General features: G+C 32.2%; 1 protein-coding gene across 1 annotated transcript; it reads right to left on the bottom strand.

Annotated features, from left to right (window-relative positions):
• Positions 1 to 27,672: 27,672 nt before the first annotated feature.
• On the bottom strand, positions 27,673 to 85,602 carry LOC118195432 (V-type proton ATPase 116 kDa subunit a 1-like). The gene is made up of 19 exons (XM_085821138.1): positions 85,380 to 85,602; positions 84,792 to 84,870; positions 84,603 to 84,700; positions 76,182 to 76,310; positions 71,332 to 71,417; positions 68,676 to 68,802; positions 68,503 to 68,585; positions 68,325 to 68,418; positions 64,965 to 65,177; positions 61,916 to 62,066; positions 56,691 to 56,830; positions 52,563 to 52,699; positions 50,183 to 50,267; positions 47,534 to 47,652; positions 43,695 to 43,947; positions 41,384 to 41,476; positions 35,266 to 35,422; positions 33,737 to 33,908; positions 27,673 to 28,214 (listed from the first exon to the last, which is right to left on the bottom strand). The coding sequence occupies exons 1-19, from the start codon at positions 85,494 to 85,496 to the stop codon at positions 28,118 to 28,120; spliced, it is 2,430 nt and encodes an 809-aa protein (XP_085677264.1). The 5' UTR covers positions 85,497 to 85,602; the 3' UTR covers positions 27,673 to 28,117.
• Between the last annotated feature and the right edge of the window lie 27,795 nt (positions 85,603 to 113,397).

The raw sequence follows: 113,397 nt of genomic DNA, 5'->3' as shown, positions 1-113,397 counted from the left end.
TTTCGAATTTTGAGCCGCAAGCAGACGAATATTCGAACACAAAATTCAAAAATAAAGGATATAGTTTTGTCAGATTAGGTTAGGTTATTTGAATATTGCAAAGCGCACAGGGGCTATCTGCTTAAGGGGGAGAAGACTTTCTAAGAGAAACTGGCTCGTATTCGTCCTGCACATTAGGAAAAGAACGAAACCATCCATGTAGCCACCCCATTCGTCAGATCAGATTCGAGCTACCATGTTCAGCGGTCTTTCAAATGCTGTTACAGATGGGTCAACTGCACTAGAATTACCACTGGCGCTAAAAATCTTGTAAAACTAGCATACATTCGAATTCCATACATATGTATGAGGATACAAATTAGCATTTTTTTCCCCTCTTTTACTAGGCCCACCAGCCGCCTAGCGGTAAAGTCGCTGAACACTGGTAGTTTGGTCCGAGGTTCGAATCTCGCGAACGGGCTGGCTGCATGGGTGTTTTCGTGGTTTTCCCCATGTGTAACGCGTATACGAGCCAGTGCCCCATAGAAAGTCCTCCACGAAGGCATCCCTCCCCTTAGGCAGATAGCCCTAGTGCGCTTTGCCGTAATCTAAATAAACCAAACCACCCTCTTTTACTAATATTGGCAGAGTTTCTTTTCTTTAGCGCTTTCCTTAAAATAAGAAGATTATTTTAACAAAACACACTGTACAATATTTTACTTCTCAAAGTCTAAAATCTTTAAATAAATAATTATAATAACTCAAATCTTTCAATACACGACAATTAAAAACAGTGAGGGCTATATTCGTCGACTGATAGTGAAAGTGAAACTACTCATGAAATACATACAATGAAAGACTGTTGTAAAGGTCACGGTATCATCATATTAAAAGAATGCAACGGTTACCTTTCCGTCAAGCAATACGTAATTGTATTTTTCCTCAAATATAATCCCTTGCCATATACCTGATACCGGTTTTACAGTTTTCAGCAAATGAATTTTTATCTCGAAATGAGCGTTGTTAAGATGTGCATAAGTTACTACTCTATTCAAGTTACTAAGAATTCCTTAAATTCCACTTAAAATACATTCATTAAACTTTACAGTTCCAGTCTAACAAAGGCTTCCCTCCAGAAGATGAATGTAGTTGTTTTTATTTAGTCGAATAAAGCAAAGTAGATAACAGCTATCTATTTAAGAAGCAGGATATACTCGTGGAGGATTTTCTAAGGAAAACTGGGTTTTTTTAGATTACATATGGGGAATAGGACGAAAGCACCCATGCAACCAGTCCTTTCAGCGGAATTCTTACCCAGGTCAAACTATTTTTGCTCAGTGGTCTTATCGACTTGGCCCTTGAGACATAAACTTCTGGAATATTTCGCTTTGAGCAACATTTGACTTACTGATTCATCTACGTATTTTATAAGCGTCTCAAAATGCTAACTGTAATACTATAAATTGGGCAATATTATAGATAATTGCAACACAGCAACATTTCTCAAACTTTTTTCTACTGGGAACCACTTTCATTAAAATCTTCTGCCGACCACCTTACTCTTGTTTTCTTCGAAAGCAATTTTTTTAGCATATGTAACTACCATGCTTACTTTTAAAATACAGTTAATTAAAATTCATTTAATTTTATATTGGTATTAACCAAGTAAGTTAATAGAAAAAGTTTTATTTGTTTTTAATAATTCAAAGCTATTATAATGTATGGTTTATCCTAAGTTTTAAACAGTTATTTAAGTTAAAGCTACTTTCCTATCTATCCTAATTTCAGCTTACAATTTCCAACCAGAATGTGTTTTTAGAATCCCGTTTAGTGCAAAAGAGTAATAATTAAGTCGAAGTTCCACTGACTTCAGAGACAGCATCAGTGTTTTTTGAGTATTAAGATAATTTTTAAGATGAAATTTGTAAATTTTGGGCGACTCAGGATTATAATGAGTATTATTTGGACTATGACAAAACATACGAGGGCTGTCTGCCTGACAGAAGCCTACCTCCGTTCTTAAGAGAGGCTGGCTTCTATGGTACTTAATTAATTAAGACGGTAATAATTAAGTGTATTTGTGGCAATACACTATTAGATAATAATTAAGTGTATTTGTGTACAAGACAATTGTATACAAGACGGTAATAATTAAGTGTATTTGTGGCAATACACACTAGTATTTGTGGCATACTAATTAAGATGGTAATAATTAAGTGTATTTGTGGCAATACATAAAACGGTAAAAATTTAAGTGTATTTGTGGCATTTTAAGTAAGGGGACTCGGTACCTCAAACTCAATGAAATTACCAATTTTTCAACTTTTTGCTGGAAAAGTATCTTAATACCCTTACTACAATGAAGAGAAATTTTGAAATGATCTGACGATAATAAATGCTATAAAAAAGTTTTTTAAAATTTTGACACCCCTTTAAATGCCACACCCCCTCAGTGTTTATTATTATTTCTGTTTTACTTCTTAATTTTTTCAGTAACTTACTAAAAATCAGTGTAAATGATAAGAAGTGTTATTAAATATGACTCCAACTATCAAAAAACTCGGTTTATGTGTATATACTGATTTATTTAATTACAAATTAAAATTAGAATAAAAAAAATTTTCACCTTAAAACTGGCAAGTTTATATATTTATACTGAGCTCAGGAAATAACTTTATGTGTATTATCAGTGAACTTTGCTATGCTTATTCAAAAATTGAAATTATCTGTGATTAAACACGAACAGAAAGAGGTGGTGTAATGAAAGTGATCAAGATTCTGACTGTAGCATTATTGAAATAGTTCTGGAACAAACATTAAACTCTTTAATTAATTAAAATGCACATAAATTAATTTAAAATGCAATTTGTATACGAGAATAAATGGCTAAAATAAGAGAAGAAATCGCATAAGCTGCTGAGAGGTTTTAAATAAAATGTTTTATGTCTGTTAAAATTTCAAATTTTGCTTTTTAAAAAAAATGAACAAAACGACAAATTAATATTATTAATAATGATTATAAGCGTTTTAGAAAATATATTATAATTGTTTTGAGCGTGTTTTAAAAAACTAAAACAGATAAAAAAAATTCTACTTGCATTTTATGATTTTTTGGCAATATTTCTAGCCAGATAAGGTTTTAAACAAAAGCTTGTAATTTATGTTCATATTAATCAATTGAGGAGTACTAAGTTTCATTATATATATATGTGTATTGAAATTCAGTAATAAAATTTTTAAGAAATTTGAAATGATTTAATGACCAATCAGACAGTTTACATTCTTTAAACTGCGTTTTCTCAGTTTGCATTTTTTCAATATATCCTTTTACTTAAAGTCCTAAAACTTGTTCAGATATGAACCAAATTATTTAATAATTTTACTGCTTATTTAAAATTATATACTAAATAGAATCAAGGATGGGTTTTGAAAAATAGTGGAAAGAAAAATTATTGGAAATGAAAATGTCCCTGAAATCATATTTTTGTTCAGTTCTAAAGTACTGACTGAAGATTTTATATTAGGAATTCACCCATATGAACAGCTATCGAATAAGTAATACAATTCAGTGAGATTAAAGAAAGAGAGGGGGGGAGGGGGAGAACTACTTCTATTATCGCGTTTGCTGCTGTCATACCAACGGCAGTGTTCAAAGCTGCTGAGTGTAAATAGCTCAAACTTAACCTTCAGACTTATTTCTGTAACTTGTTGTATGCTATAAACGAAGCTCTCCTATAAAGGAAAGCCTTATCTTATCTAAAAGAATTCATTCAGCTTCGTTCGTTGAACGGTTATCCTGGAACAATGAAAGTTGTAACTGTGAATGAAATAATTTGAAGGATTATTTAGCAATAGTTACAAATCAACATGCATCATATATTTTACACATAACATGGTGCTGTTTTACCGTGATAAAATAAAACTCGTTTAGAGGGAAATTTGAAATAAATGCTGCCAAGTATGAGATAGTGAAAATTGAATTTGATTTTATCTTATTATTTGAATTTTATTTTTGCGCCATTTATTCTTTCATTTTTATCGATATACTTATTATTCAATGTATTACAAAATATCTTTCAAACGACAGATCAATAGCAGTGAAACTATATGGGATGCTAAAAATTTTTTCCTTCTTATACTTTTCTAGTCAAATTTTTAATGTTACGTTTTACATGCATTCTTTCTTACTACGAATTTGAATTCACATGGATTATTAAAAATGTGAAATGATTATTAAAGAAATGTATTTATTCGCGTATTTTCCCTTCTCCTTGTTTTACAAGGGCCCACCAGCGGCCGAGCGGTAAAGTCGCTGAACACTGGTAGTTCGGTCGCGAGGTCCGAATCCCGCGAACGGGCTGGCTGCATGGGCGTTTTCGTGGTTTTCCCCATGTGTAACGCATGGAGGTAGGAAAGGGAGGAGGGGCCATTCCGCGCTAGAAGTGAAGCACTGCTTTAAAGCTTGGGTCACCAGACGGGGTGTTCTTTGTTTACATTCAGAAGCTCGCTTGACAAGATTCTGATAGTATTTCGACACACGACAATTCCATAGAAATCGAAAAAGGGACACTCCCGCATGAAAGAAACATTCATAGTGTGGTGGATAATAGCAATTTGTATAGTTTACTGACATTTACGCAAAAATCACATCTTGGTTATTTTTCGATAACTAACAACAGCGATTTTGATTATGAATTTGTTTTATAAAATTCTAAGCTGTCGCACTACAAAAATATAAGATTTTAAGAAAATTGCTAAAAGAGATCTGCCAAAATTTATTTTCTAGAAGATTTGAAAAGTTTGAAACTTGATAGCTAAATGTAAATATAAAATTATGTATGTTAAAATATTTGTAATTAGGCACATAGGTCAGATTAAGTTTTTATTAAATAGAGTAACGCATGCGAGGGCTATCTGCCTAAAGAGAGAGATGCCATCGTGGAGGAATTTTGAAGAAAAACTGACCTTTGAGTGGGTATTAAAAATAATACTTATAATTTTCATTCAAATTATATTCATATATAATTTTTATGTAAAACTTTCGGGTGTAAGCTAAATTAGTGTAAATTACTTTACACGAAAAATATAGTGAATGCACAGAAATTAAAGATTTGCACATGCCGAAAATGATAAATAGGAAATATGTATGGGTATTTATGCATGTGCTTGCAAAAACGATGTATCTGCCTTTGACAAAATACTTAAATATTCATTAAATTATTTATAAATGTATTTGAAATGAAGAATTTATTCACTTATAAACAACTGTGAAAGTACTGTGAAGAAATCTAATGATTAAATGTATCTAATTTATAATGATTATAAATGTTATCTAAATATATAATAACCTTAATATTGAATTGTAAGCATAAATTGAAATCCTGTTGACAAATACGTTATAAAACTATTTAAGCAAGAATTGTTCGTATTGGAAAGCAATCTGTTAAAAGGTATTGTAAAGCAAATGCTATGAGATGCGCACTTAAGAACGTAATAAAGAGTTTTGGAATATGTATTGTTGAAATGAAGGGTAAAAAAGAAAAAAATCTGATAAGTATAATTAAAAGAATTATTCCCTTTACATTTTATAATAACTCAGTTACAAGTTTTAAATAATACTTAAAAAAAAAAAAACTTATTTTATTCCCTTTCAGGAATGTTCAGAGAAAGTCAAATACTATTTAATACCTATTTAATTAATTCTCTAATTTGAAATGAACCGAATAGAGCATTAATTATAAATTGACTTACATTTTTCGATTTAAAAGAAGCCAAAAAATCATGTCATATTTAAGAAAGTATTTTAATGTAATTAACGAAAACTTGTGAAAATATTTCATTCAAATTAAACCATTCTGAGAAAACTGTCCTGTGAAAAGTATAGCATTTAATTCCGTTTAGAATGAAATGTTGTTTAAAAATATGTTGTTTTCACATACTTAGGACTCTGAAGTGTTGTAGAAAAAGAAAATATATACATTCATATGTATATTTGCGACGTAATTAGAAAATATTTACACCCGAACGCGTCAAATCCCATAGAACTCAATGGTAAATGACCCAATGTTTTGGTCACCACGTAGGGATCGCCGGTGCTTCAGAGCAGGGTACGGAGAAACTTGTTTAGGGCGACTCCATCTTACTTCCTACCTCCATGGTGTAACGTGTATACGAGCCAGTTTCCCTTAGAAAGTCCTCCACGAAGGCATCCCTCCCCTTAGGCAGATAGCCCTCGAGGCTTTGCCATAATCACACACACACACACACACACACCTTGTTTTACAAATTTTATCGTACGGAGGAAAAAATCATGTGAATAATGTAATTTCCAAAAGAATGTGTTTACAATAAGAACATAACAAATAAAAAGCATTCATGAATAAACTACCGGTAACTATTTAAAGTCATTAGGTTATTTTGAACCTGGAAAAGGTGAAAGATGAGCAATGCCCTCGCCGGGATTCGAACCTGGACCTCTGGAATACGTGTCGAGGATGCTAGTCGTTACATCACGAAGGCATGCAGAAAGAAGGGAAAAAGTACTTCCCTTTTTAAAAGGTAACTAGGGATTAGGGGACCCAATCGCCAAATCCTGGTGGTGAAGAATCAGCATCCATCACCTTTTAGTTCGGGCGCCACTGTAGGTACACTAGGTTATTTTCGATGACAGAAAGCTGAAGAAATGCGCAGCGACTCTACAGTGGCGCCTGAACTAAAAGGTGGTGAATGATGATTCTTCACCACCAGGATTGGACAATTGGCTCCTCTACTTCCCAGTCGCCCTTTAAAAGGGGGATTATATAAGGTAGGTAGGTGTGGCGCGGTCCACCTTCCTGGCAAGCCCAAGCTCGCCTTATGGCTTTTCTATACCAGCCAGTTATTGTTCTTTGTGGAGTATATAAGATATTTTCTCCCTCTTTTCTACATGCCTTCGTAAGTTAGCATACTCGGCGCGTATTCAAGATGTCCAGGTTCGAGTCCCGGCGAGGACATTGTATATTTTTTATGTCTTCTGCTTAAACCCTAATGACTCTACAACTATTACAATATTATTTATTTAAAGAAACCTACATTCCAATAAAAATACATAGTAATATCAGCATTACAATATCTAATAAGTTGTCTTCATTTCCGCTTCAATCTAAACTTGAATCTCGCCTGTTCTTAGTACTTGATCCACTGCTACTCCCTGTGTATCAAATCACTCCGTTCTGCAAATACTGCTACCTGTGCTGTGTCGTCTTTTACAGCTTATAAATCGTCGCCATGGTCACTATTATCATTGTCTTCGCCACCGTTCAGTCTGCCTTCCCAAGGACAATGATCTTCAGAACCATCAAGAGCATTAGATATTTAGGTTATCTTCAAAATTTTCATTATATCTGATGGCCCTCCATGTCCCAGTAGATATATTGGTAGTTCGGGCAGAGGTTCGAATCCCACGAACGGGCTAGCTGCATGGGTGTTTTCGTGGTTTTCCCATGTGTAACGTGTATACCAGCCAGTTTTCCTTAGAAAGTGTTCCACGAAAGCATTCCTCCCCTTAAGCAGATAGCCCTTTAGGCTTTGCCATAACCACATAAACCAAACCATTATATTTGCCCCATCAATCAAATACCATGCACCCAAAATTTTCATTATATCTGATGGCCCACCATGTCCCAGTAGATATATTGGTAGTTCGGGCAGAGGTTCGAATCCCACGAACGGGCTGGCTGCATGGGTGTTTTCGTGGTTTTCCCATGTGTAACGTGTATACCAGCCAGTTTTCCTTAGAAAGTGTTCCACGAAGGCATTCCTCCCCTTAAGCAGATAGCCCTTTAGACTTTGCCATAACCACATAAACCAAACCATTATATTTGCCCCATCAATCAAATCCCATGCACCCAAAAACCCGCGAACAAATCAGTTAGTAAGATGGAAACCATCACTACACGGAAGAATTTTAACATTTAAGAGGAACTCACTTTCTTGAGGGGGGGGAGAAATTTCTTGTATATTTAAAAACTTTTCAGAACATTGAACTAAAAACCTAAGAGTGAAAATATGCCAATAAATATTGTATAAAATATTTATTCGCAAACATCCTTCTTCCTCGTGCATATTTCATGCTAGAATTTTTAGAATATGATTTAAAAACTGTTGATTAACAAATGTAATTTACCTTCAGCAAAAATGACCAGATTCCGGCATTTTTTCAGAGTGATATTGTTTGGTACTGACTTGGCTTTCCATAGGTATTGATTGCCATTTGTTGTAACATTTAAGCTGTCGTACACCATTTGTATTCATGTCCAATAAATGTATCAAATTAATCATTTTTGCTTCTTTTCCAATCTTCTACATCTGCTACCACTTACCCCTGACATTTTCGGGTATAGGTTCCTATGCAATTCTTACTCCTTATGATGTGTCCTACCTCCCTTTTAAGAAGTTTGTCGCAACATTTACGGTACACCCTGCAAGAATTGTAAGAATTGGAGGCTCCCTTCAGCCCACCTGGACACGAGTGTCCCCATAGCTCAAAAGAAGGGGCCCCGTATCTCCACAAACGAAGGCAGCCAGTAACCCAGCCACCCCCAAACAACAAACAAAAATACTAAATCAAAAATAAATAAGCACATCGAACACAAAATTACAAACTAACAAACAAACAAAAATCCATAAACACAAATTCACAACATAGAACACCACAGATGTCTAAAACCCATATAAATACAAAATTCAGTTTTAACAGAAGATTCCTACTAGCGCCCTGTTTTCATTCATAAACTTCATTAGAGCAATAAAATATGATTTAAAAATTTTAAAATTAATGACACTTACGTTAAAATCAGTAATGTTAAAAATCTGTCTAGTAGGAGCTGTTAAAATACATACAATCAACCGCAAAATGCCTAGCATCACCATCAACCTGACAACTGTTACATAACTTATTTTCCTGCAGATGAAATCGGTTGAAATAGAACGGAAACCTACCCTGTCCAGTTAAAACCTGATTAACATCAATATTGTTCATACATTTCATTTTATTTGTGATTTTAATTAGTTCCATAAATCCTTTGTTTTTAGGTGAAGAGAACCATTGTATTTTCCATTTGTTAACGTAAAAATCTTTCATTCTTCGAATTGCAATTCTCTTCGAACCTGTTACTTCAATATCCATTGCACTGACATTTGAGACTGCCTGCTTGGCCAGGCTGTCGGCCCTCTCATTACCAATAAAGCCTATATGGGCTTTAACCCAATGTAGCTTAATATTTAAATATGAACTCAAAGTTTCTAAATGACTCTTAATTTCGACAATTAATGGATTGAAATTGTCTAGGCGGGAGAGCGCATGGAAAAGTGGCAGGTAGTCAGTGTAAATATTTACAGACGTGAGTATAAACAAGGTATTTTTAATACATAATAAGGCTTGTTTGAACGCTTCACTTTCTGCCAGGAAAATTGAATTATATTTGTTCAACTTAAACATTCTATAATCCACATCAGTTCCATAGTAAAAAACAACAAAGGCAGCGCCTACGCTCCCTCCGACCCCTGTATAAACATGGGTACCACGGTACATCCTGTATAAACATGAGTCAAAAAGCTAAGTTATTGTTAAGAGTTGCGCTGTGAATCCGCAGTGAGATATAGTGTTTACGTCAGTTACGATTTGGGATTTACCCTAAGAATTGATTTAAGGAACTTGACGATTTATTTTGTGTGCTAAGGAGGAATTGCTTAATATCCATGTTTTTTCGGAGTTATTTCTATTGTATAGTATGAGTTACTTATTGTACTTTCTTTTACAACAAATTGCTCATTTCTTCCTCCTTATTTGGACATATTATTTAAAGGAACGTCGATGATTCTATAACCCGCAACAACAGGTTCACAGTCAGATTCTTTAACAATTGATGAATCATCAAGTGCGTAGATAACATCCACAATCAAAGATTTATGCACCAAAGTACAAGGCATTTTAACATTTGAAACAGAATTTTATTCAAGAATATTTCTTTTGGAGATATGTGTTATCAGAGAGAAAGATCCCCACAGTCTCGGAGTTCAGAACGTCTCAAAGAAAGTTCTCTTTGTCACAAAGCCATTGAACAGTTATCGCTCTGACGTCAGTAGTAAAATATTGAAACATGTAGCTACCCCAATTAGCACACATGATATGCCTTTGGGACTTTTCTATCTGATAACAAGTAAGAAATACTTAAGAGGAAAAATTTCGCAATTATAATGTCCAGATCTTGCTCTTTCACCATCTGAAACTAGGCAAAAAGCTCGCGTTCATTTAAGGTAAAGGGAAATAAAGTAAGCAATACAATTGCAGTTTTCAAGATCTGTGGAGAGATTATCATTCCAAATTCAGTGATACGCTTTTTAATAAAATGAGAAATTCATACCTAAATTAAAATGCGGAAATAATGAAATTCTGGTATAATTTCCGAGCCCTTTTTTTACACAATTTTAAAATGGAGCTTTATGAAAGAAGTTGTTGTTTTGATCTAATATTCTGCACGTGTTCAAAAGGAACATTTTCTAATATAGAGGGTGAAAACGTGGCCTGTTATTATTCAGAGTAAATTCATAAATATAAATTTAAAACAAATAAGTAATTAAATATTTAAATATAAATAAATAAAATACATATTTTTAGTAATAAAATGCAGCTCTTATGTTTTACTTATTAGCTGGATCATCCCTAAGATTTTTGACTTTTATATCTCCCTATATGTACCGCAATCACAAGAATTCATAAATTAAGCTCCAGGGAGCGGTTATATTTTGTGATAACAGTATAATAATAAGCACTTTGAGGCTATAACATGACACGATATACCATGGTTTTCAATATTACGCAGGTATTTTCTAAAACCATGTGTAAATCACTCTATTGCGAAATAATCAGTCAAGTAATATAATAGGGTCGCGTGCGTACGGTTTCGTAATAATAGATTAGTGCTGTAATAAAAGTAACGAGAAATTGAGTACCCGTATGTATTCGTTACTCAATGAACCAGTACTCTTTTACTTTCGTATCGTTACTCGTTATTTTCGGTAGAATCAAGTATAGTATAAACCTTCGTATCGCCTTGAATCACGTGAACGGCTGAATCCCGAAGTGGGAGTTTTTTGCATCGCATTTTTGAGTAGAAATAATTCACTTTCTTTTGGCTATTATTTTGTGGTACACTGATATCATTAAATATTTAATTTTCTATTGGTGTCAGGGCTTAATTTCTAAAATCAGAAGTACGGAGCCTTAAGGAATGGCGTTAGGAATGTAGGGAAAAATAAAGAAGGAAATAAAATAAATATTACAATAATAACATAATTGGTTAATAAAATGACAAAAAGTTGTTATTAAAATACGTAATAATTAAAATAACAAAAAATTAGTGATTAAAATAACGAATACTTAAAGTATCATCATAATTAGCAAATGAAATATAAAATACTCATAATTAAAATTCAATAAAAATGTAAAAATTTAATTCATTCTTAAATTTATAATGAATAGTTAAATAATAAACTAAACTACCAGACCTCATCTTACTGGCTTAATAACGTTTCGTCCTTTATGGTTTCATCCCCAGCTCGAAAAAGTGTTTTTTATATCCGCTGTCTCCCCCCCACCACCACCAATTTCCTCTTTTCCGTTTCATCGGCTGTTCGGGAACACCAGCGGCCGAGCGGTAAAGACGCTGAACACTGGTAGTTCGGTCCGAGGTTCGAATGCCACGAACGGGCTGGCTGCATGGGCGTTTTCGTGGTTTTCGCCATGTGTAACGTGTATACGAGCCAATTTCCCTTAGAAAGTCCTCCACAAAGGCATTCCTACCTTTAGGCAGATAGCCCTCGTGTGCTTTGCTATAATTAAATAATCCAATCCAATCCATCGGCTGTTCTAAAAACAGGTGTTCACTTTACAATAAGGCGAACGCCAGTTTACACTAACAGGTTGCCTCATAAATCTACACCGGCAGGGTACTAACTCGATGGCAAGAATTGGTAGCCACTAGCGCTCATAATAGCGAAATCACCCTCTGTCTAACCTCCTCGCTCCGCAGTCCTGGCGAGGAAACGCAAGGAGAAATAATAAAAAATTCACGAAAGGCTCATAAAATAAAATAAAAAAAAAATATTAGTAAAATAAACAAACCTCCACAGGTTAGTCATAGGTCTTACAGAAGCAACTATAGCTTTGGGAGCTATAAGATGAATCTGAATATTCTCAGAGGTTTCCACACGAATGAAAACAGCTGTTGCAAAGGCTGGATGACTAGCTGACTAGCGTCCAAAAAAAATATGCACAGAAATGTTTCGTCTACTTGCACCAATCAAAAGATACCGTGACACAGTCACTTCCTTCAACAGTTAAATTTCTGAAAACCAGCTCTTGAATTTCCTTTTTGTATTAGCATAGATTTCAGAGTCCCAAGGTATGTTTTCTTTCCACACCCTTTGCAATAACAATTTGGGTATCAGTAAAACAGAACACAATAAGCCAACAAGATCGATAACTTTATGAGTGACAGAAAGAATTATTCTTTTGGACAAAGTTTCAAATATATAATTGTCTAACTAGTCCAACCGCATCATCATATCCAGTTCATCAGCATACCATTTCTTCTATCTCACAAAAGTCCTAACACAGAAGTAAATGGTTGAAGATCATTATCATTAGTGCACTTCCAACCTCTTAAATTGAATTTTCCTTCAGCAGCTGTCTGGGTCCCCTCTGAAATATTGTGGCAGACTTAGATAAAAACCCAAGCCTTTGCTGATGACTTCTCGATGATTTCAAGTGGTAAACCAATGATCCAACTAGACGAAAACACCAAAAAGGAACCTTAATCACTGGAAATCTGCTGCAAAGAAGATAAATTTCAGCTGCAACCAAGTAAGTGTTGCCGTAGTCCTTACAAAGACGCGTCACCTAGTACAGCGCTTTAACTTCCGAATTCGAAACTCCCGTACAAATTCTGCAGTAGTTTAAAATACCTTGGAGTTATCTTAGATGACAACAATTCCTGGTTTCCTCACATTGAACACCTCAGTAATAAAATGTCAACAATCAATAGCAATCTATACACGTCAGCTCAAAGTTATGGGGAATCAGCTCCAGTCTCCTATAACGTGGTACGGAACAGTAACTCTGAACCTATAATTTACCATGCAACGTCAGCATGAAAATTCAATGCAAGAAGCACAATGAAAAAGAAGCTTCTAAAATCCCAAAGAAAATCGACATTACTAATAACTCAAAGTTATCTAACTTCCCCAATATCGGTATTACTCAGCCTGCCTGGAAATTTGCCGATCTACATGAAACTCAAAGAAAATGCTATCAATACTAGAGTCCTAAGCTTACGCAAGATGTAATTCTGTCACATAATCACTGTATTATCTCTTATCATGAGACCGAAGCAAATATTCACAGCATCCATCTAGCAGAGCGTAGAGATTATGGAGCGATAATCGCAGGAGCATTGTATCAAGCAAATATCTAAACCGATGACTGCTCCAAAAATGAAACCACAGACTGAGGTTATTCAAATTTGATGGTATACACAGGGAGCGCTAACTTACGGTCTATTAATTCTGTATTTCAGTTAGAACTGATGGCTATTAAATGAGCAGCTAAAAGGGTAGTAGCAAATCGAAAACAAACCATAATCAAGTCAGATGACAACTGACTTTTCAGACAGTTTCAATCTGAAAAATCGCGTTAATCTTGACGGGGCTGATAGAACGCAGCTATACAAGCAATATTTGTCATAGAGAGTTTGGGAGGAACGCAAACGGCGGGCCACTAGGTGGCAATGTAAATCGCATAAAAACGGCCGTTCCTCTCACCCAATGGCATTTTCTACCGTGGATTGCCGAGAGGATGGCCGGTTATAAGAACTATGAAATTTCCAAGGCAATGGCTTGGTCGATGTGGTACCATAACTTGGCCACAAAAATCATCGGATATCTCGTGTTTGAACATTTTCTGTGGGGCGATATCAAAGGCCTCGCCCCTTTGAAACCAATATGAATCTAATCACCAGGATCGTAGTTGCTGCCGGCGATACTCGGGAAATGCCTGGTGTTTTTGCAAATGTGCTTCATCCCTCCTACCCCGCATGTGTGAAGCCTGGATTACAGCTGGCGGAAGGTCTTTTAACCAGTTTCTTTAAGCATGTACATAACTTACATTCCTGTTAATAAAATGTTTTCTGAAATATCTCCTCTCATTCTTGTGTTAACTCTTTAAATGTGATACTGAAAAACTACCATTTAACTTCTCCCCACCTTGCGTCCCGACCATATATTCTGAGATAAATAATGCTGTTCTATACCCTGTAAAGTTTTGCTCACTTTTTCAGATTCACTCCGTAAAGTATTTTGGCATAATTTTGGCAACAGGTACCAAAATCAAAAACAGAATTGTACATGCCATCCGCCGTCTCATTGCACACAGCAAAAGAAAGATTAAACTGAAATGGGACAAACCCACATCAGAATAGGAGGAAATGAGCTCACGGATAAACTCGCGGAAGTCGCGAGAGCAGATCCTAGTACCCGTCACATCTACATTCTAAACCGATACTCCGGCCTCAAAAACAAGACCAAAGCTCAGGCCATGTCAGAATGGTAAGAGAATTGGACAACACGGATGTTTTGAGAACGATAGATCCAAATGTTTCTGTAAATTAAGAATATAAAACCAAAACCGGGGGAAATTCTTAAAGGCTGATGAAGTGCGTGTTACAAGGATTTTTCTCCTCTCTTTCCATGTGCATTCCTGGTGTTACTGAAAGATGTCCGGTTAGTAATCTGGAGATCAGGAGTTTGAATCCTGAAGAGGACACTGCTGATTTTTCTTGTCTCGTGCTCCGACAAGCTCTAAATCATTCCCTAGCCAAGTGACTACGAATAGTCGAGAGACTTCCCAATTAAAACGCGGTGGACGATAATTTATCATCACCTGGATTTAGTAACTAGAACTCCTCTTCCCTAGTCGTTCTTCAATTTAAGAGAATGAGCGTTTTTTCTTACATTACCCCGCACCTTCATTCTATGATTAGAAGCATGCCATCTAGCAAACGGATGATCTGAAATTCGACCGGCGAAGACGATGGTCATTCTTCATGTTTCCCGGCTCTAAAGATGTGGAAAAAGAAGAACTTACCAAATGACGACTGAACTAAAATGTGGAAAACTGTAATTTGTCGTTCTCTGGATTTGGCGACTGGGATCTTTCTTTCCCGATCGCCTTTGATACTTTGATACAGAGGTATTTATACAGGGGTTCTACCGCATTTGCAGTACTTCCCTGTAAACCTGAAGGAGGTCCACAATGGGCATGGTGATGAAAAGTATCTGGATGAATACCATGGAGGGAGCAGGGAGAGGGAGAAGAAAAAGTAAGCAAGCAAATGTGTCGCCCTCTGGTGGCGGTGATGGAAGTTAGAAGAAGTCCCGATCGCCCTTTAAATGGGAAAAAATATATGGAATTTTTTTCCTTCCTTACCGTATGTCTTTGTGATGCAATTGGTTGCACATTTGGCTAGCAATTGGGAGGTCCGTAGTTTAAATTCATGCTAATACACTGTTAATATTTCAGATTTCCTGCTTCAAAAAGTATCTATGACTGTGAAAGTGGCATCCGAACTAAAGTTAGTAGACGATAATTCATCACCCCCTGAATTCGTCTACTGAGTCTTCTTTCTCCTAGTTGCCTTTTAAATAAGTTAAGTGTAAGGAACCTTTTCTTCTTTGCCACCTGCTTTCGGAGTATACTTGGAAGCACGTCCAGCTACCATCGGAGGCTTCGCATTTCGAATCGCGGAAAGAGAGCTGCTAATTTTGCAATGTTTCTTGCTCCGAAACAGTTCTCCATTTGTATACCCTACAGTAACTCTACTCTTAGCAAATAAGAGGGCTTTATGTAACGCTATGTCACACTAAAACCTTGATTCACCATTGTCTCACATCACGAATAAATTATCTCAATAAAAAGCATCTCGGATAATAAAAGGCGTCTCGAGTTACGAACATTCAAGTAGCATAAAATGATTTTCAAAGGTGTGTTAACGTAACCTTTAGCATTGAAGTAATACTCAAGGATTTTTGGAATATCATCATAATATTTTTCGTAGCTTAACTCTCATTAACAATGCATGGCAGGAAGTGATTTATGGAATCATGAATTCGGCTAGGAGGAAACTGTGGCCAGAATAAGTTTCAAGCAGAGATTGTGAGGGTTTAAACATTATTTTTTTTTATTAAATTAAATCTTTGGTATTGCATCTCTAATCAAAACCATGAGTCTGGAAGTTAAGAATGAAGAATGGATGAGTTACCAGAGGACCACAAAAAATGTGTTCAACAAAAAAGAACTGAAAAACTTTTAAGAGTGAAAACAAAAGACAACTGTGCAGGAAGTGTCTTTGGAAAAAACGAATACAAAGAAATGATAAACCTAGTTCTCTGATGTACGAAATTTGTGCAAATGATGTAAGGAGTTGTAAGTGGGAAACAAGAACTGAAAGGAAAAAGTTTCAAAATTAAAAGCAACTGTTATAAAATTAAAACACACCTTACAACATTATCTTATTTTCGCTTCTTCCGCCCTTTCTACTTGAACCGCCCACTCTCCATTCCAGAAGTATAATAAAATTAAATTAAATTTTCGCTTATTTTAACTGCTTAATATTGTACAATTTTTTTAATCTTAGATTTAACGATTTTCGTTGATTTTGTGCTATGAACTTGTGCACAAAGCCCTCCTGTAAATTTGAAACAAGCAATTATCAAACGGATTAATCCATTTTACATTCTAACGGGAAAAATAGTTTCGGATTACGAACAGCCTTCAGAAACGAATTAAGTTCATGAACCGAGGTTTAACTGTATTTTGCTGCCTATGGTTTAACTGCTAGTCTGCGAGAAATTTCAGAATCATAGGCATCGTTTGTTATTTTAGACAGCCCTTAGTTTCTTCCGGATACTGATAAGTTAGCGGAGATCTTGCTTTATCTCCTAAACGATGATTTGCATTTTCTATTGTTGAGCCTCTGAAAATAAAAAAACAAGCTTGCAAACTGGATTTAATCTGCATTACTTGCAAATATTCATTTCTCAAATCTCAGTACACTTCCGTACTTCATAATCTGTTTATCCTTAACTAGACTGAATTTCAGCCACGCAAGCAAGTATTATAAATCGACAGCTTATTTACATGGAGCCTGATAATCCTAAAATGAAACATAAAGTGGTTTTATTTTATTTTATTCCGCCCTCCCTATATATTCGATTCATGCATTTGTAAAGATGCGATTTTATTTCCCCATCTATTAGGGAACACTTCATTTTTATAACAGCCCTGGTTTAAAGTTGGCTCCATCACCTTATATAAAAATGAAGGAGCCCTGCATATTTTTAAGTTGCAACACTGAGATGAATGAAAAAAATAAAATAATTCACAGCTGTAGCTAGGGTTTTCAGCGCCCGAGGACATGGAGGTAGGAAGTAAGAAGGAGTCGCCCTAAACAAGTTTCTCCGTACCCTGCTCTGAAGCACCGGCGATCCCTACGTGGTGACCAAAACATTGGGTCATTTACCATTGAGTTCTATGGGATTTGACGCGTTCGGGTGTAAATATTTTGTAATTACGTCGTAAATATACATATAAATGTATATATTTTCTTTTTCTACAACACTTCAGAGTCCTAAGTATGTGAAAACAACATATTTTTAAACAACATTTCATTCTGAACGGAATTAAATGCTATACTTTTCACAGGACAGTTTTCTCAGAATGGTTTAATTTGTATGAAATATTTTCACAAGTTTTCGTTAATTACATTAGAAAAAAAATTAAGGTAATTCGATTTTATTCGGTTAAGGTACAAAAATTAAGATCAAAGTTTATTGTATTATTAATATTAAAATTATGCCTTATTTCTTTTCTATTTATAGAGCTTCTTCCTAAAATACTTTCTTAAATATGACATGATTTTGTGGCTTCTTTTAAATCGAAAAATGTAAGTCAATTTATAATTAATGCTCTATTCGGTTCATTTTAAATTAGAGAATTATTAGGAATTAGCGAAATACTTTAAAAAAATATTTCGCTAATTCCTAATAATTAAATAGGTATTAAATAGTATTTCACTTTTTCTGAACATTTCTGAAAGGGAATAAAATAGTTTTTTTTTTTTTTTTTTTTTTTTTTTTTTAAGTATTATTTAAAACTTGTAACTGAGTTATTATAAAATGTAAGGGGAATAATTCTTTTAATTATACTTATCAGATTTTTTTTTTAACCCTTCATTTCAACAATACATATTCCAAAACTCTTTATTACGTTCTTAAGTGCGCATCTCATAGCATTTGCTTTACAATACCTTTTAACAGATTGCTTTCCAATACGAACAATTCTTGCTTAAATAGTTTTATAACGTATTTGTCAACAGGATTTCAATTTATGCTTACAATTCAATATTAAGGTTATTATATATTTATATAACATTTATAATCATTATAAATTAGATACATTTAATCATTAGATTTCTTCGCAGTACTCTCCCAGTTGTTTATAAGTGAATAAATTCATTTCAGATACATTTATAAATAATTTAATGAATATTTAAGTATTTTGTCAAAGGCAGATACATCCTTTTTGCAAGCACATGCATAAATACCCATACATATTTCCTATTTATCATTTCCGGCATGTGCAAATCTTTAATTTCTGTGCATTCACTATATCTTTCGTGTAAAGTAATTTACACTAATTTAGCTTACACCCGAAAGTTTTACATAAAAATTATATATGAATATAATTTGAATGAAAATTATAAGTATTATTTTTAATACCCACTCAAAGGTCAGTTTTTCTTCAAAATTCCTCCACGATGGCATCTCTCTCTTTAGGCAGATAGCCCTCGCATGCGTTACTCTATTTAATAAAAACTTAATCTGACCTATGTGCCTAATTACAAATATTTTAACATACATAATTTTATATTTACATTTAGCTATCAAGTTTCAAACTTTTCAAATCTTCTAGAAAATAAATTTTGGCAGATCTCTTTTAGCAATTTTCTTAAAATCTTATATTTTTGTAGTGCGACAGCTTAGAATTTTATAAAACAAATTCATAATCAAAATCGCTGTTGTTAGTTATCGAAAAATAACCAAGATGTGATTTTTGCGTAAATGTCAGTAAACTATACAAATTGCTATTATCCATCACACTATGAATGTTTCTTTCATGCGGGAGTGTCCCTTTTTCGATTTCTATGGAACTGTCGTGTGTCGAAATACTATCAGAATCTTGTCAAGCGAGCTTCTGAATGTAAACAAAGAACACCCCGTCTGGTGACCCAAACTTCAAAGCAGTGCTTCACTTCTAGCGCGGAATGGCCCCTCTTCCCTTTCCTACCTCCATGCCCGAGGACAACTGAAGATCTTGCGCTCTTCTTGTTTGCCAAGAATGGAAAACAGTTCATTCTAAAAATTTGTAACGTCATTTCGGCGCTCCCAGAATGCTGCGCCCGGGAACAGATGTTTCTCCTTGGCCCCCTCTAGCTATGCCCCTAAAACAATTATTTAATCTTGTATATTATGGTAGCAACTACCTCTGAAAGTGGGAGCTACCCTGGTAGCAACTACATCTGAAAGGTAGCAATATTGCGGAGCATAATAAATGTTGGCATCTACCATTACATTTGTAGAGCACAACATTTGTACACTCACAACAATATTACATTTGTAGAATCATTAGGTTATTATGAAACCAAAGAAGTGAAAAATGAGCAATGCCCTCGACCGGATTCGAACCCTGGACCTCTCGAATACGCGCCGAGTGTGCTACCATTAAACCACGACGACATGCTGGAAAGAGGGAGAAAATAGCCTTACATACTTCCCCTTTTAAAGTGCGACTGGGGATTCAGGGACCCATTCGCCAAATCCTGGTGGTGAAGAATCATCATCCACCACCTTTCGGGCGCCACTGTAAAGTCATTAGGTTATTTTGAAACAGGAGAAGTGAAAAATGAGCAATGCTCTCGCCGGGACTTGAACCCTGGACCTCTCGAATACGCGCCGAGTTTGTTAACCATTACACCACGACGCTGATAGGATGAAGAAAATAAGCTTATGACTTCTAACACGTCTACGGACGATCAAAATCTGCCATGAATGATCTCATAAAAAGGGATCACTCCTAATGAACGATGTAGTCATATCGGAGTCCATATAATCCAATGCACTTAAATATTCATTCTAATAATTAATAATGTCTAAGCTCATGAACTTGCGGTATTCAATGCTACAGATCTCATTTACGTGGCATTGACTATAGTCGTACATCTGCCCAAGTTATGAACAAGATGAATTTGAACAGAATTGTGTAATAATTTGTGAAGTATTTAAATTTGTCAGATTATGGTAAAACACACTGTAAGACAAGGAATAAGAGTAGCAGCGCAAAGAGAGAGAAATGGGGGAAAATAGGAAATCTAATAAAATTGCATAATAAAATTGTAATTTTATTTTTTTATTTCTCCGCAAGTTAAGATTATTAAATATGCTTGAAAAGCTTTTAAGTTTTGAGAACACCCATTCGAAAGAAATTGATTTTAAAACTTCAATTAATTCAGCGTAGAAGCCATAAAACCGATCGCGACCACAAACCATTTTTTGAGGCTAAGGGCATGTAATTAATTACATTTTTGCATCAGTATACCTTTACGCGAAGATACACATACCCGTACTGTTTGAAGAATTCAAAGAAAAAGTGGTGTAACACGACCTTGAAAAGTTGGAGGGGAGATAGTAAATTATAAAAAATAATAATAATAAATAATAATGAATAAAAATCTGAAAGCCTTTAGATTTTACATTACGCCCAAAGGGGCATTTTTTAACGTTTTGTGCGTTACCTTTATTTATTAAATATCATGTTCTTCGCACTTGAACCATAAAATTCAGTTCAACAGCAATATCGCAAAATAATTTTAAAATGTGCATATCTTCAGAATTCCCGATACAGACTCTCCTGCTCTGCAGATAAAACTTTTTTTTTTTTTTTTTCCTCCAGTGTTGCCAATGCTCGCTTTGAAACCGTTTAGTTTGTTAATAAAAAATTCGTTGAAACGTTATAAAATTTGAAATCGATAATAAAATCAAATTCAAATTAAGGCTTCCATATGTCCATATTCTATGGAAGATTACGTTATTCAACTTTTGATGGCTCTAGGTACCGTTGTTTTATGTGAATGCGACAAACATACGTACATTCATACAGATTCTTCATTATTTAATTTCCTTAAATATGATACAGGGCGATAATATTTGGTGGCAATTATTTGAAAAGTGAAACAACGCTTATCACGAGTCAACGCAAAATGCCAAAGCGAAATTAACAGTCCTGGGCAAATTGCCCATTTGAACTAATAGTAAAAATCTGAAAGCTTTCAAATTTTATATTACGCCCAAAGGGGCGTTTTTTTAACGTTTTTTAACCTTTATTTATTAAATACAATGTTCTTCGCACTTCAACCATAAAATTCAATTCAACAGCAATATCACAAAATAACCTAAAGAATCTTTAGAATTTCCAATACACACGCCAGACACACACACACACACACTTAAAAAAAAAAAAAAAAAAAAAAAAAAAAAAAAAATAGGTGCATCTAGACAAGAGCCAGTGCACCTCGAAGCGATTTTTTCGAAATTCGAATTAGATTTTTTTTCTTTTATGTTTTGTGACGAAATCGCGTCATTTTGAGACATAATGGGCTATAGGAAAGCGAGATTTTACTCTACACACTCCATTTTCACATCGTCATGAAACATAGGCACTTAGCTATTTTACGAACTTACAAAACGAAATTAATAGCCCCTCTGGGCTAACGTCTTTTGGGCTAAAAATCAAAACACTTTTATTAGCCTAATGTACGATAATTGTTCTTTTAAATCATGAAATATAAAACTTATCATGAAGATATGAAGATATGGTGCATAAAATACAATATTAGTTTTAAAAAAATGTATGCAGCTGCTAAACTTTCAAAATCTAAAATTTAGAAAAAAGGATGTTAGGCATTGAGCCTGATGAACAAAACTGCATTATACTGTACTACTCATTCAGCTTGGAATAAATTATAAATCGTGTCCATTACTTTCCTCACTGGACGACAGATATTGTGCATATTGGGAGAAATTAGTATAACGAATTACAAAGATCTGAAAGCAGTGTTTTTTAAAATTATCAATATTGCTCCTTGAACCATTTGGATTAATCTAGGACAGCATTAGGCATCCTTGGGCTTTAAGTTTCAAGAAGATATCAGTACTCACAAAAATCATAAAATAATTTCTTAATAAGACAAAATATAAGAAAGATGGGTGTTTTTCTTCCTGCTTTTGCTGGGAAATGGGGTAAGGAAGAAGGCATATCCTCTGCCCCAACGATAGTCTTCCGCAGGGAAATTTTTATTTTAGGAATTAGTTAGATCACTGAAAATTTGTTATTTTGTACATATTTAATTCCAGTTTTGTAAAATGTGATGTTATGCTACCTATGTTTTGATCCTTTCACATAATTTCCACTTCCGATAATATTTTATTGCATTAATTTTGATACAGGCGTTTTATTTATATACATACAAATAGTGGTTCCATAAATAGTGATATAGTGCTTTGCATACAAAATTTCATTTTTAATTTAATAAACTGGGAGCAATAGAGCTTAAAAAAAAGCGAAATTTGATTACAAAACAAAATTGGTCAGATATCTGGCTGTCAATACATTTAAAAAATTTTATGTGCGATTAACTACGAGCTCCTCAAAATATTTTGGAAAATTTTAATGTAAAAAATTGAGAATACGCATCAGAAATAAAACTCTTAAATTATCACTAATTTTAAAAATTCGGATAAGATAAACTCTAATGGGATTTGGATATAGCATGATTCAAGAGGCACCACATTAAAAATTGCCATTTGAATTTAAGTTGAAATTATATTCTTTCTAAAGAAGAAAATTCCTAGAATTTATAACACAGATGCCGTATAAAAGTTTGCAAAATTTGAGGAATTAAAATTTTCAAAATAAAAGTCTAAGCTATGATCTCGAACATACATTGTTTATATCAAACAGCATTTGGTCATTGGATATAAAATTGCCAAAGCGTTTCACACGTTAAAAGTAATTTAATTCCAGTCTTAATTTAAGTGGATACATTTAATCAGAAAATAACAATAAAAAAATATCTAAACAGTAAACCCTCATACATAGATCATATGTCTATAAGTGTTTGCATCTCAAGTGTCATAGGAAACACCATTTAATGTAATTGCAGTTAATATTACATTGTTATTTTGTTTATACACCACTTTGTTCACATATTTCTTGTTTATATTGTTACGAAATGTACAGGCGCAGTAAGATGGCTTCCCCACAAAGCCGTTTTAAGGTTGCCATAAAATGGCAAGGGAAGGCAGGATTGCCACACTTGGCGGAGAAATTGGCGATATACCATGGACAGATGGAGAACCTTCTGGAACGAATTCTTACCGTTTTGGCCCAGAATGTTCTTGAACACAAGCCGAAAGCTATATAAACCCTGCTGGTCCACAGTCAGTGCGTGTGCCTAGTCTAGCGAGTTGACAGCCAGGCAGCCAGTGCCGAGTGTGTCGTCGAGTGCACCGAAAGAGTCTCTTAGTGTATCGCAGTTAGTGCATCGTTGAGTTGAGCTCCGGAAATGACTGAACCGAAGAGTCTGGAGTCGTGCTCTGAGTGTCGTCGAGTGCATCGCGAGTTGTAGCGTGAAGAGTCTCGAGAGTACGTGGAGTTCTGAAAACGACCGAGCAGAGTCGGGAGCTGTACTCATCGTTGATTGTGTCAGCGTGTTTATGGTAGTTCATCAACAACTTTAAAAATGTGTTTTGGTGCTGTCCTGACAATACTGCCCAATAAAGTGTGTTTCGATACTTCATAAAGTAGTACTGTCATTATTCACTACAAATCCTCACGAACCCCGTACGAACGTGAAGGAAGAAAATAACGTAACAAGTGGTGTCAGAAGAATAGCTGATACCCGTCCGCTTTGCTAGGCACACTATCTATTTGAATGTGAAGCTAGACTTCTTATATGTACGAAATGTGTAATGTCAAACTGATAATTAATGTAATTTTTTTTAATTTAAAGTCGGGAAATATAGTGCCAGTCGGTAAATCTGCCACAGACATTTCTACATCACCCTACTGTACTACTGCGTATTGGGATGCGTCCCTATTATTTAATGTGGCGGGATCTCCAAAAAGGACTACACCATGAAAAATTGCCAACATAAAACTAAGGTTTATATATATTTAACTGTAATCATAAGTTTCATTAAAATAAATGTTACTTTGTTATCAAATTTGTTAATCAATGATAATTATTTGTTCTTGATTTTTATAAATAACAATAACATTTTTATTTTTCATCACAATAATTTATTTCTCTTAATAACAACATTTATTTTCATGAAACTCGTGATAACAGTTAAATATAAATGTTTAAAGTCATCATATATATAAATGTTATTAATAAAATGTTATTATTAACCTTATCATTTAAATGTTGTTTGTATTCATTGGATAGATGCAAGTTATTTACCCATTTAATAATTTTAAAGGAAAATGCATTCATTGGCAACATCGTATTTCATATCTAGTTTTGGCAACAATAAAAGAAAATTCTGAACTTGGATTTGGAAACCAAATGTATGGGAAACTTCTATTGTATAATAAAAGTCCATTTTGGACAGGATTTATGCAAAATCCATTCTTAGTGCACGTCTACAGCATGGAATGAGTAACTATGCAAAATAAGATATCTTCAAATGACAAAAATAAAGGAATAGAGGTCATTGCAATAGATTATTTAAAGGATAAATAAAAATGTTATACAAATATCCTAAATTATTTTCAGGTAAAATTCAAATAGCCACCAGCTTATAGCTCAGAGCTTAAGATTAAACCAATAAGTGAGCAGAAGAAACCATATATATATACAGTGCCCACCACTTATTAAACTCACTGGTTAATAAATTCATCATCTCACTGCATTCAAATTTTCAAGCTCCCATTGGCAATTTACAGCCACAGGCATGCACTTACCACTGATTGCCTGCATGCTAAACTCGGAATATGAAACAGCAGTGTACCTTGGTATCTTGGGAACAATTACAAGTATGAAACCTTGTACATAATTTTTATAGTACTTACATAGGAATAAACTCATTTGTTTTTTAAAAAAATTTTAATTGCCTCCTTCTTTTGTGGATTACAAGAGACCAAGAAACGAATCATAACTCTTCTAATTATTCACAAACAAATATTTCTGTGGCCTGCATTTCACAATTTTGAAGACACAATGAATTTACCATTAAAACTAAAATATCTCGGCAGTGCTTTTAAATAAAGCTCTAATCTTGTAATCAGCACATGAACAACAGATAAATGAAGAAACATACAATATATATTGTTATGGATTTTGTACAATGCAACATGAAAAGTATGAAGAAATGCGAAGCTTTGCTGAAAAAATAAGATTACAGGGCAGGTCTATTTAGGTAAACGGCTATTTTGTTAAACTGGTAAGATATCACCACACTGGCGATGGTTTTGGCGGCTAATTTTTCTCGCTAAACCTGGCAACCATTTAGCGACATCTGGGTCCGGCTCCTGTATAACTGTAATTGGCACTGTAATTCAGGGGTGGCAAACAAGTTGATTGCATCCATTGTTAAAAACAGAAACCTATTACACCGCACAATAGAGAACCAACTTTTCATTTACAAATAGAGCAGCAGTAGGGCATTTTGCTCTGCAACTACAATTATTATACAAAAGAACCCAAGCTTTTGTTAGGTACAGAACTCTGATGTATGATACAGGCTACCATCAGTATGAATTTTATCACGCTATTTCCGTCACCTCAAGTAATCCCCTGATGGGAAATCCATGCATAAATAACCACACAGACTGTTTCTTAAGTAAAATCCTAATTTGAAGAGAAAAATGAGGCCCTAGCTTCTTGGGTTGGTGAAGAAGTGGCAGCCAAGGTAGAAAGAGCAACATATGAGACCTGGTAACGTGGCACCATCTGTTGAGGCAAGTCAACGTCAGAGAGGTAGCTGAAAGCCTGAATCTGCTAATTTTGGACCTGGGAGAGGCAGCTTTAATCGTCATTACTGGAGTTAAATTAAATTAAATTTAGAATTCAACTTTTCATATAACTTTAATGATTTTCATTGCAAGAATAATCTTTCGAAGTCCTTCATTTGTATTTTTGCATTCATTTGCTAGCATAATGATTACTTTAATAAAGGATCCCACTTTAGCATTCATTAACTGCTTGAATATTTCTATTAATTACTTTGAAATATGATTCCAAGATTTTGAAAAAATTAAAGAAATCATATGATTTGCATCTTTTTCTTTTAAAAAGATTTAAAGATTAACTTTTAAAAGAGTTAGTATAAAAATTTCACAAGTATTTCAAATGGAGCAAAAGGCATTTTTGCCCTTCTACAAATTGATTTAAGTTGACAAGCCAGAAAATATTGAAGATGATTTTTGGAAGTATGCTAACGGAAAAAAATATCCAAGCATCACCAACTGTTGCAAATATATTTATTCATGTTTTGTATCTACTTACCTCTGAGAATCAACAGTTTCCTGAGTGAAGTTAACGAAGACTAAATAATATTCTGTGTTGACTGATGCACATACTGAAGAATCTTTAATATTATCTTTGTCAGAATATACATGCTAAGTATGATTCCTTCGTTAAAGTTCCTTGGTAAAGTTGGTTGGTTTCAATCAATAACTTGCTGTTTTCCTTCGTTAAAGTTCCTTGGTAAAGTTGGTTGGTTTCAATCAATAACTTGCTGTTTATCTGGATGCTAAAATTTAGTCTATAAACTGTTTGTTTTGTAATGCAAAATATGTATATAATAATAATTTAAAAAACATGTTAAGTACTTTACACTCTTTTTGCCCTCTTTAAAATATACTTATGACAACAGGTCAATCATGATGCACTGTGTAAAAAAAAGCAGATACTCAGAAACTGGCCACCTCTGCTGTTACTGAATAACTGTAACTGATCCCTATATGTAACTGTAGCCATATATGGCTCTTATATGTACCTTTAACCCTATATGGCTTCCAGTGGTTTCGAGAAATGGAAGGTTCTTGAAATTCCTCAGCTGCCAGGAGAACACTGCATAAAACCAGATAGAGCATTGGTTCTCAGTTCATACATGACTTCAGAGTACTGAGAAATCTCTGTACAAGCTTTGCTCTCTGGATGTGCTTTGAACTGTTTAGTGTTTAACCTTATTAGTAATTTGAAGTAGTAACTACTGATTGTGCTCTGTCCTACTCTGTGAGTATTTTTGTGGAAAGTTCCAGAACTCTAAAGTGTTTCTTTTGGGAAAATAAATCTTATCAAGCTATCATCAGCATGTGCGCTCATTTCATTACAAAACCATACACACGTAATAATATATAGCAGCTGCTATATAACTTAGCTTAATCACAAAGTATTTCATGAATTACATAAATACACTAAATTATAAATGCTTATGCAAATGGGATAACAACAAAGACAAAAGAAAAAAACCATGAAATGCTAAAATATATTTATTATTAAAATTTCTATAAAAATAATTCTTTATTGGTCCCCTATTAAAATGAAAGGCACTTTCATGGGGAAAATACAACCAGTAAAACCATTTTATTGCACATGCATATGTCAGAATCATTTCAAACTGCCGATCACATTTTATATAATGCATATGTAATCTCTGAGATCTGATTAGATAAATTTACAGAAAAATTTCACAAATCATGCAATGTGAAAATTAATGGTCAACCTAAGAAATAAATTCTTGAATATTATCAACTGATTTACTCAGTTTTCTTGATTAAATATAGAAAATATCAGAGTATTTTCATTCATGTGGAATAAAATTCTCTTAACCTAATTTTCAAGTTGGCTTTGCAATTAAAAGAATTACCAATAAATTAAATAAATACAGTCTTGAGTAATATTTCACTACATTAAAAAGTTCATACAGCATCTGGAGTGCTTTCTATGATGGTTTTGAAATAAAAGGGAACAAATGCATAACCTTGACCATCATAGAACTTGCTCTGAAATTCAACCCTTTAAAAGAAAAGCACAAAATAAGAATAAATCTTGGATAAATACTTATCATTCATTCAAAGAATACAAAATATACAATCAAAACATGCACAAAATAATTTATTCAAACAAAAGTGATGTTAAGATCAATATCTACATATCAAATATCTCTGTACATATAAAACATTTAAATGATTAAAAAACATTTAAATGATCAAAAGTGATGTTAAGATCAATATCTAAATATCAAATATCTCTGTACATATAAAACATTTAAATGATTAATTTATTACAGCAAAACACTCAAGAATTTGAAACTGTTTTTATAAAATCCTCCAAGTTGTTTAAAGGAAATTTTTTTTACTTGTATATCATGTATATTTTTATAAAATTAATCATTAATTTAATAATGTTTTCAGAGAATTTCAGCAATTGATACACTGGTCAATTTATTACATCAGATTCAAGATAAAAAAATCCCTGAAGGGATTGACTTTGACATAAAGATTTGAACGTCTCCAAATTACGCTGACAAAACTAGCAATCAATCATCACACAGCATGTGACAGATATTGATTTCCAAGGGAAATTCAAATTATTTTTAAATTATACATTGGAAAGATCATGGAAACTTTCATGGCCTGTAGTGTAGCAGATAATTGATTCTGAATGAAACCAAAAGCTCTCAGTGGTTTTATCCATTTGAATAATTAATGAAATTGAGGAAAAACAAACTGAATATGAGAGATATTTCCATAAAAGGTTATGACATTTCATTTAACTAAAAGTTTAAATTACATCTTTCCTCTACGCCTTGTTTCGACATGCACTCGCTGAATCCAAAGTTTTATGCATATCTTATTTGTAAGCAGCTAAGTTTAAAATGAGAAGAGGATTTGTAACCACATGAAATAAATATCCGGCTATGCTTATGGTCTGCCTTAGAAGGTGAGACTTTCATGGCAGAATTCATCCAAATTTACATCACACATTAGGCAAAATCATCAAAAAACCATGTAGCCAATCTTACCAACTGCTATGAATTGAAAGTGGGACAAACCGCTTTTATTCACTGATATCATACTTGCTACTTGTGAGTCTGAAATATTTTGTATTTAGCAACACAGAGCCATGGTGGAATACAACGGGTCTGCACTGGTTTTGTATAATCATTTACTAGAATATTTTTAGTTTCACAAACCAACCGTGAAAACTGAACTGAATATTTTTAGGCAATTTATTGCAAAATCAGCATTTGAATAAAAGCATCAGATTTTTTAAAACTTAGAATAGAATAATGTGGCATGACTACAAAAGATCTATATACTGAGAAATCATTGAGACTTTCATAGCATGCAGTTTAGTTTGTTTTACTATTATTATGCAGTATACTATACTACTATACTTACAGTATGCTTTTTAAAGAACAAATTGCATATATAATAAAAATTATTGTGCATAAATTTATAAATAAATAATTATAAATTTTTAAATAATATTTTTTTCCATAGTTAATATGATTATTACTGCAGCAAACAAAAATTAATATCCCTGAATAAAGCATACAAATTAAAGTGTTATTCAGAATAAAAAGCAGACTGCAACCCATTAAATATTATACTAGTCAAAAATATTAAACAGAAATGGTACTCAGAAATTTAGAGGTGTGTAATACACTCTTAGCAGTGGAAAGTTTACAATGATGTATATGGTGTACCAGGAAAAGAAGACATGGAGCTACTCTTATATGCACCCTCAAGTCGCCAAATTTCTCACCAAACATTTTTGACGAGAAACTCCACAGTACCATATTACTATTTAAATTTTTTGTCTACATTTTGAACTTTAAGCCTAAAATGTCTCCATAAACCCCATTTTAAACACAATTTACGCTAAAAATCCGAAACAAAAACAAAAACAAAAAATTTAGGTAGCAAAAACGTAAAGTTTCTAACCAAAAATATTTGACAAGAATCCATGTACACAGTGATATGTTTTAACTTAAAAAAAATCTACGAATTGCACAATCTAGGCAGCGAAAAAATCTATAAACTACGCACACCTCATTTTAATAAATTAACATTACAACAATAAATTTCAAAGAATACTATGTACACAGTATTCAGTTTCAACTTTAAAAAACAACTACGAATTGCACAATCTAAACACTATGCACTAATCAACAAAATAAACTAAAATAAATTTCAAACAATTAAAAAAAAAACAATAACAACAGAAATTCATACTAAAAGAACAATGAACACAACATTCTACAAAATAAGAACAATAATAAAATAAAATGCACTTACCGTGAATGAATACTTTTTCGAACAGCAGAAATACCAATTTCATGCTGCCACGTAATCACTATCGTATTTATATGACAGCCAGACACACTATCCAGAAAATTCATACTATGGTTCCCAAATAAATGTTCAAAAACTTCTTTTCCTAAATCCTTGCAATATTTCCAGCCATCCGAAAAAATAGTTGTACAAGGCTCAATCCACTCTTTAATACACTGCATCAACATTTCCTTACTTCTATCATGCACAGCCACTAAAAATAATCTCCCAGACCCTCTTGCAACCACGTCTCTCATTGCAACATAGGCCGTTTCAAAACACGCACGATACGAAACAACGAGCAATTAAAACACTCCACCAAAAGAGTATTCAACATCAAAAGGGTTGCCATACAACACGCAATTGCGCCAAAAACCAGCGCAGAATACATATCGCCACATTTGGTGATCTTAGGGCGCATATAAGAGTAGAACCAGACATTAATTTTTATATAAACCCTGTCTGCCAAATTTGATGTGGAAACTAGGACCATACTTCTATTAATCAAATCTTTCAAAATCCTTGCATTAATATTTTCAAAGCAGACATGATAGGTGGAGAATGGAATGGCTCATTTTTATGTAAATTAAATTAGAAGTACAACTTATATTTTACTTAACTTGTCCATGTGCTGAAACACTTTCACCTTATTATCTGTGTTAATAGAAAGATAAATGGTCAGCATTTATGTACAAATTACCATTCCAGGATGACTACTGGCAATTTTCCCAAAGCAGATCGAAATCTATTTATTAGTGTTTGCACCGTATTAATTATATTTATCAATACTGATACATATTATTTTATATTTCTGTTTAATTCACTTTACTAAAAAAGAGCATGACATCCAAACCTACTTGGGGACCCTTTCCAGTACATGCAGTTTCACAGATACATTTTTATTAATTTCAGTTTTGAGAATGATTGTTCAGCTTCAGCTTATAAGAATCATTACGTACACAGGAACTATTAACTGCATGATGCATGCTATGCATACATTAAGAAAACTCAATGAAAGTAGACTGTGATTTATTATCAACAATTCTGCTACAGGGTTCCTTAAGCTCAACAATTGAATCTTGCCACTATAACTACTTTGCTGAAGGTGAGGGACAACTAAATCTTTCAATATTTTCTTATAACATTCAGCATTCATTGTGCAAATTCATTGTGCAACAGTACAAAGTCTGAAATCCGGACGTCCATTATCTGGAATGATCTAAAATCCGCACCTCAAAATCACAAACAACGTTTTTCTCCTATGCTTTATGCATGTGCATTTGATCCCCCCTCCGCACATAATAAAACATCTGGAGAGTCCCGATTCTTAATTTCACTTCAACACTAAATAAAATACCTTGTTATTGAAGAAACAAACATTTTAGCATATAGCTGTACGATCGGTAATTTAACTCTATTGCTGCGTATCTGCTTTTTGGCATACATCTCAAACCGAAACATTCCACAGATACATCGTTGATCCTGATGCCAACCTGGCGAATCATTGTTTATTATACTTTCCTTTCATCACCGCATGTTTATTATTAAAACATGACAACTTGAGAAATGGCTGATATAGCGATGGCTAAACAATTTTTTTATGTTAGTAATTGAATAATAAAAGAGTATGGTAACCTTTTATGTTGACATTACGCTTGGCGATAATTACAGATTTAAATTAAATGTGCTAAAAACTGTTGAAGGGGAAAATTTAACAAAAATTTCTTTCCATATGCTAAAAATAGATTTTGTTGATGATGCTCATAGACATTCAGGGCTATACAGTGTGCAATAGAAGCAAGATAAAACTTAAGGGAACAACTTGCCATTAGTCGCCAAGCTCATGATGCATAGTCAAATATGTATAGCTAAATTTGATGATGATAGCCACTAATTTTAAAGGTTTTCAGATATTTTCAAGATCAAAATTTAGAAGGAAAGAAAAAAAGCTTAATATTTATTTGTTTACCTTATTAAACATTTCTTTCAATGTAAGTTGTTTAAGTTGCTTCGTTTTTTGTGCCAATACTTTCTCTTTAATTCTATAAACAGACATAATTTCTTGTTCAGTTACAAAGTTCCACTGTTCAAGTCCTGTAATTGCTGTGTCAAGAATACTGACTAACTTTTCAATAATTCCTCTGTCACTTTCTATCAGAAGCGTGCATGGGTAAATGATTTACGCGCATTAAACATGCATGCATAAACGCTTTATGCGCATGCATAAGTTTGTGGCTTTGAGGTCCGGATTATAGATCATTCCGGATAATGGACGTCCGGATTACGGACTTTGTACTGTATGTGTCCTTTGTTACTTGAAATGTATACAAGCCACCCCCGACAACATTCTACTTAGTGAATCTCTTGCTAGAAGGTTCTGAATACAGACACTTTAATTTGGAACATTCAATGTATATTATTTTAATGTGAAACTTTTTAAATGAATGCTTCTAAATGATACTACAAATTATTTTTACAGGCCTGCTATATATATATCCAATCATTATGATTATATAATTTAGGAAGTTTATTATCATTATTATTATTGTTATTACTAAAACTTAACTACTTTGTATAATTACAAACAAAAATAAAGGTAAATAGTATTGAAACATAAAAACAGACTTAATGTTCAATATTCATTTACCTAATATTTAAACAATTATTTTAGGTATTGCTGCATGTGCCATTTTCATGCTGCCACAAGTTGATAGTTATTGATGAAATAAAAAAGTAACAAAAAATGATTTAATAGATTGATGACAGGATACAAGTTAAACAGAAGGTGTTGAATGAACAATAATCTTTGACTGAATACTGTTTCATTTTGAGATGCATGCCAAGATAAAGATAGCTATGGCCAAATTATTAATTATAAAGATTTGAGTAATAAAAGATTGTGTTTCTTTAATATAGGGGGTGTCTTATTTAGTGTCAAAATTATTACTGCATTTAATGAAATTTAGAACCAAACTCCTTCATTTAGTAAGAATTGAATTTGCATGCAGAATACAATCTTCAACAATTCAGAAACTTCTGATTTAAGAATTTTTTCTTGAATTAACAAATATATTAATTATAAAAAATTGTGCCATGTTTTCAGTTTCTGAAATTACTCATTTCAAAAAATAATCAGTCATATATTTTTATGTTTTGGTTTACAATATAGCACTACATCTGAAGTAATATCATACTTACCAATGTAACCGAAGAGCATGGAGAAATGCTGATAAACCTTCCATAACAATCAGTATTCCTATAGTTAGAACTGCCCATGCAGCAAAAATAACATACATAAAAGCAGCACCCTTAAAATCTGGCTGAGACAGTCCTATTTTCATAACCATATTCCATAAAACTTCAGATAATTCTGAAAACATGAAAAAATAGTTTGCAGATTATTATATAGAAATGAATGAATAAAGATAATAAATTTAAAAAATTCAATAAATGTCCCACCCTAAAAAAATAAGAATTAAATACGAGCTTAAAATTATGAAAACTGATTACAAAAGGATGAAGCAGATTATTAATGTAATGAAAGAACGACTATCAGCACACTATTAAAAATTTTCTTGAATAATTTTTAAAACTTCTTTACCTTTTCTGTATGCCTTCTGATCAAAGCTGTTGCTAGGGTTTCTGCCACCCAGTGCAATCATTTCAACTTTGAATTTTGCTGCCTATGTCTCCCTAAATTAAAAAAATTCTAATACCTGATGCGACCACACTTGTTGCACCAGCAAGTGCACATCGCAGTCCTGCTTCTAATATAAATGAAAGCAATAAATATGTTCGATGAATATGCATCAGTACCTGAAATTACTTTTATGTATATAAAAAAAAATAGTGATTTCTTAAAAATTTTGGATATTTTCTGTTTGTAGCATTTATCTTGAATTTAGCTGAAGGTGTTGAATCACTGAAAATGCTTCAGCTAAAATAAAATCTATGCCAATTACCATAGTTTTCTAAAAGTCCTCTACAAAAGATGTTCAATAATGAACAAAATTCTAAAATTCCTTCCAGATTTCATCCAAAAGTTCACCAACAAATTATTTCATTGCTTCCATCTATATTTTCCTTTTATTATGCATTCTAGGGAATGCTTTTAATACAAAAAAAATGAAACTTTCATTTGAATTTAATGCAAATTATTTAAAATCTTCTGATATTAACATTAATCTCAGGCTCTAAAATGTGTGCTCCTACATATCCAATATTTAAAAAATGGAAAAAAAAAATATATGCAAAGGAATACCTGCTGAAATAAAAGCAAATACTAACCAAATATAAAGGCAGAAGTATTAAACTGAAGGAGACAGCAGCCCATATATATAAATAGGAAAAAGCTTCTTTTATTAAAATAATAAGGAAAAAAAATTCTTTCATGCACATCAAGTAAAGAAAAATTAGCATGTTACGACATTAGAGACTACATCTTTACAAAATTATTATTAAAAATTTCCAAGCTAAATTCTACTTAATGCCCATCCAGATTACAGCCGTTGGCTGGCAGCTTTGTTTACAGAATTCAGCATCATGTGTAAAAACAAATTAATAAGCTTATCATAAGTTGCTGATTTCACTATGATTAAACTAACAAAACTCTAGTAACAGATTATCAATTTAAATGAATGGCATATTAAAAAAACTAATAAAACTACATCAAAACAGCTGAGTAACAATTTCTACTTTTTAATGTTGCAGAAAAAGTAATTACTTACGTGCATGGGCTAAACTTAATGCCCAAAGTCGAAGATATGAAGCTGTGTGAGATATTGAGCCCAAACAATATTCAATTGTATGTATAGCTTGATGAATGAATATGTCTCCAAATCCTTCCTCCTCATGATCTCCACTAACAGGTGTAACATGACGTTTCTAAAATGTATTTCAAAAGATAAAATATTTTTTTAAAAAAAGTTATTATACACATGACAAATAAAAATTTAATATCCATGATACCAGTCATTTGCAAAAGCACAACACAATATATGTTTAGAATATGTACTTAATATAAAACAACATATACAAAAAATAATACTGGTCTAAAATATTAAACACACAGAATGTGACTGAAAAACAATTTTTATATATATTCAATTTTAAAAATTAAGACATTACATTTGATGCACATAATACTGAATATGTTATAGAGTTTAGTATTCTTTGGTAGCATAAACTAATTCCAAACTCCTAATGACTTTGGAGCAAATTATCACTGCGAAGATAACATCAGAGACTTCAGAAGGTTTCGAAATAATATTTCAATTAAATCAGAACTTTTAACATAAAATGCAAATCTCGTGCTTGATTAGATCAGCCACCCTTTTGTGGCGATATAACTTGAAATAACTGTAAATTTCAAATTTAAAGCTTAGTAGCCAGAGCTACATAATGGATGAACTCCTAACAGCATGTACTGGAATTCAGCCACAGCATTAGATCATCAAATTCCCACATTTTCGCATCATGTGCTGGAATTCTACCTAATGAGACCGTGGTGTGTCATTCCAGAATAATGCTTGTGTTGCGCAGGATCCCAGGACTGTCAAATGATGGGTCCAGAACGGCTTACTAAATGCCATTATCTCAGCAGCTCCAGGTCATTAATGCTTGAGAGAACATACATGTTGCCCTTTCTGTCTTGTAGAAACACACAACCACTTCACATATCCTCAATCAGGCCGATGCTATTCACACCAACATTAACCATATTAACCACGCATGTGCATTGAGCTGTTGGATCCATCACTTGAACTGAATCGAAAAGAAGGAATCCTAAGTATGTGAACTGCCAAAGTCTGTTATGGTGAGTCTTTTTTGTCTGTTGGTGACTTTCAAAAAATTAAAAAGGAAAAATTTTCTTATACATATAAAAAGAAGGAACACATTTCCTTTATGTATATATATATATATATATATATATATATATATATAAGTAGATTTTTATGTTCACAATTTTTATGTCTGCATAAACTATTCCAATCGTTCATTTTCCTGAACGGTTGGAATAGTTTAAATGACTGATTTGGAGAGGGAGAGGACTAAAATCTCATTTACATTTTGTGTACTTCTTAAAATACATTTAAATTCAAAGATGTGCTTTGCACAATCAAGATTTTTTGAAATTTTTGGTCTGAAAAAAGATAATAAAAATTAGAATATTATTTGAGGGTAGAAAATTTAGACATGAAGTAAGTTAAAAGAGATAAAATAAACTATTAAATTAAAAATAATCATATAATACTGGTCATTAACAGTTTTGTATGCCTTTTTAATTTTTCTACAGAAATACTCTTCATTTTCAGGGTACAAAAATATTTCAAAGAACTTTAAAATATTAATATAAACACATTAAATTTTAATTAAATTTAAATAAATAATGGGATGTAATTTAAAAGACAAAAATAATTTAATGTAAGAGATTTAGATTGAAAACTTTGCACATGCAATTGAGTTATAAGATTTTATTTCATAAATAATTTCGATTTTGAAATATTGCATTTGAACCTATAAACATGTGTGGACACTGAAAAAGTGATGCATATATAAGAACACTATAATTTTCAATAAGTTTTCTTATCAAATAATAAATTCCGACAGTTCTATGCTATAAGACTAGGGTCTAAGTTTGCATTAATATTCCTGTGTTAAATAACAGAATTTAACTCTTTATGAATATGTCTTTTTTTACATTCAAAGGTAACATATTTGTACAGTAACGTTTCACTAAGTTTATAAACCTCGTGAAATTTTTCCGATCTCGATTTAATCAAAACAGTTAAATTTTGATTTTCATACACTTCTTTTGCCTTTTCAAATTCAAAATATATGGAAAACTTGTTTCCACATTCAAAAGGCAAGAAAGTTTTTTCTGTCACATCCATTATCCCCAAGTTATGTCAAATAAATAACACGTAAATTTCAGTAACAATAACTATAAATTAATTAAAAAAGAAATCGCATACAAGGAAAATAAGCAGAAACTGTTAACAACCCTTGCTATCGCTCAGTTAGGGTTAACAACACTCGCTTCCATTACTGCCTGCCTTATGGCAAATCGGCACAAAATGCTCGCACCTAGGTTGATTGTGTGCATGTGCTAATATAGGTGGTGCGATTAGCCACTAAGAGGCTATTTGGACTGTGATTAACCTCTGCGCCTGAATCAGGAACTTGGCTCATGTGCAGGACAAGAGTCTATACAGAAAGTGCAGCAATCTTTGCAACACCACAGACTGTCAGCATGATGACCACTGTTGCAGCTGTTGGATTTCAAATGAATGTAGTTTGTATTTTATACTTACTTTCCTTTAATTTTTTATTTAATGTCATTTGACCACTAATAATTGTTATTAGTTTAGTTTCTTAGAAGTGGCAACAAAACAATTTATAGAAATTAGCAAAAATATATGTTTATGTAGTTAGGCTTATCAAAGAAGAAGGACATGTTATTTACATGAGTGATATTAGGTTAATAAATGAATACTTTAGAATATTTTTAGTGGTCTCTTAGAGTCCATGATACGCTGGTAGTGTAATACAGTCAAAAGTCGTTAATTCGGACACCCATAATCCGGACCTCAAAGCTACAAACTTTCTGCGCATGCGTCGCGTTGACGAATAGGCGTTTACGTGCACGCATAAGACCTTTATGGCTGCGAATATGCTTGTGCGCATGCTCATAAAACGTTTACGCATGCGCGTTTAATGTATAACGGACAGTGTAAGCTAAGCTAAAATTATCTAATTTAGTTAATGTTGCAGATTGCGTTGTTCCTTAATCTTCGAATTGGATCCGGCTTATTATTTTTTGCAGACTGTTAGAGCAATTTTATAAAAGTAAGCTTAAACTTTCGATTATATCAAATAGAATTTCCGATATATATTTGTTAATATGTAAAGGATCTAAAGCGAAAGTATGTTTCGAAATCCGAAATCTGTTTATCAATTTCACGCTGCTCGGCAGGGGGAACACCGCGGCGCACAATGAATTGGAAGTTGATCTGTCAGCACTATCCTTATCTTCAGGGCACATGTTTTTATTTTATTTGGCTTATAATTCCTTACCAAATGTAGTATTTCATCTCGATGTACTCCGTCTTTGATATGATTTAAAACACGTTTCTCGTTATTATAATTCGCTTCCGATAGTGAAGAAAGTAACAGAGGTTATTGAAAACGAAAAAATTTCAATTGACAAATTAGTCAGTATTCTCGACACAGCAATTATAGGACTTGAACAGCGGAACTTTGTAACTAAACAAGAAATTATGTCTCTTTAATAGAATTAAAGAGAAATATTATCACATGAAACGAAGCAACTTAAACAACTTGAAAGAAATGTTTAATAAAGTAAACAAATAAATATTAAGCTTTTTCTTTTTGTAAATTTTGATACCCTTTAGATCATAATTGTTCTTTATTTCATAAATTACGGTTTCATATTTTTAATTTTGTAATTTCTGCATGCCATCTTACCAGATTTAAACCAATAATCTATAATCCGGAAAAATCGATAATTCGGAATCGCTGAAGTCCTGACGAGTCTGGATTAACGACTTTTGACTGTAGTTTGTTTTGACGTGTAAGTGAACAGCAGCTTCCTTGCAAACATTACAGCAGAGAAAGATATGCTTACAGTATTGTGGTGAAAGATAACACCGGACACAGAAGTGGCACCAAGTTGTTTTCAGATATCATGATGAATGTTTTCGTGTGAGGAGGCACTGAGAACAAACACTGCCAGCTTCCATTCAACATCTTCATATGGGCACAGCACTTGGCATATTGGTTAAGGGCACCACTGGGTACACATCTCAGTTACCTATTATTCACAAAGCCAATAAATGTGGACAGCCACCGCTTTACTTCTGATGTGCTAAAACACGTGGGTTGTGCCTTAGCTTCGAAGCCTGCATGATGCCATCTTTCAACAATATAATAAACATCTGCATGCTGCCCATGCTATCCTGACTTTTTGATACAGAGTGTGTTCAGCTGTTCTTTCTCCAGATCTCTCATCCATTAAAAACATCTGGTCAAGAATTACCAAGAGAATGGCATGATTGATAAACTCTGGCCCAGAGTTAAAAGCTGCATGGAATGATATACCTATACCTGTCAACCAAGCTAAATTCCACTTAACCTTTTGAGGCCGGGGCTTTGGTAGCAGCAAAAGCTACCAAAGAACAGAGAATCTTGAACTGAATGCTTTAAATCCCTTTAAGAAATCACCTCCTATTTGCAACAAAGATTATTGTGTGTAGTTTAATGGATTCTCAGAGGGGGGCATCTATGTTGCAAAAGGAAGACCTTTGAATGAGATAAGTGGTTAAAACCCTAAGGACATCAAATTTGACATTTCACCCCACTTTTCACCCTGGAAAATGGGGGAAAAAGACATGGCCACTAAAGTGGACAACCCTATCTTTTCAAAGAGAGGACTCTATGGCCACTATAATGGCCATCCCCTCTTCAAAAGGTTAATGACCATTCAGATTACAACCATTGCCTGGCAGCTTTGTTTACAGAATTCGGCAGCATGTGTATCCCAAACCACCTGTAAATTTAATCATGTCTTACTCCCATCATGCTATATATGTACAGTATATAAAATTCTGTTATTTGCTTTCCTTCCTGTCAAATGGTAATTATGCATTAACTCAATCACCTTATCACAATTTGGCAATTTTTTACGGATGAAAAAATAAAAATTACTATCAGTGCAAATCAGTGGTTTTCACGACTTTTATAGAAAAAGAATCCTGAACTATCAATATTAATCATAAGTCATCAAACATTATCAATATATGAAAAGAAAACATATTTTTGCAATTAAAATAAAAATTTTAATTATTAAATAAGAATTATGTAAAACATAAAAAATAAAACACATTCATCTCTTAATCTTTCTAATTTTTTCTATGCTATTCTTCTCTCCAGGAACAATTTTTTTTTTTCTTTAAAAAAAAATCAGAGAATTGTAGACTCAGCATTGCACAAACCTTGACAACAGCGGCTATCTACCATATGTACCTCTTCATTGTTCACTTTAAAGATTTCGCAAAAAAATTCCATGAAACTTCAGAAACTTTACTGCAGTTTCTTCTATTTAGTCTTCCATTACAAGCACATGTTCTAGAATTAAGTTCAAAACAATATATATATATATGATCTGCCCATAAAACCCATTGAAACTTGGACTACAATGAACACGAGCACAGTTGCCTAAAGAATAGTTATGCATATAGTTGCCAGAGTTTGGCACATTCTGAAAATCTGGCGACTTCTATTAATGTGATTGTGATAATATGCAAGTAACCAAATAATGTACTTTTATAAATTGAAAGGCTAAAAAAATAGAAGCAAAAATACTAATAAATATATATTGCTTTCAAATTCCAGTTTCTGAGTAGTAGTCCAGCATGCAATGTAATACTATAATACTATAGTTTAAAATTAAAAGTTTAAAGATTTGTGGGTTGATACCTTCCTACAAAAACTGGCAACTGCTCCCAAAATTAGGAGTTTACTAGACCATGCAGATAATTAATGCAGTTATTGCATACATAATTTGATGTAAAAATTGGAGACATTACATTATCGATGTTTCTATGCATACATAATTTGATGTAAAAAGTGGAGACATTAGATTATCAATGTTTCCAACAAAATCATTTCAGAAATTAGGAAATCTTCCTTCATATTAATTCAAAAATAAATTAAATAAAAATAATAACTTTTTATCAGAAGTAGAAAAAACTTTTCACACAAGATTGAACAAGCAATAGCTAGTGTTTTAGTTGAAATAATAATAAACAAAGTTGAATAACATACACGTTTCCTGAGCATCAGAATAACTGGTTTCACTATAAGCATCCATGGCACACAAAGAAAAGCCACAGCAAGTAATGTCTTTTGAATGGCTTCCTAAATAAATAAATAAATAAAACTTCATGTACAATTTAATAAAAAGAAAAAAAAATCTTTAAAGATTTTCTTTGTATGGATGGATTATGATGTGGATGTACAGTAGGGAGAGAAAAAAGGTCAGAACTACAAAATTTAACAAATACATTCTCCAGATGAGGTATGACTACATCTAAAACTGATTTTTTAATAATTCAATTTAATTTCCTGTAACTAAATGAATAAGATATTTTAATCGATTTTTCATGCAAATTCTCTCATTGAAAGATCAAACTAATCATCACATAATTTCGATTCTTGCATAACAAAATTTAATCTTCTAAATGAATTCATACTAAATTTTCTCCCTTAGTTTATCAATTTTTACAATAACTGTATGTCCAATATTGTAAAATTCCTACAGTGCAACATCCATCATTTATAACATCTGGAAGTTTTCACAAAATATAAAACCAAACCTTCCAGTTGAAGTTTTCTTTTTTTCCCTTGCAAAGAATAGATATTTTGTTCAATTGTAGTTTAAAAAAGCTGAGCCTATATACACATATCTAATAAAATTCTTTTCCTGAAGATGACAAACAACTTCATATGTTTCCTTTCCATGGCTTCTAAAAATAAAGTTTTCCAACTATTATCATATATTTATTATAAAAATGTAGCTGTTATTGGATACAGATGGATTATTATAAAATGTAGCTGTTATTGGATACAGATGGCTGTTATTGGATACATGAATAAAGTCAAACTACTTTGCTTATACTCTTTTACAAACTCGGCTTATGATTAATGAACTTTTGGGTCCCAACCAATTTCCTATAAACTTAGTATTATTTTATGAGGCTATAACAAGTTTCCAAAGCTACAGAAATTGTATATAATGAACTTTATGAATACCTTGGACTCTAAATGTTTTGTATTTTTCACTATTTTCCAGAATTTGCACAATTTTAAATTGAATAAATTAGTAACCATTAAATTAACCCTGTTTAGAATAATGTAAAACACCTTTAGGTTACTGTTCTTTTATCTTCCCTTTCCATCTTCCCTGATTTATAAACAAAATGTTATGCAAAGCAGGTGTAGCACTCAGTTCTTGTAAAACCAGGATACACAATAAACATACCTTAGAAGGCCTTGTATCCCGGACTGAACCAAAAAACCACTAATCTATTCAGACAGAGCTTGAATGAATTCTTTGATTCCATCCGAGTTCTCTGATTCAGCTGTTAGATAGCACTCAGTTTAAGGCTAATGCTTATTCATAATTACACATGCATATTTTAGATGGAAATGTGTTAATTAGAGGGGTGGGTCTAAACTATGACTTTTGTACTAAGTAATTTTTTTGTGCAAAACTATCAAGGTATCGTGAAACTGAAAAATAATGAAAAAGCAGTAACTGTACATAATAATAATTGAAATTTAAGTTTGATTTTTTGGAAATTAAGTTATCATTAACATCTTTTGGGAGATGTGACAATGGTTATCATTCTCTGTGACTCATCAATCAATTTTCACGCTATTTTGTGAAATTATCCCCCTTTTTTCTTACTTATCATGCAGGATACAGCGAACCAAATTTTCAGCCGCTTGAAATGCAATATAGTAGGATTTGATTGCATATGGATCATCTGGGGAACATGCTATTTATCTTTCTTCCTTCCCCTTTTCCATTGCTCTTAAATGCTAATAATTTATGACACAGAGTAAGCCTAGGGAACTCTGGTGTAAAAACTGATTCTAAAAAGAAGTCGGCAAGTCTTAGAAACCATTGCTGTATGGCAAAGGAGAAATTTCTTCCAAACCTCAGAAGATCTTGATGACTATGACATATGATACCTTCATAGGCACATTAATCTTAACTTTTCATTTCATTTTTCTCATTTAACTCCCATTTTTCCTATTTCAACAGCACTGTGGTTACATAACTTTAAATCACATTTAGACCCCCTCATGGCACTATCTGCCTTTTGCTCCAGATGAAAGAGTCAATTTATTCGAGGCAGGTTAGGTGACCTAAAGTATCTATAGGTGAAAAGCATTTATTTCATTTCATGAAGTACCTAGAACACTGTTGCTACCATTATAATTCCAACCTATATAGATTTATCCAAAATTTTATCAAAATTTGAAATTATGGAAGACTAGTTTATACATTCATATTACCTTAAATCATGACATGCCATAGTATTTCATAAACTATATTATATATACATACCTGCCCTTCATACATGGGTTTTAAATAACATGGAACAGGTTCCTCCCCTGGTTTCTTGTCTTCGTCTTTTGGATAATTCATAAGAAACATATTGATGAGTGATATCAAAAGGCTAGGGGCACATCCTGAATCAAGGTTTGTATATATCACCCATTTTACAAATATAAGAACAGTTAAGTAACCAAATATGCATAACAGGAAGAGAAGCTGAGGAATGAATTCACAAAGTATGTTCAGAGGTCGACGGAAATGTCTAAAAAGACAGAACAATTTACAAAATTACAAAAACTTTAAATAATTACATACTTTTAATGCATTCTAATTAAAGTGAAAAACTCCTGAAAATTTCCTAATAAACATAAAATGTTATCATTAGTGAGGAATAATTGATAACTATGATTAAAAAATCAATAAATTTACATACATATACAAGGAAGGAACTTCTAGATTATTTGCTAAGCTTAATCTTTTTATTTATTTATTTTTCCCTCTTTTGTGGGTTAAACATACATAATTTCTTATACTAGTTATTCTCCATGCCTCTTATACTTTTTATTCCCCATGCCTCTATGTTCAATGCAAAATAAAAAGTTAAATTAGGTCAAATCAATATTTATAAAAAAGTAACTGAAAAAGGCGAAACACACATTATACATTTAGCTTCTTAGTCACCTGAACCATTTTCGAAACGCTGAAATCTGACTTAATTGCATTTTACTTTGGCTTCTTTAGCATAATATTTAATTCTAACTTAAAAGTTTAAAAAATAAATAAGCAAACAGCATAAGGAAACATTATTAGTGACTAGTTCGCATTAAATTAGATTTCATTGGCCGTCATATAATCATACAAGTCTTTTATCGATGCTCAATTCCTTTTCCCTTAAATAAAATTCAAAAATAAGATAATTAAAATTAAGTATATAAATATCTAAAAATAAAGAGTGATTTTTTAAATAATAAAAAGGTAAATCACATAAGCAGTAATTAATATAAAACACACCATGCAATTAACACTTTCGCTGCTGGTCATGTGAGGTTGTGTTGGCAGATAATGCTGTGTCAGAGAAATAAACTGCACTCACATGCCCACTTACTTATTATAAGAAATAAGATTAAAAAGGGGTAATAAAAGGTCATTATGTGTACCATGTTGTTTGCTAAGCCTTAAAGCATAGAATTTTACAACTAAATGCCAGCATGTGATCAGACTTAGAGGTAAAATTATTTTTGCAGTGCTGCATTTATGCGCTGGGGCATGGCATTTAAAAATTAATCAAAATAAATAACAATATGTATTATTTTTGTACAAAACTATATCACAAACAAATATTTATATTAGAAGTTAATTTATTATAGGATAGTTACAATGATATTATTGCAAAATATATATTTCAGAATGTTATTCATGTATGATCTTTGCATGAAATGAAACTTTCTTTTCATTCCAAACAACAAATATTTACAACTAGTTTCTAACCTTCACTCCACCCCAATACCAGCATACATATTCAAAACATAATGGTGATTGAACTTGAAAATAAATAATGGCATGTTGCTTTTCCCGTGCCAGCACCTGACTAGCACCTGAGACATCACCCACACTACATGCCAGAGTGTGATTGGCTCTTCAACAATAATGCCAATCATGCATGATTGGCAGGGAATGTGTTAAAAGAAAATTTCATAGTATTAAATTGTTAAAACAGCCCTTTAAGTTTCTAGTACAATAGAATTATTAATTAAATTTTCCTTATTTTATTATAAAATAGTATGAAGCATGAAACCAAACATTTTTGCCCATTTAAAAATTTTGGCTAGACAGAAATTTAAAGCCTTGAAAAAGATGTCGTTTTATAGAAAGAAAATATATTTAAACTTAACCTAATAACAAAGCAAAATTTTCTTTTTTTAAATTAAATAACTAACACATTATAAGTCTCCACTTTGAAAATAAGACAAGAAAATACACATTTTCTCCTCACTCATACTTTTTGATACATACTTTGATACTCATATGTTTTGTTATTTTGCATGATAAATTATACTAATACTTTTTTCCTAGCCCAATACCAAAAGAGACATATTTGATTGAATATTTGTATTTCAGTTTAGTGACTGAAGTTAAAACACACGAGGTAATTTTTGTATAATTTCCCAAATAATATAACCAAACATTTTTCTTGACAAATGAAATTTATTTTAAAAAATCAGTGATAACTCAATAGCAAGAGAATAAGGCAACATGAAATTTATTTAATTTAAAAAAGCCTACAGTTCTTTAAATATAGGCAGACAATATTCACAAGTCAATGACTCTAATATATTTATTCACGGTAAAGAAACATGTTTTTATGGTGATGGCATAAAGCGCATGTGAAAAATTAGGTAGCGTCAGGCTAACAAATTGAAAGAAAATAATATTAAAAAAAATTCATTTTACATAAGTTGACCAAAAGTTTCAAGTTTCTGGCCTAATATAGTTCTAACTGAATTGGAGAAAATGTTAGGCTTATTTTTTAATACAGTCTCTTTGTCGATATTTCGATACTCTCTTCACGTCACTTAATGAGCAACTCTAGCCCTTAAAAACATAATCTGAAAGTTTCTCTTCAAAATATTTTACAGCTCATTTTATCGTGCCAGTATCACCCTTAAATTTCTTTCCATAAAGTTTAAATTTCAGTTAGGAGCACAAATAATAAATCTGGCTCACAAGGAAAAGAATGATCAAGCTCTTTAAATCCACACTACTTTATGTCTCTTTTATAGCAGCTATAATTTATTTACAACAATTTATGCAAAAGCTTGCTTAATAGTAACCATTAGTGGTTGTCTTTCTTTAACATTTATCACGAGGATTCTCTTGATACTCCCAGAAAATGATAGCCATGACCTTTTTTGATGACTGTTGCACTTTGCTTTCCTTTTTGTTGCTTCATCCAGTTATCTAAATTCCACTGATTCTCTCTTCAATAGAAGATCTCAATATAAGACAAGTGTCATCATCAGTTACAATCAATTGTAAACAATTTTCCAATTTGCACTGTAAACCTGCAAAAACTGCCCACAGCAACTGACACGGTATTTGTGAATTCTTGAAAGAAGTCGTGATAATAGCAGAAACTGTTCACATGAAAGTGATCATGTATTGAATGCACAAAACAGTTGTTTTAGATAGATACAGTCTTCTTATTATCTTTCCAACTTTTCATTTGTTCCTCTTAAGACATAAGCAATATTTTGATGTCAATGCCTTGAAGGACATTTAACGAGAATCATCTTCTACTGATTCTTGGCTTTTGAATGCACAAAACAGTTGTTTTAGATAGATCTAGTTTTGTTATTATCTTCATGATTTTTCATTTGTTCCTCTTGGACATGAGCAATATTTTGATGTCAATGCCTTGAATGGCATTTAACGAGAATCATCTTCTACTGGTTCTTGGCTCATGCCAGTCGGTCTTCATATTCATTTAAGTATAGAATATGAAAGAGACAAATCACCATATATATGATCTAAATGGTGTTTTATTTTTTCAAGATTAAGACCATCTCTAGTGAAAAATATAATCACAAAATAACATTTAAACATTTTAGAACAAACTAGCACATCATTTTAGAGAACAATCAAAAAAGAATGTGGATGATTTCATGAATAAAATTACCAAAACTATTGCCACAATATGAGGAATTTATAACCAAATAAGTATTTTATATATGAGGTTTGAAACTTTTGGATCCATCTATATGTATGTCACAAAATAAATAAAACCAAAATGAGTATATTAAAAGCAAAGATTGCCTTTAAACAACACTAATAAAAAATAAATTTCATACATGTGATTGAAGAAGCTAAGTATTACTCCAAATAACATTTGTAAAACACCAAAAATTATGGACACCTTCATTTTGTACGAATTCAGAAACAATATCTTATTGGTTGCCGTTTGCCATACCTGAAAAGACAAATTAAATTACTTAGCAAAAATGAAGAAAACAGTACATAATACAAACAATGAATATGCATTAAAATTTTAAAATCACAAATTCACCTTTTCTTTTAGATTTCTGATACTAAATTAACAAAATTTTATGCTGGAATCATTCTTTTACATGATAGAAATGTTAAATATTTTTAACAAAGATTAATAAAAATTATACTTTTATTTATATACATAAACAAAAGAAAATAAAATCTAGCATTTTCAGGTGCATTTAAAATTTTTGTAATTGTTTACAAATTTTAAAAATAAGTATTTAAGAAATACTAAAATTTTCTGTATATAGCTATATGCTTAGAACTTATTGAAAGATATTTATGATCAAAGTATAAAATTGCTTGTGGAACATATATAGATTTTTGTAATCAAAATTTATAAATCCCTTTCCAAACAGTACATATTCTGTATAAGGTTAATTCACACAGAAAATGCAAGAGTGCATTAAACTACTACCTTTTTAATATAATCTATCCCATTTAAAGAAGAATTAATAATAATAATAAGTAAGAATTAATAATACTTTTAACAGTAGTCAGCAAAACATAGTTAATATAATATTTTAGCTTTAATAATAGACGCTGACATGAGAGAAAAATTATTGCATTTTCATATTAAAAATGCAGTAAGCAGTAAGCAGTTTCATATTAAAACTGCAGTAAAGTAAACATCACTATTATTATTTGGGGGGTATTAATTCTCTTTCTACAAGCCTCCAGAAATTTCTGTAAACATATTTCCTTATTTAGGCCACCCAGCCAGTATGGTAGTCAGGGAAGCTGACTGCGATGCCGAAGGGCCTGTGTTCGAATCCCGGAGAAGGCATGGTTGTAACTGGCCGTCCCTTCATAGGAAAGGTGATGGTGGCCCACCTATTAGGTGCCTCCATATTAAAGAGACAACCACATCCGGCCTTGTATAGATTAATGGATTGGGTTACATTTGTAATTGTTCATAATCTGCCATTTAAAAAAAAAAAAAAAAAAAAAAAAAAAACCTATGGATCCAGATTGGTAAAGAAGTGTTAAACACAAAACATGAACAACTAAGACAGCTAAAAGAAGCATTTATCTGAGTTTGGTACTATGAAACACCACTTGATCATATCTGAAAATTCTGTCAATGTTGTGCAGCCAAAGCCAGAGGCAGCCTCAAAAGTGACAGCAAATATTATTGCTGTTTCTATTTTAATTTCTGGTAATTGAATTACATTATTTGTTCTGTTAATAACCAGTTTTATTGACAACTGACCCTCAAATGGATATGTGCCTTTTTGTTGCAATTTATATTAAAAGCTGTTTGAGGGGATTTCACTTCATGAAATGCAATAAATATGTTTTGTTTGTTGTCCCAACTATGCAGTGATTTCTTTTTCTATTATTTCCAGCATTTCATGATAATTGTATGCAGCTCAGTGATTGTTTTCCATGGCAAATACTGACTGCAGCAATTGCTCTGCACCCCATTGAGCATGTATACATACTATCAAATTATTAACATATTTTATTATTGGCATTCAACTCAATGTTACTGGAACTCTCATTCATAATAAATGTCTCATATACTAGTGTGATTTGCTTTAAGTTACTGAATTATACAATTAGAGAAGAACCAATATGAAGGGGGAATAAAACTGCTAGACTTTTTCCACTTGGTTTTCAGGAATATTTCAAGAAATTACATATCCCTTCACAATTTTGACTGCTATGTTTTTAGCAGACACCTAAGATATCAACATTCCTTCTCCCAAATGCCATAAAACATATGATGAATGCTATTGCTTCACAGTGATAATAATATTTTGTTGTTGTTGTTAAAGTAGTAAAGAATAATATAAATTAATTTATTTCTCCTCTAGACTGATTACAACATGTGAGGAAGATATATAGAAAAGTAGAAAGTGGAATACATTTTTTATGTGTTGATGCTCCAATCCACAAAATTTCAATGGTTTAGCAATTCTGGGCTGTCTATTAAAAACTGGTTATATTTGTCCCCCCTTCAGGCAGAATATATGCTTTCAAGTAGGATCTATATATTATAACATATAATTTTGGGGAAGATGGTCTGCAGAAAAATATATTTCACATATTATATGATTGTTATAGGATGAATGTTACAGGTGTTTTATGAATGATAAATGTTACAGGTTCAGTGAAGATAATTAGCAGCTATTGCCAACATTCCAAATAAAAATATTAGAAAGCATCCCAGCAATAACAGCAGCAGTGGTATATTTACAAATTTGTCACACAGAAAATATCTTAATGGAAACTGCAATTTCAGATTTGTATACTTTAAACTAGCATAGTTCTTAAACAAAAATTCTGGTAACTTATTATTTATTACCTTCTATATATGTAACAGAAAAAAATACTACACATTTACCTTTATTACTTTGGCAAGACATTTATCATTTTGGCATTTTACTAGAAAATTAACAAACAACTTTAAAAAATTAAATAGAAATACAACAAAAGTATCTTACAGGATCAATTCCAAAAGGATAAGGGGCACTGACATTGAATGACACATCAGGTTGCAGTAAGACTGTTTTTGCATCAGGAGAAAATCTGTAAAAATAAATAATTTAGGATATTAAAAAAATATTTGTATCAATATTTAGAAAAATATAATCATTTTTAGGTGCATCAATATTTCCATTCATTTTTAACCAAAATGTTTCCGTGATACATCGTTGAGATGAAGACTGACATTTTCATTTACATGCTACATCACATACAACTAATATTATTAAACTAAAACAAGCAACAAAAAAATATATGTTTTTAAAAAATATGTTTACAGAAGTCGAGTAAAAAGTTTAGCCCAATTTAGGAATAAATTAAGAATTTAAAAAGAAAGGGGGGATGAAAGAAAGAAAGACATCATCATGAACAAAAAGCTTAGATTCTAAATTAAATTAGATAAAGTCTAATTTCAAGCTATTTATATATTCTTTCTGCTAAAATTAATTTATATGAAATTCAAAGGCATTTTTTAACTGTGACATAATTCTTCGACCAAATATTTTGTCTTCAAATGAACTACAATAATTACTCTTGTAAACATAAACAACTTGCACAACACTTCAGATGTTAGAAGCTAGAAGACTTTACACATTCTGTTAAAGACAGGTTTGAAGAGAGAATTTTATTTATTTGAAGAAAGAACAATTTTCATTCCCTTATTAAACTCTTAAATATATATATAAGGACAATTTTAATTTTACACAGTTTAAAACAAAATCATATTTTTTATACGCTATATATTTTGATTAAATATAATTTAATCAAATAAAATCACATTCTTTTTAACTCTAGTTATATATTTTGATCTAACACAGTTCAGAAAGCAAAAAACATTCTTTACTTAAATCTGAAAATATATTCCTATAGATGGAAAAAATTCTTGAAACTGAATTTGCAACAAGTATTTCGTGGACATATTTTTCACAGAAATATTAACAAAAATGTATCGTAAACTTCACACATTAAAACCCCTAATATATGCTAATATAAGTACATAACATATTTTATCCATTCTGTATTTTATGAAAGAAATTTTAAATAAGAAATCTGCTCAAGTTCCAAGAATTGAAATCATTTACAAGGAATTCACAAGCTTTACCACAATGTGAGATTACAAGATTAAAAAAAAGCAGAAAAAAAAAGCTATCTCTTTGGATAATAAAATCCAGGGCTTATGAATAGGAGAAGGTTGAACACTCATAAGTTTGAATGAAACTTCTATGAGAAACAGCAAGAAAAATAAAATATGCTATTTAAATACCTATGCTTTAACAAATATGAACATGTTTTTAAGACACTATAATGGAGATGTAAAGGCGCTGGGAAGGTGGGTGGAAGATAACACTCGAAAAAAAGAATTTTTCTAAAGAGATGTCCCATTAAAACAAATGACATTATGGATATATGCCAAGTCATATAAATCACCCCAATTAATGAAGAGTTATGCAGTTTCTGCACATACAAGCTAGCTGGCAGTATTTATTTAGAATTCATAATATAAGCAAACATAAAAGGTGAAATTGTTTCCATAAATGAAAAGATAAATAATTTTATCCTGAATGGAGTCTGGGGTGTTAATGTAACTAAGAAGAAATTCCTGATTATACCATTCAGCCATTTAAAATCAGGGATTTTTATATATTCAAATAATACCAAGGAACTTGATAAAATCAGCATGCTTTTTAAGATAGTCAGCTCAGTTCTGAAATAATTTTAAATGTATATAAATGCAAATTAAATAAACAAAATTTGTGTAGTTTATATTTTTCTGAGTGATAACTGCAGATTTTGTCATGAAAAAAAGGTGATTTTTGTGGAATAAATGAAACTTTTGTGACCTTGGATTTATTTACATTACAAATTTTGTGAAAATGTTTTAGGTTTACAGTTTGTATCAACATCCCCTCCTTGAAAAAAAAAGCCATCTACAAGATACAAAGCAGTTACACCCTTAAGCCATATGATTCAAGTAGAAGAGTAAAGTACTTTTGTGAATATATAGTGACTTGCACAAATTTAAGAAACAAGAATTCAATATAAATATGAAAATTCAAGGAACTTTAAAGTAGCATTCCTCTAAAAATTCACAGTCAAACAACACAAATAGTTTTTATATTCTTTAAACATTTATAATAATAATTAAAATTAATAAAATGCTTCAGCATTCTCTAAGCTTCAAAAAATATGTCATCAGTTCCATTTCTAACATTGGTATTTATCAAATAAATATTAACACAAAAATGAAATACCTTGCATGTCTGATAAGTAATGCTGCAAATAAATTTTAATAAGTATACAAGCTAGCTAAATTATCAAATAAACTATAAAATATCATACGTATCAGGCATTTTCCAAGATGACTGAAATATATTTAATGATTTTGCATATGCATCATTATATATTAGTCCAGTATACATAGAGAAAAGTCCCATCAATAGTATAATGTAGCGTCCGCCAAACATTGTGTTCCAAATCTAAAATGAAGCATATAATGTAGAAAAAAAATTATCAGAAAGTACGGCAAAAACTTTAAAATATGAATATTTGAAATTAATAAATAAACAGTTTTTCAAGAGAACACTTTAAAAAAACTAGTAAAAAATTTTAATGTGATTATTAAAATAAAAATTTTACAATAATATAAACATGCAGAAGCTTTCATAGCAATAAGATTCAAAAAAATGAACTTCATAAATCTGTATGAACTGCTTGATTATAAAAATAGTTAGTATTAGAAATAGAAATAAGCTATAAAATATAATCGAAATATACTATTAGGAATAGTCGAAATAACACTATAAGACTATTAGGATTATTGTTATGAAATAAGACTAATAGAGATAAGACTATTAGGATCATAGAATTAATAATATTAGGATTATAAAAATAATAGCATTAGGATTATAGAAGTAATTTGTAAAATAGAGCAAAAGATTATAATGTAAATCAAAATGATAAATTTCCTAAAATAGTGAAAACATTTACACTTTCAAATAACAATATTTCCTGCTTCACAATTTTTCCCCTTTATTTTGAGGGGAATAACAAGAAGAAATTTTAATTTACATACATTTCCACAACAAAAGCTGCATTTCAATGAAAAATTAACATTTCTTTTGCATCAAGCTTGGCTAATCAATCTATTTAATCCTAAATCTACTAAAATAAATATGTTTCTCTTAAATATACATAAAATTGCCTGTTATTATATAAATTTAATATATATATAATAAATTAACAAATGAAAGCAATTTTCTTGGGGGGGGCAGCAAAGCAGATATTTTTGACTTTTTGACATAAGGGACTTCTTCTTAAGCTCATTAAAACAGACCTTAATTTTAAAAAAACTTGTTCAGAACATCAAATTTCTTCACAACAGAACTTGGACACTCAGGCAGAGCATTTGCAAATCTGTATATAAGTCAATGAACGCGTTTTATAAAGATATCACATTCTATCTTGGACCTAGTACTGTATTTCATGTTCGTAATTGTCCCGGATAGAATTAAATAAAGAGCAGAACTGCCTCATAAAATGCTACACTGATGATAATATTGTATCACAAAATCTCAATGCCTAAACTTTGGCATGACAAAACTTCATTATTGCAGAATGGTGCAGTAAACAGAAGACTCGCATCAATCTCGAGAAATCCCATCATTCATACATATTGATCTCAAAGAACAGTTATCTCCAACAATCTTATGAATCTAAAAGTTGCCAAAGTAAATAAAGGCAGCTGCCTAGGAGTCATGATGAAGTTAAATTTTACAAGACCTCTAAGGCACTATACTAAGACTAAAATCTATACTGGGTACAGACAGTAGTTTGAACTACTCAGGTAAAGCTCCTTCTCTATCTTTGCAATTCATCTAATTTTCGACTATGCATCACCAGTCTGGGTGAGTGCTACAAATCATAAATCCAGAAATTGCAGCTGCTTCAAAATAAATTCCTCACATCATGTCTGGAGCTATCTATTTCATTTCGAATAAAGCACTGCACAAAGACAGTTCTCTGTCCCCCCCAGAAAGCTTCCCACAGATTTTATTAGAAAAAAATAAAGGCTATTTGAAACTATTTTCATACAAGGATTGTAAATTAGTACAATTCTTGCATTATCACGCAAGACAAAAATAAATAAATAAAATAAAATAAATGACTCCATATGCAACTAACTTCCTCAAAAATTCCTCTCTTGACTTAATACTATTCCATTTCATTTAGTTCAATCTCAGGCTTATTCCTGGATGTTACTGCTCGCACTAGAATGTCCTTGGTAGATTTTCAGATACAATGTGTCACAATTTTTCCATTTACTTGCTCTGGTTTCCCTTTATTTTGAAAGTTTATATACAACAAGTTTTTCACAGTCAGGCTCTTTTATGGAATTCTCTTTAAGCTATGCCCAAGCATACTCTTATTGCATATATTTTAGCTAAACAAAAATGAACCAATGGCTTAAGATACAAAGTTCCTCAGTAAAATTTTCATATAAGGTCTCTCATAAATTTAAAAACAATACAGAATATATTGTTATGGAAAAAAATTACATTTGTAAACTGTGAAATATAGACACCTTCTGTTTGAAGATCTGCCATTTCACTTATTTTCATTTACAATTAAAATTCATATATTCAGAATACAATTTGTTCATTCAGTTAATCTATGTGTCATAAATTTAAGAGTAAATTTTTGTTCATTTTACTATTTGTTGTTTCCTTGTTTGAGGGACATTCAAAAAGTTTTTGGATATAAAAAGATAAACATGAAACAATTACATCTTTTTGAAGCATTCATTAGACCCCTTAATGCACATTTCCATTTGTTAAAACCACTGATCTTGTCTAGAGCTCTATAAATTCAAACATTGCTATTGTTCAATCTAGTAATGAGAACTCTTTTCCTGTCAGTCCAGTTTTTGCCAAAAGAAACAAAAGCAAAGTTACCGAAGTCCAAAATCAAATGAACATGGCAAGTATGGTAAAATTGTTATTTCTTCTGTTGCAGAAATTCAACAGCTCTTTCAGATATAGGTGCTTTGTCCCCATGCAAGAACACTGCACAAAAAAAAAGGGGGGGACAGTTCTATATATATCTCCTGCTGTACTGGGTGAACTGACAAAATTCAACTTGGTTTTTCATCTCTCGAAAGCGTGAGTTAGGATATATATTAGATTTATGTGTAGCATTGTTCTAATATAGGTATTCTGACACAAAATCAGACTTTTTCTGAAATGGCATGCCAATATTTTTCCATATTTCGATTCTATAACTCAAATTACGCCAAACTGCCAAGTTTTGTAAAAATCGCACAAGTAGTTTTTAAAAAATTAGCTCTCAAAGTTTTATCTCCTTAATGTTAATTGAATTGGATATATATTTATTAATATCTCTTTTTTATTAAACTTATTTGATTCTTCCTTTCACATTTCGAAATTCAGGTTCATTCCAAATAAAATTTGCCCATTTTTTACGATTCATTTTTAAAATTTGTTTTTTAATTAATTTTTATAAATTTTCAAAAAACATTTTGAATATTTAAAACTTCTACCATCATCTTAAAGTAGATGTATTTCTACGCACTACAAAAAAATACATCTTTTTATTCAAAATTTCCAAAGACATACATGAATTTATATATTGGCATGTTTTAAAATTTGGCACATTTGTTGAAAGTGATTAACAGCTGATCACTTCAAAGTAACAAAAAAGAGCCTTTTTCCTTCAGCTAGTATTCCACTCCTTTTTTTTTTTTTTTTTTTTTTTCCCATTTGTAATAAAATTTTAAAAAGTCAAATCAGTTGTTGCTTCATCAGTCGCTCATACATTTATGCAAACATTCTGTCAATAGTTAAGATTTCTGACACACTTAAAATTTTCTTATTACATTCTATAACACAAATTTTCACCAGTTCACATGAGTCTTTCTCTGTACTACAAAGTAAAAATATTGAAATCCAACCTAGACAATTGCTTTCTGAAATAAAGCTGAAGGAATAGAGTTGATATTTAACAACAAAATTTTAAAGGTATCCTTTATATGGACATAAGTGATATAAGAAACTTTGATAAATTGAAGAATTCCTGCTGAACTGAGGTACACAGACAGCCTTCACATTTATTATCTTCCCAATAATTATACCAAATTTTAAAATAAAAGCATGACTTAAATACAGTGGCTTATGAAAAGACTTCATATTCAAAACATGTTACTCATTTATGACACTACTTAAGGTTTATTCCTTTTATAAAATCACAAAAATGTTACAAGCCTGAAAATTTCCCTTTCTTCATATTGCAGATGTCCTCATAACTATGCATAATTCAAGCTCATGAATTATGTGTACCTCAAAAGTTTGAGTGCCCTTCACATTACCGATTTTTTATTAGTTTTTATTTAATATAACAGAACTAAATTCTCCCTCATTCTATAATAATTTATTATTACAAAAAAAAGTATACCTCGTTGTCACTTTTTTGTGCTATTAGTTGCCTTTCTCTGAGAACCATCCAAAAAGCAAATAGGGCCATAATTAAACCATGTCCACAATCACCAAACATTACAGCAAAAAGGAAAGGAAATGTAATAACTGTGTATGGAGCTGGAAAAAAAAAAAAAGTGTACAGAATACATATCTAGTGTACAAAAACTCTAGAAAAATATGCTTATAAAACAAAATATTGCTTTCTTAACCCTCTAAGCGGCAAAAAATATTCTAGGCCGTATAATATTTTTTGTGATATCTGTAAGAACGTATATGTACATATGTACATATAAAAATATGTCAAAGAAATAAGGCAATATATCAAAAGTACACCAATCCAGGTATGAAATATGAGAGTTTTTACATTAAAATTAAAAAAAAAAAAAATTCTCATAGTAGTTTTAGGAAATTTGTGCTTAGCAAAAACCCTGGCCGCTCAGAGGGTTAAAAAACAAATGGTAACTCTTAAATATATTTCTAAAAGGGGGAAAAAAAAGCTATTTAAGAAGTTTTACTTTAAAAGTCTTGTCTCTTAATATATATAACATGAAAAAATAATTTTGAAAATTCCTTTATTTTTCAAGCACATTTATTACTGCGAATATTTTAGAAAGTAAATGCGAGTTGTTATACCTGAGTTGTTATACAATTAAAACTCTTCCTTGCTGTTTTTAACTAAATATATCACTAAATGTTCTTCATTGTAATTACATAAATTTATTCATTACATTGTATCATTATATTTAAAATATATTTAATTTATTTATTACATTTCAATTTATTCATTATGTATATTGTATTATGTACAAATTATTATAAATTTTGCTTAATTAATTATAAATTTTACAAAAAGGGGAAAAACTATATGGGAAAGCTTATAAAAAGGGGGAAGAAACTATATGGAACAGCTTATTATGGAATTAGCTTATTTATTTTAAAATGTTACACAAAGGGCAAAAAACTATATGGGGTAGCTTTTTTTCATTTCTTGACTCTAATGCTCACATAATACTGACAAAACCTACCCTATAAAAACAACTTTGATTTTTTAAATACATCTGTCTTCAAATAAGAATTATCTTTTAAATCATCAAAGTGAAATTTAATTGAAACCTTCTATTCATGATTTCAAATAGGTTCTTTTATAAAAGTGGTCCCCTTAGATGAAGCAAGATTATGTTTAAAACCAAAGTTCACTTATGCTGTCAGAAATACTGCTCATTTTCAGAGGCAGTCACCATCAGAGGTCGCACAGCATTTGAATTTTGGTAGTTTCATGACACACTACAATTACAGTTCGCAAAGTCTTCTTTAGATCTCACTATCATAAAGCTTAACATTTTTTCTCTTTCAGATATCTGTAATTTTTAGATCATTTACGACTTCCAAATTTAATTTACTCGACTACCTCCAAGACAGGGCTGCCACTACAAAGTGTTGTTCAGCAAAGGATCTAAAGACTGCCTGAATATACTTTTGTAGATTATTTTCTAAAAGAAACTAGAACAACCAAAGCCTAATATTCTCACATACTCCCTCACCTACGTTAATCAGCAAGACCGATTAGTACCATTATTTCAGGCAGTAATGATTAATGGATAATAATAATTAATGGTTAATGGGATATTTTGTGTTTTGCAATATATGAATTATTATGAATGAACTAATGCTTTTTGAAAGTACACAGAAATATAGATGCATCCTTTTCTGCTCAAATGTTGGTTAGGAGAAATTAAATTAATGTTATGATACAGTTTTAGTCAGTCAACTGAATTTTTATGAAAATATGAATATACTTAATTTTGCATGTTAGCTCCTTATGTTGAAAACTTACAATTCATTTTTAAGGTATTATGAAGGCAAAAATTATATTTCTTATAGTATCAAACTTTTAAATTTCATTAATTTCTATCAAAGTGTAACTCTGATACATGGTAGCCTAAGATAAACCAAATTGCACCTAGAAGAAGAGAAACTGAAAAACATTACTGTATTTGATGTAGTAACAAGTATTTTGAATGCCTTCTAGTGAGGTGTTTCATACAATGATCTTGGACGGCGAGAGGAGAAAAGCACCGGAGGAGAAGGGACACCAAGAAGTTCTGAAGGAAATGAAGTTGAGGTAACCACCTCAACCAGTACACACACATGAATATGCCATTGATGAAGGAAGCCAGAATATTCATCATCAAAAATATTACACAACTGGCAGATCAATTACAGAAGTACAAGAAAAATTCCATGCAGAATTCAAGAGTGATTCAACAACCAAAGCATAAATACCCACATGTGAAAGGACCGAGGCACAGAAGGAAGATATCCATCAGAAGATATTGTAAAGCCTCGTGAAATTCATGAGATGCCTGTCACAGCAGGCAGGAGTGCTAGGAATATGCCACTGCATTCTACAGGAACTCGAACCTGAACCTATACAAGATCATGGCTTTACAAGAGTTAAATTTGTACAATACTGCACATGGCTACTTTAGGAATTTGAAAGTAATTTACTCAGTTTAAACTTCTACTTCATTATGGATGAGGTGCAATTCTACCTTAGCAGCTGTGATAATTTGCAAAATTTTCAATACTGGTCTGATGAAAATGCAGAACAAATATTCAAACTACTGTTGCATGACTAGAGTCTGGTGCACTGTATCAAGAATGGCAATCATTGGACCTATTTCTTTCACAGATACAGCGCTATTCCATTGCTGAAATCTTCCAGCTCTTCATAGAATACCTGATGCTGAATGATGTTTCATATACAACCAGCAAGATATGAGAACACATATAACACATGCCTTCTCAGAAGCAGTGTACTTACTTTTCACACGTGGCAGGACTGTCTCATGAGATCTGTGGCCTCCATGGTCATCTAATCTCTCCAGTTGTGATTTTTATTTGTGGGGCAATCTGAAGGGCAAGGTTTACCAGGCCAATCCAAAAGCTCTTGACGGACTGCAACAGAACACATGCAATGCCACAATCAGCATCCAACAGGAGGAGTTAAGCAAGTAGCACTGAACTTGATTCATTGAGTGCAAACTGTACCTGAATATGGCAGTTAACATTTCCAGTATAATGCAGAAATATCCATTATGCAGGCCCAGCATAATGTAACTCTACAGAGATGGAGGAACCCATGCAATTAGGCTTTTGTCTTTCATCTACTTGTATAATATCACCTCATAGTTTAAGTGTTCTTTACTTGCTTTGGTTCTGGTTTATCTTGGGTCCTGTATTATGTGTTTTATTTATATTTATTTCAAATATAAGCACCCAGTCCAGAAAATAACAAAAATTCATTTTTAATGTTAATTTTTTATAGTATCTGAAATGCACAAACACAATTAAAAAAAAGTCACAAGAGTTCAACTTTTTTTTATTTTTTCATTAGACAATTCATGCAGGCATAAGATGAAGCCAGTTATACTATAAGGTATTTTCTCCCTCCTTTCTACATACCCTCGTGGTGTAACTGGAAGCATACTCGATGCGTATTCGGGAGGTAAAAGATCTGAGTCCCAGAGAGGGCAATGCACATTTTTTATCTCTGCTGCTTCAAAAAACTAATGACAAGTAGTGCCCGAATTAAAAGGTGGTGGATGATAATATATCTCCACTAGGATTTGGTGCTTGAATCCCTTCATTCCCAGTCGCCCTTTAAAAGGGGAAGTATATACGGTATTTTTTCCCCTCCTTTTTGCATGTCTTTGTTGTCTAATTGGAAGCATACTCAATGTGTATTTTATTTTAGAGGTCCAGAGTTCAAGTTCCAGCAAAGACATTGCACATTTTTTTACCTCTCCTTCTTCAAAAAACTGACTCTATAATATGGATCCTAGCAAGCAGAAAGCAAGAATAGAATATAAAAAAATTGGATAACTACCAGGAAAAGTTCAAACATTCATTATAAAAAGGGTCAAATCCAAAAGTGACTACATAGTGAAAGACATGTTTACTCACCTATGTTTGTACCTTGTTAAAAAACTGGGGGGGGGAGATGCTATTGCAAAAGCATTAGAAAGGAAGAATATATAATGCTGTTTAATGTGGAAAGCATTCATTTATAAGAAACAATTTTAGCAAAACTGTGCTACAGAAAATGCACTGATATTCAAAGAACAACAACTGATTTTAAAATGGAAATATTAAAAAGCAAGTTACTTATTAAAATACTCAAAAGATACTTACAAGAGTTATTTACTTAAAAAATACTACAAACAGTTTGTATAGAAGCATTATTTAACATGAACTACCATGTTTGCAAGTGGTTTAATCTCAGGATCTTGAATTCAAAATCAAATTTATAGAAATTTTAAAATCATGGAAAAATTATGACCTTCATTTTGCAAAAAATCTTCCTTTAGTTTAGTGTACCATCAGTTCTGAACAAAATGCAAACCTCACATCTTGATTTTGTAAACTTTTACACATTACTGATCAAGTCTTGTGAAATTATATGAAAGTGCCCTTTTTAGATTACCTAGAAGGTCTGGAAAAGCATTTCGCATACTGGAATTCAGCAACCAAATGCATCCTACACATGCTAAATTATGATTAAGTTTTAGTATCTTCTATCTCCAAGCTTATGAAGCCTTTATGCAGCAGTAGAAAATCTAATTTGAATTCCTGTAGCAGGCTGAAGAGTTCAACTTCATGATTTCTTAGACAACAATGACAGAAAACAATATTTGGATGCAGGCCACCATTGAACAGGCTATTTACTGACTGAATAACTGATTAAAAAATGAATCTAAGTCCTTGCTATGACAGTCTGAGGTGTATTTAATTCTTGGATGATTTCCATTTGTTTTAACAAAAGTTTACCAATTAACTACCATTTTTGCCCTTCATATAAATTATATCTTTGAATCATAATTAATAAATACTGATTACTCTTAAAAACTTCATTAACTTCAAACACCATCACACATGCAAATTTCAGCCAATGCCCAAAATGCAACATGTTGTCCACTGCCTAATTTGCATTTTCAAGTACTGACTTATACATAGAAGTACAATTTTGCATTCAGTGCAAATAATTAACATAAATTTCACAGCACTAGATATTTCAAAATTTTAATCAGCATGTATTTTTCAGATTATCCTTTTTGATGAGCGGTATAAAAAAAACTATGCTTGAAAATTAAGAAAACACAATTAAAACAGTCACTTCAAATATCGATATAGCATGCTTACCAGGATTTACTTCTTGATATGTTGCAACTCCATATGCATCAACTATATTTTGGAAACCAGAAGTAAACTTATTAACCATATTGTATGTTGGAGGTGCTTCCTTAGTTTCCATACGATTAACTATGGAAGGAACACTACTTCCACTGTCTTCCTACATAAATTCAAAATTTTTTCAGTTATATATTTCACTAATATATTATACTGGTTAACAATTGCAATGTTTTCTTTATTGTTAATGATTATAAATTCTAACAATTCATACATAAAGAATATTAATAATTAAAAATAAAATTTTACTGATTACCAATCATTATATTATATAAATCTGCACAAATAAGAAATTCTGGTGTATTTAAAAAAAGACTAACTTGAATAATAATATGTAATTAGAGAAATTAACATTTAAAGAAGGAAAGAATGTATTTTATTTTCTAAATAACACCAAGGAAAAAGGAAAAATTTTAGTTTTATATTAAAATTCATTCTTTCTTTATACAAAATATGTTACGAATTCCAAACAGGAAGAGATTAGCATAGGTCACTTTTTATTTCAGTTGAATTGCAACCCCCAGCATAGGTTACTTTTAATCTCAGTTGAATTGTAACCCCCCACCCCAAAAAAAACTAAATCAAGAATATAACCAGAACCATTTTTTGTTGTAATATTCATGCCAGCTAATTGTGCTAGATGACTAAACTGTTACCACAGCGTCTCTGTAATTCTAATTTAATATATTTAATACCGCTATAATTGCTAGATTCTTTTATTATCATATTACATTATTGCACCATCTTTTATTTCACCTAGTCAACTAACCATTTCTGGGGAAAAATTATATAAAAATTTGCATCTCAAAAAAGGACTAACTCAGATTCTCACTGAATACACAGAATTTTGATAAAACTACTGTCAGCCTAAGATTGAATTTTATCTACTTGGAAGCCTCACAATATATAACATAAATTACTATTATATTTAGATATATACAGTTATACACAAATCACTGCCAAAAAGTTTAATCATGTTTATACAAGCTCCAGGAACAGGATACCTAAATCTTCCATTATGGCTGATTGAAAGGAATACAAAACCTTCATTTTGATTATAATTACATGTGTTCCAACAATTGAGAAAACTAGAGAAACCTATTTTTGTTTCTCTTAATGACTTCTCTTAATTTCCTCAACAAACCAAATAAATAGATATGTTAGATCCCTTTCAATACTTCCAAGTTTCATTCACCATCTTCCATGACTTTATTTGTGCTTTCATTAATTTCGACTGCCACATGCACACATTTCTAGATTTAGATCGTTCTAGTAGATTTTGTCAGAACATCATTTTCCGTTTAGAAGTTTCTAATCACGTCTTTTGTTCACATCCTAAAGCATTTCTGAATTCCTGATGACAGTGGGTTCATGAAATCTGACCTTCAATTTTATGGAAGGTCAAGTTTTTGTCACTATAGGTCAAAAAATGATTGAACTATTTCAATAAAGACAGAACAGTAATGTTGTTGATAATAACTGTTTTGAACAATGAATAAGAAATCCAGAAACTTTTTTTGTTCTAAGATGGCTGATTGTTCTACACTATTTACAATGCCGATTTGCAATGGTTCCATTACGAGCCCCTTGGATTGAGCTCCATATTCATTTGAAATGTTAATTCATATTAAAAACAGCAATCACAGAAAAAGGTAGAAATGTCAGCTAAGCAAAATAAAGGGAATTCACCAATTCCATCCTAAATTTAGGACTATTTATAAAATCATTTCACAAAAATCTAAGGATGAACCAAACAAACCATGTATATAGTAACTTTGAAATACAGTCAAAAGTCGTTAATTCGGACACCCATAATCCGGAATGATCTATAATCCAGACCTCAAAGCTAAAAACTTTCTGCGCATGCGCCGCGTTGAGACATGCGCATAGGCGTTTAAGCGTGCATGTAAGACCTTTACGACTGCGCATTTGCGTGTGCACAAGCGCAGAATACGTTTTCGCTGCGCGTTTAATGTATAACAAATGGTATAAGCTAAAATTATCTAATTATCTATTTCAGTTAATGTTGATGATTGCGTTGTTCCTTAATCTTCGAATTGGATCCGGCTTATTATTTTTTGCAGACTGCAAGAGCAATTTTATAAAAGTAAGCTTGAACTTTCGATTGTGTCAAATAGAATTTCCGATGCTGGATCTACGAAAACGAAAGTATGTTTCGATGTCCATCAAACAAAAAGTGGAATTGCTCCAAAAAATGGATAAAGGCATATCCTTTGTTTATCTAACCGTTCCGAAATCTCTTTATCAATTTCACGCTGCTCTGCGCGGGGGGGGGGAAGAACGTCGCGGCGCGCAATGAACTGGAAGTTGATCTGTCAACACTATCGTTATCTTCAGGGCAGATGTTTTTATTTTATTAGGCTTATAATTCCTTATTAAATGTAGTATTTCATCTCGATGTACTTCGTCTTTGATATGATTTAAATCAAATTCCTCGTCATTATAAATATCACGAATACAAATCAAATAGTTTTCTGATTGCAATTTTCTAATTTCGGCTATGCATAATGTATGCTTTACGCATGCGCGTGTTGAAAGAAATGTTTAATAAAGTAAACAAATAAATATTAAGCTTTTTTTTTTGTAAATTTTGATACCCTTTAGATCATAATTGCTCATTATTTTATAAATTACGGTTTCATATTTTTAATTTTATAATTTCTGCATGCCATCTTACCAGATTTAAACTGATGATCTATAATCCGGAAAAATCGATAATCCGGAATCACCGAAGTCCCGACGAGTCCGGATTAAAGACTTTTGACTATACATAATGAAATAACCAGTTATTATATCTCCTGAAAGAATTAAACCTTCAGAACTTCAGATATTGCTACAATTATTACACTTTTAATATACGTTAGGCACGCATAAAAAAATTATAAAATTAAAATGTAAAAAAAAAAAAAAAAAAAAATGTGATAAAAGTATAATTTCTTCTTTAAGAGGAATGATTGTAATATCTTAATGCAATAAATACCGTAGCATCTCGTAATGCTTGTTGAACCCTTGGTAAATTGTTCGTGGAACACCAGCATTCTGCAATGAGGCACTCTTTTGTAACATCTTGGTTAAAAAGATTCATAGTATGATAAATGGCTTTTACTTTAAGCACTTTTATTAACCATACATAAATGCTTTTAGCAGCATTAACTAGCAGACGATGGCGATGATCTTGAGTTTGATTCAAAACCTGAAATAGTTGGCAAAACAAAATCAGTAACACAAATAAGGTTTTAAAAAACTTAAATCTGTTACATAAACAAAGTTAAAAAATTGCAAATATATATACGTTATTAAAAATATACAAGCAATCAGACAGGCAATCAGAAATATTCAGGATCTACTGGGAAAGAAAAAAAATGAGGAGGATGAAGATGACATGCAGAATAAGTTAAATGGAAGGAAATTAATGAATGATTGCAGACTTTCACAGGATTTGTCAATCAGTGTTCATCTATGTCAGTACATGATGTTATAAAGTTTCCTTGTATATCTCAAAAACAGGCAGACATTAAAAGGTGTCATCACATTAAGAAATTTGTAATTTTCATGTGATAACACACATAGTAATTTTTAAATATTGCCTAATTTTACATTCCTGAAATATAAAATCATACATATGTGTTTTAGTTTTAAATAATCTGTGTGACTTTCAATATTATATATTAAAATGTGGCTGACAGATCAAAAAATAAAATCAACAGACTTTGCATAATGCAATTTCTACAGACTGCAGACTCGACAATATAAAACATACATATTCTAGAAATATATTGTCATGTGTGTATGAGTTCATAATGGATTGAACGTACACAGAACAAATGATAGCTTGATAAAATCTATCTTCCCAAAAGGAACACTTCACAGTTCTAGAACTTTTCCCTCAAGTACTTGTACAGCTCTTCTCAGTGTGACAATCAGTAGTTACAATTTCAAACTACTAAGATCGTTATACACAAAACAATATAAAATACCTCAACATGTAAGCTCACATCAATTCACGAGAGAAATTTCCAGTACTTTCGATTTCTCAAGATTTCCTACCAAATTTGGCAAAGCTAAAACCATCAGCAACTCAGCGCTATCTAGCTAACCATTTAACTCTGTGCTAAATGGACTTGCCAATATAGCCGTTCCCCCCCTTCCTAAGCGAGGCTTCACAATCTTGAGGCTTTTCATGTTACATTATAATACAGATATAATTTCACTAAATTATTTACATAAATACAAAAGTCACAAAAATATATTCAATTATCTAGAAAAATCTCTTAGCCAAAAATCTTAGATCAATGCTATCCCATCGCTGCCAGTTAAAAGAGATTTTACTGTGTTTGTTTGCCATAGTGTACAATTTAAACTCTTTCTAAAGAAATTTTGACTAATAAAAGTAAATGCATAATTAATAAATTAAATATTTATTATGAATTTTTAAATGCTTTTTACTTTACATGTAGCTTTGAAATAAATTGCCTTAGAAGCAATTTGCTCAAGAAGCTTTGAAATAAATTGATTAAGTACACCTTTGTACCTATTAACCATTTCGTATATCTAAAAAAAAATCAATAACATTTGAAATCATGCTTCACTAATATAACATACAATGGCAGTAAGTTAATGACAGTGATAATGTGTATACTTCTTGATCAACAGCATTGTTATATTAAAAAGCTCTCACATTTTATATGTCAGTAAGGCTACAGCAAAATATCAGAATAAAAATACTGATTATTAAAAGTCTTAAACCCGACAGTAAAAAAAAAAAAAAAAAAAAAAAAGAGTTAACCAAGGCTGTATTAGCAGAGAGAAAATTTGTTTATCAAAGTTCACGAAAAATTGAATCTCATGTAACAACAGATTCTGAAGGAAATGGTAAAAAGCGGTATAACTCTTTCCAATATCTGTATGATAGATTTTATCTTTTCCTGGTCTTTTCTGGCAACTCCTTCGCAACCTTTACAGAAAAAGCTTCAATTGGTGTCAAAGATTTCAAAGCAAAACTAACAAAAATGTAAACTAACAAGTGCGGCAGGAAAGCACAAGTGTAAACTTTTTGTAATCGAAAAAATACACGAGCTCGAGCATTTAAAAGAGTAAAGAATTTGTCCCTTGTACATCATTAAAATAAAACAGCATGGATGACACAAGCATTAATGAATGATTGGTTTGAAAATCATTTCATACCCAAGGCTCGGCAGCATATGAATTCGGTTTATTTACCTGATGACACAAAAACAGTCCGAATTGTAGACAACCGTTTGGCTCGTACTTCACTTAAAGTTTTAGTGAAAGATAATGTAGCCATAATATTCCTTCCTCTAAACTGTAAGTCCATCATTCACCTATGAATATCATACTAGTACACATGCTGAAATGCAAATAAAAAGTAGCATTTTTAAAATCCCTGTTTATATTTCTTGAATAATGGCAAGACTGTTCAAGAATTTTTGAAATATTTTAGCATAAAATCTGCTGTGTGGAGCACTGCAAGATCATGGGAAGATGTGTATCCAGATATTTTTAAAAATGCTTGGCACAATGTATAACCAGCTACCATATTTCATAATGAAAATGATGAAGATGTTAGCCATGAACTTGAAGGTTTTCAGATAATGCAAACCAAAGGTGAAATTTTACAATTAATCAATTTTGTAAAGAAATGTGGAGAAGTGATAATAAACGAAGATGATATTATAGATGTTTTTCATTGCAATGACAAATCCCCAATCATAATCAATTAATGGATGGCAAAATCCGTAGTATGGTTCTAGATTCAAGAAAATAATGCTACTGATAGTTAAAAAAGTGACAGAGAGGTTACTGAAAATGAAAAAATGTGGATTAATAAGTTAGTAGGAATTCTAGACACAGGAATTACAGGACTTGAACAAAATAGAACTTTGTATCTGAACAAGAAATTATGCCTGTCTATAGATTTAAAGAGAAAGTATGAGCACAAAAAATGAAGCAACTTAAACAACTTAAATTGAAAGAAATGTTTACTAAAGTAAACAAATAAATTCTTTTTTGTAAATTTTGACAGCTTTTAAATCATAAATGCTTTATTATTTCATAAATCACAATAGCATATTTTTATTTTTTAATTTCTACATGCCATCTTACTAGATTTAAATTGATGATCTAATATCCAGAAAAATCACAAATCAAAAACTGCCGAAATCCCGATAAGTCCGGATCTTGGACTTTGTAATGTATTATAAGTTACACAAATTTGAGATTTTAAATAATTTACATAAAAATGAGAAATGTACTAATGGCAAAAAAATCTGGATACTTCATATCAGTAGCACCATTAAATATATCTGAATTCATAAAATACCTGGCTCAAATCTTCAATACGAGTCTTCACTCCTATAAGCATATTTTCACGTTCTTCATATGTTTCTGGACATGGATATAATGTAGCATGAAAGCTAAATAATGCAGAAAAAAAAATAATACTTTTAAAATTAAGAAACAGCATAAAACAAATTTACATTCTTTAAAATACAACATACCCTTCGCAAATTTTCTTCACACGTCCCTTTAGTTGATCGCCTTGAAAGAACAATATAAAAACAACTTTGTTCAACAGAGATCCCTAGAAAAAGTATAAATTTTTTTCATAAACAGTATATATTATAACTTTGTTCTAATAAATTAGAAATTACTTTCTAAAATAATACTTTACAGTTGTGGGATCTTGAATTGGAGAATCTAACTCTGCCTGCTTTAAGAACACTTTACCCCGACATACACGCCACAACATCATTTCAAAAGCTGGAACTCTCTCTCTCAATATTACGCCAGTTACAAATCTAGTCCAAGAAAGTTTAAGAAAAATGTTTATTACTCATGTGCTAAATGAAAAAGAAAATTGAAGTACTGTTCAATAACTGACTGCCTATAAATGGTAAACATTAAACCCACTAATTATTTTATAAGAGAAAAGTACAAAATGTCTGCCAGCATTTTAAAATTTTAATCAAAAATATAGAAGATGAAGTCCAAATTCACAAATAGATTAATACTGTTGTAATTTTATGTAAATATTTGTTTGTGCATATGTGCTTATAGTTTGTTTATACTGTTTTTAATGTCTTTTTGTCAGCTTATTTGTTTTAATTTATAATTTGTAACAAAAATTTTCCAAATATCTAAAAAGAGTTATCAAACTATACTGAAATGACAGAAAATATATACATAATGCACACAATTAAAAACATATAAAAACATAAACAGAGGACTCTTAAGTCAAAAACAAATATTCCAAACAAAGAAATGTCCCAAATGATAAACAGAGTCTTGAGCATTGAACACACTATCTGTGTTCTTGCCAGTATCATGTTTCAATACGTAATGTGATTGTATGGTGATATGATAAAAATTCTGGCATAAAAGCTGATACAAATTTTTGAAAGCTAACTGAGAACGATTTGAAAAATTTAATAAAAGAAAACAAACATATATAGTACGATTAGGCATATGAAAATCGTGAGCATGAACTACTCATACTGAGGAATTCATGCAAGATTTTTAAAGGTCAATGGATTTCTTTCTCAACAAGTGTTTAACTTGCTGGTCTGAATCTTTCAAATCTGGTCTATTCTGAAAAAAAAAAAAAAAATGCCTAGGACATAAAGCAACTAACTAGGAGAAAACATCAGTATACAAGATTATGTATGACAGATTGACTCTTCGGCTACATGGAAATACAAAAGAAGACTTCATGGTCAAGCATCTTGTATATCACATGGAGAACCTGAAGCTGTTTAAGAAAAACAATGAGACACAAAATAAATTGCTTTAAATGGAGGGCTAACTGCAAGTAATGGGTAGTTAGGAAATTTTTTATATGACTGAATCTAAAAATGAGTCAATGAAATCTTTTTCCCAAGTGTGACGAATAGAGCATACCAAGAATTTGCAAGAAAACAATTATTTTGCCGTGAATGTGCCTTTTTATAATATATAATGTCCCCACTTACCATCCAGGTTTGACAAATAAATTCTAATAGAAAATTAGTGCAAAAGATACATTAAGCATCTTAAAAAGAAGATAGACATATTTTCTTTGGTACTTTCTGATTACATGCCATTCATAAAAAGTTGCTAATTCATTCGCAACTTTGTGAATCAATGAAAAATGTTTCTTTAGCTATAAACAGAAGTGTGTTGTTCCATAAGTGTTGTTCTGCTCATGAATAATTAAGAGAAGTTTTTTATAAGAAACTACACGAGGAAAAAATTCTGTATGGCCAATACTTACATTTTTACAGTCAATGGATCCTGTTCAGAGATTTCACAATTAGATATAAAGTGTATAAATTAACATGTACTCAAACATATATGTGACACACACATGTGTATGTAAGCTATTGTAGCGTACACTCAAAAATATGCCAATTCTACCCAACAGTTCAAACCAGCAGTACAGATAATTAAAAAGTACCTTTTTTCATAAATTTTACTTCATAATTAAAAGTCAGTTTACTAATCATTTAATATGAACAAGCAAGTACAAAAAGACTTTATTCTTAAATTCCTTCCCATTTTTGACTAAGACAGCTCATAAGATGAAACCTAACAGCTCTTGCCTTTTGTATTTATAGCATCATTACTTTTTTCTCAAAAAATATATTATGTAATTAAAGATACTGTTCTGTTATCAGGACCGGATTCAGAAATGTATGTGCGTCTATGTGTATATGTATACACGTAGATAGCTAAATAAATATGATAGCTGCTTTATAAAAATAATTGGTGACCTCAAAAGTAACATTCTAGATTTGGTATTCTCCCCCTTAATTCATCTGTTCTCCCAAATTCAATACTTTTCTACATTACATAATGCTACAGGAAAGGGACAACTAAAACTAATATTAAGCAATCATAGCTTGTTTCTAGAATTGCACCTACTCTTGTATAAATACTGTGGTGAGCTAACTACATTATTATTCTGCTAGCATCCACCTTGCTAATATCTCCTCTCTTTGCTTCTGTAAAATGGCAGTGTCATTCTTTTTAAGAAAACAATGTACATGGCAATTTATCATATTTCATTATGATTGAATCATATAAATGTATGAGAATGAATGGAAATAAAGACTGGAAATTCTTCATGTTTTGTTATCTTCATCTGTAAGCCTTTACCATAAGACACAATGACTGCAAGCTGATTCCTTGTCTATGCTTCAAAAGCATTACACACTTATGCATATATATATATATATATATATATATATATATATGCATACATCATATATACATTTCTAAATTCAGTCCCCCCCCCCAATAATAGAACAGTACCTAATTAAACACTTACAGAAAAAGATGAAAAAACATACCCGTGTTGAACATGAGTAGATGATGAAACTTCGTTTGCAACCAAAGTAGTTTGATCCATTGAATCAACTTGATGATGTGTATCTTGCTGCACAAATTAATATAAAATTAGTAAGGCATATCCTAATAACATGCATTACTTTTATAATTCCCAAACTATTTTTAGCAAAAAATACAGACATGTACTTTTTTTAATCAATGGATCAATAACAACTATAGCATTATTTAATATTTACACTAAAAATACTTTCCTCTTATACATAAGTATGTGAAGTAATATCCTCATTCATTATCAAAAACCTCACTTTTATTATAATTTCAGGCCTCAGTGCATTTTGACAGGCAAACAAGCAAACTCTACATTAACATTAAATCAGGGTTGTTGATAAATGAAGGAATTTTTAAAATGATACATACCATAAAATGCTAAAATTTTAATTTCTTTTCACTAATTATCCTGCTCTTTTGTGGTTTAAGCACAAGCACAGAAAAAGCAACAGATTTATAACGTTCTATTGATTTTCAATGTTATGGATCAGGCAAATGAAAATTGTGATTAAATCAAGGATGGACTGCATTCCAAAAAAAAATTTTGCCTAAACATTTTAACTTCCCTAATCACTTTACCAATATTTCTATTTACAAGTATTTCCATTAATAAACACTTTTTTCAGGGCAGGATCACGCAACTTTGAAAATAATCTACTGTTTACTTTTCTGTAGAAAGCAAGTCCCAAATTTTAATCATTTCTTTCAAAATGCCAGTAAATAACATAACAATAACAGTTAATTTATATCCTTAATCATAAAAACAAAAGTTGGTTTATCAAGAATCGATCGACTTTACATCAAATAAAAGTGCAGATGTTACTAGTGAGCTGCAACATCACACTTTTCCATAACAGGCACTAAATCATGTTGCTTGGCAACCATTTCACAATAGAAGGGATAATATGTAAGTACTTTTATGTTAGATTTGCATAAAATTAATATATTCTATTATAGTTAATAAATATTTAAATATTAGCATATATTACATAAGTCACACTCATAATGTAATACCTATATGATTAGGAAAAAAGATCAAAAGAAATTAGCTGTATTCAGAATGTCTAGTCACAACTTTGGGAACATCTAGTTCACAGCCCCAGTATCTTACAAGTGCAATCTTTTCATTAGATTAAGGAAGTTTTTTGTGGAAACACTTTGCAGACAAAAAAGCTCAAACAAATTGCAATTGCATTTTTCGATGGGAGCAGCAGATGTGTATTACAAAGGGTATAAAAATTTCCCTCTTGATGATAACTTCTATATACATAACTTCATAGCATACTGAAATAGATTACTTCAAATTTTACGTATTATTTGGAATACACCATGGATTCAAAAAATCTGAGAAAGGAGGAATAGTACTGTTATGAAATGTACAGGTGCGGTAAGATGGCTTCCCTGCAAAGCAGTTTTAGGGTTGCCATAAAATGGCAAGGGAAGGCAGGGTGACCAAATGGGTGATTTCTCACCAAATGTGGCAACCCTAAAACTGCTGAATGAAGCAAATAACGTAACAGTACTTTGACAAGTGTGGAGGGAAAATGAAATAGGCTGAAAAAGACTGTGAAATACTATTACGATAGATTGCCCTTTTTTTTTAGTTACAGAATTATTTTTGTGGTATACAAAACTATGATATAATTTTACAGGTAGGTGAAAGCTAATTTCATACAACTTCACTTTTTTATGCTTCTATGTTCCCCTCTGCCTCCCAGCACAGTACTGTTTACAGTATATCATTTCTTTTTAATGAAACCCAGGATATGATCATATGACATCTGCAGTTTCAGTATTTTAAATGGCTGAATTTAGTTGATTTTTTGAGGAGGGTTAATTTTAATCAAAATTTTTGCTGAATTTTTATTCTTAATCTAATTTATAATTTTCCCACTCAGAATGTTTTTGTTAACCATAATTATTTCAAACTTAATGTTTTGTAAGATATGTCCTATGCTTGTGGTATGAAAGTTTATTTAGTTAAAGTACAAAAATACAAGTATAATAAATACAAAAACAAATACAAAGTATTTTAAAAAAGCAAATATTTTGGAATAAAAATTTCTGGCAACAGATTATTATTTGAAATGAGAAACACAATCTGCTACTTTTAAACACATTCTTCTTTCAAAATGTCACACGTAAACAAGCTGTGGATTGAAGGCTAAGTTTTTGCATTTTCCGAAGAGAAATATTCCTTTCTTCAATCAAAACATAGGGAAACTGATGTTATTAATATTTCGAAGTGCAAAATGAGCAACATTATTAATTGGAAAGGTAAAAACTGTCAATCATTACTTCCACATAGAAAGAAGACTTCAACGAAAGCCCAAAAAAGGAATTTCTAAAATTAAATCGTTGGTAGCAAGAGAAAAATCCATTGGTGCAGAAGCCAACTGCAAAGTCTTTAAATACATCTGCAGCAACAATAAATAAAATAATACATTAAGATTTATATCTTGAAAAAGCTAAAAAAACAATGTCCACCAACTTTTTGTGATTCATGGGGCTCAAACACAGAACAATTTGTCAAAAACCCGTCTGAAAAACAACAGGAGATAAACAGAAATATATTGCGACCCATGATGATGCATAAGCTTACCTACATTAATGAAAAAAAAAGTCTATTATTGAAAGCAAAGATTAAAAAACTAACTAATCTGGTTCCCTAAATTGAAAGAAAGTTTAAAGAAGTGAAGTTTATGATTGTTGCAATATTCTTTTACAGCAGGAAATTAAAAATAAGAGGAGCAAAAAAGTATAAGAATCAACTAAACGTACAATCAAGAAAAAGTTTTACATCCATTATTTACAGAAGAAATTCCATTTATTTATCCCAATGAACGAAAAAAGGCGAAACTTCATCAAAACAAAGAAACAAACCATACTTCGAAAAGTATCACTAAATTCCTTTAAAAAAACGAAGACTGACAAAGATATTGAATATATACCTTTTCAACGCATTCTTGAAAAGTCCCCCAACATTTCACCTATGGACAATTGTGCCTTTGGTCTTTTGAAAAGAGCGCTTTCTAAGAGCAAACCCATCATGATTGATGGAAAGCAGTGGAGAAGGAATGGAAATTAATATCCCTGGAAGCTGAAAGCCCTTCTATCATGAAAATCATAACACAGATTTATACTCCAAAAAAAATGGCTGTTGGACTGTATATTAAAAAAATATGGGAAAAATATATTTCAGGGTACCCTTTGGTGAAAACTGGAGATTTTTTGGCACCATTTTATGTGCAACACCCTCCAAAGTAACATCCAAAACATAATTAAAACATAAAAAAAAATTATCTCAATAAACTAAATTTTAAATCAAAATAAAACAAAGAGATAAGATAAAAATTAAAATACAAGTCATCTTATCTGTGCTGTACGAAATGGAAATATCGAAATTAGAAATTTCTGTGGCTTCAGTGAGTGACTGACACACAGATTTCCTTAACAGCATCCAAAAACTGTTTAAACTTATCTGAACTGGAATCTGTATACTGCCATTGTCACATGAATTCACAAAAGTAAAAATCAAAAATATCCACCGTACTGCCGGGCTATGGGTGGCATTTCTTTCGAAAATCCCCTTTTATTACACCCCACATACCTTCCATAGTATTACTACGTTTATTTCCATAGTATTATTACGTTTTTCTCGTAGACTTTATGCATGCACATCTGCTATCTGCACATGCTAGATATCTTACCACCTGATGCAGTCTCTGTGGATCTTAAATTCTGTGACTCAGTGCAGCCATACAAGCCCCGGCGCTGGTTCTGGATTTAATTGAATAACAAATCAGTTATTCTTAATTCAAATAGCCCTAAATGTAATCTTTGGGTCTACGAGTATCATCTACAAAATCTATTTTTAGCATATGGAAAGAAATTTTTGGTAAATTTTTCCTCGTCAACATTTTTTAGCGCATTTAACTTGACATAAAAGGTTACCATACTCTTTTATTATTCAATTACTAGCATAAAAAAATTATTGAGGCACCATTACATGAGTTATTACTCAAGTTGTCATGTTTCCAGAAACATGCGGTGATGAAAGGAAGGTATAATAAATAATGATTCTCCAGGTTGGCATCAGATCAACGATGCATCTATGTCGAATGTTTTGATTTGAAATGTGTGCCAAGCAGATACGCAGCAATGCAGTCAAATTACTGATTGTACAAATTTATGCTAAAATGATTGTTTCTTCACTAACAAGGTATTTTATTTAGTGTTGAAGTGAAATTAAGAATCAGCACTCTCCAGATATTTTATTATACGCGGAGGAGGAAATCAAATGTGCATGCATAAAGTCTATGAGAAAAACGTTGGTGATTTTGAGGTCCAGATTTTATATCATTCCAGATAATGGACCTCCGGATTTTGGACTTTGTACTGTATTACCAATAATTTGTTATCATTAATAATAACCCCAAATATGAAGTGCACAGTTATCTCAACTGGTACAAAAATAGCCCATGAACCAAAAATAAGATTAGTCTCACTGGTGACAACATGGGCCATGAACACCAGCCAACAATATATCATTTTATCCACAACAGAAAAGTTTCTGCCAAAACCTATTCTTTCCATCAAATACAGATATTACGAGAAGACCAATCTGCCACATCTGGTTACTTATGAATGTGATATGAACAAACCAAACTGGTATTAAAATACTATATTATTTTCACTGTTAATTATATTACATTTGCCCTGGCAAAATCTGATGAGACAGCCAACATACATGGATTTTTATGGGAAAAAAAATAATTCCAAATATTAAAAAATAGATACTTACATCAGCAAAAAATATATGAGCTTGGGTCAAAACATTTTTCAATTCAGTCAATTCAAAGTATGTTTTCTTCAGAGCATCAGAATTGGAATTCACTTCCTTTAGTTCTGTTTCTAGTTTTTCAAATGTAGTCTGAAAGCGATTCAAAATTTAACTTATTTCTCAAATGTATAAAAAATATATTTACAATCTTAATGAACTAAATAGGCTGTAAAATATTTCTCTCACTGTATAATATTAAAAAACCCATCCGCACAATAGTTCTACCAAATCATTACTTTATTTAGAAAAAAATAGAATATTTTAAACAAAAAAAAAGGAACAAATTACTAACTTTATAATGAAAATTTAATTAATCTTCTTCTCAATTCCAAGTATAATTAAAAGAAAGTATGTTGATAATATATAAATTGGATATATAACTTTTTCCGGTACATACGTATTGTCGCAACCATCCTAGCAGAAATCAGCAAAGTTTCAAAATAGCCAAAATATGGTAACCAGGTATATAATAATTATTCAGGCAAACATTCGCCTGACAAATATTCAGTTAATAATTATTCAGGCAACCATTCGCATGACAGATAAGCCCTGTTCACAAAAGCAGATTCGACCAGCAGTGAAAAGCAGTTCTTCCAACGTGTCCCATTCACATGGCAAACAAGCATTAACTGCCTCATCGAATCGGAGGTAGAACTTAGTTGAATGTTCCTACCTCTCTGCAGCAGGACGAATGGAGAGATTTCCCATATTTCCCATATTCCCCCGTTCGCTAATTTTAACAAACATGGCTGACGTGCAACTGCTGCTCGCTGGACTGTAAGCGAAACAATCGCGCTGATAGATATCTGGGGATGAGGTATCGTCCAAAAAATTAGATGGAACCGTACGAAATACGGAAATTTGTAACTAGTATAGACAAGGTTATCTGATGCTGGGTATTCCAGAAATACTGTTCAAATTAAAACTAAAGACACACATATCGTCTTCAATGAGACAAGGGGTCTTGATATTTTTTTGAATAGTTTTGTAAGATAAGATAATTTTAAGCTGAAAGAAAACTTTTAGTCCAAAGGGACAATTTGCCCTGAAGGACTATTTATGTTAGATACGACAGTAAATGTATATCATTTTGTCCATTCATCAACTTATTTCTACCTAAATAATATCTCTAAAAATTTAAACACACTACTACCAAAATAATAACATTTTACAGCTGTTGCCACTCAAGCAAAACTAAAAAGGAAATTAATATTACACTGTTCGAATGTAGATGAACAATGCTATACTTTACAATTTATTTCGTTCTTGCATTTTACGTTGAAAACTAAACAGCGAATTACTTTTCAAATTGTTACCACCAAATATTATCACCCGGTATTACATTTAAATAAATTAAATAATGAAGAATCTGCATAAATGTGTGTATGTTTCTCACATTATGATAAAACAACAGTACCTAGAGCCATCCAATTTTGAATAACGTGTGTTTCCACCCCAGTATGGGGATCTGGAAGCTCAAATTTGGGATTTGTTTCATTAACTATTTCATATTTTGTAAAACTTTCAGAAATTTTTTTATTAACAAACTCAACGATTTCGAAACGAGTAATGGCAAAACTTCACTGGGGTAACTTCTTTATTTCCTGCGTGCGAGACTCTGTATCAGAAATTCTAAAGATATGCTCATTTTAAAATTTTTTTCCGATACTGCTGTTGAACTTAATTTTATGGTTTGAGTACGTAGAACATGATATTTAATAAATAAAGGTAACACATAAAACGTTAAAAAAAAAGGCTTCTTTGGACATAATTCTGAGAAAACACACTTTAAAGAATATAAACGGTCTAAATTGTCATTAAATCATTTCAAATTTCTTAAAAATGTTATTACAGAATTTCAAGATATATATATATATATATATATATATATATTACAAGCTTTTATTTAAAATCTTCGTAAAACAGGTTCAAAACAATTTTAATGCATGAATTAATTATAATATACTTTCTAAAATGTTTATAATCAATATTAAAATGTTTGTAATTAATGTAAATAATATTAATTTGTTGTTTCATTCATTTTTTCAAAAAGCAGAGTTTGAAATTTTAACAGCGACAAAACATTTTATTTAAAACCGTTCAGCAATATACGTGATTTTTTTTCTTCTTTTAACCATTTGGTCTTTTATATAAATTGCATTTTAAATTAATTTAGGTGTATTTTAGTTAATTAAAGAATTAAACTCTGATGGCTTTCGATATCCATAGTAAACAATGCCAAAAAAGATGTGAGCAAAGGTTAGAAATTCGCCAATCCAATCCATGTTGGTGACATCATTCATTGCTTGCCGGGTTGAGGGATGGAAGACGATGTACATCTGAACCAGTCCTGAAGGCAAAACTGCCTCATATCCCCGTTTCTCCCTAATACAAACGGTGTCTGTGCGAAAGATCGTTGCATGTGAACGGGGCTATATTCAGTTTTTTCTGCTACCACTTTCATATGCATTCTTTTTGTTATATTCCAAGTTCAAACAGCTTTTAGAGAAGAATTACGATTATTTTTTTTTTTTTTTTTTTTGTCCTGATTCTTATACTTTATTTTAAAATTTGCACTTGTGGAATTTTCCTATTAGAACAGAGGCGAACAGGTGAACAGAGAAGAAACAGAGGTGAAACTTCTGCAAGAATACAGTATTTTGCAGAAATACAAAGAAATGAAACAATACTTTGAATCCCTTTTCAAAGTGATCATTACGAAATTTCTACCATAACAAAAGCAAACACCCATGTGTAACTAAGTTTACAGATTGTTTTTTGGAATAAATATATAGTTGAAATGAAAAATATTTTCGCATGCAATGCATACTTTTTTACAATAAAATTATCAACTTTTTTTTAATTGAATGTTTTTACTAAGCGTTAGTTAAAATAATCTTTCCAATGCTTTTTCCAAATTGAAAGGTTCAGCAATTGTTTAGCTTAGGATTTGAAAAATTCAAATGACTGAAAAAAAATGGATTCTAAGATCCAAGTTTTGGAACTTTAAATCTTTTTGAAGATTCACAGGATCTGAGAATTCAGATATTAGATTCTTAAAAGAAACAGAATGTAACTGATATCCTGTTTGCATCTAAAGAATTAAATCAGATATGTAAGACTAAGTTTGATCTTGTTATGTCGGTTAACTGTACGGGAAAAACTAAATTATTTTGTTTGCAAAATCCTGAAAATGTTGCCATTTTAAAACACTTCTCGAATAGTATATATGAGGAGGAGGAGGAGAAAAATGCAGAATTTATATTCATTTACATCAAAAATTTATTTTTATAAAAATATGTTTCTTTTTTTAAAGATGTAAATACAAAATTGGAGCTTTTAACAAAAATCTAGTTGCAGTTCTTGAAATTTCCTAAATGCTAACATGCAGTTCTTACTGTTATGAAGTTTGGCCACCCCTGGTATATAGTATTGATAGTGTAAGTAGTGTTGCTGGATGCCTGCAGGAGACAGGTATGGTGCCCTATCCACAAAAAGAAATCAGCATGTCACAACTCAGCTGGTGCCAAATAAATTTCTGCACTGTAGAGATAATAGATTACTTGGAAGCAGGAAATGTGAAAAATGAGCAGTGCCCTGACTGGGACTCGAACCTGGACCTCTCGAATAGGCGGCAAGTGTGCAGGCATGCAAAAAGGAGTGTGAAATACCTTATACACTCCTCCCTTTTAAAGGGTGACTGGGGATTAGCGGACTAATCCCCAAGTCCTAGTGGTAAAGAATCATCATTCACCACCTCTTAGTTTGGGCACCACTATAAAGTCATTAGGTTATTTGGAGGCAGAATTAGAGGCGTAGCTAGGGTTTTCAGCACCTGGGGATAAATGAAGATTTTGCGCCCCTTTCTGTGTGCTAAGAATGGAAAACTTTTCATTCTAAAATTTTGTAACATCAATTTGGCGCTCCTGACAGATGTCCCATCTTCCTAGCTATGCCACTGGGCAGAAGACATAAAAAATATGTAATGCTCTTACCAGGTCTCGAACCTGGACCTTTCGAATAAGCACCGAGTGTGCTAATCATTATACATTCAAAAGTCGTTAATCCGGACTTGTCGGGACTTCGGCGATTCCGGATTATCGATTTTTCCGGATTATAGATCATCAGTTTAAATCTCGTAAGATGGCATGCAGAAATTCTAAAATTAAAAATATGAAACCATAATTTATGAAATAAAGAACAATTATGATCTAAAGGGTATCAAAATTTGCAAAAAGAAAAAGCTTAATATTTATTTGTTTACTTTATTAAACATTTCTTTCAATGTAAGTTGTTTAAGTTTTGCTTCGTTTCATGTGATAATACTTTCTCTTTAATTCTATTAAACAGACATAACTTCTTGTTCAGTTACAAAGTTCCGCTGTTCAAGTCCTATAATTGCTGTGTCAAGAACACTGACTAAATCGAAATTTTTTCGTTTTCAATAACCTCTGTCACTTTTCTTCGCTATCAGAAGCGAATTATAATGACGAGGAACTTGTTTTAAATCATATCAAAGACAGAGCATATCGAAATGAAATACTACATTTGGTAAGGAATTATAAGCCAAATAAAATAAAAACATCTGCGCTGAAGATAAGGATAGTGCTGACAAATCAACTTTCAACTCATTACGCTCCCGCCGCGGCGTTCCCCCCGTCGAGCAGCGTGAAATTGATAAACAGATTTCGGATTTCAAAACATACTTTCGCTTTAGATCCTTTACATATTAACAAATATATATTGGAAATTCTATTTGATATAATCGAAAGTTTAAGCTTACTTTTATAAAATTGCTCTTACAGTCTGCAAAAAATAATAAGCCGGATCCAATTCGAAAATTAAGGAACAACGCAATCATGAACATTAACTGAAATAGATAATTAGATAATTTTAGCTTATACGTCCATTATACATAAAACGCGCACGCGAAAACATATTCTGCACTTGCGCACACTCATACGCGCAGTCGTAAAAGGTCTTACGCACACGCATAAACGCCTATGTGCATGTGTCAACGCGGCGCATGCGCAGAAAGTTTTTAGTTTTGAGGTGGGGATTATAGATCATTCCGAATTATGGGTGTCCGAATTAACGACTTTTGACTGTATTATGAAGGCATTCAGAAAGGAGAAGAAAATACCTTATAGTATCATCCACCTGCAACGTGTTATGAGCATCATTACAATTGGACTGAACAGGACTAGGCTTGCATAATATTCTCAGATGATTCTTCAGTCTGTCATCGGCTTGCAGATGCCAACTGATGCAGCCTGATAGTAAAACTGCTCATCATCCAGAAAATATCCACAAAAAGTCCAGTTATTGTTAAAAAAAAAGTCTGATAAAAATAATCCACTGATAATTCATAGAAAGCAAGTTTTCTTATTTTCCGTGCCTTACTAGCAATCCGCACAAAATGCATTTAGTTGTTTCCTGCTTAAGATCTGTTAATATAAATTGTAGAGTAACTAAGTATAAGAAAATAAAACTGCTATAACAGTAATAATGGATAACCTGAAAATCAAAATTTTCCTTAATGCAGATGCAGCATATACAATATATGTAGGTTAATTAAACTCTGTTCGGCACCTAAGACTCATCAAATAGCTTTTAACTAGTACCAATTGCTATACAATACAAATAACGAAAACTGCCTTTAAATTCTAAGTACATTTTGCTAAATAAGAATATTAACAGTTACAAATAATCACAAAACAACAAAATTCATAATATTACGAAATAATGCAATGCTTAACAAACTTTATAAAATATTCAGGCAAATTTCATTGTAAATAACCTTTGACACATGATAAAAATGCAACATAAGCACTAAATTAAAGTTATACAGTTTTTTAAGTATCAGCCCATTGGTTCCCAAACTATATGCCACAGTGCCCCACACAACTACAGTCTCTTCATAGGGGCATCACAAAATAATGTAAAAGCTTCATAATTAATTCAACCAAGACATTTGGCCTAACTAACCAAAAAGTGATAAACTATCTTTTTTTGTGTGTGTGTGTGTGTGTGGTTTGTTATTAATTGGCCCTGTATAAAAGTAAAGTCCGATGGTGCAGAATGCTCTTGCGAACACAAACTGCCAACGGTGTATCTTCTCAATCACACCATATAACCGCATTATGCCACATGACAATCTAATCTGAAAAAAAGAAGAAGGTTAGAATGCCCTTTTCACAGCTTTTTCTGTAAAACGAAACCATGAACTTTTCTTTGTATTGTTGCTGAAGTTAGCTCATCATGTCATTCAATTCCGATTTACATGTATTGACTCTACACCAAATTTTAGATCCTAAATTTTACATCCCTTGGACAGTTAAAGGAGATCAAAAGGATTTGTAATTTAAATGCAAACAAAATAATTCTAGAAAAAAATCTCATTTTATTTACAAGTTTCACATTTCAGCCAAACTTAATAGAATAATACAAAGTTCTGCTTAAGTACATAAGTTCATAAGTTCTGCTTTTCAATCAGGAATAGGATTAATTAGCAGCGTACTTCTGCAGAAAATTCATAATAAGTAGAATAAAAATTATTTAACTATAACATTTATAGGTTAGAGTAGACTGAATGGTATCCCTTGTACTATCGCGAAGTTGTTGTTTTATTTATCGCCAAGTTGTTGTTTCATTTATGGTAACCTGGGTAGTTGAATGTCATGGTATGTAATCGGTTGCATGATTGTGGTAAATTTTGAATTGTGGGATGTTTTTGTAAGGGCTTTTGGTGTGCGTTAGTTAGGAAGTAATTGCCTGTTTTGTTGTATAGACAGTACAATGGCTGACGGTAGTAAGATTAATTTCACGTTTCTGTATGATTTGGAATGAGAGCATTGACTGGTGTGTAAATTAAGGTTTACTTAGTATCCATTTTCTGGACTAACCGGAACTACGGAGGTCATTTTTTACTCTTATTTTTGTGAACTGATGTGGCAATGCCGATATACAGATAATTTTAGGAAGTTTTTGGATGAGATTACATATTTTTTGTTTGTTTCTACTGTAGAATTGGGTGCTTTTTAAGTGAAAATATATTGTTGTGTACATGGACAAAGTCAAGGGAGTGTGCAATGCCAAGTTTATGCATTTCTCTGATATTTTTTTTTAAAGTGAAAATAGGTTGACGTGTAATTCAATAAAGTTAAAGGACTCCGCAATGCCTAGTTTGTGCAATTCTGTAATTTGTTTTGAAGTGAAAATAGGTCAATGTGTACATGGATACCGAGTTTTCTCTGAGCAATTCGCTGACTAGTTATTTAGTCTTTGTGTGGCGATGATTTTTGGCGCTAAAATTGCTGCTACACAAAACCAAAATAAGAAATCAAAGAATTGCACAAACTTGGTATCCATGTGCTGCCAAAAATCGCCAATTTTCGACAAGGGATACCAGTAAATATACTTTTACCAATTTATAATAAAAATTTTAAAACATGAAAAATCTTGGAAAATTCCCAAAAATAAACAGAAATTTGTGCTTAACAAAGTTATTACCCTATCTATTCCTATTACCTAATCAGTATTGGAAAAATAGATTATTTTCAATAATATCCAAAGATTTCCCACCCCTCTTCCCCTACTACCAAGCTACTTGAGAGGACTTATTTTAAGTATTTACCAGTATAGGCTAATCTTTTGGAATATGGTAACAGGTAGTTTGGCGACATTTTGGTAAGGCGATAAATGTTACTAGCTAGGACTTTAGTAGTGTATATGGATAAAGTCAAGAGTGTGCGCAATGCCATTTTTGTGCAGTTCTGGGATGTTTTTTTAAGTGAAAATTGGTTGACGTGTACATGGATGATACCGCGTATGTACAATTCTTAAAAACGCGGCAAGCAGTTTGCGATTCTGCACTTTCTCTCAATTTCGCACCTAATCTTCGTCATGATTAAACATTTTTGTTCAATAAAAGTTCTAGTATAAGCGTAATTCGGCTAGCAGATTGTTGGAAAAAATGTTGATTAATAAAAAAAAATTTAAAAAAAAAAAAATGCCTTTATTTCGTGAAAACAAAATGGCGTCCAAAACAAAACTAGCAGGTTGCTGTACCAGGGTTAGTTGCCAAATGTTCGCCAAAAAATCACCAAGTTACCATAATCCAAAGATTAACCCCAGTATACTTATTTTAAGTATTTACCAGTATTTTAAGTGCCCTCATACCACACACATACACTTACAAACATCCAAGACTTCTCTGGGATTCAAACTTGGACTCAAAGACATGGCAGCTAGTATCACTAACCACTACACAGATTATGGCAGATATTTATAACATATGAATTTTGGTTCTTAAAAATTAAACTGAATGCATAGTAATTAAATGAATATCTGCATCACACATATTATGCAAAAATATCATACCTCTAAATCTATAATTTCTTTAGGTTGAGGAGCTGGAGGATTATCTTCCACTTCTTCTATTCGAATATCATCTTTTAGTATTTCTTTCTTCACATAATCTTTTTTTAAAAAAAGAGGAGTTAAGTTTATTGTACCAATTTAATTTATACAAAAATTATTTTTAAAAGTTGGGGGGGGAGGAAAGCATACTTAATTTTCTTTCCATTTCATCACATCTTCGAACTTGAGTTATAAATCTTCTTTGAAAAGCACTAACTGAAGCATTAGTCTAAAATGAAGAATTATTTACATTGTCATAATTTTCATATTTATGCATTTTAATACATATGCATGCATTCACAATCTACCTATTACTGATAACATGAAATCATACCTATAAAACTATTATTTAATAGCTAATCTAGCAAGAAACATTTTTTTTTTTTTTTTTTTTTTTTTTTTTTTTTAAAGCATCAAACAAGTAACTCTTAAATTCATAATATTTAATCAGAAAAATTCTAAATCCTGAACAAAATAAATTAACCAACTAAAACTTTGAAACATTTTAAGTTACTTTATTTAATGCTAATGTAGTCTAAGAAGAACATTTTAATTCCATGTTATAGGAATACTTTTTTAAAAATTAATACAGTCATGTGATACGACACATGCATGACACATTTATAATTTTATGCACGGAGTATATTAACTTTTTACATGAAAAACATCAACATTTAATTATGTTTTAAACCTTTAACTTATGCAAATTTATAAAAAAACGAGATTTAATTCACTCACATCTCTAAACTGTACCAGTCCCAGTTCTCCTAAGTTTGATACACTGGCATATGCCGATTCATTTTGTAGAAAAAGTTGGCATAATACCATAGGCTGACTCCGAAATAATGTCCCCATTTTGTTAACTAATATATTTCTTTAAAAAGAAGATTAAGCTAAATAAAACGTCTGCTCTCCGGCCTAAGCGATCTTACGCCCAGGTTTACTTCTTAGATCATATGATAAATAAAGATTTATTGCCATATCGTAAAACACATCTACACTAAAAATTATTACTAAAAGGAAAATTTATCAATCTGCAAAACAGCCACAATAAACTACGCAAAGTATCTCGGATAATATTTTGCTTCGAAAATGAAAGATCGGTTCGAATAAATATAATATAATTCTAAATATGGAGCTTCATTAAATAAGGCTGCAAAAGCAAAGGGAAAGACCTTTTAGGTAAAAATACTATTGCGGTAAATTGTTACTCCGTGTTCAAACTGGTGATCAGTTTTTTAATGGTATCCATTGCTGCATGGACGTGGAGAATGCTGATATTCATTTTATCAATGAGGAAGTTGACATTTTCCGCAGGTGAATGCTTTTACCTGCCGATCAGCAATGGTCTACATATCCCTGAAACCTCTTTCCACACAAATATTCCTTTACAAAATCTGCTTATTTCAGTCCCCTCTATCTGCTGTTACAGATATTAGTTGATTATTAAATTTTCTAAACATCATTGAGATCATTGTCAATATCTTCAATTTGGAGACTCGCTAAAAGTATTTATGCGCGCTCTATATTTTTGTACTTTGAATTCTTCAACCATGGATCTGAAATAAATGTTATCTGCACTATGTTTATATTACTGTGACTTTACTACTAAGAAATCTAAATTTGCTAATATGTGTTGACTGTATTAAGAGATTTTTGACGCACGTGAGAGAACATCATAAAGCAAAAGTTTTCATGCCAAGGTATTCTGTACACAGGTCTAAACATTGGCACAGAATTGCCAATACTAAGGATTGTATGCGCAACAATATACTTCAAATGCTCTATCATCTAAAATTGACGAATTTTAGAATAAACCTTAATTATTATGTATCTAGGTTCTTTATGATATCTTAAAGGGGGAAAAGAATTTCCAGTAGCAATTTATCAGCATTTTCCTACTGTTGGCAGATGGCAGATGTGATGTTTATCAAAAAAAGTGTAGTGTTTCAGGATTTTTATGATTTCAAAATTTTTTAGAGTAAGATAGAATTTTGGCGCAATTTTTGGATACAATAAGTAAAACTGTAAACATGAAAGAACTAACAATAGAATACTTCGAAAAGAATTGACAACGATTTTTTCCAAAAAAAAACCAAAAAAAAACATGCTTTTCTTATTTCTTTGTCTCAATCATGTAACAAGGGTAGGCTATAGACTAAAAACATTTTCAAGAATCTCTTTGTTAGCATTCCCAGACTTCAAAAATATGAGGAATTCGAGTTCATTGTTTTCCGATTAGGGCAAAACATGTGATTATTCGAATGCAGATGTCTGCCTGTTCTTCGTGGAAGACTTTTTAACAGAAACCGTCTTATATTCGTCTTACGCAGATACATGCAAACAAACACGAGTGAAAAAACACTTATGCAGCTAAGCAGTTTGCCATGATTTGAAATCTCGGGTCGAATTACTAGTGCTCGACTGTACATAGAGTGTACCATAGTTTCGTGTGGTAGCGCGAAATCCACACGGAACATGTTTTTACTGTTCATATCGACAGTCAAATTTTGTTTTTATCAAACGAAAACAATCAGCAGAAACGAAAATAAAAGTAAAATAAAATTAAAAAATAAAATTAAAATATAAAATTAAAATAAAAATAAAATCTCATTTTATTGCTTAGAAAATATAAAACATGCAAAACTGCAAGAGTATAATTAACAACTTTTATTTAAGTAAGATTAAATTTAAAATATTCAGAAATATATTCAACTAATCCAGTTCTCGCTTCTCGGCAAGGCAAAAATACATAACACCTTAAAATATCTTCATTAAAAATTGAAAAATATAGAAAAAAACACCATTAAAACAATTTTAAAAACAATTTTTACAATTAAAATTAGAGCTTCTACGCAAAAACAAGCAGTTCTGCTAGCAGGCAAGAAGGCAGATTTTTCGGTTCTTCCGAAAAAGTTTCCTTTTCGTCCCCCTCGGCAAAAAGACACTGAAGGTGCAGAAACTGACTTCATTCAGTATTCTGACCAGTTTCAAATATGAACAAATATGGCTGCTATGGTTAAAAAAAACTTAGCCGCACTTAAACAACTCTTAAATTGTTGATAATTCTACAACTATTGCATGCAGATTAACTAAAGGCATAAAACGTTAACCAGAACACACTGGCAACATAATTAAATCATTTTAAAGCAAAAATGCAAAATTTACCAACATGAAAGAATAAAAAACAACTGAGCTCCCCGAACCGAGTAATAGAGTGGGTGTGTATATATATATATTTGTGTATATATATATATATATACATTTGATGCGGCAGATTGCAACGAGAAAGGGAAGTGCACATCTACATGTTATAGCAGTCCTATATACAAAGTTTCAACGCTCTGAGGGTACTGGTTTTTGAGCTCTGCGATATACATACGTACTTACGTACAAACGTGAGGAAAAAAATCTCTTCTGAATCCATTTAAAATCATTTTTATTACATACAAAATTTCAACGTTCTGAGGGTACTGGTTTTTGAGCTATGTGAGATACATACATACCTACGTACAGACGTGACGGGAAAAAAAATCTTTTCTGAACCCATTTTAAGTCATTTTTATTACATACAAAATTTCAACGTTCTGAGGGTACTGGTTTTTGAGCTATGTGAGATACATACGTACCTACGTACAGACGTGACGGGACAAAAATCTCTTCTGAACCCATTTTAAGTCATTTTTTTATTATATACAAAATTTCAACGTTCTGAGGGTACTGGTTTTTGAGCTATGTGAGATACATACGTACTTACGTACAGACGTGATGAAACAATCTCTTCTGAATCAGAATTTCCCCACAGTTCTTTCCACTCATTGTTAAAATATCCTTTCATGAGAGTTAGAGCTACTCGTTTGGAGCCAGATATTTCTATAAATGGTATGTTCTCTTTAGTAACAGCCTCCTTGGACAGAATGTCGGCGCTCTCTTTTCCGGCATACCCCACATGGGCTTTGACCCAGTGCAAAATAATTTTAGGGTACATATTTTCAAGCAACAATTTTATATCCACAATAAGCAAATTTGTATTGTCGGGGCGGGAAAGTTATTGAAGCAACGAGTGGCAATCAGTATATAAATTAATGATAACATTATTGTAAACATTCATCTTAATCCATTTTAAAGCTTGTAAGACCGCTACACACTCTGCTTAAAAACGGAATTATAAGAATTCAGTCTATACTGACAATTATAAATTTTTGTTCCATAAAAGTAAATAAAGAAAGCTGCTCCAATGCCTCCCCGATCCCCGAATTATCCGTATGGAAATGATACATATTAATTTTAGGAAAAGTTTTATCAAAACTATAAGCAATACGTTTTGTCGGATGAAAAAGATGGTAATTAAATTTTCCAAAAGAATGTTTAGTAACAATATTTGAATCATATTGAATAAAGTCCATATTACCGGATCGTAATAAATATTTCTGATAATATAATATATACAAGACTGAGAGGGGCGGCAAACTGGCCACCTCCGTGGGGACTGTCCTAAAACATCGAATGATAGCCAAACCCCAAGCTCTCTGGATTGAATCTAATTTCCTTCTGAGCCTTATCAACTCCCCTGCCCTGGAACCCCATGCATGAATGCCGTACCTGATAATTGCCAATACAACTGTATTACAGTAAGTAAGGTAGAGGATTTCCTTGGAAGTACATCACCTGGAAAATTCCTTTTATAAGTAAAAGTTGAACCGTTCTTCTTGGAATGCACTTAAAACGTTCAATAAAGGTTAGTTTTGGATCAAGGATAACACCAAGATATTTTATATTTTCCATAAATTTTATTTGTTTATCATCATATTTTATCCGAGGGGGGAGCGGAGCCTGATAGTTCGACCTCCCTCGGAAAAAAACATAGCTTGTGTTTTATTCATATTGAACTTCAGTTTTTCTTTACTACTCTAATCATCAAGGATTTTACAAGTTTCGTCAAACAGTCTTTCCAATTTTTCCAGTGATTCATCTCTCAATAATAAAAGTATGTCATCCCTATAGGCAATCAATTTTACATTATCGGCAAAATTTTGTTTCAACAGTTTATCCATAATGATGTTCCAGAACAGGGGAGCGCTACAAGAGCCTTGAGGGCAACCCCTACTAATAACAAAGTTACAGCCATACCTGTCATCGGAGAAACAATTAAAAAAGAATCTTTCTATTCTTAAAATAATTCAATATTAAATAAAACAAATTCCTAGGAATATGCAAATCATAAATGTTCAACAGCAAGGAGTTGCAATCGACATTATCGAATGACACCAATAGTACATGTTCTTTTTTCCTATATTCTGGTATAAATGAAATAACCTCAAACAAGACATCATCTGTGCATTTAACCGGCAAGAAACCGAACTGGTTATTGTGAAAAGGTTTATATTTCATGATATAATGTTAAAGTCTATTAGTCACTAACTTGTCCAGTACCTTTCCAATAATATTTCAAAGTACGATGGGTGTAGATTTCCCGTTATCTTTAGGAATAAGTATAACCCTAAAAATCTTCCAATTATCCGGAAAACAGAATACTTTAAGCACATGTTGAACAAAACAAATAAGAAATCAGGATATAAATCAAAAATGGTCTTAACAATTAAAGCGTGAACACCATCAGGTTCGGCAGCAGCAGCATTTCGCAAACGTCGAATTACGCCAAAGATCTCGTGTCTTGGAAAATCAGGATCATCTTCTCCAAAATCTGAATCACAAATCCATGAAAGATCGAAGACAAAGTCAGCGTTCAAATCGAAATAAACTTCAGCATAAGCTCTATTAACCTTTTCAATGCAGCCAGAAACACCTTTCGGTCTCTTAATTATAGGTCTGTATTTCTCTTTACCAGAGGCAACTTTATAAAATCCATAGTGACCAACACTATTCAAAAAGTATTGTATTTTACTATTCCTCTTTGCCATTCGGATTGATCGCTTAAATAAAGTGCCAATTCTTTTTTATATTTAACTCTTCTCCTTTTTCTAGTTGCGTCATGAATATTCGGGACTTGAAAGTTTTTCCTAATTTGAAACTATATTATTAACCTCCTCTTGACAGCTAGCATTTCTCAAACTTATTTTGAGAACCTTAGGAGTGCTTCTACTAATAAATCTGTCACTCCCGTGTTAAAGACAAGACTCTCTAATCTCAAAAAGTATGTAACGGTGATCGCTTAGTGACTCTTCCAAACTAAACTTTAAATTTGTATCTATCCACATTCAATGTATTTGAGCAATCGCAAGGTCAGTCCAACCTTGGCCTACTGAGGAATTAAAAGTTGGAATAAGATCTTGTTCATTAAAAAGAATTAAATTTCTAGAAGTGATAAAATCAAAAAGCAAAGCATCACGTGCATCGTTAAAATTTGACACACCCAGCTGAAATGTTTACAATTAAAATCCCCAATAACTAAAAATTGTTCATAAAAATCTAAAACATTCTCCAATCTATATAAATGAAACATCAAGTCCTCAGCAGGAGAAAAATATACAGATATTAATTCAAATTTTTGATTTTCCAAAACAACTGAAATATTAGTAACTACATCTGTTTCAAAGTCCGCGATAGAATCTATATTCTTATTAATTACAATAATAGCAGTCCTTCCATCATCACAGGCGGCAATTCTCCAATTCTTATCAGCGTATGCAACTTTGCCTCCCATCAAATATGGCTCCTGCAGCAGGATAATATCAGGCAAGACCCCCTACTATATTCTGAACAACAGAGAGCTGGATGAAAGAAATAGCACAATGGTTTTTAAGTTAATACTCAACATATGCACTAAGATCAAAATCTCAGTAAAAATATCAGGTATAAAAGGAAGAATACTAATTCAGAAGTCAAACAACAAAAATCAGCGTTAATTTGCAAAATTTTCACAGGACTAGTTTCGATGGTTTTACCGAACCATCATCTTCAGCTGCAAAACCGCAAATGAACAAGATAGGAAATAATGTTTAGATAAGATAAGAAAGCCTGGACAAGAATAAGCAAGTGGCGCCATCTGTTGGCGAAACCAGAACTAAAACATAATTTCTCTAAAAGCCGAAGGCAAATTTGGATTGGAATTAGGATCGTTAACTAGAACAGAAAGATTTTTATGAATGTGAAATGCCTCTAGAAAATCCAGTTCTCCAATGGAAGATGTTTTTTGAATAATTTTGGCAGCAGAAAAATTGAAAGTGTGATTTTCGGACCAACAATGTTGAGCAACAGAAGACTTCTGTGTTTCCTTTTTTCTAACATATGCTTCATGTTCTTTGACACGAAATTTTAAGGCTCTCTTAGTTTGGCCAATGTAAATTAAACCGCACTGGCAAGGAATCCTATAAATACCCCAGGAATTCATATCCGGAATGGGGTCCTTGAGTATAGAAGTTGGAATTTTATTGATGGGAGAGTAAACAACCCGAAAGTTAAATTTCTGCAAAATATGTGCAACTTTATAGCTAATTGATGGAAAGAAGGGAATGACAACAGAATTTTTATAATCTCCTAAAATAAGAGTGTGGCTTTTGGTGTGTTGAGATGAGAATTTTTTAACTGCTTGATTAATAATGTTGGGTGAAAAGCCCCTGTCAATAGCTATTGCTTTTAAATAATTTAGTTCTTCATCAAGGGCCAGTTTGGAGGAGCAAACTTGAAAAGCACGGAAAACATAGGAATAAAATGAAGCTAACTTTTGTTTAGTCGGATGACATGATTTAAAGTGTGGTGGAAGGCAAACCGATGAAGGTTTACGGTAAACTGTAGTACTGAAGTTGGATGTGTTACGTGTGACCAGAATGTCGAGAAACGGAAGAGAATTGCAAGTCTCAAGTTCAAAAGTGAACTGAATAGCAGGATCAATAGAATTCATTGTTGAAAGAACTCTATTTAAATCATCTTTATTACCTTCAAACAGGGTAAAAGTATCGTCTACGTAGCGGAACCATGCCGGGAAGTTTAAAGTTTCAAACAATTTTGATTCATAATAATGCATGTAGATATCAGCCAGGATGGGACTGAGGGGGCTTCCCATGGCTAATCCCTCAGTTTGCTTGTAATATTTATTTTGGAAAACAAAATGTGTGCCAACAGATGGCGCCACTTGCTTATTCTTGTCCAGGCTTTCTTATCTTATCTAAACATTATTTCCTATCTTGTTCATTTGCGGTTTTGCAGCTGAAGATGATGGTTCGGTAAAACCATCGAAACTAGTCCTGTGAAAATTTTGCAAATTAACGCTGATTTTTGTTGTTTGACTTCTGAATTAGTATTTATTCGGCGTGTTATTGTGTCTTAATTATAAAAGGAAGAAATAACAAGAAAAGCATACAAAACGCGAAAACTGAACCGCAAACAAAAAAGCTACAAACAAAAAGCAGGGGTCGCCAAACATTTTTGATCATCCCCTCCTATATAATTTTTCGAAATCTCCATAGACCCCCACAAAGGTAATTTTCAGGTAATTAAAATAAAACTATATATTAGTCTAAATATTTAATAAATCAGAAACAGTAAGTAAAGTAGGTACAGATTTTTTACTTCTTAATGAGATGAGTGTGTCTGGTGTTTCTTGGCAACGTTCGCTATATTGGGTTCGAAATTAGTCAATTTTAACCGTAAATCCCCTCGAAGCTCCACATTTAATTTATTTCTGTTTTTAGTTAAAATTGAATTAACGTGACTGAAACCGGCTTCAACCATATACGAACTTGGAAACGCTAGCATAAATGGCTGAGCCATTTCGTAAAGTTTCACATATTTTTGCTTTACATTTATAATAGTCAAAAATTTATGTATTGTCAAATTTTTAATAAGCGTTTTTGCTTCAAGATCGGACAATAGTTCAACAAGCTCATCTTGTATGTTGATGTCGAAGTTATCACTTTGCGCCGAAAATGGCGCAATAATCCAATCAGGGATGTCGATGTTTTCCAAATCAACAAAGCGCAGTTTAAAATCGTCGCTTAACTTTTGAAGATGATTTGTATATATTTCCAAGTCTTCTTTTATTTTTAATTGTTGGAGATTTGAAAAATACTTATAATCCTTACGTAGTAATGAAGATCTAAATAAATTTAATTTTACTTGGAAGCCTAACAGTATTGTCGGAGCTTGGATAATTGTTACATCTTTTCCTTGCAGTTTTGTTTGAACGTCATTAAATTTTCCAAATAAGTCTGCTAAATAAAAAATATGGTTCTTATTGTTTTGGAGTTCATTGCTTAGAACAGGATTTATTTCGTTCAGAAATTCTGTCGTGGAGTCAAATAAATTGACGAGCCGTTGCAAGCATACACCTCAAGACAACCATCTAACCTCGGTGTGCAGAAGTAATTGGTTAAATAACTCATTGTTTTCCTCACAAAGTTTGGCAAATAATCTTGATTTAAGAGGTTGAGCTTTAATTTAATTAATAGATTAAATACAAAACTGTAAAGCTTCATGTAACTCTGAACTCAGATATTTTGCTACTAAGTTGTGTCTACGCAACACACAATGAATAGTACGAATACCGGGCACTTTTTCTTTGAGGCATGTAGCAAAACCTCGGTAACGCCCTACCATAGAAGGTGCGCCATCTGTGGCTACTGCTGTTATATTTTCAAACGGAATGTCATATTTATTTAAATATTCTTGTAAACATCTAAAAATTGTCACTCCCTTCCCATCGGTTTCAAGATATTTAGCAAATAAAAATTCATCAATGACAATGAAATTGATCACAAGGTCAAGTTGTGACGTCACGGCATACATACGAAAACGTCACGGTATACATAGGAAAAAAGGGGCAGATTGTTTTCTGATTTATTATTTTATTTTCTATAAAGAATATAATATTAAGTGAATTATAAAAATATTAAAAATTTTTACGTAAGCAGTTAGATATGTGTGGTTTGCGTATTAAGAATTGTTTTTCCTTCGAGTCCCAATAGACCCCCATTCGACCCCTTGGGTCAGATAGACCCCTACTGTTGTTAAATAGACCTCTAGGGGTCTATATAGCCTCCTCAGACCCGAGACAAAAATAAAAGCTTGATATTTTGTAAGAGGTATTTAAATAGTTGTTTCGATCACTTTGATGTAGAAAAGTGCAATAAAAATTTTTTTTAGTTAATGAAAGCTAGGGGGGGATGTATCACATGTGATACATCAGGAACATGGCACTACAATCAGAAATTTCTTAAGTATTAAGCAAGATTGAAGTAATTAATTTAATCTTAGTCTTTAATCACACAATACATACAATTCATAAATTCAACACGAAAATTAAGTTTTATTGGAGTTGTAGGTACATATTATTATTATTTATATTCGTGAAATGCCTTGAAACAATTTCTACTAGTTGTAAAGCATAGAAAAACCTTGCAGTCTGTACATTGTACATTTTTTTAAGGCCGAGCAGTTCTCATTCCTCCACCTACTTCGATGAGTTCTATCCCCAGCCATTTCAGGCATGTGCCTAGCTTCATTGTTACGAGCTGCTTGATGTGGAATGCAAGTTGTAACTCTGCGTTTTGGAGGGGGTTCATCATTTTCATCTTCGGCTAGCGAAGGAGTGGGAGATGGCTTCTTCAGTAAGCCGTGGATGAGTGTATTTGCAATACTGAGTCTAAACGCAAAATAGTCCAGAATGTTCTTCTTCGGTTCCTCTAATTCTGTCATAGTATTTCTCCTGAAAATCAAATGAAACTGGATTGAACTTATCTGTATGTATTCCCCATTGATTTGGAGCAGAAAAGTCAAAAGTTACATCCTGATCTTCATCAACATCATTCACCTCACATCCATTATCGCTTTGATAATCATCTTCATCTGACAGTGAACTCAAATCAGAATCATCGCGATTCATCAGCTCTAAAATTTCATCTGGTGTCAAATATTTCACTGAAAAAAAATACTTATTAAATAAAAAATTATCAGGAAAAAATGGGTAAAATGGAATGCAAACACCTCAACTAAAGATTTGAATTCAAGAAATACTTCTATCAATCTTCAAATCCCCCCAAAATATAACTAAAAATTAAAACAAAATTGACTTAAAAAGTGTGTTCATAAGTGATTGGGTCCCATTGTATCACAAGTGATACAAACAAATTTCACAAGTCATTATGCTTTAATATATCAGTAAAAATTTCTTTTTTTTTTTGCTGTTAACTAGTAAAACGTACATATACAAAGAGAAAGCATATTTTAAAAATAGTTTAATATTTGTATATAAATAAGAAAAAAATACTTACTTCGACGACGTGCAGACATTTTGTTTGGATTCAGAGATGCTACTAGAAATCGCTATCATGGACAAGTACTGCCATCTGTTGACTAAACGAGGAAAATATATGAGGTATTTCACTTTGTATCTTATGTGATACAACCGGTCCCAAATTTGTTTTTGCAGCTCAGCCTTCACAAAAAATTATGAAACTTTTGTATCACATGTGATACAAGGGAACCGAGGAGGATAGACCACTTTGGCGACCCCTGATCGAAAGGTTAGCAAATTAGGATAAAAAGTAACTCTGTACATTTAAAAACATCAAATTAAAAAACTCAATTAATTTTATAAAAAAGAATAATAAAATCACTTTAGACTCAACAAATTTACAAAATTTAATTTTATGTACATTTACAATTAATATCAAGGTGATTTTTTATAAAGTTTACCTCTCTGACATACGTCGACAATTTTTATCCATGGCCTGGTGGGAACAGTCAAGGTCTAATCCATATTTTCATTGCATAAAAAAACTATTAACACATTTATAACGTTTACCCTTGTTATTACATGAAGCCGCAAGATGGTTGCCGGCACACAAGGAGCAGCAAATCTTAGAGAACTTTTTAGTATGCCCATAAGCCAGGCATTGAGTGCACTGCCTAGGACGCAAGAACAATTTGACTGAATAAGACTTCCATCCAAGGGACATTTCCTCAAGAAACTTTTCCCGACAGGTAGAGTTAACTAAGAATACTCTATGTGACGATCTATTGGAATCTTTAGTAGAAATATCAAAAAGGAATCTAACACATTCCTTACTACAGTCCCAGTCACGTTTGAGAGTATCTATAATACTATCATTTTAAATGGAAGAACCAACTCCATACACAATAAGCGTGGTTTAATAAATCGCTTTCTTCTAGGTTTTATAAATTTTCTCAAATTTTCTTTTTCTTCGATTGCCCCCTCAAGCCTACGCACCTCATTGCGGCTTCCCAGCTTTAACAGAAAGTCGCCATTTTCTCTTCTAATTGATTTCTTTATCTTGATCTTTATTTCTTCAGGTTTAATCATGCTACTCAATTCATCAAAGGCGTCAATATTTTCATCAGCAGGTCTTATCACAATCTCATCAAGACCCTCAATGGTCTTCTCCAAGGTATGTCGCACTCGATCAGGAACCGAATCAGCTTTAAAACTGTTAAATCCCCTTACAACAGTCTCACGGAGGTCAACAATATCATCATGCACTCGTTTAAGCTCTTTCCGATTAGAATGCAAAGTATTAGCCTCCACCAGATGTACTGCTTGAGCAGACGCCAAAAGTAGTATCCTATCCAGGCCAGCAGTTAATTTATCCGGAAGCGTAGTAGCAATTTTCCTTTGGTTTTTAATCTTTTCTTCTTCTTCTTCATGTAATTCCCTAACAATTACCGTGATATCGTTTGCACCATCAATTGCAAAGTCTGAGACATCTTCGTCACGAGTATTGTTAGCACTAGCAGGAATAGATGCTATGTCCGAATCGTGCATTTTGTTACAAAATAAATACAGTATCAATACAAGATCAATAATATAAATTAGAGATAAAATTACGAAGTATATAGACAATATTAATAATCAATAAAATATCTAAACAATCATACAATATTTACCAAAAGCGGTCTGTTTTCACAAAATGAATTACACACACATATTTACACCACAAACATATAAAATATTTCACAAAGAACAACAATAACTGTAAAATTAAATATACAGGGTGTATCAATACAGAGGTGACAAACTTGCAGGAGAGATAGATTACTTCTAGAGGATGGTAAATTACGTAGCAATGCATGGTCGGAAACGCTTTCCTGGCGCGGTAGTGACAACGCTAAAGTCAAGAAAGAAAGGACACGAACGGGGGTCAGGAAATATGTTTATTATTCGGAGTGCAACAAAAACGATCAACAAAGAAGGTGTTGGAAATTATGACCCGGATCGTGATGCAGGAGTCGTGCGTCACGCATCTTCCATTCGTGATGTAGATCTTCCAGAGAAATGAGTTCTGCATCACGGTCCGGGATCGTAACTTCGAACACCTTCTTTAATGACGATCGTGGTTTGTTTTAGTTCTTAACTATTGGTTTCTGCCATAATAAGCACAATAAAACATGTTTTGTCTCACTGTTTGTGTCCTTTCTTTTTTTGGGTTTTGTGTCGTCACCACCGCGCCAGGAAAGCGTTTCCGACCATGCATTGCTATGTGATTTCCGATCATCTAGGGGTACCGCATCTCTCCTGAAATTCTGTCACTGCTGTACTGATACATCCTATATACACTCATGAGCAAAATTGAAAGAATTTGCAAATCATGCCTATTTTGACGAAAAATATTGAACAAAAGGTACTAATTATACCGACGAAGAATTATGCAAATATTCGAATACGTAAGCGTAGATGTGTGTGTCTGCCAAGAAGTGAGAATATAGGAGTACGTAACGAGTGTTTAAAGGATAAAGGATAAGCTGAGTAGGACTGGACAAAAAAATCCCTTCGAGGATTACTATAAATCCTGGCTTACTGGTGGAGAAAAGGAAAAACTTATCTACATATCAACAGATTCGAAGCAATAATTGCAATAATAGCTGAATTTTTAATTGTAGGTTACTGTACAATATCTGGAAGTTTCTCACACAGATATACACATTTTAATTCCATTCAGAACAACGTATTTAAGTAAAAAATCTTTCTCAATGTACGTAGCAACAAAAACAAAACGTGGTAACAAATTAAATGCAGAATATGAAATGCGATTGCAGATAACATCAAGAGAGCTAGATTTCGGCAGTTCGTGTGAATAAAACTGCAACCACACTCCCGTTACTAAATATAGGGCAAGGGTAGGTGAACTCTGAAGAAAACATTAATGCTATTAATGAATAAATTATATTCGCTTCATGTTAGTTAAAATTACAATAATTTTTTTAAAAAATTTTCTTTACATGAAGTACCTATAACATATTGATCTACTTTAAATATTATTTTAAGATACATTTGTCTAAGGTTGGAATGGAGTTTTTTGTAAAAAACTTTATATTTGTAAGGATTCTATGAGCTGAAAAGGTTTGAAGACCACTGATCTACGTCATCCGTCATCGAAAATAATTTTCATATATATTTGGTGGTCGTGTGCTTAATGCATGATATAATTAAAGAAAATAAGAGTAGACAATCTCCTATAAGAAAAGAATATATTAAGTACTAAATTACAATTTAAATTACATTGCAGAGATCAACGCAGAGCTCGGAACACAGTTCATGCTACCGTCGCGTACCGTTGTCTTACGAGAAGTCTGAGTGAGTAATGACGTCGCTTTGCTGCTCCGATTAAGAACTGGATTTTACACGTGGCGCCATCTCATGAATAGAAGTTGAAGTATCTGTCGGAACGCTACATATATATATATACTAGCTGATAACCGCCTGCTTTCCTGAGCATTCTATATATGTGAATGTGAACCTAGACTTCTTATATGGACGAAATGTCTAATTTTGATGTAAATTTTTTAATTTCATTAAGTCGAGAAATATAGTGCCAGTCAATGAATCTGTCACACAAAGATTTCCGCATCACGAATGAGGTACTGTGTATTTGGATGTGTCTTCATTATTTAACGCGGTGGGATCCCCAGTACCCCTACACCGCGAAACATTGCCAAAATAAAACTAAGGGTTTATATATATTTAACTATTGTCATAAGTTTCATGAAAATAAATGTTATTTATTATCTTTGTTATCAAATTTTTTAATCAGTTATAATTATGCTGTAATTATTCTGTAAGGCGACCATTCATAAAGAAAATTATGCAAGTGTGTCTGGTCGCCTTAGAGAGATTCATTCCGTAGATGCAATCTCCCTAAGACGACCACCTCTAAAAGATAAACGTATCTCTGAGAGCGTGAGTATCTATTGGTATTGAGCATCACCTCTCTAAGGCGACCACTTGCAAAGATGAATTTTTATTTGCGGCTGGTCGCCTTGGAGAGACCTCGTTGTGTGTGGTGTATATTATTGTTATTGTTTCCGAAAAAAAATAAATAAAAAATAGCATATTTAGTAAAAACCCTCTGTAAAACGACCACCTGCGTTTACAGGTTACTCTGGTGGTCTTAAAGAGATCATATTTTCATTCTGTTAATTTTATTGTTTACAAGAAGTATATTAACGTCAGATAAAAAAATAGCACAAACCCGTATAAACCAACAGAAGATTTATTATTATATTGATACCAGTAAGAAAACCAGCAAAAGTCAATATAAACCTATACAAACCAGTACAAAGTTCTGCCATTGAATGTTGGTTGTATGGGTGTCAATTGATACCAGTAAGAAAAACCCACAGAGATCAATAGAAACCAGTAAAAGTCAATAGAGACCATCAAAAATTCTATAGGTACCAGTAGAAAGTTTTACTGGTTTCTATGGGTCATTTTGAAACCAGTAAAAAAAACCCACAGAGACCAACAGAAACCGGTAAAAGTCAATAAAAACCCATGAAATTTTATGGGTACCCATAAAGAGTTTTACTGCTTTCTATGGGGCATTTTTAGTAGGGATATTTGTCCTTGATTTTTTTTTATTTATGGCAATTTGTATAAATAACAACATTTTTATTTTTCATCACAATAATTTATTTCTCTTAATAATATTTATTTTCATGAAACTTACGATAACAGTTAATTACAAATGATATTATTAACCTTATTATTTAAATGTTGTTTGTATTCATTGGATAGATGCAAGTTATTTACCAGTTTAATAATTTAAAGGAAAATGCATTCATTGACAACATTGACATCATATCTAGTTTTGGAAACAATAAAAGAAAATTATGAACTTGGATTTGAAAACCAAATATATGAGAAACTTCTATTGTATAACAAAAATCCATTTTAGACAGGATTTATGTAAAATCAGTTCTTAGTGCGCGTTTACATCGTGGAATAAATAACTATACAAAATTTCAAGTCAATTGGATGTATAGTTTCGGAGATCTCGTGATGAGTAAGTGGTATTTCGCTTATAGTATATATAGACTAGCGGAAGTATCCGATGCCAGTTAAATTAAACTGGGAGTAATACATCTAACAACAGAGAGAACGATACCGCTATAATTTTTCTCTAATAACGTTGCAAAAAATACGATTTATAGTCATACATTTTTTCACTCTGATGCGATATGGAACCCATATAAAAAATTTCGATAGGAAAAATAAATTAATTCTTTCTCTCATTATATCAGCAACAATGACACGTAGTTTTTAATGATTTTCAACTTTCTAATCAAATGGTCGTAAAAGCTAAAGTTCCATCCAATATTTCACCTAGATCCAATTTTAGTTGATTAAATGTGATAAAAAATTTATCTTAATTAACTATAAATCAATAAGGCGAACAAACAAACACACAAACAGATATTCTTATTTTTATATAGAGAGAGATTTTATAAAACTTAGAAATATTTGATTACAAGATTCTACGATTGAAAGAGAGCAGTATCAACACTTTTCAAAGTAAAGCATTTTTATCTCCAACGCACGAGACTGTTGCCACTCGGAAAAATGAGTGCGAAAATTAGCGCTTTCAGAGTTTTTAATTAATATTTCGGCTGATTAAAGTCGTACGAAGACGGGTATAGTCGAAATGGCTTCCGACGAATTGTTTTAATCGGGAATATTGTATTTAATGCCACTCGAAAAAATAAAGGCGAAAATTATCCTTTTTTCGAGTATTTAATTATCATCTCGGATTTTAGTTATTTGTTTTTGGAAAAAGTGGACGTCGATCGATCCCAGAAAAGAATTGTAAAAAGTTTGATTACGATAGCTATAGTACTGACTGAGTTATTAGACGACAACCAAACGCACATTTTCTTCTTTAGACCCGAAGGTTCTGGTTTTCTCGAGATTTCTGGAAAGCAAAAGAGTAGCAGCAGGAGGAGCAGCAACAGGAGGAGCCGCATGAGGAGCAGGATGAGGAGAAGCAGCAAAAGAAGCATGAGGAGGAGAAGCAGCAAAAGAAGCATGAGGAGGTGCAGCATGAGGAGGAGCAGCATGAAAATGAGCAGCATGAAGAGGAGCAGAAAGAGGAGGAGCATCAGGAGGAGTAGCATGAGGAGGAGCAGGAAGAGAGGCAGCAGCTGGAGGAGGAGCAGCAAGGGGAGGAGCAGCATGAGGAGGAGGAGCAAGAGAAAGAGCAGCATGAGGAGGAGCAGCATGAGGAGGAGCAGCAAGAGGAGGAGTAGCATGAGGAGGAGGTGCAGTATGAGGAAAAGCAGCAGAAGAGCAGTATGAGGAGGAGCAGCATGAGGAGGAGCAGTAGGAGGAGGAGCAGGAGGAGGAGCAGCAAGAGGAGCATCAAGAGGAGGAGCATTATGAAGAGGAGGAGCATTATGAAGAGGAGCAACAGGAGGAAGAGCCGCATGATGAGGAGCATTAAGAGGAGGAGCAGAAGGAGGAGCAGCAAGCATTGAATACTTAGTAATAGCAATTGGCTTTTTTTGCTTTGTTTGTATTTTTGGGTTTCCATTTCGTAGGGGCGCTATCCTTATCAGTAGTGTCGCCTATTTGCACTACCCATCGGGGGTCCTTTGAGGAATTTTTCGAGAGGGAAAAAGCACGATCTTGGGCCTCGACTCGGTAGATTTGCGGTTTTGTTCCTTCCGCATATGAGAGACAAAGATTAATCTATATTTCCCATGTCTTTAAATTAAAAGCATATATTAATACAATGTGCCTCAACTTGATAAAAGAGTGCAAATATAATAAATTATGACCGTAAATTAAAAAATATATAAAATGCTAATTAAAAAATTAATTACTATTAAAATAAAAATAAACTAACTCCGTAATTTATTTTGCTGATATGCCTCGCACTGTATGGATTTATGATTCTGTCTGATGCTCGTTTCTGAATAATGTATGAATATGTTGCAAACCGCAGTAGATGATGTTGCTTTTGTTAATATATAATTTTGCCTGATATTATATGTCTTTTGTTACTGTGTCTCAAGGTAGCGGCAAACTCATGTTAAAAATGTTCCATGTTAAAAAAAAACTTATTTAAAAAATATTTAAATTTTAGTCTCGCTGTCTTAGCAAAAATTAGCCTCTAAACTAGACCTTATACTGTTATGTGACTGAACCCCCAATATTTATATTTTCATAATTAAGTTTCCCCCATCTTCACATCTATTCAGCTTTATAAAACACACTCATTACACACACATGGAAGACTCTATTTAATGTAAATGACAACAACTTCCTCCCCTTTTGACTGACTACACTCATAGACACAATCGTTGTTTTTTTAACTCTTACTTCTTTTTCTTTTTTTCTATAGGTCCTTTTTGCTTTTTTTTAAAATTATTAATATATTTTTTTTCTCTCCATTACTTTTGGGCCCTTTATTTTTAATTTTATTTTGTCCCATCTTTTCTTCCTGGCCTTTTGAACTCGTATAAAATATAGGAAGTTCTTTTTTACTCTCCTCTGAAATACGAAATTGCCCCCCTTTATATATACCTTTCCTTTGCACCTAAGCTTGATTTTTCGCCCATCGGTGCAGAAAGACTTAGCGGATGCAACACAAAACATCTGTCTACTTTGTCTGTCTGTCTCGAGAAAATGGAATTACCAAAACCTTCTGGTGCATGATTAAACAGTTTTAAAACGCCGGAGAGAAATATCTTAGTTCAGTTGTTTACATAACTGTTTTGTTGACTGAAGCGAATTTGCAGTGATATCGGATTAGCTTTCTCTGAGCTTTGGATTGAGTTTTATTGGATGTTTTAATAGTTTAAAATGTAAATACTGCGTGATATTGTATGATATTGTGATATTGAACGCATATGTAAGAGGCAAAATACAGCATTGTGTTTTATTTCTTGTTATAAGAATAAATTTTGGCGCCCGTCTGGTCCAGGCGTCTTTGTGCAGTGAACAATTCTGCCACCCCCAAGCGGCGACCCTGTTTAACGATGTCATCGGTGAGGGTGAGCACATAATTCCGGGCAGCATCCGTCAGTTTCGTTAATTTCCTAATTAACGGGGAGGATTCACTCCCCTCCATGTTAGCACAACACAGTTAATTAGCGGTAGTTAACACAGTACACAATGGTACAAGTCCATAGGAAACGCGTGTAATCAAAAATTAACTACTATTTCGTTTCATTGCAAGTCACATGCAGTAAAACAACAATGAATAATGAAGGAAGGTGAATTAAATAAATAAAATACGGCGATAAATTATACAGAGCACTTTCTAAATGTTTATTAGAATCGCATTTTAGAAAGCGGGAATTATTTCCCAGAAATGCATAAGATTACACGGTGATCATAAAACCATTTCCCTGACATAAGAACCCCAAGTAGTCTATCCCCGCTCAAACAATCGAAATGAAATTTCAGATCCTGTTTTTTTGAAGGCGTGTGCTCGATAGAGCTTTCATGGTTACAGTGTAGAGACATCAGGCTATTTCGAAGCAGGAAAGATGAAAGATGAGCAATCTTTCATCTTTCCTGCTACCCCTCGCCGGGACTCAAATCACGGATCTCTTGAATACGCGTTGAGCATGCTGACCACTACACCACGAAGACGTGCTAAGAAGGCAGGAGAAATACCTTATATACTCCCCGTTTTAGGGGACCCAATCGCCAAATCCCGGTCGTGAAGTATCATCAGTAACTACCTTTTAGTTTGGGCACCACTGTAGAGACATTAAGTTCTTTCGAAGCAGGACTTGTGAAAAATGGGCAATGCCCTCGCCAGGACTCGAACCATGGACCTCTCGAATACGCTTCGAGCGTGTTGACCACTGCACCACGAAGGCAAGAGTTATAACAGTTACAGTGAAAAAATTTGAAATTTCCGAATGCAACCCCTACTTTTTCCTGCGGTGATTGATCAGCACATTGAAAAACCATAAATGACATTCGAACGATACACGCATGATGGAAATTGTCAGCATAAAATATTTGCACAGAAGAGCCTTGTAAAGGTTCAATGACAACACGGAGAGAAAGGGCATTAACACATTTTACATAAATCACAGGTATAGAGAGTAGAAGCACTAGTCACAGAAAACCATTGTTTGTGGAAAACCTTTTATAAGCAGTGTGGGAAGACAGAAAGAAGAAAAAGAAAGAAAAGATGATTTCAAATTTAAACATAAATGGTGGATCACTATGGAAATAAATACCTCCAAAATCTTAAAAAAGAAGCATACCTGTGTCAAGCCAATTTTTACTGAAAATAAAATTGCCTGCTCAAAGAAAAAGTTTTTTTTTTTTTTTTTTTTTTTTTTTTTTTTTTTTTTGTAGTCGTAGTTTTCACCAAAGACCAATCTTATGGACTAGTTTTTAAGAACAATACAGAAAATCGCATTTTTACTCAGTTACACTCGCCCACTACTGCTCATCTAAATTCTAAGAAATTCAAAACAAGATTAGATATCTCAAAGTTAAAAAGGTTCCAGATATAAACGGGCCGAGTAACAAAATGATTAGAAAACCTCCCAAGAAACGCTATCTCCTAACTGGCGATTATAATAAATGCATGTTTTATCAACAAGTTCTTTCCAGATTCCAAGAAAAAGGAAAAAATATTTTTGCTTCCTAATTCTGGTAAAGATGTTAAGTGTTCGGATGGCTTTAGTCCCATCAGCCTTTTATGGCAAAATCAGCCTCTCGGCAAAATTTACGAAAAGGTTATCATTAAACGGCTTGAGCCTTGCTTTCATCTATTTCCCAATGAACAATATGCATTTAAGTAGAACCAAACAGCTGGTAAGAATCATGGAATTCGTTGACGCGGCGTTCTGCAATAAGCAATGCGTTGTGCTCCTTATGCTGGCAAAAGCTTTCAACGTCATCCGGAATGACGCACTCACTTGCAAATTAATTTTTTTTACTCGGGCTGAAGCGCGAAATAATTCTCCTAATTGTATCCTTTCTCATCTCTCAAGGAAATGTTGTTTCGAAGTTAGATCATATTAAATCGGGAATACCTGAAGGCAGTATTTTAGACCCACTGTTCTATCAGTTCTACATTTCAAATGTTCTCACCCAGGCCTTGAAAATTATTCACTGTTGCCATCTTACGCCAACGATACGGATATTGCAGTTAAGTCAATTCAATTAAATCAGACCATAGACAAATTACAGAATTAAGCATACTCCATAGAAAAATAGTGCAAGTCTTGGAGGGTGAAAATCAAAGGCAGCAAATCACAATTACTCATTATTATTAGCAAGACCAAAAAGATGCATAATATTTGTGATACAAACATCAAAAATGCTATGCACGTTTCATAACCAGTAATAAATTTAGAAGTATTGCAGTAGCCACCCTCTTTAAGTAATTTAAGAGTTTCTTTACTGATTCTGACATGCTCCTATTCTTGGTGTTCAGTTAAATTATGGCAAACTAGTTTTCTCATATGCAATTTGTCTTGAATAATTTTATGTATGGCATTGGATCCAATGTTAAGTTCGTTCTGTATCGTGTGGTAGTAAGAGGTTAAATTGCGCCAGAATCGGCTGCAGTAATTCTTAGTTTGGGGACAAATCATAATTCTAGCCAGACCGCACGGGAGCCCTAAAATAGAAGGCACCGGCACTTCTTTTATGGAACAGAACAACAATTTTAGTAGAAATTTGATCTCTAAAATTTTATTTTTTGCAGTAAAATTATATTAAAAATCGTTTATTAAATATCAGTTTATCTCATTACAGTTTATTTAATTATTAATAATTTTAATAGTAATTTTATTTACTTTTGTTCCTTTTTGTTGGTCTTCTAGGGCTTCGGTACTTCTAATTTTAGAAATTCAGCCCTGGTGGAAGCTGCAGCGATCATGATCGTTCAATATTTTCCGTATAAAAGACACATTATTCGCGATCACTGTTGACATTAGCCTTCATGTGTGTTCTTCATCCTGAAGAGAGGTGCCACCTCTGTGAAATTCTGGAAACCATCCGAATACAGTACCACGAGATGAATTTCCATTTCCAAACGCTAACTCTAGACGTTGGACGCATTCTTCTCAATTTAATCCCCCCTTTTAAAATCATAGAGTGATAATGTTCTTGCGTTAACTCCATTTTCCCTCTGCCTAAAATTTATTCTACACTAAATTAGTTGCAATTGGAGAATAAAAAATCGTCTGCTAAGCTAAAATAGTTCATATTTTCAAATCTAACCATTAGTCTTTCTACCATTTGTCGTCAGCACGTATCTCAAAAATTTTAGAGTGATCTATGTACTTGAAAACACAAAAATATCACTCGAATGGATATCTCACATTATTCACCCGATTCAGCATGTGTGGCATGCCTAAAGGGCACTGAATTTCAGCGTGCAATATTTTCTTCAGACCTTCCAGGAGCTGAAAAGTGCACTTTCAGAAGACTGGTGTGCAATTCTACAAGAATTGATCAACACCTTAGTAAAGTCTATGAAATCAAGATGTGAAATATATATACATGTCTGAGGTGACCACACACAGATATTAAAGAAAAAAAAAATTGTTTTTTCCATTAATTTGGTTTCAATTTCAATATTTTGTAAATAATTAACTGCCAAATCTTGTAATTTATGTTAACTAATGCTTTTGTACAAATCTGTATTAATATTTTTTCATTAAGTATGAGTTATGTTTTAATTCTGTCATTACCCTTTAATCTGATGACCAGAGTGAAAGGCTGACCACTTTCCTTCCTGGTTGAGAACTCATATTCTAAAGCTTCAAACCATTCAATTACCTTGTAAACAGTATCTGAAGGGGATAACAAGCAAGTGCTCACATTTTGAAACTTTGTGTTTTTCAGTTTGAGAACAGTTTGCCCCACTAATGGCTAAGAGGTTCTGAACATTAGTAGTTCTTCCTGCCAAACGGGATGCCTGCATGGTTGGTTTTTCCCAATGTGTAACTTTGCTACCAGCCAGTTTCTCTTGGATAAATAACTGTCATATGCTTTGTCATATTTAAGTAACCTATACATAACTTAGCACAATTTGAGAGAAATTAAATGATTCAAACTTTTCTGAAGAAAATAATATAAGTGAATTAAAAACTGTTCAAAATTGAAGTCCATGAACTCAAAGCATTTTGAGCAGCTATGCATAGAAAATGGCAAGAATATCCATACAAAAGCATAGACGGATAATCTTTTCTAACAAAAGCTACAACTTCCTTTACATCTCCATGGTGTTAAGCAAAGACAACACAATATCATAAAGTTTAAACCTTTTTTTTTTGGGGGGGGGGGAAATTGAAGCCATAAAAATTACTTCTTCTAGTCAATGGTGAGAAACAATGATGAGAAAATTCAGCTTTGACAACTATGACATGAAACAATGGAAGTACAATTTTATATAACTCCTAATCTGAATTACCATCAATAGCTAATGGAAATGATGCATTTTATAACTCTTGCATAGTTTCCTTTGTTGCAGAATCTGCCATGCAGAGCACTTGATTTGATCCTTCTGCATGCAAGTTCTTTGACTCCGGTAGAACCAGGAAACGCTGATCAAAACAGAGATTTCACATAGCCAACATTGTGAAACATAGTATTCCACCACAAATTGATAAGAATAAAAAGCTTTCCACTATAAATGAATTTATAAAAATCAATAATTCTGCCTTCAAGGTAGACTTCAAGCAGTCTGGTGTTCTGTTTGCAACTGTCACCGAAGATCATTTTCAAAAATTTTAAAGAACCTTTTGAAAGTGACATGGTACGTACATTTATCATAATAGGTTAGATTAAAATGCATAAAATGTATGCAACATCAAAATACTAAGCTCACATAATGTGCATAACTATTTAAGTCAAACAGACATACTGATTGTAACACCAGTAGAGTTGTTGATATCTGTATATCAATCATGGTGTCACAATTATAAATTTTGTTTTTTACTCACTGGCATAGATGCCATGCTATTCAAACTTTGCATTTTTTTGTCACATCCATAACAGAGGCAAGACATAATGGAATCCATAGGCATTTGTACATTGTTACAACGATTTTTGAGCAACTTTAGTAAATGCTAAATACAGCCATGAATTGACTAAATATAATTGAAATAATAGAAATTCAACTCACACAAACTGATGACCTTATTTCAGATATTTACAATAAATGAAACAAAAGCGCAAAAAGTGTATCTATGCTATATATGAAATAATTAGCTTTAATAATTACAAAAGCTAAAAAAAAAGTAGTAAAAATGAAGAACATTTGAACAGAAAGTATATTTTTGATAAAACACCAATATTTAAAAAAGTACCTATATATTTAAATAGTGTTAAAAAATTGTGTTTATTTAGAATTAGGTTTTATATACACAACCAAGCCATTGTCAGATCTGCAAGATACGTCCGTCTGCACATAAAAAAAAAACATTTCCAGTAATCTTCACTTTCGTGACAACCAACTGGCTGATTTATGTAAATACAGGTTATTTGTCAAAAATCTAAGTGGAAGAGAGATGCAAGCAAAATCCTTTTACTTGCAACACAAAACTTCCTGTGTAAAAAAATGGGATGTCATTTCCATCTATTTTGGCTAAGAAACCTCCTCTTTAAACTAATGTTGGGAGAGACCAGTTTCTTCTAGTACTGTGCAACACTAGCTATGATAAACCCTTATGCAATATTATTATTTGTTTATCCAATGCATTTTAAACATTTTACCACCTAATTTGTTCCACTGAATTGAAAGTCACTTATTGCATTTGAAAAATTTATTTTGTGTATTATATAGCAGATGTTTTAATTCCGAATGGATCACCATTTCCAGGGTTCATATACACTGGTGCACGTGGAAATTAAGTATTTGTTATGGATCATCAATGAAAAAAATTAAGAACAAACAATCAAACAAATTAGTACTAATTAAACTAAAGCAATTATTTCACCTGAATTTCACTTTTGTAATTTGTAAGGGTAAAGTAAATATGTATGTAGGATATATTATTATTAAACAATCTAATATTTAACTCAATTACGAAACAAATTGAAGAATTAACTTCACAAATTTTTTCAAGTAATTAGGATTGAATTATAAAATTCCTTGAAACATTTAAATTTTATATTTATAATTGATATTTTAAGACTTAATTAGCTTTATATTGATTCTTTCCTTTATACTTCTTTTTGTCACATACTTGCTCAGCGCAGAGGTCAAGTGGCATTAGTTAAAGTAAAATAATAATCAGCATGACTCATAAGATGCTTGGCTATTGCCACTGCAGTTGCTTGTTCGAGTTGTTGTTGCTTGCAGAGAGTCGCTATCAGAACAGATGTGAGCACTTAACGTTGGTAAGCGTTTAAAGTTAGTTGCACTTAATTCGACACAACTAGTGTTATAGCTCCGTGTACATTTGCTGAAAGTGTAGCCAGTTAATATAAAGTTTCAATAAGCCCCTGAAGCGCCATAGATGATAGGTTGCTTTCCATTATTTTGTCTTTTTAATTGTAAGGAAAACATTTTTACACTCATAAGGGTGGGCAGATAAGTTACAAATAATTAAATTACGTAGTTAGATACTCTTAGTCATAATAGATTTATTTACATGGTTACAATTACAATTTTTTTAAATTTCTTTTTCAACATCTTCAGCAGTTATAATTTAAAATAATGAATCTAAAATATTACTACAACTATAAATTAAAAAGATACAAAAAATGTGTTCGTACTAACAATAAATAAGAAATTTAGCCGTCTTATTTTCAAGTTAAAAAAACTTGAAAAATTTTCCAGCTACCTTAGCTATTTTACATCGATTTCCTTCTCTTTAGGATTTGTTTCAATAAACAAATCCAATGTTCCCACTAATTTCTGCTTCATCTCCAAATTTGTTAATACTTCAATAATGTAGCTTTAATTTTTTTCTCTTTATAAAACCAATTTCTTTTTAAAATTTTCAGATGTGTAAGTTTTTTTTATTCTTAAGAACTGCTTGTACTTAAGAGTGTAAAGAATAAACTGGTAATTTTATTTTCTTAATGAGTATTAAAAATAAATATGAAATAAGATCAAGACTGCTGCCTTAGCCAGTGCTGTAGAATTTAGAGAAGCACTGGGCAGCAAAATTTATGGCAAGCCCTGAGGTATTATGGTGTACTGAAGACACATATGATGAATCTTTCAATTAACTGTCAGTTTTCAATACCTTTGATGCTTGTGTCTAGAGGAAAGATACGAAAATAAAAGATTTCTGGTATGAAAAGAAACACTTTTCTTCCAAAAGATGAGATTCATCAGAAATTGCCTATAAAACATATCTACTACGGAACATGAAGACACTTTTAATTTCATCATGTTTTTTGAAAATTGTAAGTACTAAGTTGTCTAAAGGAAGTATTGTAATCAAGAAAAATGTTGGGTATCATATTTCAAAGATAATATCGATTTTGACTGCTATCCAATGCAATTTAATGATGTTTTTGCTTGACCTCTGCAAATAGGGACAGAATAAAGGACTCTTTTCCCCCCAAAAAATTATAAAACTGATTTAAAATGAATTCTAAAGAGAATTTTTCGTGGCGTCTGCGTGTACGTACGTATCTCGCATAACTAAAAAATGAGTAGCCTCAGAACGTTGAAATTTTGTATGTACGACTGCTATAACATGTAAACGTGCTCCTCATATTTTGGTTGCAATTGGTCACACCAAAAGAATATAAATATAGATATTCACTCTGCTTACTCGGCTCAGTGTCTTTATTCTTATATGTAAATTGTGCATTTTTTGCTTTGAACATGATTAAGTTGTTCTTATCTTTCGGTTAAGGTTTTTATACCTTTAGTAAATCTGCATGCAATATTTGTGAAAGTTATCAACAATTTAAAAAAATGTTTAAGTGCAGCTAAGCCTAATGAATTTTGCGATGGTGGACGTTTGTTTACATTTTAAACTTGGCAAAATAGCGGATTTGCTGCCAATCTAGAAAAAACTAAGCTTCGCAACAACAAAGATAACGCCTTCTTTTATTATTGCGATAAATCATGCTTAATGCATTCTGGAATTTATTCGAGGAAATATATGTTTCAGATTTATTTTGCAATTTTTAATATATAGTTTTTTTCAGTTTTTATGCATTTTTGCCTTGTCGGGAAGTGAGAACTGTATTAATTGAACAAGAAATACTGAATTTTGTTTTGCAAAAAACTTTTCAAAAAATGCAAAAAATTGCAAAAAAGTTTTGCAAAAAATTTCTGCAAAAAACTGTTTTTTGTTTTGTTTGCTTAATTTCTTTTATACACCATTTTAGATTTATTACAGTATTTGAATAGAACAGGTAGCAACGATTAGATAATTGTTCGAACGATATAAATTTATATGCTTTCGTTATAATATGGACGAAAACGAACACCGTTACGGGAGCCTAGTGCCAGAATGTTGCTATGGTAAACAAATATAGTGAATTTTAAAAAGTGCATTTATTTATTGTGGTTTATGCGATATCAACAATGTAGATTTAACTCAATCCAATAAGTTTAAATGAAATGCAAGAAAAAATGCGTGTAATTTAATATTCCGTGCAAAGAAGTCATGCGGTGTACACATCAGATTTTTTTAAGAAGTGCGTCAGAAAGTGTGCTTTATAGAACTTATTATATTGTTTATTTTTCAGAATCAAATATTCCTACCACCAAAATGGAAAATTATGTCACTTTAAAATTTTTTTTATATTAATGCTATTTCTGAAACAATTTTTATGATATTTATATTAGTGTTACATCTGTATGAAAAAATCGTCAAAATCTCGCAAATAAAAAAAATTATGTATCCAAACTGATTTTAAAAGTGTCAAATTATGCGCCGCATAATAAAAGAACTCTTATCTCAAAAAGGGAACAGTTGTTTTTGATGCAATATTTTATGAAATCTTCATTCACAAAAAACGATTTACTACAAAATGTTTGTTTCAATCGAAAGAGGGCTTCATATCTAAAACTAGAGTATCCACCATTCATATTAAAAAGGAAAAAATTCAAACATTAATCTATTAAATATGTATTTGTCAATACATCGCCCAAAATATTAATTCATACTCAAAATAGCAGTTGTAAAAAAAAAAAGACAGAAATGTCAAACGAGTAACAGTTAAGGACTTTTTGTCAGTTTTGGCCAAAATTAAGGATTTGTAAGGATCAAAACTCATTTACAAAAAAAAAACACAGACTTTTTAAGCACTTTGGGTCTTGGTAGCAATTTTGATGCCAAACTGGAGGTATTCTGGTAATTCCTAAAAAATGCAGTTTTTGAAGCTCTAGAAATTGGCCATAACTATTAAATATCAGTTGTGTTGGAGAATAAAACCCAGTTAGTTGAATACAGAGTTGAGTGACTGTATTTTTGAGCTCTTGCTCAGTGATATTGGCTTCTTAAGACTTTGTTACGTGATGTCACAGGATTACATTGAATGTCAATTTCTTCATGCTCATTTGGTGCACTTTACACTGACCTCTATGAAAACAAAACATGCAAC

Source organism: Stegodyphus dumicola, chromosome 7 (assembly GCF_044657685.1).
Source record: "Stegodyphus dumicola isolate Sdum_Otavi_A_Nest chromosome 7, ASM4465768v1".
Lineage (NCBI taxonomy): Eukaryota > Metazoa > Arthropoda > Arachnida > Araneae > Eresidae > Stegodyphus > Stegodyphus dumicola.
The sequence above is the reverse complement of the archived record's forward strand: the minus strand, read 5'-3'. Positions and strand labels throughout refer to the sequence as shown.

Bases quoted from the DNA above. Each gene is read 5' to 3' on its own strand.
- LOC118195432 (XM_085821138.1), bottom strand. From the start codon at position 85,496: ATGGGGACATTATTTCGGAGTCAGCCTATGGTATTATGCCAACTTTTT. The intron at 84,701-84,791 runs GTATGCTTTCCT...TTTTAAAAAAAG, and splicing joins TGAAATGGAAAGAAAATTAA to ATTATGTGAAGAAAGAAATA. The intron at 76,311-84,602 runs GTATGATATTTT...AATCGCTTTCAG, and splicing joins AAGAAATTATAGATTTAGAG to ACTACATTTGAAAAACTAGA.